The sequence below is a fragment of the Alexandromys fortis genome, unplaced genomic scaffold, assembly GCF_014885135.2.
Source record: "Alexandromys fortis isolate MF-2015 unplaced genomic scaffold, M_Fortis_MF-2015_v1.1 scaffold_36, whole genome shotgun sequence".
Classification (NCBI taxonomy): Eukaryota; Metazoa; Chordata; class Mammalia; order Rodentia; family Cricetidae; genus Alexandromys; species Alexandromys fortis.
Window position 1 is genome coordinate 711728 of NW_026067915.1, and position 143206 is coordinate 854933.

At 44.9% G+C, this 143206-nt stretch overlaps 3 protein-coding genes across 8 annotated transcripts; 2 read left to right on the forward strand and 1 right to left on the reverse strand.

The window, feature by feature from the left end:
• Positions 1-10123: 10123 nt before the first annotated feature.
• A4gnt (alpha-1,4-N-acetylglucosaminyltransferase) lies at positions 10124-19405 on the forward strand. Its single transcript, XM_050139478.1, has 3 exons — positions 10124-10245; positions 10890-11363; positions 16006-19405. Exons 2-3 carry the CDS (start codon positions 10953-10955, stop codon positions 16612-16614), a joined length of 1020 nt encoding a protein of 339 aa, XP_049995435.1. The 5' UTR covers positions 10124-10245; positions 10890-10952; the 3' UTR covers positions 16615-19405.
• A 4225-nt stretch (positions 19406-23630) lies between these two features.
• Dzip1l (DAZ interacting zinc finger protein 1 like) lies at positions 23631-63932 on the forward strand. Of its 5 annotated transcripts, none has more exons than XM_050139557.1 (17): positions 23631-24040; positions 26811-26922; positions 34896-35471; positions 37131-37215; positions 39691-39809; positions 40459-40620; positions 45128-45256; positions 47950-48012; positions 49186-49326; positions 53108-53138; positions 53844-53897; positions 54837-54970; positions 56182-56374; positions 58861-59077; positions 59461-59648; positions 60730-60869; positions 62434-63932. In XM_050139557.1, exons 3-17 carry the CDS (start codon positions 34971-34973, stop codon positions 62593-62595), a joined length of 2319 nt encoding a protein of 772 aa, XP_049995514.1. In that variant the 5' UTR covers positions 23631-24040; positions 26811-26922; positions 34896-34970; the 3' UTR covers positions 62596-63932. The 5 variants fall into 5 exon arrangements, with proteins under 5 accessions (XP_049995514.1, XP_049995515.1, XP_049995511.1 ...); XM_050139554.1 differs by having other exon boundaries at positions 23635-24040; positions 59458-59648; XM_050139555.1 differs by lacking the exon at positions 23631-24040 and adding an exon at positions 24201-24337 and having other exon boundaries at positions 59458-59648.
• Positions 63933-78902: 14970 nt separating this feature from the next.
• Positions 78903-102481, reverse strand: Cldn18 (claudin 18). 2 transcript variants are annotated; one of them, XM_050139657.1, is made up of 5 exons: positions 102254-102481; positions 86009-86173; positions 85302-85419; positions 83223-83333; positions 78903-81111 (listed from the first exon to the last, which is right to left on the reverse strand). In XM_050139657.1, the coding sequence occupies exons 1-5, from the start codon at positions 102471-102473 to the stop codon at positions 80937-80939; spliced, it is 789 nt and encodes a 262-aa protein (XP_049995614.1). In that variant the 5' UTR covers positions 102474-102481; the 3' UTR covers positions 78903-80936. The 2 variants fall into 2 exon arrangements, with proteins under 2 accessions (XP_049995614.1, XP_049995613.1); XM_050139656.1 differs by lacking the exon at positions 102254-102481 and adding an exon at positions 94114-94470.
• Between the last annotated feature and the right edge of the window lie 40725 nt (positions 102482-143206).

Below are 143206 nucleotides of genomic sequence, written 5' to 3' on the forward strand. Positions count from 1 at the left end.
TTTTTCAGATAAAGATTCTAAGACCTTATCCTCTATATTTCCTGTAAACTTCGCTTGGGATCCAGGGCTTCCTTAGATGAAGGTAGATTCCCTTTGCACAGAACAATAGTTACCAGGTAGTAGCACATGTCTTTATCCAGCACTTAGGAGGCAGATAAGGTAGATCTTGGTGAGTTTGAGGTCAGCCTGGTTTACAAAGTGAGTTCCAGGACAGTTAAGACTGTTACATAGAAAAACCAAGTCTCAAAGGAAGAACAAAAAACAAAAAGCAAAAGACCAATAGTGGTACCATGTTTCTCCACCAGGAGGCACAAAGCATCTGGTTTCTGTTTTGTGTGTGTGTGTGTGTGTGTGTGTGTGTGTGTGTGTGTGTGTGTGTGATAGCAGCTGTTGATACCCCAGTGTTTAGATTCATTGGTTTGTTGGGAGATGCAAAGTAGTAATAGTCTAATTCAACCATTTGTTTTTCATTTGTTATTTGGAATTTGCTGGATATTTATATTAATATTAGTTCTCTATTCAGAAATCAATGATATAATTTTATGTTGGAGATTAATATTTGCTTTTTACTATTTTTAATATATAAATTTATATATAATTTTGTGATGTAATTTCATACTGGAGATTTATATTTGCTTTTTACTAATTTTTAAGGTAGTTATTTTTTCCCTGTATAACGCAAAATAACCAATTAATTAAAAAAAATCATTAGGCTGGGTGTGGTAGTGCATACCTTTAATACCAGCACTCAGGAGGTAGAGGCAGGAAGATCTCTGTGGGTTTGAGGTCAGCGTCAGGTCTTCATAATGAGTTCCAAGTCAGCCAAGACTACGTAGTGAGACCGTTCTCAAAACAAAACAAAACAGAACAACAACAACAACAACAAAAAAACCCAAAAAAATCCTTGCCTATGATTTTAAGATATTTTCAGAGTTTCAATAAGAAACTCAACCAAGTGTGCTTATCATATCTTTAAAGTATAGTGCCTTGTTTAGCTTAGGTGATTCCTGGGTCATTAGATAGGCTGTTACTAGCTCTTTTGCTGTTATATGTGAAATTGTATTTTAGATTCGTCACCTGCCTTATACTTTTTCTATAATGGACAGGAATGAACTGTTTCCCTTCAACAGCCTTCGTTTCTCTTAGACATGATGGCTCAAGATCAATCTAAGTACAAAGATGGCCAGTTGCTGCTGACTGACATTATTTCTTTCTTTCTTTCTTTTTTTAAAAAGATTTATTTATTTATTAAGCATACAATGTACTGCTGGCAAGGAAGGCACCAGGTCTCATTACAGATGGCTGTGAGTCACCATGTGGTTGCTGGGAATTGAACTCAGGACCTCTGAAAGAGAAGGCAGTGCTCTTAATTGCTGAGCCATCTCTCTAGTCCCCAAATGTGTACTTTTAAAAATGTATTATACCTAGGTTTGAAAGTGCTGCAAGGTGATGAGACAAGCAATTGTGTGTGTGTGTGTGTGTGTGTGTGTATACTCTTCTTAGAGTGAAGGTTAAGAACTAATGTATATGATAGGTGTGGGGGTGCGCACCTTTAATCCCTGCACTCAGGATGCAGAGGCAGGTGGATTTCTATGGGTTCTAGGCCAGCCTGGTCCACACAGCGAGTTCCAGGACAGCAAGGTCTTTATTAAAAAAATCTGTGTCTCAAAACAACAACAAACATATGTATAGAATCAGTTTTCTTTTTAAGGGGTGGGGATTTCATCTATAAAATAAAGATGTAAACTTTATTTAAAAATAAACTCCCAGGACCTAGAAGGCAGAGGCAAGCAGATCTTTGAATTTGAGGCCAGTCTGGTCTACAGAGGGAGTTCCAGTAGAGCCAGGCTTACACAGAGGAACCCTGTCTTAAAAAAACATAAATAAATAAATATAAAAATAAACCTATTTTAAGCTAAAATAAAACAAAACAAAAACAAAAATATGTGTGTATTTACTCAAGCAGTTAATGATTCTGTTGTTTGCATTCCTGTGTCTACATCCATATTTCCTGGGACAATTATTCCTTGGGTCAAAGGAATGACCATGAAGTTGGCAGAGGAAGGAATAAACATAATGTGAACTAAGAAATAATTAAAAAGAAAGAAAGACAGACAGAAAGAAAGAAAGACAAGGGAAAATGTCCTTTTGACTTAGGAATGATATTCGTTTTCAGAAAGATGCCCAAAGCACAAATCCTCAAAAAAAAAAAGACATATTTATTACATCAAAATAAGAATTATGATAAAGGTGCGACCAAAGTTGTATTTATCCAGATGGCATATTGATACAACATCGTTGAAATGCTTAAAAATTACATGAGGCATGCAGAGTCTATAAGAAAGTATAGTCTCTGGGCACCTGGGAGCACCAAATCTCTTGCCAACCCTAAGATGGCTCCCTTAATTAAGATGTGTGCTTCCCTGCTCCCCTATCCAACCTTCCTTTATCCCAAACATCCCGTTTCCCAAGTTTCCCCCAACCTCCCCTTCTCACTTTTCTCTCCCCATCTCCCCTTACCTACCTCCCACCCCACCCCCAAGATCCCATTTTTTGCCCGGCAATCTTGTCTACTTCCCATNAGAGAGAGAGAGAGAGAGAGAGAGAGAGAGAGAGAGAGAGAGAGAGAGAGAGAGAGAGACTGCCACTGCAGTGTGGCCCAGAGCAGGCCACACATTCCTGAGGGCAGGCATAGTCCCAAACACTAACAAAGCAATTACTATGTGTTGCATATAGCTTCCTTTTTCTTTTACTGAAGCAGGGCTTCGCCCTGTAGCCTAGGCTGGCTTTGAAGTCCTATCAGCCCTTCTGTCTCAGTTTTCAAGGCCAGTTGAACCTATTAAGAAGTTGTAGTTTGGTTGAGAAACAGCTTGGTATCGGCAACCCTAATAAGGAAGGAAGGCCTTGTGGGTCCTCAGGTGTGAGCTGTAAACAGGGTCAGATTCACTGTGCCATTCCTGTCTCCTTTGTGAGTTCCCCTTCAGGTAAAAGGGTCTCATTTTACCACACTTTCCTTCCAGCCTTTACGGATGTATAAACTCTTCAAATATTGGGTGGGGGGGAATCATCAGGAAGAGACAAAAGATTCCAGCATCTAGGAAGACCAGGGTCCCTTCCATATCTCAGTTCTGTGGTCCCTTGAGCAAGGCTCCTTTTTCAAGTACAAGAGAATTCTTGGAAGAGACGCCACCTCTCTACTCAGCAAAGAACTGATGTCTCAGTGTGACAGCAGAGAAAGAACTGTAATCAAACTGAACCGAACAAGAGACTCAGGCATTGACACCTGTCTTCAAAGCGCCACGTTCATATGATGCCAAAGGCTGTTCCATTACATTTTCATTGCCTTTACCCCCTTAGTCTGATAGTTGGATTAGTTTGACAATGGCATAGCCAGATACTATGTATGGTGGACTGTAATGGTTAAAATGGGGTCATTAGGACTTTCAAGAGTCTGAGAGAGAGAGAGAGAGAGAGAGAGAGAGAGAGAGAGAGAGAGAGAGAAACACCTAGTAGTTGAAGGATGGTGATAGGAGAAAAAGCACAAGGGGCTCATGGGAGAGTAAACCCTGTACCACGCTCACACAGTCAGGGAAACGGAGGGAACTAGAACCGGGCACGGTCATGCTAATATAAACCTATAATCCTGGTACCTGTGTGAAGATGTTGTCCTCAATGCTGTCCACTTGATTTTCAAGAGAGAGTCTCTCATTAAACTTGACATCCTCTAGTTCTAGAATGCCTGGCCAGCAAGCTTCAGGGGTCTTCCTATCTCCTACTTCCTGGTATTGGGTTTACAGCCACCTACCACTGCATCCAGCAGGCACCACACCAAACACCTTAGGTATTAACCCAGTGAATTGAAAGAGGACTCTTTGGTTAATATCCTATATTGATGTGCTAGTCAAGGAAACAGTAATGTTTACCTTCCCCCCCCCCAAAAAAAATCATAGAACTTCTGAGCTCAGGGGCAGCCTTCTGAACTCAGTGAACAACACTGTATCTGGCATTTCCTCTACCAGTTGTGTGGAGCACAGAAATCCCAACCCAAACAGACTGCTGAGAGCAATGGGCTCGGCCTGACACTATGCACCCAAGCAATGCTCCAAGCCATGGTCAACAGCCAACTCTTGCTGCAGACAGCACACTCTTTTTTTTTTTTTCTTCAGGACACAGTATGCCTACCCAGTTTCAAATACCTCAAGGATAAAAACACAGCTCTGCTTTCTCAAAGCATTCCAGTCCCCCGCCCACCTCCCCTTCTTCTCTTTCTATCCTTGTCCCCAAGGACAGCCAAGGGCTGTTGGCAAGACACCATCTCAGTTCCACAATCCCAGACCAGAGGTAAAGGGAACATGGGCAACCTGGCCAAGCCCTGGGAGCAGTTTTTATGTGATTCTTTTGAAGATCTATGAGATCATTTACGAAAAAAAAAAAAAAGACCGTTTTCATTCCTAAGCACCCCCTGGAACACAGTACGAATTCCAAAAGGTTGCAAGGAAATTTTTCCAGTCACAAAACCAGTAGGGAGGAAGAAAGCACAGCACTCTTTGGAAAAGGACTCAAAAGAGGGCGCTGAAGGAACTGAGGTTTCTTCAACAGGGGGAAGACTCCTCAGGCGGAGAAGGGCCCACCCAGGGCAAAGCCCAGCCAAGTTCTCAACAACCCGTGCCAGACAGAGCAAACCCACAAACTTGCCTGGGCAACACAGCAGACTCCCCACCCCAGAAACGCGGTAATGACTGAGTTCTTCACTTTATCAGACGAGAAAGGTCTGGACTAGGTAGGAGACGATCCAGGGAAGTGGTCATCGGGAAATTAAAAAAAAATTATGTTTGAAAAACAGAGCCATGGTGGATTACACGTATAAAACCAGAACTTGGGAAGCTGAGGCAGGAGGCTGGCTGCAAGCTCAAGGCCAGTTTGAACTACACAGTAAGTTGCATGCCAATGTAGGCTATAGGAGGATAAGTTGTTGGGGTGGGGAGGCAAAGGGAGAAAATGACAGGGGGATGCTGGGAAGATGGCTCAGTAGAGAGGAGAGCTTGGTGCACAAACCTGAGAACCCAAGTTCAAATTACCAGTACCCATGTAAGTAACTAGGCATGGCAGCAGGTGCACGCCTGTAACCCAAGTGCCATGGGATGGAGACAGGAAGATCACTGATGCTGGCTGGCTGCCTGCCAGCCTGTCTCAGAGCAAGGGACTAGGGCAGAGAGTGATAGAGCAAGACACTGGATGTCCTCCATGCACACACATGTCACATATGACACATGCACCCTGAAGGAAGAAAGAATGATGCTGGTGGGAGAAAGGAAACAGAACAATATGTCTGGGATTCTCGTTCAAGGCTGCAAGCACCGTGTTATGTGACACTTGCTGAAGTGTCAGTCCTGGATCTCCGCAGAGCTTGTGAGACAGGCAGCCTTAGCAGCTAAGTCACACTCCAGTAAGCTGCCAGCTTTGCCTTGGCTCTCAGGCAAACTCACCAAAAGCTCAGACAGAAAAGCAATGTCTTAGGAGGGGAGGGAGGGAGGGAGGGAGGGAGAGAGAGAGGGAGGGAGGGAGGGAGGGAGGGAGGGAGGGAGGAGGGAGGGAGGGAGGGAGAGAGGGGAGAGAAGGAGAGGGAGAAGGACAGAAAGAGAGGAAGAGTGATAGAGATTGGTCTCCTTACAAAGGTCTTAATCTGGCCCATACCCTGGAACTCATGCCTGCTGTCAGCATTCACAATACAGCTCTCCTTTAATCTGCGTAATTATTCCACTCCAAAGAAAGTTATTTCGTTCCTTTTGCTAAAAAGAGGGAGATTTAATCTGAATCTTTGATTTACTCTGAAAGTTTGACCTCCAAATACATCACATGAGATTAGGTAAATTTGGGGTGAAGGTGTGACAGAAGAGTCGCCTGTAAGCTTCTGTCAGTTGTATTGAGATATGCTCAGTCCCTCAGACAGTTCTGTGCCACGTGGGTGGTGTGGGTAGGTCTACGATGTCGCCATTTCTCTTGTGGAAGATGGAATTCAACTCTGGATCGGAGGGCTCGGCCACACAGCCTTAGAAAGTGGATGTGAGTGGCTCACCGAGAACATTTATTTTACCTCACTTCCCAGAAGTTGCTTTTATCTGCAGATAAATGTTAAAGGCAGGGGGGAATCACGTCTATTATCACAGTAAAACAAACCAAGAAACATGCTTAATAGCTGTGCAAGGCTTTGTACATAGGGGCATGTTTGATTTAGGTATGACCAAACAAAAAAGAAAGAAAGATTAGGACCACTTTACTGGGAGTCTAAGATAGCTTGCAATTACATAGTGTGATGTCATTAAATCACTGGCTTCTAGTTTAAAATGATATTTTCAGGGTTTAATGATATCATAACTTTTAAGTGTGCGCTACTTCTTTTATTATTTGTTCATGGGTTCCCAAGAACTATCCTGGTTGCTTGACCCTCTGCAGTGAGATGAGGCCCGTGGCTAGCTATCTCTCCATCTAGTCACATCTAGCCAATCAGAGCCCTTTTGGGGCGTTATTTGCTTGAGGAAAGGAATTGGCCACGTGGACAAGCTATCACCTTGGATAATTTGTCTTGGGCTGCTTGTAGCTGAATGTTTTAACAAGTTTATCAGTCCTACTTGTTTGACAAATATATTAAAAACCGGAACTGTGGCAGTAAAGGCCAAAGCAAATAGGCCGAGTGCTACTGGTTTAAGTATTTCCTTTTCACAATAAACCCAAGTTCAAAGAAGCTACAGAAAGGCTAAGTGTACTTTTTAGGTTCAATTCAAGTCAATAAACATTTACTGTTAAAGATCCTTCTAACTTTCCTGGCCTGATACAGAGGGTCCTTTATGCAAGAGAGTGCTTTGCTCCAAATCCTGAACTATTTCTAACTGACATTATCAAAGGGTATGCCTAAGTACAAAGGATTGAAAAAGCTCCCTTCTGATTTGCCCCCCCAAAAGCCCCAACATCCAAGAAACAGCCTCATAAATAGAAATAGAAATAGCACTATATTCAGAATTTATTTCCCATCTTGTTTATTTAATTGGTATGTTGGTGAATTTATCTCTCTCAACACTTCATCAACCAAGACTGTTACCTGGGCTTCATAGTCTGTTGGATTTGGCTTGTACTCTAGTGGAGAAAGGATTCTTTTGCATAAAATAGATGTTCCTAAGAAAATAGATGTTCCTAAGAAAGCAGATGCTACCCAGATCCATATGTGACTCTCAGCAGGATATTCCAACAGACCTGCTGTGCAGAGGTCAGCAGCTCTCTGTTCATCTCCATCAGATGAATATACAGGAGCCCAGTCATTACGCCATTGCTGAGTGAACAACTGTCCCTGGAAAGACACACACACACACACACACACACACACACACACTCCATAGGATTTACTGGCTACCAGATAAAATGAAGTCCAATTAGATGTTTCTAGGGATTGCTTGTGAAGTTTGGGGCTAGTGTCAAGAGCAACAATTTTTTTATTTGTGGTGGGAATGATAAGTAGGGAGACATCCAGGTTCAATGTAAATTATAGTTTCCTGAAATTCATCTTTGTGGATGCTGGGGGTCCATGAAGTCTCCTGACTAGACAGAAACCAGTGAGGTGTAGCAGAAGGAAGAAGTCATATTGGTCCCTCCAGAAAGGATGTCTACATATCCTTGGAAGTTCCATGTGGAGTGATTCAGATGATTGAGGAAGACCAGGGAAGGACATCAAGCTGTGACCCTAAACATTCCTGGAGACCTGTGATTTGCTTTTTGGACACCTACCAACTCACATAGGGTGAGGATTATCTCCTTAAAGGTTCACTGGGCTATAAATTTTATTCATAAATTTAAAAATAATTACCCAGGTAAGTGAGCAGCTTTATGTTTTTATCAAGGAATCCAAATACCATCTACATTAACTTTTGCTTCATTTTGATGGCAGGATTGCATATATCTCAGACTGGCCTCAAACTTGCTATGTGCCTGTGGATGACTCTGAACTCCCGATCCCGATACTCCTGCCTCAGCCCCTCCAGTGCTGGAATCGTGGGTGGGCACCACTCTGCCCAACTCCATCTTCATGGACCTTGTCTTTCCTCTTCTCCCTGATGGGAAGCCACGGTGAGCCTGAAGCAGGCTATTTTCTGCACTTCTTGGGGTCCTAGTTCTTGGCCTGGTGCTCTTGGACTGTGACAGATGCAGGCAGCACTCCACCTGGTGCTCAATCAGCAAGACCTACTTGTGACACTTGAAAGTTCATTGCCTCACTCAAACTCACACTCATGCCCCACTGAAAAGACCACGAACTACGTCGGCGTTTTCTGCCTTGACCACTAGCTCATTTGTTTACGCCAATGTACAAGCAGTTAGTCCCAAGGAAGTTAGTCCCAAGCAGTTAGGAACAAGGAATCTAACACTTCCACAAAGCCATCTCTCTAGTTAGGCTCAAGCAGGCAGCAGGACCACTAATCTTTCCTCCCGTTGGTATGAAAGAACAGCCACATCTATTCAACTTCTAGAACTCTCAAAAGATGCCAGATTGCCTTGAGCCCAGAGTTAACCAGGTCCACAGAAGAAATCCAGTTCCTAAAGGAGGACCACATGGAGAACAAAGAGCTAGTTCTGGGGATGCTCAGAAAAAGAAACCCAGATGTTGTTGGTGGGAGGCTATTCGTTCATTCCCATCTGCCCAGCCCCAAAATAATCACACAGAAACTATAGTAATTGAATCACTGCTTGACTTATTAGTTCTAGCTTCTTATTGGCTAACTCTTACATCTTAAATTAACACGTTTTTATTATTTTATATTGTACCTCGAGGCTCTTACTGTAGCTTTGGAGCCTGTCCTGGAACTAGCTCTTGTAGACCAGGCTGGTCTCAAACTCACAGAGATCTGTCTGCCTCTGCCTCTCAAGTGCTGGGATTAAAGGCGTGTGCCACCACTGCCAGGTTTCTGACTCTACCTTTTTTCTCCCAGCATTCAGTTTAGTTTTCTTGCCTAGCTTTATTCTGCTAAGCCACTGGCCGAAACAGATTTATTCATTAACCAATAAAAGCAACACATAGATAGAAGGACTTCCCACACCACCCAGCGATATCAAGAAATGGGACAGCTCCAACTCTCTTAATGTAGGACTGGATCCACAGTTTGTCCAGTAGCATGATTATACTACAGCATCTAGGGGAACCTATTTTTGCTTAAGAGGAAGCTCTGGACTGAGGACAGGTGATTCTCTGAGCAGAGAACATTTTCTTTTCTCTCTCTCTCTCTCTCTCTCTCTCTCTCTCTCTCTCTCTCTCTCTTTCTCTCTCTCTCTCCTTCCCCCCCCCCCGCCTTCTTTCTTTCCTACCTTTCTTTTGGTTTTTCTGAGACAGGGTTTCTCTGTGTATCACTGGCTGTCCTGGAACATGATCTGTTTGTAGACCAGGCGGGACTCAAACTCAGAGATCCACTTGCCTCTACCTCCTGAGTGCTGGGATTAAGGGCTACCACTGCCTGTCCAAAGAACAGTTTGAAGAGGCTTGGTGAATACCCACATTAGGGGCCTTGCAGCTCAACCATGGAGGGTGAAGACCCTTTGGGGAAACCCACCTTAATTGAGGGTGATCAAGCTGACATTGTGAGAGTGAGAGGAGGCTCCTAGCCCACAATGGTACCTCAAGGCAAAAAAGACCCCTCCTGCAGCCGTTGTAGCAGACACCAGGGGATCCGTTCTCATTGGACATCCCCGGGCCTTTGGGATGCTGGAGTTTGTCCTCTGCTTTGATGGTGCAAACAGACTTTCTCTTCTTTTCATCAAACTATTACCATTTAATCATGATCTCAAAGGAGAAATCTGGGTAGTTTACACACGGTCTGGTAAAGAACCTCTCCCAAGACTCTGCCCATGAGTTTGGTTCAAGCTAACCTGAGCAGGTGCATGATGGCACCAGCATCAGCTGTCATCTAGCTTCCTCCACCTGAGAGGATCCTCTTGAAGCAGGCTTGCCCAGTGTGGGGGTCATCTGAAAAGTCTCGTGAGCTCCTGTTATCCCCACACACCTACTTTCAGGGGAGGGGGAGGAGCCTAGTGAAGGGAGGAGCTTCCTAGGGGAGTTCTTGGGTTTAGTCTTAATCTTCTGCCAATGATTCACTTCCCTCTGTGTGGTTGAATTGGAAGATTGGGCAGTGAGTTATCAGAATGTATACAGGAAAAACGTGTCCTCACTTCTAAGACCTCAAGGACTGGTGAACTGTGAGTCTCTGACTGGTAAGTGAGCTCTGGGCTCCTGGATTTGAGTTTTCTGACAGAGTTACATGGAAGGCAAAAAAATGGGCCTTTTAGGAATCAAGATCCCTGCTGTCTTGGAGTCAGCTTGAGTTCAAGCAGCCTTCTGCAGGGTGGGAGGCACTGTGGTGACAGCCGGAGCCTGGCCTTTGGTGGTAAGTGATTCAGGTTTGAGTCACAGCTCCAGTGCTGGCGAACTATGCTCACAATGTAACCCTCTAACGTTCAGTTTAGAGCTTTGGTTATTTTTCTTCTGAATTCTGTTAATTTTTGAACATGTTATATTCAATTTTTCTCTATCTGTGGTCATAGTTTGGAAAACTGGTGATACTTTGGACTCTTTTACTATTTATATTAGTGATTTTTTTCTTTTGTTTCATTGACTTGGTTAGACTTGTCAGAATAATATTGATTGGTAAAAATGATGATTGCTTTCCTTTCTCCTGTTAAGACACTTTGTGCACTGATAGTATATATATTAAATTGTCTTCCTATATAAATCTAAATCTAAGATGAATTTTTTATAATATTGCTAGGCTTGACTTGATTATATTTCACTTGAGACGTCTTTCATCTTATCAATAAGTGATAGTCTTCTTCATTTTCTTGCATGCTACCTCTATTAGAACCACCAGGGTGAATTCTGATGAACTGTGTTGCTTAAAGAGAGGCTGGGAGAGCTGGAGGACATGCTGAAGGAACTCCATGTCTCCCTGTCGCTGGTCCTGATGTTTGCCTGTGGCCTGCTCTACCAACTCACCCTGAGGTCTCAATGCTTCTTTGCCTGCCTGCCTCTCTTCACATCTCCACAGGGGCCGGATGGCCTCTTGCGCAGTGGACGAAGCATCGTGTTCATAGAGACGTCGGAAAGAGTGGAGCCACCTCCACTGGTCACCTGTGCTGTGGAGTCTGCTGCCAAAATCTACCCCGAGCAGCCCATCATCTTCTTTATGAAAAAGCTCAGCAATGCCACACAGCTGACCCCTAACGCCAGCTACCCAGCCTTCTCCCTGCTCTCAGCCATAGACAATGTTTTCTTTGTCCCTTTGGACATGAAAAAACTGTTTGAAGACACACCCTTGTTTTCATGGTACACCAAAGTAAGTGTGCATTGAGAGAGTCTGTGTTGGAAGGGAGAAACAGAGGCAGTAAGAATATGGGTCCAATACACTCACTGTAGACAGGCAACCCGAAGACAGGGGCTCAGGAAATAATCAAATGTAGACCTCAGACTAATAGGTTGGACTTCCGATTCAGGTAAATGGGAGACACATCGGTTAAGTGATTGGGCTGGTTTCCTTTGCATTGAGTCTTATTTCTTTGAGTCTCGTCGGTATTTTGGAGGCTCTTTTTTAACTAAATGAAAATTCTTTTTATCTTTTCTAGGTACATACACGGAACACTTATTTTTCCCTATACTTTAAAGCCCATCTATGTTAAACCTTTTCAACACCAGAGGTGGAAACTAAGCAATATTATTCAGCAAGGCTCAGTGGCATGCTGCTCCATGAGATTGGATTGTAGCTAGAAATGACCGAGAAGCCCCCAGAACTCCTAGGAATCCAATAATCCTCTTCTTAGCAGTATGTCGAAATAAGGAAATAATATTTCAGTGTACTGTTGGTCCCACAGGAGATGCGCAGTTGGGTAGTGTTTAAGAGAATTAGCGTGCAGTTACTCAAGGGTTCCGTTAGATAGGGCTTCACTAAGCTTTTCCTCTTTGGTTTTAACTGACTTCTTATGGGAGGTATAAGACAGCATAGAATGAAAGCGTCCTTTCCATTATAATGCAATTATAATGATTTCAGCTAGGCAACGATTGCTAGCATTAAAGAGAACGGAGGAAGCCTTCATGGGGCATACCCCAATAACCCTACTGTGTGGGAGGTAGAGGTAGGGAAAGCAGGAATGTAAAGTCATCTTTGGCTTCATAGCAACTTGTAGGCCAGTCTGGGCTAAAATTTGAGACTTTGAAAAAACACAAAATTCTGAAAACCAAAGACAAATCAAGTCCTTCTAACAAATAAGCAAACACAAACTAAAGAAACCCAACAGTTGTTACAATAGATGCTTGAATATGATAGAAATAGAAGTGACTTTTAGAAAGATTGATTTTATAACAAAAATTTTCTAACTTTTGTTTTTATGAGACAGGGTTTCTCTGTGTAAGAGCTCTGGCTGTCCCAGAACTCACTTTGTAGACCAGGCTGGCCTCGAACTCACAGAAATCTGCCTGCCTCTGCTTCCTGAGTGTTGGGATTTCAGGCGTGCGCCGCCACCACCCAGCAGAAAGTTATTTTTCAGTACAAATAATTTAAAAGTTGGTGTCATAACATTTGCTTGTCACATGAAGTTATATCTAAATTCTCATCCACCCTATATCAAATGTCAGCAGATATTTAAGCTTTGTGAGCCAAGTAGCAAAAGTGAGGGTTTTGTATCTATTGCTGTGTTAGTTTGCCAGGGCTCAGACTTGGTGACCCTCAGCAACAGACGTTTAGGCTCTCAGCTCTGGGAGCCACAGACACAGATTCCTTAACAGCTTCTGGTGGCCAAGCCGCTCCTTGGCTTGTATCCCATCCATCTACGCTGCCTCCTCCTTTAAACCCCTTTTTACCTCTGTGTGGGTACAGTCTCCGTCCACCCCATTCTTTGACTGACATCTGTGATATTTTTCAAGGACTCAACAGCATGATCCAGGATCATCACCCCGTTTCAATATCCTTGACTTTATCATATCTGTAAACATCCTCTCCCCATATTTATAGGTTCCCAGGAATCAGGGCCTGCTATCTTGGGGGCAGTAATTATTTAGCCTGTTAATAAAAGGAATAATAGCCTATTCATAAAAAGAGAAGAAGCCCTTTCCCTCCCCTGCCCTGTCTTGCCTCATTAGCGGGGTTCTGGTGTGTTGGTGTGTGGTTGGCAGGCTTGAATCTAGTTGCTATCACTTGTCAGACTAAGCTGTAACCCCCAGGGGAACGCTTCTTATAGATTAGGTTGGCAGTGGCTGAGATTGAGGGAAGTTTCTGGGATCATTATCACTTTGATCTCCAGTGACTTTTAGATGCCAATGTCCCATCTGTTCTAAGAGCCCGTAAATATCAAATTGGAACTGGCCAGGAGGAAGTGGATCAATTCAAATGTATTAAGTGTCCATATGTTAGTCTTGGCAGTTGTCAGCAGCAGGGTTCCTGGAAGGTAGGTGTCACTGTCCCAGGAGCAGCAGGGGATAGAACAGGCCAGGAAGGCAGGTGGGTGCCAGGGATAGACGGGACAGACAGCTTAGTCCGTGCCCTAGGATTGCAGAATCTTTCCCATACCTGGGCTAGACTGTTCTCTAAACCTTGGAAAAAGAAATCTCAAAGCATGTTATTTTGGGGGATGCTGCAAACTCTGTCTTTTTCTCACAGATGAATCACTCGGGAGGAATACTAAAGCCTCATTATGGTTCTGAACTAAGGAAACTTCAGCCCTATGTAGAACTCTCCTTCAGTGTAATGGATAAACGACTTCTTGGAACCAAAATCCTTTGAAGCAAAGCTCGGGTTGTGCTAAGATGGACCTAGATTTTTTTTAGGAGTAAAGTGGGCCCTGCGATGCATAGCCCTTAGGTGTCTGCTCCAGTGTGGTCTGTAGGGTTCTGTGCCAGGGTGTGTAGCTACAGCATTCATGCCATGATACCCTTGAGGGAACTGGGTCATGACATGGTCTGTCCCAGCTGGGCCTCCACAGGAGATAAACGGGGCGTGTGCGTGTGTGGCACCTGTTAGCGTCCATTGTGCCATCATTTCCTAAGGGCTGCTGAGTTTGCTTTACGAACCCCATAGGTAGTTGTAGCCCTCGAAGATGTCCAGCATCAGCCTGGACATCGTTCTCAGTCCTCTTTCTGCCACTCACCCCGTCTTCGGCGGATGGCAGACTAATGCTCACATCCAGGCAGGAGGTTCTTCTGCTTTTCTAAGTCCTTTGATGCTCTCTGTCTCTTAGTTCCGTCACAACCCCTAAGTTCCCAAGTTAGGCTGATTTTTATCAAAATGTAGTTTCTTTTGCATGAATGACTATCTGATGACAGGTGGCTCAGGTTCAAATTCAGCTGGTACCTGAGGACAAGCGATGGAGCATCTCGATCCTTCAGTTCCTCGTTTGAAAGGTAGAATGACCATGCCCTTCGTCTTGGGGATCTGTGCAGATTATAAAGTGCTCAGAATGATCGCCAGCTATGAACTGTTTCTGAGGTTTCCGCAACTGTAAATGATGATGGATTGTTTCCAGAAAATGCGAGTTTTTTTTTAACAAAGCTTTTGCTAGCTTGCTTTTATTCTTCATAGTAGAGTTTCAACTCATTTTTAAAAGTCAGAACCAAAGACCTTCATTTAATCTTTTACTTGATATACTTAAATTCTGAAAAACTTATTTGGTTTTTTATTCAAAATCTTTCCATGCCAAAGGGGAACACTATGATTTATACTGATTTATTCTTATTCCTCTGGGTTCCTCTTCTGTTTGGCTTGTATTTTAGCATTTACAGTGATTCTTTCCTATGGACTTACCCACCATTCTACCCAACAGCGAAGGCTGACCTGTTTTTATCTGGAATATGATCCCTGATCACTTCTCTCCTTCCCACCAGATTATCACCCTTGTCCAAGGCTGGATTACCTCAAGGAGTGCCTCGCCTGCTTCTTTGCTTCTGTCCCCATTCATTCCCCTCATTGGCCCAGACTCTTGTCTGCATCTCAGTTAAAGTGACCCTTGGAAAACCCCTTTCTGTTCAACCTGCCAAATAATTTCAAAGCTTGGTCCCATGAAGATATCACCTACATGATCTTTCCCTTTTCCGTACTCAACTCTCTTTTCATTGCCTGTCCCTCTCCCTCCCCCTCCACTCCGCTTCTGCCTCATGGTCAACATGCTTCTTCTGCCTTGGGGCCCTTGCAGTTGCTGACGGCTCCAGCTTAGACCTTTCTCCCAGATGTTTTCACAGTGCAGGCGCACCCATCTACAACATTCAAGTTTCGGCTGGAACCTAATGTAACATTCTGTGCTCTCTCATCCCTTTATAGTCCCCCCACTGGTCTTTTTATTCCTTTCATAATCCTTATCAACACCCAATACAGTATATATTTGTTTATTATCGATCTCCTCCCAGGGGGATTGTTCCTGTTTGTTCAAGGACACTATGCACCAAGCACTGTGTAGTAAATAGGTCCTCAGCAAACTTCACTGAAGGAACTTTCAAGCAAACAAAGGCATGTGTTCAGGCAGGGGCAAATTCTTTTTCTTTCCCCCAATTCCTCAACTAGTGTATTGATTTTCTTTCCGAGTTTCCTAGCTTGTTTTTATTTTTTATTTATTTTTAAAAATATCAGTCTTCAACATTTTGAGGACTTAAAAAAAATCCACCCTTCTCAGCTTCACCTTTATGGTTATTGTCACCCACATGGAAGACAGACTCACACTGTTCACTGTGAAATTCCTGCTGAATTTTGCCTCTATCTTTCCATTGCTTTGATGAAAGAAAACCCATTTTTTTTAATGTTCAATAGCTGCTAAAATTTTTTTACATTGATACCAATTGCTGCAAACTCTTTACTTCAGGGGAAATTGGAGGGTGAAGGTAGGTTGAGAAATTTGTAAAGTTTGGCTTGCAGTCAAATAAATTTTGGGGACTCTACCTTGTTATGGTCCTTCCTAGCCTCCCTTAACTGCTTGCGGGCTCATTTGTACCTGTTCCCATAGGTCAACAGCAGTAAGGAGAAACACTGGCTCCATGTCAGCTCGGATGCATCCCGCCTGGCTATCATCTGGAAATACGGGGGCATCTACATGGACACCGATGTCATCTCTATCAGGCCCATCCCCGAGGAGAACTTCTTGGCAGCCCAGGGTTCCCAGCACTCCAGTAATGGGGTGTTTGGGTTCCTCCCCCACCACCCCTTTCTGTGGGCCTGCATGGAGAACTTTGTTGAGCACTATAACTCACACATTTGGGGCAACCAAGGTCCCAAATTGATGACAAGGATGTTAAAGATGTGGTGCAAACTCCAAGACTTCCAAGAGCTGGGTGACCTGAAGTGTCTGAATATCTCCTTCCTCCATCCCCAGAGATTTTACCCTATCCCTTATCCCGAGTGGAGGCTCTACTACCAAGTGTGGGATACAGAGCCGAGCTTCAACAACTCCTATGCCCTGCATTTGTGGAACTACATGAATCAAGAGGGCAGGACTGTGGTTCGAGGAAGCAACACCCTGGCAGAAAATCTCTATCGAAAGCACTGTCCTAAAACTTACAGGGCTCTGATTCAAGGCGCAAAAGGGGCAGTGTCCAGGGAGCCAGGTACGGGTTAACAGACAGAGGGCTCCTACTGCTATGGGGAACTGGACACTTCTGGGCTGCCCCACTCTCACTAGGTCTCCATCGTCTCTAGGGCTAGGAGCGAATCCATATCTTCAGGATTAACTTTCTCCGGTGGCAGCAGCATACTTCCAACGAAAAGTGGCTGTAGACACAGAAGTTTGTTTATCCTTGGTGGGACAGCAAGTGTGAAGGCAGGTAATCTAGGACAGGTAGGTATTTTAACAGTGGCCATGGGAAGCCTAGGCTTGAATCTTCCTGTTTGGTGTCCTAGCGTGTGTAGTCCAAGCTCCATGTGGCTGCTGAACCTCCAGCCCATCATCTGGTTATTCCAGACACTAGAATGGCAGGAGAAAAGAAAAAAAAAATGCATTTCATAAAGCCTTTATGTAAGTACTTTAAAAGTGCAAATACCATGTACCCTTGCATCTCCCTGGCTAGACTGTAGCTGCAAGACAGGCTGGTGGGGTAGCTAGCTAATAGGTCTGTTTATGTTCTATTTTATTTAATATTGTGAGATTAATTTTAACACCCATCAGAATGAAAGGAACATGGTTGTTGTTGTTGATTTGATTTTTGAGACAAGGTCTCTTGATGCCGTTCTGGCTGTCCTGGAACTCACGATGTAGACCAGAATAGCATCCAACTCAGAGATCTACCTGCTTCTGTTTCCTGAGGGCTGGGATTAAAGGTGTGTAGCATCATACCCAGCCCTTGACTTTGACATCTGTATTAATCCACTTTCTGCTGCTATAACAAAATACTGGAAGTGGTAAATTTATTAAGAAAAGAGATTTATTTATCTCTTTGATTTGGAGGTTGGAATCTTGACTCAGATGACTCAGTCTGTTTGGCCTCTAGTGAAGCCCTCATTGGAAGAGGGCATAACAGTGGCAGGACACATGGAGAAGAGGTCCCATGGTGAATTGGGAAGCCAGAAAAGTGGAAGAACCAGGCCCTTTGCACACACCCCCATGGGAGTGATCAGGGGGGAGGCCTTGCTGTCTATCCCGGTTGGGCCTCAAGCTCTCGGTCCTTTTTCCTAAGCCTCAGAGGGCTGGGATCACAGCTGTGTGCCACCATGGCCAGCGCAGGCTTCCTCTTTTTGTAAGAACTAACTGCAATCCCATCAAAGGTACATTTATTCCTTCAGATGATGGAAACTTCCCATAAGTTCATTGCATCCCCCTTCTTCTCAAATGTTCTACCACCCCTCCACATTGTCACACGGGAGAATGAGCTTAAAACACAGGAGCCCACGTGTAAATTACAGCAGCGTTCACTAATCCATTAAGTCAGTAAATACTGATCGGTTTTCCTGGGTACCAAGAGCTAATTTAGGGGCCAAAGATGAGGGTGAACCAGTCAGTCTTGGTCTCAACACATGTGTCCTAACTACTGGCCCCTTGTCCTTAGGAACGTCTCCTCCCATCCCCAGCCTGCCTTCCACACACCATCACTTTCCGATGCACACATCTGGCCTATCACAGCTGTTGCTTCAGAGCATATGATGAGCTCGAGCAATTGAAATCTGTTTCTTCCCAAATTCAGATGAAAACTGACTTCCTCCAAGCATCACGCTGTATACCATGAACACATGTGATTTTTATTTTTCCATTAAAATACAAATAAATTCACTTCTGCCTCTCAAGAGGCATGAAAATTAATATTGTTGATTTTTTTTTCTGTAAGCAGTTATCAACCAAGGCTTTCTAGAATTTCCATCTTGGTTGTTTGCTTTATGGAAAAATTTATACTTTTTTCCAAACACAAAATTATGATGTCTTATGCGACTCTACATCCATCTGTTGCCTTTTATTCTTAAATTTTCCTTTTCAAGAATCATGGCTCTGATAGTCTTATTTAGAAACTGGGGGAGATGGCTCACTGGGCAAAGGTACTTGCTGCCTGATGGCCCGAATATGAGCCTTGGAACTCATGTGGTAGAAAGGAGAACCAGCTCCTGCAAGTTGACCTCTGACCTCCACGTGTGTGTGCTGTTGTGTACATGTACACACACACACACACACACACACATGTAAAGAGACCAAACAACCCAAAACATTCACAAGTCCTGTGTCCTGCCTTGGATTTATGTATTCCATTACTTGCTGTAGTCTCTGACATCTGACTCCCCAGTCAGGTTGTGCGTCCCTCTCCCCCACCATGATGCTCTCTCTTTGTGTCCTGAGACAGTGAACCCTGGTGTTCAGTGTTTCGCAAATGAGAATTCCATGTTAGCCCTGTTGGGAAGGAGCAGGTCGGCTCTTATTGCTGTCTCTGAAGAATGCTTTCCAGCTAAGCACCCTGAACACAGACGTTTGAGGGAGTTGAGTGAAAACCCTCTGAACTTCTCAAACATATATACAATTTCCAGTGAGACCAAATAGTCAACAGCAATGTCATGTGAGATTCCTTAGGCTGGGTTCTACTTGTATGGATTTTTTTGATGCAATAATGATACTTTGATGTTTATAGAGTCCCTTGTTTTGCAGTAAAATGAGTTTTTGATTAGTAAGTGTGCAAAATAAATTAACAACTTGTAAGGAATACCATCTGTATGGTAGAAAATGGTGAATTTAAAACACTTCTAGTGGTTTGAGGAAAACAGAACAGTGCAATTTTTTTGTTCATTTTGAAAAGGTTGATTGTTACCTATGTTTAACGGGATTTATATTTTCTTATTCTATGTAGTATATAATAGCATTTTTTAAATGTTGGGATATTTTTCTATTTTTATTGATCTGTAACCACTCTGTATGTTTAGAACACTAATATTTTATTATTATGCTGCTATTTTTCAGTTTTTTGATTGTACTATTTAAATTAAAAAAATATTCTTTTGTAATTTCACATATGAGTATAGTGCATTTAAATTATATCGAATTAGTGCTGCCTGTCTGTACATGACTGTAGGACACTACCCACTGAAACACGGGCAACCTGCCACAGGCCATACTGTTGAAGAATGCTGACTCTCCCTGTCTCAGCATCCACCGACTGACAATAGCTCTTCAGGTAAAGGTAGGGCCTCATGAGTCCCTTCCTTCTCTTGCGGTTGACTGGGTTGATCTTGTGCCGTCTTGGATCACTGACTACAGCTCCTGTGGACCCATGAGTTCTTTGGCCCTGTTCTGTCCAGAAGATGTTAGTTCCCAGCAATCTTCCCTGACCTCTGGCTCTTAAAATCTTTCCATCTTCTCTTCTGTGATGTTCCCTGAGTCTTGAGGATAAAGGAGTTATGATATATATGTCACATTTAGGAATGAACACCCAACAGTCACTTATTTTCGGTATTTTGATCTGCTTTGAGTCTTTGTATTGATTGCTATCTGCATAAGGAATTTATCTGGAGCTGGGCCCTGGTGACACAGGCCTTTAATCCCAGCACCTGGGAGGCGACTCTTTGTGAGTTCAAGGCCAGCCTGTCTACAGAGTGAGTTCCAGGACAGATTCCAAACCTACACAGAGAAACCCTGTCTCAAAACAAAAATAAAAATAAAAAACAAAAAACAAAAAACCACCATGAGAACAAAACAAACCAAAAAAGAAAATATGGCCTTGTTTGAGGAGGTGGGTCACTGAGGGTGGGCTTTTGACATCCAGTGACTCACTCTTCTCTTCCTGCTGCCTGTGGATCAGGATATAGAGCTGTCAGCTGCTTCTCCAGCACCATTCCTGCCGTGTCTACTACCACATCGAGTTTGCCTTAGCAAAGGAAGGCAACCAATTTATTCACAGGGAAACTGAGGCTGGTGGAAACCACACACAGGTACTTTTGGCTAACTTCCATAAACTTTGAGGATTACAATGAGAAGACAGCTGGGAAGCCAATAGCCAAGCATGCTCAGTGTGCGCCCAGAAGGACATACCATGGACCACCCAGGCCTGAGCTGAGCCTAGAGATCCTGGGGCTCATTTACAACCCTGAGGGTTAAGAGTTTACTTTTTCTTCTTTACAGCTAAAAAAAAAAAAAAAAAAAAAAAAAGTGAAAGTCAGAGAGGTTATAGTGACTTTCTCAGAGTTACACAGTTTGGGGATGAGGGATATGGATTTGTCCTTGATTTTAAAGCCTGGATACTTTGCTCTCAGGTAGAAGGGAGGAAGAGCAATATTTGTTACTGAAGGACATAATATAGATATTCTTATTTGTTCCTGGTTTCTGATCACCATTTCCTCCCACACTTAAAATCTGTGATAAAATCTATCTATCTATCTATCTATCTATCTATCTATCTATCTATCTATCTATCTATCTATCTATCTATCATCTATCTAATATAGTTTGCTGTTTTAGCCATTTTTAGTGTAAAATTCAGGATGTTAAGCACTCATATTGCCATGCAATCACTGCTGGCATACCTGGAAGTTTTTCACCATTCCCAGCTGAAGCTCTGCACTCATCAAGGGCAACTCTGTGGTACAGATAATAAAAACCAGGGACAGATATTGGGGGGTCTAACCAGAAAAGCAGAAACACAAGGCAGCCAAGCCACAAGAGAAGTCTTACCTCTACCAAGGGTGGGTGACTGCAGACTAAACAAACTAAGCCTCTCTCTCCTCTCATTTTTCTATTCCCTCTAGTGCTGCGATTAAGGGCCTATGACTCCCTAGTACTGGGATTAAAGGTGTGAGCCACCACCACCTGGATTTGTTTTCTGCATTGATCTTGTATAGCCCAGGGGGGCCTTGAACTCACAGAGATCCATCTGCTTCTGCCTCCCAAATCCTGGGGTTAAAGTTGTGTGCCACCACTGCCTAACCTCCAGTGGTTTAGCTTTTCCCTTCTGACCTTTAGGTAAGCTTTATTTATTAAAGCACAAATAAAATATCACTATACAACTTCTTACTTCCCATCTCTATTGACCCTGGCAACCACTCTCCTACGTTCTGTCCCGTGCAGTGGTTTGAATGGAAATGATCCCCACAGGCCCCCATAAAATGGCACAATTAGGAGGTATGTGTGGCCTTGTTGAAGAAGGCGTGGCTTCGTTGGAGGAAGTATGCCACTGGGAGTGGGCTTTGAGGTCTCAAAAGCTCAAGCCAGGTCCAGTGTGTCACTTCCTGTTCCTGCTGCCTGCCAAGGTGGATGTGGAACCCCAGCTACCTCTCCAGCACCATGTCTGCCTACATGCTGGCATGCTTCCTGCCATGATGCTAATGGTCTAAACCTTTGAAGTGTAAGCCGGCCCCGATTAAGTGTTTTCTTTTATAAGAGTTGCTGTGGTCACGGTGTGTTAAGATAATCTTCACGGCAATAAAACCCTAAGCCATCTTGTAAGTGGACGGCAAGCCTCTTTCATTTTATGATGAGCTTGTTTACTTTGCTTATCTGTTAGCTCGTCAATATAAAAATCAGTATATAATGGCTGGGCAGTGGTGGTGCATTCAAGAGGCAGAGACAGGCGGATCTTTGTAAGTTTGAGGCCAGTCTGGTCTACAGACAAACCCTGTCTTGAAAAACTAACACCCCCCCCCCCCAAAAAAAATCAGCATATAAAAGGAAGAAGGTTTATTTTTGCTCACGGGTCTAGAGATTTCTACAGAGGGCAGAGTTGTTTGCCCCATTGCTTTGGCTTGTGGTAATCTGTTTTAGTAGAGTGAAATCTCTCACCCCAGGCACGAAAGCAGGATCTGGGGACTCACTGTCACATTCAAGGTCTCTACCTAATACATTGACGTCTACCAGCTAGGCGCCATCTCTTCAATGTCCCACCAGCTTTCTGCAGTACCATGCTAGGGCCCATGGCTTTACCACATGGACTTGGGGACACTTAACCAAACAACAGCAGTGATGTTATTATGAACGGGGACTCCAGAAAGGGATCAGGTCATGAGTCCCAATCATGACCTCATAGCTGGATTCAGTGCCCTTCTAGAGGAATCTGCAAGGACGACTAGACCCTTTTGTGGGTCCGTCAGGAAACAGGTGTCTAAACAGACAAAGATAAAGTTGATTCATGTTATAGCATGTTATAACACTTCGCAGTACTTCCTCCCTCTTTAAGGGTGAATGATAGTCCATTATATGTATAAACTACGTGTTGCTTATCCAATTAGCTGTCAATGGGCACTTGTTTCTGCATTTTGGCTGTCTTGAATAACACTAGTATTTTATTTTACAGTGTGTGTGTGTGTGTGTGTGTGTATGCTCAAATATCAGAAAGCAGCTTTCCGGAGATTTTGCTTTCCTTCCACTGTGTGGGTTATAGGAGTTCAACTCAGGATATCAGACTAGGTGACAAAGCCTGTTACCTGCTGAGCCATCTTACCAGCCCGATAGTGCTATTTTAAATACCAGTGTCCCACAACCAAGGCAACTATTGCGAAAGATTGCATTTAATTGGGAGCTTAACAGTTTCAGAGGCTTAGTCCATTATCACAGAGGGGATGACAGAAGGCAGGCATCGTGATGGAGAAGTAGCTGAGAGACCCATCCTGATCTGAAAGCAGAGAGAACGAGAGACTGGGTTTGGCATGGTCTTTTTGAAACTTCAGAGCTCACCTGGAGGGACACACTTCCTCCAACAAGACACCTCCCAATCCTTCCAATCCTTTTAAACAGCGCCACTCCCTGGGGACATTCAAAGCCTATGGGAATCTTTCCAATTCAAGACACAACACGTTAATTGTTGGATCACATGGCAACCCAAAGTAACTTCTCCACGGAGTCCCCATTTTGTTTTCAACAGTAGCAATACCATTTTGTATCCCATCAACAATGCCCAAATATTTGAGTTTCTCTCCACCATTGCCAACACTTATTTCCAGTGCTTTCATTCTTGCCGTCCCAAGATGCAGAGCTTGGCCTGTAGAGCAAGGCCTTAAGACACAACCCCCACCTCCAACTTAAAATTAATGAGCCATAAGGAGAAGGAAGCAGGGTCCGTATCAGGAGAGAGAAAATAATTCCCCCCAACTCCTGTCCCAGCTTTCTGGGATCCGGATAAGGGATCCGGAAAGCTGTTGCCATCTGACCAAACCCGAGCACTCTGAAGTCTCTCCTAATGTGGGCCTTGGCCAAATCCCTTTAGTTTGGCGCGCTGCAGAGATGCTTGCCGAGGGTGAGGGACAGCAGCAGCTGCCCTAGTTTGCCTTTGCCGTGGGTGAGTTGTGGAAGTGAAGAGATGGCGACAAAGGAGTCTGTCCTGCTGCTGCCCACCAAGGCCTGCGAACTTGGACGCTGGATTTTGTTAACGGAGTCAAAGAGGCAGTCCCTCCTTTCCCCTTTTCCCTACAGCTCTAAAAATAGCTGTTCCCGGGCGCTGGGGAGAGGCTCCGCCTCTGCTGTGGGTGGGGGTGAGAGGCACCGGAGACCCTGGGCTCTGAGCTACTACAGAGGCGTGCAGGATCCCTGCACTCGACTAGCTGCGTCCGCGTGACTGGCAGCATCCTCGGACTGCACTGCTGGAGATGAGGTGAGTCTGGACCTGTGGGTGTGGGTGGGGTGAGTGAAGACGTGGCATCCCTCCCAGACCTCAAATCACCAGTCCCTGCTCTGGGCGACCCCCAAGGTGACCCAGGCCTCCCCGGAAAACTATGCCTGGAATCCAGCCGGGAGCCGCGGGAGGCAGCGTGGTTCCAAGCGGCGCTACTCGGCCGCTGCGCGCGCAGGTTAAACATTAGTGGCCGCGGTCACCCAGCCAGGAACCGAGCTCACGACGTCCAGCTCCCCGTGCCTCCATCCCAGCGGCCTCGGATTGTTTTGGACTGAGGTACCTTGCCGGCCGTGGAACTCTCATGCTCGGAAGCGTGGAATGGGATGACGGATATCCAACTCCCCTGCCCCACCCCCACCCCACCCCGTCTTCTTCGGGAGGGTGGTTTTGGGAATGGAGTTTTTGAAAACAGTAAAAGGATCTAAGGGGGTGACGATCTGAGTTCCGTAGAGAAGGGATCGGGAGTCGGGGGGGGGGGTTGGTTTCTAACAAGATGAATTTTGAACAAACATTGGCATCTCTAGTTCCTCAGCTTCCGGTCCCTGGCTCAAGTTTAGCAGGAGCACAGCGTTAGCAATAGGAGGTGAATGTGATTTTAAGTCCACGGGAGACTGGGTAGGCATAGGGCAAGAGTGTACAAGGCAGGAACAGAGGACGGGGCTTGGGTAGGACTGATTGCCTTTACAAAGGATCCTCAAGGGCCCAGGGCTTCTGCTGTCCTGGCCATGTCCCCAGGAATTGATTTCTAGCAGAATTAGGTGAGGCCTAGTGAGTGTGAGATGTTTGAATCCTGCCTGCTCCATCTGCCTGTGACTGTGCCTGTGTTGTGTCTCCTGAGCAAGATGGTTACTACTACTACTACCTCCTTCCTTCCCCCTGGGTGTGGTCTGGCAGGTGAAAACAGCCTTGCTCTGAGATTGTCTGCTAGCACCAAGCACCCGGAGACCTCTGCCTCCTGCGATCTTAGATGCGGGTCTCAGGTTCGGAGCAGAACCTCTTGTGCAGCTGGGCTGCGGGTTCAACCTTGGGAGCTAAACTTTTGTCAGAAGGGTAATTGGCCACCCAGAACACCAAGTGGAAAATGGGGACGCTCGGTAGGCAGTTCTGAATGGCCTGTGGCCTCTTTGCAGAAAAGCAGTGTGGCCAACAAGGCGGACCGACCACTTACTTGCCTCTTACCAGAGCTGGCGATTCTAGTGAGGGGTCTGGCCCAGACTAAAGATGGAAAATTCTGCTAGGAAATAACAACACCTTAATAGACAAGAAACACTGGTACAGCCTGTCAGTTTTCTTTCCAATGTGAAGCAGGTTTTGTTTGTCTTTGACACTTCTGTGCCTGGCATAATAGGTCATGCTGCCCTAGTCCTCTGCTCTGAGACACACTCTCAAGAGGCGTCTGTTAGGGCTCCACCTACATCTTTATTTTAAAGAAAATCTTTTTGTGACAAACAATCACAATATGCTTTTATAAATGTTTTTCTGAATTCTTTGAGAATCTCCCATAGGTATTCTGATCATACTCCCCAGCCCTCTCCACCCAACTTTGAGATCCCCAGTTCTTCTCCCCCCCTCAATTGTGTTGCCCCTCTGTTCCTGTGAGTAGGGCCTGCCCTGGAGATATGGTTGACCTGCAGGGGTCATGTAAGTGCTCTCCTGGTACTGTATTTAAAAGCTTCTTTTGGAGCTGGAGATGTAGCTCGGTGGTAGAGCTCATACTTAGCGTGGGCAAGGCCCTGCACTGGGTGCTCACCGGCACACCCACACCAACAAGCAGTAAAGAGGAAACCATTTAAAGTTGCTGGGCAGAGGGGGCCGGCTACAAGGAGTAGCTTCTGGGAGTGGATCTCTCTTTTGCTGCTCGGCAGTCCTGAGAGTGGATACAGTCCCTAGACGCCTTTTTAACTTTTAAGAAAACATTTCTTCAGTAAAACCAGAAGCTCTAAGATGTAGACCAGAGTGTGTGGCAAGTGTTCTGCAGTCCTCGCTCCCTAGCTCCGTAGCTCATTCCCATCAGAGCCTCCAGCACTCCCTGGCCTCTGGTGTGCAGAGAGCCTGTTTGCAAACTGTGGGAAGGTTTCCTTGGCAGCCATGACAATTAGCACTAATGACAAGGCGGGAGTTCCCCAGGGCAGGCGCTGTGAAGTTAGCTTGGAAGCCAGGGCAAGTTTGTAAATGATTGCCTGCAGCCTGGAGAAGCCTGGCCCTTCCAGAACCTTCCTCTTGCTTTCATTTTGAGGAAGAAAGAGACAGTGAGATATCTAGAGGCCACTTAAATGAAAAAAAGAATCCGATGTTTGGGCAGTTTTGTGAATATTACTTTGGCAGAAGAGCCATACAGCTTCCGGGATTTGTTTCCTCAAGGAATTGCTGGCTTGGAAGGTAGTAAACATTGCCGCGGATTTTTTTTTTAAACCTTGGGTGTGGAATTGCTCTGGGGGAAATGAACATTCTCTCCTAGTGGAGAGAAATACTAGCATAAAGCTCCATTTGGATCACTAACTCATGAGAGTAAAGTCGGATTGCAGAGTTTCCCTGAACCCTATCAGAACGTGTAGATACAGGTAACACAGCCTCAGGTTTCCTAATGCTGGTGAATCATTTCTCCTTTGTGTTTCTGTTCCCAGATGTGGGAAAACAGTCTGCTGATAGCTCAGTCTGGGGAAGGCCGAGTCCCTGCCCCTGGGGTGTGCGGTTTCTTGGTTACCAGCCACACGCTCATGTGGCTTTGTCTTCTGCCTATCCTTACCAGGAAGCAGGCTTTGGAGCTGAAGAACATTGAGGATTTAAGGACTCCAGCACTGACCCTGTCATGATTGGCTGTGAGCGCTGGCAGCCCTTCCGTTCTGCTCGAGAAAGCCCAGGTAGTGTATTCCCACAGTGGAAAATAATTTTTATCATTTGTATGCCGTCACTGCCATCATCTTTGGGAGGTTGGTTGTAACTGAGATTTGTGGAGTCAGACAGAAACAGCACCTTCAGTCTGGTACAGTGCCTGGCAGGTAGGTGCTTGATAACAGCTGCAGCCATCAGATCACCATCTATATGATTTCCCACATTCCTAGCCTACCTTTTGAAGCCAGGACCCCCAGACCTTTAGAGTCTCAGAAGGAGATAGGAGTGATACTTTTGGGGGTGCAGTAAAACCTCATGAATTGAGAACTTACCCTCAGAATTCTATGTAAGCAGAGTAGGCCGTCCCCTCACAGTGTTTATGAAGTTTGCTTTTGCTGTGAACCGAAAGCTTTGAGAGACACTAGGAGAGCAAGCTGTGGAGCCATAGCTTGACAGCCGTGCTGGGCAGCGGGAAGACTGGCTGATGTGCCTGAGCCCGCCCACAAGAGCCGGTAGTAGCCAGCGGGACTAATTGGTGACTGCTGGTGGTCAAGGCATCTAACACTTCAGTGTGACCGCTTTTCCCTGTAGTGAGTCCAAGTGAAAGACCTAACTCATTTGTCCTGTTGATCCTCACTTGTGGTGGGCCTCGCCTCATTTCCCCAGAGTCCCAAGAACACAGAGTTGTGAGGCAAATAGTATACGAGTTTGGAAGCTTTGTCCAGTTTAATAGCTACCAGGAAATGGGTCAGAGATGGCGATGCAATAGACAGGAATAAGGAAGGAACAGACAGGAATAAGACAACGTGTAGCCCCTGAAGATCTCAGGCCTGGGGGTGCACACAGGGAAGAAGGCCACAGCAGTGTCTTGGTGGGGACCCCTTCTTGGATCCTACCCTGACATCACTCTCTAGGGTAAGTTCTGTATATTTTCTGTCTTTTCAGAGACTAAACTCTGGAGCCAGGCTCTGTAATTAGGTGACGTGGGAAAATCATGCCCCTCCGTATCCGCTCTCCCAGTTTCTTCATCTGTGTAATGGGTTGCTGTGAGAATTAAGCGGGACAACCTGTGTAAAACCTTAGAACTGGAGTTCAGAAGTGTTTCATTTCTCCCTCCTCCATCCCCACATCCCCTTCCTTCACACTGGCAGGGGCCATTGTCTGGGATCCCCTCCGTTCTGACTTGTGGTGCCTGGAGCTCTTTGCAAGGGCGTGGGAGTCGTTTGCTGACATGGACCAGAGTTCTCAGTGCTCTGGGGTCCCAGAGAAGAGCCAGGAAATTTGAACTTTGGGCCTAGAAGGGATTTCTGGGGACAGTCAGGATGAGCCGAGCCTTGAAGCATGTGTCCATCTTGGGCAGGAACAGAAGGAAGTGGCAGGGAGCAGTCTATCCTGAGGGGCCGCAGAAGCAGCGGAGGAGAGTCAGACTGGAGTTGGGCTGCTTGGGTTTGAATCTGGACCTTGGGCGAGCATCTTCATTCCCCGTTACTCAGGATGTGATGTCAGCTCATTAGGAAGTTTTTAAAAATATATTTTTATGCGTACAAGCGTTTGCCTGCATGTATGTTTATGTACCACACGCTTGCCTGATGCCTGCAGAGGCCAGAAGAAGGCTTCGGATTCCCTGGAACTGGAGTTGTGAGCTGTCATGTGGGTGCTGTGAATTGAACCTGGGGTTCTCTGTAAGCGGCCAGTCCTCTTAACGGCTGAGCTATCTCTCTGACCACTAGGAATTGTTTTGAGAAACTCTCCCCATCACCGTGATCCTCAGGTCTCCATTGCAGAGGGTGTCTTCCTCTGCTGCCCTCTACCGTGTGTGTGTGTGTGTGTGTGTGTGTGTGTGTGTGTGTGTGAGAGAGAGAGAGAGAGAGAGAGAGAGAGAGAGAGAGAGAGAGAGAGAGGTAGAGGAGGGGGTGTGGCATGCACATGGAGGTCAGAGGAAAACTTTGTGGAGTCATTTCTCTCCTCCCATATTTATGGGGGTTACAGGGACCTAACTCAGGTCATCAGAATTATGAGGTATGTCCTTTACCTGATGAACCAACCATCTTATGGGCCCTCCACCTTGGTTATTTGAGGCAGGGTCTCTTGCCGAATCCAGAGCTCCCAGTTTGGCTAGATTGCTGGCCACTGAATTCCAGGGATATGCCCATGTTTGTCCCCTCCCTCGTGCTGGGGTTACATGCATGTGCCATCATGCTTGGCTTTTATGTGGGTTCTGGGGAATGCAGATGCCAGTTGTTATGCATCTGGGGGTAGACACCTTACCAAATAGGCTAGCTCCTAGTCCTTGTTCTGGGTTCTTAGATGATGAACTGGGAGCTGGTCCAGGGAGTGGAGAACTCTGAGAACCACAGCTTTATTACGTTCCAGACACCGGGACAGAGAGTCAGTTTGTTATCAAGCATGTGCTGAGGTTTCTCTTACCTGCATCTCATGTATTTAATGCTACTTTTCCTGACACTGTCGGAACTTGGGTTTGAAATCTAAGCAGTTTGGAAGGGTTGGATCCAATAGTCAAAAGAGGCAGAAAGGACCTAAGCAAAGAAACTTTAGGGTAGCCTGAGGCTCAGTAAGAGCAAAGTAGCTGCAGTGGTGGATATATGAACTCCTTCATCTTCAGGAGAATACAGTGAGACATGGGCCGAAGGTGAACAGCGAATGGATGTCAGGGACACCCGTACCCCTGCCTTAAAGGAAAGGCAAAAGAATAGTCATTGCTGAACAGGAGCGTTCAGAGAGAGAGAGAGAGGGAGAGTGCAGAGAGCTGGTGCTGGAGAGCTGTGTTTGGCCTTATCACTAGAGAGAGGACTGTTGGACAAACATGGGAGGCCAAAGCTTAAATAGTTAAAGAGCGAGGTTCTCAGACCTGGGAGGACAGGAAGCCGGTGTCCTGTTACCCTTGTGCACGCCTGGTAACCTGCTGTTGCTCAGAGGCAGGGCTTGTTGTGAGCAGTCGTCTCCAGGGCTCTGGTGGTGTAGCTGCAGCTTGGAGCTAAACATGGTGAGTACCATGTTAGACAGCTCCTGTTTGGCTTGCAACCTGACACATGGAATAGGGCAGAAATGTGCTGGTCTTCTGGTGGCCCTGGAGGGATGCTTGTGCTGGATGATGTTTTTGGAAGAATATCTGAGAAAGGAAATGGAAAAGCTAGGCTCAAGGTATCCTGTGGCCAGTCCGAGGATCAACCAAAGAGGTTTGCAGCCAGGACAGTGGCAGCAAGGAGCCACACTGACCCCAAGGTGGGGAGCAGGGGTGTGGGTAATACAACCCACACTACCACAGTGTTAGCAGCTGGGCCAAGCCTTAACAGGTATACAATAACCAAGGGGAGACTTTGTGAACGAATGAATTAAAGGAAAAGGGGTGGGCCTTTAGTCGAAGTAAAACTTAAAGAGGAGAACCTTATTACAGTTGAATAGTTCAGGCCTACAAACTTTGGATGGACTTGAACGTGTAGCTGCAGTTCAGCTCGGGTTTCCCTTGTTGGGAAGACCAAACATCCTTTGCAGACTCCAGTTTGGTTTGTACAATGGTACTGTATGTGAAGGGAGCAGGCAAAAGCACCTTAGCTTGAGGACTGCTATTTTGACTTCAAACTTCATTTTACCTATAGGGTGAAATAAAGTTCAGGTTCCCAAGCCCTAGGGGAGCTGAGACCAGCCCCCCTCCCTAAATCATAGAACTAGTGATTATGCATCTCTAGAAACATGGCTAGTCCGAACAACAGAAAGAACAAATGAATCCGATCAGTTGGACTTGCACGTATGTCAGTTGACAACGATGGAACACACAAGGAAACTCCTAATCTTTGATGACTGATTGGTGAAAACTGTAACGGTAACTTGGCAACAAATGTTTGTGAATTTTATGCTTATAAACCCCACTTCTGCTCCCACTCAGGGTGGCCAGGAGAAAGAAGGCTCCTGAGTCCTTGTCCTGCAGCCCTGATCCATCAGTGACCCTCTCCTGTGGCAAATTATTAAAATCCTTGGAACCCATAATGTTGTCTCTCTCCTCCCCCATGGTGTATAATGGACTAGGTATAACCTATCTATTTGTAGATTCATACGTAAAGATTGCATGAAACATGCTGGTGTTACCTCTGCGGCCACCTCCCCCAGCCACCTGCTTCTCATAGTCCCGAGAAGCAGGTGGATTTGGGCTGGCCATTGCCACTATCTGTTCCAGAGGAAGGCAGTTCAGAAGGGACAGGCTTTCCTAGAGCCCCTTCTCTGCCCACCTAGCCCCACTGTTTCTTCTAGGCTTCTTTTCTTTCGCGACCTTTTGTGTAGTTACTTTTCTCATTGTTTTAACAAATACCTGACAGAACCAATTTAAGGACACATGGGTCTCTTTTGGCTTACTACTTAAAGGAATAGCTCATTATAGTGGGGCACAGGCTTGCAAGTAGGGCTGTGAGGTGGCTAACCACTGCTTCCACAGACAGGAAGCAGAGAAGGCTGCCTTACTCAGTCTGGGACTCCAGGCCAGCAGACGGACCCATATCTGAGGCAGGGCTTCCCTCGTGGTTAATCCTCTCTGGAAACACCTGCCTGATGGACAAGCTGAGAGGTGTGTCTCCTAGGTGACTCCAAGCCGAGTCAAGTTGTCAAGGAAGATAAACGAAAACACTTTTTCTCCATCTTTGGATTGCATTTCAAAGACTGGATCACATAGTCCAGAAAGAACTTGGTAAATGGAGAAGCATGTACCTTTTCTCATCTTAGACTCTCAGTCTGCAAGGGCAAAAACTGTATTATTATTATTATTTTAGTTCAAAAAATAATAAAAGTAATAGGTAATGGTGGGAAGAAGTTTGAATAACAGAGAGGTGGAAACTAAAAAAAAAAAAAAAACAAACTCTAACAGCCACTCTTATTTCCTACAAGTAGTCAGTGCCAGTAGCTCTTGGCTATTTGAGAAAGCCTGTGCTTATAAAATCAGGCATGTAAATGAATCACAAGATTAGCAAGTGTGCACATTTTACATAATCAGGACGGCTGTAAATCACTCTGGTGAGTGCTGGGTAAGGCTTATTTTTCTGTCTAATTACCTGCTATCTGTTTGCGCACCATTGATCCTTTTATTTATCCCCTGGGCTCAGACATTCATCCCAATGAGATCGATCTCTATGTAATCTTTCTGAATTATTATTAAATGTGATTGTATTAATATTAAACCAGAAACGGCATACATGTATGTCTGTATATGTGTATATATGAAGTCATTATTCCCTATTGGTATAAAAGCTGTCTTGCCCTTATGAGTTGCAACAGAGTATTTTGTTGTATAGAAATATTATTTGTATCCCATATTGTACTTTGCTCTCTTTTCTTTTGAGACAGGGTTTCTCTGTGTAGCTGTGGCTATCCTGGAATTTGCTTGGTAGACCAGTCTGGCCTTGAACTCAGAGGCCTGCTTTTGCCTCCTGAGTGCTGGGATTAAAGGCATATACCACTACTGCCTGCTGTACTTCACTTTGTTATATATTTTCTTGTACATTACTTGTATAAATAATATTGCAGTGGCATTTGTTTCATAGGCACGTTTGTGCAGGTGAGTTTGTCTATGGGGTAAATTTTAATTCACCTTTTTATTAAGTGTGTGTGTGTGTGCACGTTGGTCATCAAACTCAAGGCTTTGTGTGTGTAAGGCAAGTGCTCTACCACTGAGCTACAACCCTGGGCTTCTGTCCCTCTTGATTATTTTTTGGACACTTACTCAGTGTCCTTGAATTTATACTATAGGCAGGTCTTGAGCTCTTTTTTTTTTTTTAAAGATTTATTTATTTATTATGTACCCAGTGTTCAGCCTCCATGCCTGCAGGCCAGAAGAGGGCACCGGATCTCATTACAGATGGTTGTGAGCCACCATGTGGTTGCTGGGAATTGAACTCAGGACCTCCGGAAGAGCAGCCAGTGCTCTTAACCTCTGAGCCATCTCTCCAGGCCCAGGTCTTGAACTCTTGATCCTCTTGACTCAACCTCCGGAGTATCTGGGATTTTAGGTCCTCATGCACCTGGCCTGTCTTTAAGAAGTGATTTTTTTTTCTAAAAATTCAATTTTTCTCTTTAGTGTTGTTGATAAAATCTAGGGTTTTATGAATGCTAGACCACTAGCATTCATTCTACCACTGAACTGCATTCCAGCCATAGTTATAATAATAATTATTCTCCTCTTCTTCTTCCTTCTTGGTTTTTTTTTTTTTTTTTTTGGCAGGTTTAAGTAGCCCTGGCTGTCCTGGAACTCCCTCTATAGACCAGGCTGGCCTCAGATTCAGAGATCCACCAGTCTCTGTCTACAAGTGCTGAGATTAAAGGCATATGCCACCACCACCCAGCTTATAATTCTTAGTAGTAGTATATTAATTTTGAATTCTCATTGGTATTGTCAAATTTAAGACAGAAAAAATTATGCCTACTGTTTTGGTTTGGGTTTCTATTGTGTGATAAAACACCACAATCAAAAACAATTTGTGGAGGACAGGGTTTATTTCAGTTTACAGCTCTCAGGTCACACACCATCATCAAAAGGAAGTCACTAAATGAAGTCAGTTCCTCAAGGCAGGAACTGGAGCAGAAGCCATAGAGGAATGGTCTTTACTGGCTTACTCCTATGGCTTGCTCAGTTTGTATTTTTATACACTCTAGGGCTACACGCCACAGTGGGTTGTGTTATGGTTTAGATAAAATGCTGCGGTTCCCCAGGGGCATAGCGTCAGGCCAGGAGCGCCAGCGGGTCCCAGGCAGGGAGCAGTGCAGAGGATCAGAGACAGAAACAGATAGGCACATCATGCAAAGAAAGTGGGTATTTATTTAGTGGGCTATGAAAGGGAAGGGGGGAGAGAGAGAGAGGAGGGGTGGTAGGGAAAAGGAGAGAGAAGGGAGAGAGATGGAAAAGGATAGAACTTGCCAGCTGGAAGAGGAAGAGCTGCTTGCCTCAGAGGAAGGGGGAGGGAGTGGGCGGGGCTTGTCACAGGACAGACCATTACAGGTTGGACTCTTACACATCAATCATCAGTTAAGAAAATACCTCACATGATTGCCTACATCCTGATCTCATGGAGATATTTTCTCAATTGTAGTTCCTAACTCCAGATAATTCTAGTTTGACAAAAAGCTGGCAAGCGTACCTACCAAGAGTACAGGAAATAGAATCCCAGTCTTTTGTGAGAAAGATAAGGAAAGCAAAGCTCTTTTCTCTATCCTGTTAATGGGCTTGGAGTGAAGCTCCACGTTAGAGCATTTGCCTAGCATGCCTAAGGCCCTGTGTGTAATCCTCAATGCAGGAAAAAAAAAAAAAGCAACAAACAAACAGGCCCGTCATAGACTGAGTACAATTTGTGCAGAGACATAGCGGCTTTCCCAAGCCTCTCTGGCTGGGCTGAACAAAGGACTTAGTCACATGATCACACTTTACTGCAGGCGAAGCTGGGAAATGTAGTCCAGACATGCTCTACCAGAATGTGATGTAACCGACGGCACAGTTCTGTCATTAAATGGCTCTGCCATTCCCGGGGGAGTTGTTGGACTTTATCCCAAGTAACTGGACCATTTGTACACTTGACAAAATTCCTTGCCAGGCACTACTGCAGTGGTTCTGTAGGGGTTCCTGAGGACCCCACCATGTGCCAGGCCCTGGGCTGAGTGTGTCGTCTGCCTCCCTCCTCACCACGGTCCTTCCATGTGGGTTCCTGCTCTCCCACAGACACAGGAGGTTTAAGAGGAAGAGATTTCCCAAGGCAGAGGATTCAGATACATATCTGTGCAGTGGAAGGCCCATGTTTCCTTCCCATACTGTATCCACATCACACAATCAGTGCATCGTACTGAGTAGCTTTTATATTTTTGGTTATGAGCCTAGCCTGAGCCGGCTTTCTAGCCCCTGAGTAGCTCTTATATAGACAACTCACTGTGCCCTGCTTTAGGTTTTGGTGAACAGGTATATGGAAGATACAGCCATTCGAACCTATCTGACGGGGACTCTTCCATTTTTCAGGTCCTCTTTCAGCTCCTTGGGCAGTGGCCTTGGTGGCCCTCTACCCCCGTGGTCAGCCCAGAGCCTCTCCCGCCCATGCAGTACCCAGCAGCGGCTGTTGAGGGCCTTAGTGGCCCGCTATCTGGGGTCTACACACTCCCCGCCTTCAAGTTCCAGCCTCGCCGTGAGAGCATAGACTGGAGGCGCATCAGCGCTGTGGACGTGGACCGCGTGGCCCGGGAGCTGGACGTGGCCACTCTGCAGGAGAACATTGCTGGTGTCACCTTCTGTAACTTGGACCGAGAGGTGTGCAACCACTGTAGGCAGCCTGTGGACCCGGTGCTGCTCAAGGTGCTGCGCCTGGCACAGCTTATCATCGAGTACCTGCTGCACTGCCAGGACTGCCTGAGTGCCAGTGTGGCGCAGCTCGAAGCGCGGCTGCAGGCCAGCCTGGGCCAGCAGCAGCGCGGCCAGCAGGAGCTGGGGCGCCAGGCTGATGAGCTCAAGGGTGTCCGGGAGGAGAGTCGGCGCCGGCGAAAGATGATCAGCACCCTGCAGCAGCTGCTTCTGCAGACGGGCGCCCACAGCTACCACACGGTGAGGATTCTTCGCAGAGGGGCACCTAGACTGTGCACCTTAGGCACCAGTCCAGACAGAACGGCACTGCCTTGGGCCACAAGACCATTGGAGGCCATTCTCTCCAATTAGGAGCAGATTGTAGAGATGACTTTCTGAAAGTCTGAGGATTCTTGTTGGGGTCTGTGCTGTGGAAGTGTAGAGCGGGTGTGTGAGAGACGAGTGTGCAGGGTTATACATACAGAGTACTCCTGTGCGTGGAGAGGGTGCATGCGTAGTGTGTGAAGGTGTGGCTGCATGAGGTTTGTATCTGTGCGTGTGGGTGTGTTAACTGTGGATAGGCAAATGATTGAAGTACCTCTGTGACATCTGTATCTGTAGAATACGTGTTGTGTAATGTGTGCTTGTACTGACTTACCACGATGGATACAGCTAAGAAGACTAATATAAGCATGCATTTCTGATGTGTGTCTTGTATGTCCTGAGCCAGTGAAGGATGTGAATGTTTGTCTGTACATATAGAGGCTTACGTAATGGTGTATGTGGGAATGAATGAGGATTATGTGGTATATGTGCCTGAGGATGTATGTGTGGAAGGCGTATGTGTTTGTGTGTGTACAAGGATAGAGTCTGAATTTGTGCTGAGTGTGCCATGTAGAGGCATGTGTACATGGACGCATGTGGCTATTGACACATGTGTAGCAAGGCGTAGTGGAGGCAGGCTCATTTTAGAAAAATTATTTCATAATTCAGACAAGTAATAATTCATAGCCAGTACAGCACTTGAATGTTTGAATCCACTGTACCAGAGACGTAGGTTGAGACATTAATCCTTGTCACAGGATTGTCTTGAATGTAGTTATAGTTCATGCTAGTTTAGGCTTTCAGGAGATTCATAGTTTGGAGGCAAGGCTGTTAGTGTGGGGTGGGGCATCTTCTTGTCCCACCTTACTTATATTCCTCCTATAACTAGAGGTTTATTTCTGTGACGTCTCAGTGGCCAGAATCTGTCCGTGCAGACTCTGTCCGTTGTGATTGTCCTGCAGTAACAGAGATCTGCCTGGCTCTGCTTCCTGAGTACTCCAATTAAAGGTGTGTGCCACCAGGACTTAAAAAAAGTGTCACCTCCTAGAAAATGTATATACCATTTTTTTAAAAAATATTTATTTATTTATTATGTATACAATATTCTGTCTGTGTATATGCCTGAAGGCCAGAAGAGGGCACTAGACCTCATTACAGATGGTTTTGAGCCACCATGTGGTTGCTGGGAATTGAACTCAGGACCTTTGGAAGAGCAGGCAATGCTCTTAACCACTGAGCCATCTCTCCAGCCCTATATACCATTTTTGATTGTATATAATGACTGGAATTTAGCGACATGGTCACATTCCGTTGTAAGGACGGCTAGGACATATATGTGGTGGTTATTTTTACTGGCCTTGTGTTCTATTCAAAATCAGGGATCCTATTTTCCTTCCTTTCCCACTTCTACCATCCTTCTTTATTTATGTGATGATGGGAATTGAACCCAGGGTTTCACACCCTCCAAACCCTTCAAATTATTCCTGTTTCTGAAGCAGCCCTTGGGCCCCATGGAGGCAGATTTTCAATACAGGGAAGTCCCATGCTGTCTGGGGGATCTAATCCAGTTCTTCCAATTGTTCCCCCTCTGTGTAGTGCCATTTGTGTGACAAGACATTCATGAATGCCACCTTTCTCCGGGGCCACATCCAGCGCAGGCATGCAGGTGCAGCAGAAGTCGGTGAGTCCGGGAAACATCTGGGAGCTGCTAGGCTAGGATTTGGTGAGTGGGGCCCATACATATGAACTTGCCCTTAGAGCCTCCTAGAGATTCCATGTGAGCAGTGCAGTCTTGTCTGAGTTTTCATAGCATCCACTGTGTCTGAAGCAGGCAGTGAGTCTGAAGGACCTTTAGTCTCCCTGCCTCGTCTGAAGCTCTCTGAGCCTGGCTGTGAGCTTAAATGGGGCAAATGAGCAGTCAGACCAGTTCTTTGGCTGTTCTGTATGCTGGCGCTTATCGTGACTTAATCACTTTATTTAATTTTGCCATTTCAAATTCCAAAAGGAGCAGCAAGGCTTTGCACTGTACCCATACATTTACATATGCTTTTTGAGTTCAACAGAAGTATCTGCACAATAAACACATAATATAACACAGCAATTTCATTGGGAAAGCGTCGTTATTTTCCATCATTATAATTCCTTCTTCTTTTTTTTTAAAAATGAATTTTAGAATTGAAAATGTAACTCAGTAATTTAGGCTTTGCTTGAATGAGTGAAGTTCTAGGTTCAGTTCTTAGACACACACACACATACACGCACATACAGAAAGAGAGAGAGAGAGAGTGAGAGAGTTGGGGGGGGGGAGAAAGAGAGAGCGAGCTAGCTTAAAGCAGTATTATTTAACTATGTACTTATATATCTCTTCATAGTTCTATATTGAGGATTATTAAGGAAAATAGTCTATGTCTTATATACTAGTTTCTTGTTTTCTTATAAAAATATATAAAACTTGTAAAATTATGGAAACTTATGATGATACATAGAAAATAAAAATAAAAACAATGTGTGTTATCTCTGGCAGTTATTTTGATGTACTTTTCTTTTGCAAGCATATGAAATCACTTTTGACTATTGCTTTTTGAGACAGTTTTGTGTGTGTGTGTGTGTGTGTGTACATACTCTTGGCTGGAGTTGTGAAAACATGATTTTTTAATGACTGAATAAAATTTCCTGTTGTGACCATCAGTTTCTTTTACATTGTCCTGTAGAACAACTGGATAACTCAAGAATCTCCTTACTGTATACGACGGGAATTAACATTCTCTATGTAAATCTTTGTAGTTTTTAGAAGGAGAAGGAACTGTTCTTCCTCTGTTTTAAGATTAATTTTTATTTATGTGTGTGTATACCGTGTGTGTTTGCTTATAAAGGTCATAAGAGGGCATTACTACAGCTGGAGTTACAGGCAGTTGTGAGGTACTCGACATAGCTGTTGGGAACAGAACTCATGTTCTCGGGAAGAGCAGCAAGTGCTCTTAATCACCGAGCCGTCTCTCCAGCACTGGGAAATATGTTCTTCAGACAATTGTTATTGCCAGCTCTTCTGGTCTATAGTTACCCTTAATTACTTTATCAAACTGAGATAACCCTGCATTCCAAAATTGCTTGTTCCCCTGTCTGGTAGCATAGGTTTTAGTCCCAGTCACTTAGGAGGCTAACACAAGAGAACTGGAAGGTCCACCTGAGCAACTTAGTGAGAGCCTATCTTAGAATAAAATTTTAAAATGGGGGTAGGAGGTAGGGGTGGGGTTGCTTGCCTAGAGCTCAGTGCCTATTTCAAAGAACAAGCTGATTTTACCTTATTTATTTGGAAACATTTTTTTAAAAGATTAATTTTATGCATATGAGTATTTTGTCTGCATGTATATGTGTGTATCACATGTGTGCCTGGTTCCTGCAGAGACAGAAGAGGGCATCAGGTCCCCTGGATCTGGAGCTGCAGGACAGTTGTGAGCCACCATGTGGGTGCTGGGAGTCGAATCTGGGTCCTCTGGAAGAGAAGCCAATGCTCTTAACCTCTGAGCCATCTCTCCAACCCCAAGCGTGATTTTTAATAAGAGTACCTGGTAATTTCCATTTAGAAGTCACAAAATGTACTTGATACTTATTCTTTATCTGTTATTCTAATACAGTGGTTCTCAACCCATGAATAGCAACCCCTTTGGGGGTTGAACGACGCTTTCACAGGGGTTGCCAAAGACCATTGGAAAACACAGTTTCATAGCTGTAGGAAAATTACAGGCATGAAGTAGCAACGCCATAATTTTGTGGTTGGGGGTCACCACATCATGAGGAACTGTATTAAAGGGTCGCAGAGGACCACTGCTCCCTTGTTTTGTGGCCATCTACCATTACTGTCAAAGTACTTTAAGGTACAGTTACTATGGGTTTGCATTTATGGAACGGTCATGGCCGACACTGCTAAGCCCTTTGTGTTGTCACATTTCACCTCACTCCACGCCACACTCCCTGCTTGAGTGCTATTCCAGGTTTGTTTTGCAGTTTGGGGAACCAGAGGGACAGGAAGGTGGGGGATACGCTCTTTGTCCCAGGCCATTGAGCTATGTGGCAAAGCTGCTGTCAGACTGAGGTGTGATTGCAGAGGGAGGAAGGCCCCATTTTGCCTTTTCACCTCTCCTTGTGTGGCCCCCAGGAAAGCAGAAACAGGAGCAGCCACTGGTGGAGGTGCTGGAAGACCTTCGGGCCAAGCTCCAGTGGACCCAAGGGGAGCTGGAAGCCCAGAGAGAAGCTGAGCGGCAGCGGCAGGTCCAGGTAGGTGTGCAGGGGAAAGGCTGGGGAGACTCAGGGCGTTGTGCCCAGCCATGCATAAGACTCCCGCAGGGCCCGAATTCCCACTGTTTCTTCTGAACTGAAAGTCAGAGATAGAGTGCCATCTTCTCTGGTGTGGGGCATGATTAGGTTCGTCTGGAAAGGACCTGTGTGGCCTAAAGGAGAGCAGAGGGTCGTGGTATTTTGTGTAGCGATGCTGAAGGCATCTGAACTGGAACATAATGGTTTGTGTTCGTTGGCTCACAGTTTTTGGTAACTGGGTTTGAAAGCTCCAGATACTAGGCTGGGGACAGGTGAGCTATAAATATTTATGGAGTTAAAAACACTAACCTCCGTTCCTCCATGCATTAGCTCGTTTGTTTGTTAGCAGGCATTTATTGAGTACCAACCAGGGCTTGTGAGGAGTGTAAAGGAAGAGAAAACGAGTCTTATCCTCAAGGGAATTTCCAGTTTACCTAAGACTTGTCTAGCAGTGGACCCCTCTGGGTCTACACCACAGGAGCTGAGGGTGGACAGTTCTCTGGATCCCCATTGTGTTATACATGTAGAACAGGCCTTCGTGGGTCTTCAGCAAATGTTTGGTACAATGTGGAAGTAATCATCATATTGCTCTCTCTCTCTCTTTCTCTAGGAAATAGAGATGGCTCGTCAGAGGGAAATAGAAGCTAGAAAAAAGTTTGATGAGTGGAAAGAAAAGGAGCGGAGCAAGCTTTATGGGGAAATAGACAAGTTGAAACAATTATTCTGGGATGAATTTAAAACGGTTGCCAACCAGAACTCTACACTAGAAGAGGTACCCAACACAAACAGCTTTTCAAAATTATTTTGTTGTAAGCCTGTTTATTTGTTCTTAAAATTAATTTTGCATGCGTGTATGTGTGTGTGCGTATTGGTTTGCCCATGCACACATATGTAGAGACCAGAGATGGACATAAGATGTCTCCTACCATCTTTCTGTATCTTCTTTTTTAGACTTATTTTTATAGTGTGTGTACATGTGTGTGCGTATGTGTGTGAGTGTGTGTGTGTGTGTGTTCACATATATGTGCGGGTGCCTGTGGAAGTCAGAAGAGGACATCAGACTCCTTGGAACAGAAGTTATAGGTTGTTGTGAGCTGCCTTATGTGGGTGCTAGGAACTGAACTTGGGTCCTCTGTAATAGCAGCAAGTGCTCTTACCAGCTGAGCTATCTTTTCAGACTTTCCACTTTCAGTTTTTTATTTATTCATTTACTTTGTAGTTGTTCGAGACAGGTCTTTCAACAGACCCCTGACTGTCCTGGGACTCAGTATGTACACAAGGCTGGCTTCAAACTGATAGAGATCTGCCTGCCTCTGCCTCCAGAGTATAGAGGTTAAAGGAGTTCACTACCACACTTAAATCCCCACACCTTGGTTTTTTGAGACATGGTCTCTTACTAAACAGGAAGACCCCATTTTGGCTTGAGTGACTGGCCAGTGAGCCGCAGGATCAGCTTCTCTCCAGCTCCAGTCCCTGGTTTTACACAGTTGCACTGTTGCATCTGGCTTTTACATAGGTGCTAGGGAGTTGAACTCAGGTTCTTTTTTTTTTTTTTTTTTAAGACATGGTCTCACTACGCGTAGCTCTGGCTATCCTGTAACTCACTATGTAGATAGCTGAGGCTCCTCTCTGCCTCCCAAGTGCTGGGTTTTAAAGCATGCTCCACTGTGTCAGGGTGAACTTAGTTTTTACGTCTGTACAATAAGCACTTTGCCCATGGAGGTTTCATCCCACCCTTGAAGTCGTTACTAGTCTTCCTGACATCTGTTGGGGTCTTACTGTGTTGTTGGAGCTGACATGGTATAAGCAGACGCCAGTGCTCAGGGAAACCCATACTGCTTTGCCTCACGCTTGCTGTGTGATCTTGGGAGTGTTATTTTACATCCCTGTGCCTTAGTTTCTTTTGTATGCGACAGATTTGTAGCAGCTTTAAATTAGCATATTTGAAGTACATACCACTATCTGGCATTTAATTAGAACTCTCTAGAACATGGACCTTATTTTGCAAACAGTTCTCATCATTGGGCAAAAAATGGGACAGAACATAAGTGAATACATTTTTTTCCTGACTTATATCTGGTGAATTCTGGCTCTATGGGGGAGGGTCCTATTGTAGTTGCATATAATAGGTAGCATTTACAGGATGGTCTTACTGTTCCCTGCCTCTGCAGAACACTATTTCTGGTGTTGTTATTGTTGTTTTCATTTAGAAAGGGGTGGGTGGGTGGGCAGAGAATGTGTGTGAGGCATGCATTCACTTTGTTTTAAGAATGTATATTACACTCCTTTTTACAGGTGAAACCAAGACGATATAATTTGTTCAAGTTCACACAGCTAGAAAGAGATGGAGCTGAGGTCTGAACATAGCGTTTAAGATTCCAAGGTCTTGTTTCTGCTGGCTGATCTTTATACAGGAAGACCTTGTTAAAGTTATTGCTGAATCGCATCTTCTCACACATGCATGGAGTCCTGGTCTCTAATTGGTCCTTCTCACATCAGGAGAACCTTGTTTTGAAAGTGAATTTCAACTGCTTTTCTAGCTATCACTCCATTGTCTTGCCTAAAGATACATACCAGCCCGTTTTCCTAGGGGGATGGCCATGGGATGTAAAAGCAGAGAGGGGGCGTAGTAGGACAGACAGGAGCTCTCTCTGTCTGTCTCTGTCTCTCTGTCTCTCTCTGTCTCTCTCTCTCTGTCTCTCTCTGTCTCTCTCTCTCTCTTTCTCTGTCTCTCTCTGTGTGAGAGAGAGACAGAGAGAGAGAGAGAGAGAGAGAGAGAGAGAGAGAGAGAGAGAGAGAGAGAGAGAGATCTGTTATTATTCAAGCCTTCCCAACACAGTGCTCCCTGCTGGATTAGGGCTGGATTAGGGCTGGATTAGGGCTGTTCTGCGGATGGGAAGCTGTTACTCCTTGTGGCTCTCTGCTCTCCTCACTAGCTCTCTACCCATGGTTCCCGATTTTAAGTGTCCCCGACTTGATACTTCCCAACATGCTGCCTGCTCAGGAGTCATTTATAAATAACTGTTGATTTGAATCAGAGGCTGCTGTTCAGAAATCACCTCATCAAAAGGGCCAAAAAATTTCTTTTAGTTAGGAAATCTGAGTCTCAGAAAATGACATGATCCTTTGCCAGCTGTGGCTCCCTTTCTGATTCAGAACACATCCTTTTAATACTGGAACACCCCATGATTGTATTTATTTTTTGCTTGTTTGTAAGATATTCACATTGTGCTTTTATGTCTCCTACCTCCTTTCAACATTTTATTTTAGTAAAGTATAGGGATATAATTGGATACAAGATTATCAGTATTGTTTGATAATTATTTTGTCAATTCATCCTTTTTTTTTATTGGTTTGTTTGATTTTTATTTTTTCAAGACAGGGTTTCTCTGTAGCTTTGGAGCCAGTCCTGGAATTAGCTCTTGTAGACCAGGCTGGCCTAGAACTCACAGAGATCCGCCTGTCTCTGCCTCCTGAGTGCTGGGATAAGGCCTGTGCCACCACCACCCGGCCCAATTCATCCTTTTTTAAATTCTGGGGGAAACAAGGTGAGAGTCTGTTCAGAATGATTGGAAAAGTACCGCGAGGTAGTCCTCAAAGCCACAGACAGCATCCTGACGGGAGGAGGGCTGAGGAGGGCTAAGCGCGCTTTGACAGCATTGCTCCTTAGAGCTTACCTGGCAGAGAGGCGTGAGCACTTTGGCCGAGTTGCCTGACTGCAGAGAGAACATAAGGATACATGGGGTAAGCGAAGCTGCTGGAGGATATGCTAACAGGAGCCCCTGGCCACGGAGGTCCACGGTGCAAAGGGCTGGCTGTGTGGCGTGCTACACAGCGACAGAGAAAGCGGAAGTGGCATGTCAGAACCCTCCCCCTTGCCCCCCCAAGTTGTTCTGGCCCCTGCTAAAGCATTTGCCAACAAAAATACTCAAGCTGGAAAATGATTAACATTTTGTCCTGGTATTGCCTAAGCAGTGGCTGGGAAACGTTATCAAGAACACCAAGTAAACGCAGGCTCAAAGCTTCCTAAAGCTGGAATAAGGTTTATCGTAGGGTTATGTGTGGGGATAGACATGGGCTTTGTTAGTGTAACATGGGTAGGCGGAAAGGGCTTCTGTCTTTTATCCTGTTGTGCCTGATTTCTCCTCTGGTACAGTGTTAGCTCAAGAATCATTAAGTCAATAGAGCTGGCCCTGACGGTGTGGGAGTGGGTGGGTGAGCTGGCGCTGAGGGCCCGACAGCAGGAAAGCTGGCCCTGCTCCTTGTTGCCTGCTGCAGTGGGCGAGCTGTCTGGGACAGTGCTGGAGCACTGGCCCTGGTGGTGTTGATGAGGGAAAGCTGGTGGGCTGATCAGGACTGACACATCTCTCTTATCTGTGAACTGCTGGAGCATGTAAAGGGGACGGACCTGCAGATCCAAAGCTGCAGGGTCTCCACGACACAGGGCAGCAATAGGCTATCTAAGAGGAATCCCTGTGAAGGCCCAATATCAAGGGAATAACAGAAGCCTCAAGCCAGACCAATGAGTCATTGTAATGAACACTTACAAGTAAAAATGTGTGGACTAAAAGGTGTACTGTGTGACTCACTGGGCCACACTACAGCTTCCACACCGAGACTTTTTTTTTTGTATGTTAGTTTTTTTCTTTTAAATTTTATTTTATTTGGGGGGATGTGCAAAAGCAAAGGGTGGATATGAAGGGATGGGAGGATGAACGGGATTAAGATGCACGATGTAAACCCCATAAAGAATCAACTAAAAAAGTAAAAAAAATCACTAGATTTAAATGGCATGGCTTTGGATACTGTGCAAAACCAAAAACAGCTGTTTCTGATGTAGCCAGTGTGTGTGTGTGTGTGTGTGTGTGTGTGTGTGTGTGTGTAAGAACAGGGATCTTCAGGGCATGGCTTGGGGAGCTAGAGATTCTCACATGGGCCCTAAGTGTGGCATTTTTCAGTTTAGTCCAGAGTTAGGAACAAACTGGCCAGGAGCTGGGCAAGCTTAGAACTTGGGGACATCAGAATTTCACTGGAACTGAAATAATACGAGTCCCCCACCCCACACAATGGGTGCTTCTGTTGTTCAGGGATTGAGCCTGGGAGACCCCTAGTGAGGGGACTGCTGATTTGTGTGGCTGTTTTTAGACACACAGTAGTAGTGAGGGCAAACTGGACAGGCTCTTGATTGGGGTCACTCTTCTGGTCCTGTATTGGGGAAGGTATATAGCCAGTGTCGTGTCTAGGGCTTCCTTTAATGAGATGATTCTTGGCTTTTCCAGAAGCTGAAGGTGCTGCAGACCTACAGTATGACCGAGTCCCACCTCGGGTCTCTACGGGACGAAGAGTCCGAGGAGCGACTCAAGCAGGCCCAGGAGCTCCAGGCCCTTCGAGAGAAGATGGAAGTCCAGGTGAGCTTGAGCTGATGTTTGCTCCACACCCTTCTCTCCAGAGCAACGAGGAAGGAATCTGTCCGTCCTCACCGAGGCCTCTGTTTGCCTTGTGGATTTGGTGAAGTTGAGAGACATTAAAGTTCTATATTTTCAGGCCTTGTTCGGTATGAAAGCACTGAATATATGGTTCCCAGGCAAGGTTGGCGATGCATTTAATCATCATATTTACCTGATATGTACTAATATATACAAATGCAGGTGTGTCTTTTCGACATTTTTATCCCAACTTTCATTCTGATGAGGTTGAAAACAATTCAGAAAGTGTCCAAGTGTCCTTGGCTGTGAAGATATTTATGACAAGTCTGTGGTGTGGTAGTGAATGCTTAGGTATCAGCTCAGAACTAAAAATCCACTTGCCAGTTTCTGTGGTGTGCAGACTCCTATCTGGCTATCACTATGAGGTCATTGAATCGAGCTGGGAAGATTCATACCCAGTCCACTCTGGCCACCACTAGGAGAACCTTACTCAAGTCCAGGCAGAGGAGGTCGGTATCCTCTCTAAGACCACAGCAGTCAGCCACAGCCCAGCATGAGCTCCTGTGTCCGCTCTCCAAGGCGGTTGGGAAAGAGCCGGAAGTCTGTCTGCAGAAAGGCGCGGAAACTGATGACATGGTGTCTTAGTTAGGGTTTCTATCGCTGTGAAGAGACACCATGATTCCAGTAACCTATAAATGAAAACATCTAATTGGGGTTGGCTTACAGCTTCAACGGTTTAGTCCATTATCATCATGGTGGGTAGCACGCAAGCAGTGGGCAGGAAGATATGATGCTGCAGGAGGAACTGAGAGTTCTCCATCTGGATCCACAGGCAGCAGGAAGAGACAATGAGACACTGGGCTTGGCTTGAGCTTCTGAGACCTCAAAGTCTCCCCCCTCCCCCAGTGGTGCACTTCCTCCAACAAGGCCACACCTCCTAAGAGTACCACTTCCTATGAACCTATGGGGGTCATTTTTATTCAAACCACTGCAGACTAGTTTGCTTTCTATTGCTGTGTTAAACACCATGATCAAATGCATCTTAGGAAGGAAAGAGACTTTTTGGCTTCCACTTTCACGTTGCCGAGCATCATCAAGGGTAGGCAAGGCAGGGACCTCGAGGATGAACACTACTCATTGGCTTGCTCTCCCGAGTCTTGCTCAGAATCACCCCAGGGATAACACTGCCCACAGTGGTCTGGGCCCTTCCACATCAACCATCAGTTAAGAAAATGCCCCACAGGCTTGCCTGCAGACCAGTCAGGTGGGGGCATTTTCTCCATTGAGGCTCCCTCTTCCCAAATGACTCCAGTTTGTGTTAAGTAGACAAAAACACAAAACAACCAAACAAAAGTCTCTAACCAACAAAGATGGTTCATAGATTTTTTTTTTTTTACATCACAAAAAGTCCTTATTCCTGAGGAGATGGCTTGGCCAGTCAAATGCTCACAATACGAGCATGAGGACCTTAGTGTAGATCCCTGATGCCCACATAAATGCCAGGAACAGCATGTATCTAGAACCTCAGAGCTAGGGGACAGAGACAGGCAAGATTCTGGGGCTCACGGCTCACTGCTCTCAATCCGTCTAGCTAATTGACTTAGCAAGAGACCCTATCTCCAGAGAGTGACACCTGGCCTCCACATACATGCAAGCATACTTGTACACACACATATACACACATATAACACACACACGTGCATGCACACGCACAACTTTTCTTTTCCTATGAACTTGAACTCTGTTCATATTCTTCCCTTTTTTTTTTCTTTGCCTTCTCTCCTTTCTTTCACTCTTTGCTACAGGGTCTTATGTAGCCTGGGCTCCACCTACTGTGTGTCTGAGAAGGACCCTAACCTTGAACTCCTGACCTTCCTACTTCCAGCTTTCAATTGCTGGAGTTACAGCCTTGAGCTACTGTGCTGGCCTTTTGCTTCTCCTCGTGGAGACTAGTCCAGCCTTTTGTTGTTTTAGTTGTGGATAGTTTCCCCGAGTCTTCTATTGGTCTTTTAACTTTACTTTATTGTTGTTTGGTTTCTCTGGTAAAAGTTATCTTTTTTAAAAAAGTCCTTTTCATTTTTGCTAATGTGTGTGTGTGTCTCTTTGTATTCGCATACATGTGTCAAGGTGCAGGAGCTAGAAGAGGGTATTGGAGCCCCTGGAGCTGGAGTTGCAGGCAGTTGCAAGCTGCCTGATATAGGTGCTGGGAACTGAACTCGGGTCCTCTGCAAGAGCGGTGACCCTCCTTGACTGCTGGACGTCTCCTCAGCCTCTCCATCTGTCCTTTATTACTGTGCCTGCTCTGAGACTTAAAAAGAAAATATTCCTGTGTTTTCTTTGAGTGATTCTGTGGCCTTAATCACTACCATTATCATTTTGCTGTCTTGATTTTTATGTGTAATTATCTGATCTGTCTAGTTTATATTGACTTAAAACAGTCATGCAAGCTTTTTTTTTCTTGTCAGTTAGCCATTTGTTCAAACACAAAGTCAGTAATCTCTCTCCTACTAAGTTTCCATCCCCCCCCACCCCCCGAATTGGTTCGGTTTCTCTATTCTGTCTCACTCATCTTTTTGTCTAACCAGGAGCTAGTACCTTTTACTCCTCATAATTTTATAGTTTATATTTATTACTGCATAGCAGGCTCCATTTAACAAGCTTTTGCTCCCTTTCAGAAAGCAGAATGGAAGAGAAAAATGAAGGCACTGCACGAAGCGCAGGCGGCTGAGAGGAGAGAGGTAGCTGCTGTTGGGTAGCGGGAAAATTTGCTTTCCCGTGACCTCGGCCTATGCAGCATTCCCCTCTCTGTCCCATTGTCTGTCTAGAATTGGTTGTCAGGTGTATTGTGGATGATGTTCATGGCTGTCAGTCTCCTTTAATATACAAATGGGGTCATCTGCCTATCCAGCAGATTCTTCAGCAAGGAGCTGGTGTGCCCAAGTTTCTGGTCCCCAAATGAATTCACGGAGCCGGATTTCCGATGCAAATTACATGAGGGTTTTTAATAATATTCACGTTTAAGTTTAGACCAACACCTTTTCAGCACCCCAGCGTGGTGGGTGTGGAAAGTGTGGCAGGGAGCCTTGAGGGAGGGCAGAACTTTTAAAGGGGAAATGCGGTAATCGGGAGTTCATGTCCTGTTCTCTTGGGATTGGGTAAGGAGGGCATAGGATAAAGTAGTTTCTGAACCCATTGGTCAGTTATGGGGGCACGAAAACCTAACAAAGAGCCATTAATAACTGACAAGGTATCTTCAAAGATAGGATGCCTCCCAAGAACATCTGGACCTCGTTAAATTTTTATGGCTTCTTTGTAGATGCCCAAGAAGAGAAGGGAAGTTGAGGAGGAAGTTGGTTAGCCTTCTCAGGCTCTGCTGGCCCCCGGCCTAGAAGATGCCAGGAGCTTGGCCCATGGGGACGGCACTTGTTCCCACCCCACTTTAGGGTTACCCTGTCCCCGTGTTATGGTTTCATTTCCTTTGTGTTCTCTAGAGATTCTTTATGCAAATATTAATAACTAGCTTCACTTTACCTCTGCTCTTACATCAGAGGTGGCATGGGAACACATTTTCCTCCCTTCTTGTTCTTATCTGAAAAGAAATTTGATGATTTTTGAGTGGTCTTTTTTTCTTACCTGCCTCTCCTCAGTGGGTGACCACATCTGACAGAGAACCTTCTTCCATGGTCCTACAGGCCTGCCTTCCATTTTCTCTTCTCCTTTCTTCTCTGGCACAGCTCAAAAATATACCCAAACCAGAAGGCAGCTAGAATTGTTTGAAAGCAGAGTCTAGAAATTCAGTCTGGCCTCGGGCGAGACCGCCACCAGCATTTGGCTGTAGGGACTGCCCTTCTCACCTGGGGTACTTGGGTCCCTACAGATATCTGACTGACCAACCTTCCTGTGCCCACCAGATGCGGGAGGAGAATGAGAGGCTCCATGCCACCCTGTCTCAGGATCAGAAGAAGGCAGCTGCCCAGTCGCAACACCATATCAACGCCCTCCGTGCTCAGCTTCAAGAACAGGCCAAGCTTATTGCGTCCCAGGAGGAGATGGTAAGTCACTCCTTTCCCTAGTCAGCAGCCGCCAGGCCTCTTTTCTGTAAGGATGGCTTGGGATCCTTCTGAGTTCATGCTGTTGGTGTCCTTAGGCTCCTGAAGGGACGTGAAGAGCGGTACAAGGTTGTAAGGCTACAGCTACCTCCCTCTAGGCTTATGTCTCACTCTTATCCTCAGAGACCACATAAGATACCTGGTTCCAGGCTGGCACTTTGCTTTCATCCTCACTGAAACCTCAAACTGCCCTTCAAGAGAGACCATTTGAGACCATTTTCTTTCTCCCCACCTTTATTCAGTGGATGATGGAACAGGCTGGGTTTTCTATATGTGGCAGGTGACATAGTCTCTAGCTAGGCTGGCGGGACACAGAGATGTGCTCCTTATAGTATTTTCACAGATATAACTTGTTAGCCAGCCCCCTTCCCATAAAGGAACAGCTTCTGATGCGGTTTTCTAATAAGCCAGTGAGACAAAAGTTGCTGAGTCTCCGAGCATCTCCTACTGCTGGGTCCTATGGCTCTTCACTTGTTCTTGATTCTTCCCCACCCCCAGTCTGTACTCAGCTCCCCTTTGGAAGGTCCATCTCCTCCAAGCCCCACCTGGGACCTCAGGTTCCTGTGTTCTGTACAGCCCTGGAGTTACTGCCACTGTCCAGTCCCTTCCTCCTGTCCTTGGACCCCTTGCTAGTTACACTTTTTTGTTTGATTTTTTTTTCTTTTCTTAAAGATTTATTTATTATGTATACAGTATTCTGCCTGCATCTATGCCTGCAGGCCAGAAAAGGGCACCAGATCGCATTACAGATGGTTTGTAAGCCACCATGTGGTTGCTGAGAATTGAATTCAGGACCTCTGGAAGAATAACCAATGTTCTTAACTGCTGAGCCATCTCTCCAATCCCCACTTTTCTGCTTTCTAGCCATTTTATGTCAGTCACTGTACCCACCGGTCATGTGACAAAACTTTTTCTGGGAGACACACACGCATGTCTACTCACCCCAGATAGGAAACCCATGACAGACCAAAATACAGATATCACCAAAGTCCAACTTGGCAAGCCAGTGAGTCTTATTGGGGTTATTTATAGGAGCAGAAATGACTCAAAGACAACTGTGTTACCAAAGCCCACCCCACAAGGGTGACAGCTCACAGAAACTGGGAGCTTGGAGCACACTGCACAGCCTCAGAAAGCTCAGTAGCTTGGAGGGTCCTTTTCGAGAGACGCTGTTGGCCTAAATCTCTTCCAGGCAGTTCACCTGGTTTCTGCTTCTTCAGACCATTGGTCTGCTCTCAGCCTTCTTTGCGGCATTTCCCCTCTCAGAGTCTGCATCTCAGCTTGTCTGAGAATCTTTTCTGTAGCTCAGCTTTCTGAGAGGGACTCTCAGCTTTTATTCCTTTCCTCTGTCGGGGAGGGGCCTAGTGAATCTGGTCAGTTTCAGGGATTTCCCCAAGCTCTCGTGAGTTGTCTACCTGCCTGCTTCTGGAACTTACTACACAAGATGGAATGTTTCAGTCTCAGAAGAGCTGTTATAGGACCCCACTTTGTCCCTTGCTCCCTGCAAACACTGGCCTCTTCAATGCCTGTCTTAGTTAGGGTTTCTATTGCTGTGAAGAGACACCTTGACCGTGGCAGCTCTTATAAAGGAAAACATTCAGTTGGGCTGGCTTACAGTTTTCAGAGGTTCAGTGCATTATCGTCATGGCAGGAAGCAGGGCAGCGTGCAGGCAGAAGTAGATGGAGAAGGGACCGAGATTTCTGTGACTTCTTCCACAAGCAGCAGAAGGAGGCTGTCACACTAGGCTGTCACAGTAGGCCTGCCTCGAGCCTATCAATCCTCAAAGCCCACCTCCACAGTGACACACTTTCTTCAGCAAGCCCACACTTCCTAATAGTGCCACTTAAGGGCCAAGGACTCACACATATAGAACGGTCTATGGGAGCCATTCCTGTTCAGACCTTCACACTGCTGTAAGCCACCTCTGGTCCACTCTAGAGGCGTGCCTTCAGAACTATTGTGTGCAAGGGTTTCGCTGAGTGACCTAGTGGCTCAAGACAACAGAGTAAGTTGTAGTGGCTTGTGTTGACCATACACCCAAAGAGGCAGCAGTTGCTGGCTGTGGTTAGCACCAAATTCACGCCCCTGAGAACCCAGACTCTGATTTCATTTTTACATTCAGTCATGCTAGTTATAAGACAGCATCACAGTCCCAACCATCACAGTCATATCTGATGGAAGAAGTTGATAAAAAGGCCCCTCCCTTCCTAAGACATCTCAAAAGAATTTATTTATTTATTCTATGTGTGTGTGAGTGTGCACATATGCTCTAGTATGTATGTGGAGCTCAGAGGGCAATTTTATGAAGCTCATTCTTCCTTATACCTTCATGTAGATTCACGAATCTAATGCAGGTCACCAGGCTTGGGCAGCAAGTGGTTTTATCTGTTGAGCCATCTCACCAACCCAAGGCTTTGGAGACATATTATTGGTCGGTCAAAGCTGTGTCAGTGAGCAAATATAACTTTAAAGAACCTGGGAAGGGGCATCATTTTTAAGAAGAGATCTTCATTTTTTTTTTTTAAAAAGATTTTATTTTGTGTGAATGGTGTTTTACCTGCATATATGTATTGGGCCATGTGTGCCTGGTGTCCTTGGAGGTCAGAAGAGGCTATGGGGGGAGGGGGTCTCCTGGAACTAGAATTATTGAAGGTTGTGAGCCAGAGGCTGCTGGGAAACTGAATCTGGGTCCTCTGCAAGAACAGTAAGTGCCCTTCGCTGCTCCTTCATCTCTCCAGCCCCACATGACTGGGTTTCCGGTTGCTGGAGTAGAGATAGGTAAGGAGAAGCAGTTGAGGATCCGTATTGGATGAGAGCTGCAGCAGTTGATGGTGCAGCTGGTGAGAGAAACCCAAGCAGAAACAGAAGAGAGGGTGTGCCCCATAGGCAATGGTGCTTCCCAGCCCGAGGAGAGGAGCAGCCGCCTCTGTGTGTGAAGCGGCCCTAGGACTTGAGGGTGGGCCATGGTTTTCCTCTTCAGCGTTTCCCTCTTCTAAAAGTGTTTCTTTTATTCAGAAGCCAACTTGCTTCTTCCCGACTCCATATGGCAAAACAGACAAACTAAGAAAACCAAAAACAGTTGGCTACTCACCTTCCTGACCCTTTGCTAGTTCAGAACTCTCCATCCAGACATGGATAAGTAGCTGTAACTGTGGTCTGAGGACATGTTGACCAAATCCCACTGCCTAGTCTGCAGCCTGTGAAAGAGGAAGGAAAAGGCCCTTGTTAGGGAAGGGGCGCTGAGCAGATTTGCCAGTGTCTGGGTCAGGCCTCCTGGCAGGGATGCTGACCAGGCCTCTGTGTGCCCATGAGCCCCCAGGTCATCTTTCTGTGTCACTGGTTAGAATTTCTCTCATCTCCTGGCTGTCTTACATCAATTTTACCTCCATGCCAGCTGTACCCCTGTCCCATTCTGCTTCTGTGGGCTCGCGCCCTGAAGGAGTGGTCCTCTGAAGACTTTCGTTCTGGTCTCCTTTCCCTGAAAAAGCTGAGCAGCTGGTTATCCAGGAATGCTAGCCATTACTCTACCTTGGTCTCTCTCCACACACGCTCGGTGGGAGATGAGATTGCTTGGGGCGGGGTAGTAAGTCATTCTAGTTCTTGGTGGGTGGCAGGTTAGCAGCCGCTGCCCTCTCTTCCTGTTCCGGGCAGGCCTGCTGCTCAGAGCAGAGTCTCTACAGTGTTCCCTGCTGGCTGTAACCTGCTCTGTCCCATCTTTTGCAGATCCAGACTTTGTCCCTCAGGAAGGCAGAGGGTAAGTAAGTCAGCAGTGGGTGGTCAGGATCAGTCAGTCTTTGGGTTGTCCTGGGCTCTTTGCCTTCTACACCCCACCCCAGGTGATTCATAGGTCAGACACTGGTGACAGCAGTCCGTGGGACATTCGCTGTGGCATCAGGCTGTCCAACTGGATGAGAAAGAGGGCTCACGGGAGGGAGGTCATTTGTGCTGAAGGCTTTCTTTCCATCAGCTAGCAGCGATTCTTGCCTGTTTTATTGTTCTCTAGTGGGAGGGAAGAGAAGGGTCTTGGGCATGGTGTTGATAGGACTGGGCCCTTGAGTGGGTTGTCTTTCTAACTCGCCTTATCTATCTGTGGCATGCCATTCAGAACGACTGTGTTTCATGCCGAGCACTTTCCGTTCCTCCTCACATTACATTGTGATTTGTTGTGTGATGGGTATTATAGCTCTATTTGTCCACATAAGGACACCGAGGCCTAGTGAGGTTCAGAGACCTACCAGCTTATGCACAGCCACTGGAGGCAGAGCTGGGATCTGAGTCTGATGTTCCTGCCTCTGGTGTCTGTGTTGGTGACCGTCTTTCCGTCCCACCCCTCTGGGAAAGATGAATCTATGGAGGGCTTGCCCTTACAGGCCAGTTCTTCCCCGGGGTACTGCATTTTTCTTTGAGTCAGGGGTGAGGTGCAGGGTTCTGGTGACACTAATTGTTCCTGTCTTCTCAGAAGTCCAAAAAGTGCCAAAGGCTGTGGACTCAGAGGAGGAGTCTTCTGAGGAAGGTGGGTCTCTCTCTCTCTCTCTCTCTCTCTCTGAGGAAGGTGGGTCTCTCTGTCTCTCTCTGTCTCTCTCTGTCTCTCTCTCTCTCTCTCTCTCTCTCTCTCTCTCTCTCTCAGATTGGCTGCTCTCCTCACTTTTTATTTTCTCTTTAACTGTAATCTGGACACGTGAAGCTATGGCAGAAGGAACTGAGGACACAGGATAAATATTCCTTAAGCACCTTGCATGTATCAGATGTCTGTGTAAAGGCACTAACATGCGGTCTGCAGGGCCTCTGAGTCACAGGGCTACAGGAGGCAGAGCAGTGCCTGCTGGGCTTCTGACTCAGGTCCTGACCCTTGTGCCTGCCCCGCTGCCTCCCACCCAGTGCTGTTCAGAGCACTGGAGGAGAGCTCACTGCACTGGCTTTCAAATGGTCTCTGTTTCCCATGTGAGTGAGCTGTGGGTAGATCATGGAGGACCTAAAGTAACAAGACTGTCAAGTGCTCCAGAGAGGAAACTTGAATGGACGATCTTGACTGCCCTTTAATCTGGATCAGAACAGAACCAGATTCAACGGGTGGAGGCCTGGCTAAGGCTGGAGCCCGTCGGGAATCTGAGACCAGAGTGGAGCCCACGGAACAAGTTGTTTCCAGGGTTTGATTCCAATTCCCAAAGCTATGAGTTGACCTCAGGACTAACAGCCCAGATCTGGGATGTCCTGGGTGGCAGTGGATGGGGGGGTAGAAGCTGGGTGGTGAATCCAAGACAGTGATAGCCAGGAGGGAAAATATGCCATCTTCTGGCCCAGGGGTTGACATGTGGGAGGGGCCTGCTTTGGACTCATTCTAGGAACTGGGGTTACTGGCAGGTACAAGGGCTCTCAGGGTCACTGACAGGCAGGTCCAGGGATGGTGGGCTCAGCAGGGAGCACTGACCTTGCTTATTGTCTCCTGCTACAGAGCTGCAGAGCTCCCACGATGAGCAACGGAAGGTGTTAGCAGCTCTCAGGCAAAACCCCACTTGGCTGAAGCAGTTCCGGCCCATCCTGGAAGACACCCTGGAAGAGAAGCTGGAAGGCATGGGGATAAAGAGGGTCAGTTCCTGGGCTACTGTTGACTTAGTCATTCGATTATGTGTGTAAAGACAGGGTCTTGCTGTGCAGCTCAGGCTGACTGTGAACTCCCATCAATCCTCCTGCCTCAGCCTCCAGGGTGCTAGAATTAACATAGTGTGCCGTTGCACCAGGCTAAGGGATACAGTTTTAAGGGCTGAGACCTATAATGAAGACAAAGAGTGTTCTTACCCAGAAAGGCGATTGGTCGGTGTTTATCTTGCAGGCTCATCCGTTTCTTTCTGTGTTCATTGCTGTCTCGGGATAGCTTCTGTCGTGACAAGAGAGGTCTCTCCTTTGCTCCAGGACCTTATCCTGACACTCTCAATGTTCTCCATTCACTGGTTAATTTTTCCCCTTTCTCTTTAACTAAATCACTAATAGAGGACATTTAGCTGGCTGAGTCTGGTCTATGGGCCAGTCCCTTGTGTGTAAATGTCTCTCTCTAAGTCCACTATCTATGTATGGGGCCTGTGACTGTTCCTAGATGTCCACAGACAGAGCCCGGGAGCATCTATTAGTAAATAAAGGTACAGTATGGTATCAGAGTAGCCAGGCGTCATAGCATTGGACCCACCATTTGCATTTCAATGAGTAAGATTAGGAAAACCAGTGAAGCAAATGTAGACGGCTGGGTTGAGTTTTGTAAAGATGCTGTCGTCAGCTGCTGCTTAATCCTATGTTGGTCCTGTGTTCAGTTTTGATTTAAAAATGTCTTAATTTTGGTAAATCTTCTTGGATTCAGGTGCCTCCCAAGCCCTCTCCTGGGCTCTGCTGGGTGGTAGGCAGAAGCCCAGCAACTTCTAGCAGTACACACTGGACTTTGAAGTTAATTTCCAAATGCTGTTACACAGGGAGAACACGGTAGAGCCAGGAGGTGCAAAGAGAAGCAGGCTATGCTCTCCCCCTGAGATTTGGTTGGATGTTGGGAAAACACACCCCATCCTAGTCCCTTATGGGGTGAAGTGGATTGAACTGTGATGTAGCAATTCGCCTAATCCTATGTTGTGCATTGTGGTAGAGCCTCCTAGACCCTGAGTGCACACACTTTCTGCTGTGTGTGAGGTCCACCCTCTCTGTTCCCCACTTCACCCCTCCCACACAGGCTGCAGACACAGTACCTCCGTGTCAGCAGCTATCGGGAAAGGGTGAGGGAGCCTGTGTATGTGAAGGTGCACGTCTGTCTCCTCCAGGACACAAAGGGAATTTCAGCCCAGACTCTCCGACAGCTGGAGTCCCTGCTGAGAACCCAACGGGAGCAGACAGCTCGAAGCTTTCGTGAATTTCGGAGTCTGAGGGAAAAACTCAATAAGGAAGTGACCAGCAGGGTGAAGCAGAGGTGGGAGAGTACCTCTGGGGGGTCCCAGCCAGAAGGCCAGCCTCCAGGTAAGGGGGGCAGGTGGGCTTTGAGACCCCAGGAGAGGATTCCATTCTGGCTGCGGCTTGTTTGCATGGGAGGAGGGAGCTTCCAATGCCCCCCTTCGGGGATGTTTTTCAGACCAGTAGAGCTTGTGGAATTCTCAAGGGCAAATGAGTCCTGAGGTCCTCATTTGGAGAAACAGAGTCTTTGGAGAAACAAAGTCATGGGAGGAGCTGGGTTGAGACAGTTAAAGGATGGTGAGGTTTCTTTCCTCAGTTGTGGGTGAGCATGACCAGGATGCCCATCCCGTCTCATGCCCAACAGGTCATGGTTGAGCTCCTGGTACATAGAAAGTTTGCCAAGTGCAGCCTGCACACACACACACACACACACACACACACACACACACATATATGTATTCTATCTATCTATCTATCTATCTATCTATCTATCTATCTATTATCTATCTATCTATCTATCTATTATCTATCTATCTATCTCTCTCTCTCTCTCTCTCTCTCTCTCTCGGGGACATCAGAGATGATTTGAGTTGGCACATGGACCAATTATTTCACAACTTGTTCTTTCTTTCCCTTCACATGAATTGGGGGAACAATCCTAGCATACAATCATGTGAGGTAGTAGAATTATTTCTTGTATAAGTATAAAGCAGGGATTTTATGTTTAAAGTGCAGTTGTTTAATGTAAAATGTTAAAGAGCCCACAGAACAGCTCGTATAAGAATATGGTAAAAAATCATGTGAGTCTCTGAGAAGCTCCATCCAAAGTCAACTTCCTGACCTTAAGGTTTCTGAAGCTAGGACAGTTCTTGGCACTGCAGACATCTCTGACAGACAGTTGGCTTTCCTGCCTGCATCTGAGCTTGTGTTCCTTTGCTCATTTGCCCAAATGTCTCTAACTTAGTATAGTGTCTGCTTTGCTTGACTTTGTACCAGGACCTGCCTTGCAGCATGAGAAAGCAGCGAGGACTGGGAGGTGTGAGCCACACAGACACACGGGTGCTGGACACTTAGGAGGGGGAGGAGGAGAGGAAGAATGGAAATGTCCTCAGACTTCTGGCTTTCAGGAAAAAGAAAGGGTACCACCTTTTTTCCCCCATTGCTGTCATCAGAGAGTCAGGAGAGCCCCTCCCTTGTCTCCATTGCCCCTTCCCTAGCTTTGGGATTCAAGTCATTAACTGTGATGAAAGACACATCTTCACGACACTCTGTGGACCTTTCCTTCCTGCTCGCATTCCCCACAAGCCCTTTGCTGATTCTCGCCCCTGTCTGCTTCGAGTCCAAGCAGTTCTCAACCTGTGGGTCGCGACTCCTTTGGGGGTCGAACTCCCTTTTCACAGGGTCGCATAACAGACAGCCTGCAAATCAGATATTTGGTTACGATTCATAGCAGTAGCAAAATTACAGTTATGAAGTAGCAATGAGATAATCTTGTGGTGTGTGTGTGTGTGTGGAGGGGGTTGCCGCAATACGAGGAATGATATTCAAGGGTTGCAGCCTTAAGACGGTTGAGAACCACTGGCTTAGACCTCGCCCCTTTCTCGGGAGCTTGCTGCGAGATGCGGTGGAGGCAGTGGCAGATGGACGGCCAGGTTTGCGACAATCACTTTGCTCCATGCAGTTGAAAGCAAGGTCCTCCATAGCTCCGAGCCTCCGTAAAGCAGAATGACGATGCCTGAAGATGGGCTGGGGGCTGGGGAGGGGTGGGCAGCAGAGATATGCAAAGAGCTTCGCTTAGTGTCTGGTACACAGTAGCAGTAAGTTGTTGTTGTTTCCTCCCAGTAGGCTTGTTTTGGCCTTTCTCCTCTCTTCATCTTACCCCTCCCCACTTATGAATAAACACATCCTCTGAGAGCAACGTATCACAGGCGTGTTTGACCTTGAGCTATTGCAGTAAGAAGTACTTCTCGATGAACTCGGTGCCTGTGTGCTGGTTTCATGCAAAGCACTTACTCTAGCTTCCTGTGATACAGTTTCTTTCTAGTTCGCTTCCCATGACCAAACATCACTGGACCCCTTGTTTCCTAGTGGCAAACAGGGGTGGTATCATTGGACCCCTTGTTTTCTAATGGGAAACGGGTGGTATCTAATTGCCTTCTAATTGTCTGCCTTGGGCACGGCAGCCTTTCCTTTGACTTAAAGGTCCTGGCACCTCTTGGTAGTTGTGTAGTCCTGCAGCGACCTCTGGTGGCAACAGAGTTTTCCTGCAGGGCCTCTTGCTTTCAAGGTTGTGAACAAAGTCAGCATCGGTCTGCAGACTGGTTGACTCCTCTGGTCGTCTGTAATGATGGCATGACCTGGGGACATCAAATATTCTCCAAGTCTCTGACGAAACTTTAGCTTTGTCCTGGTAGAGGGACTTAAGATATAGGGCGACTATCAAATGTACAGTGGCTTCATCATTTCTGCTGTTAGACTTTCTTCTGTGTTATTTCAGGACTACAGGCCCAACATTGGCATGTTCTACAAGTCATTCCTTTCTGTGTTTCTAGTCAAAAGCCAGCGGACCACACTGGCCACAAGGGAGGCCCAGCCAAAGACCAGGACCCCGAGTGTGGTACTGCCATCCAAGCCAGCAGAGCCTTCTACACCAGCTCGTCCGAGCCATAGCAGCCATGGCCCTGGCCTCCCCCAGGTGTCCACCCCCATTCCACGCCCCAGAGTGCATGGACCTTCCAGTACCCCTGTTTCCCCTGGGCCCGGGCTGAGGTGAGCTCTAGACTTTGCCCTCTTGTGGGGTCTGAGGTGATGGCCTCTGGCCTCTGGAAGCCTGCCCTAGACCGTTAGAGAGCTCTGTATTACAAGGGTGGGATGGGGACAAACGTGAACATTGAAGATACCTCAGGCAGTGTTCAACCTGAAGCTCTGAGAAGAGACCGGGCCTCCTTCACTCCCGCCCAGGCAGAGTTACCCTTCCCTTCCCATCTCTTCCTCCAATCCACGACTACAGTGGGAGGGTGGGGCCTCAGGTCCTCTGGGCTTTATACTTCACCTGAGGGAGCAGGGCTAGCTTGGGGCAAACCGGAAAGCCAAAGTCTGGCTTTTAAATTTTTCTTTCTGGTCTGTGTCCCTTTCATTTCGTCTCGCAGCAGCACCCCCCCTTTTAGTTCTGAAGAGGAGCCGGAAGAAGACGTTGTACAGCGTGTGTCTCTTCAGCCCCCCAAAGTTCTTTCCAGGTCTGCACCCAAGCCGGAGGACAACTGGGGCTGGTCTGACTCTGAGACCTCAGAGGAGAGTGCCCAGCCCTCTGGCAAGGGCTCTGGTGGGCTGGCTTCCTCAGGTGAGTTTTTCTCCGGCCTCAGTTCCTCTGTGCCCTGGAATACCCTTCACCTTCTTCCGGGGAGTTCTGATCTGGCATTTCTTCTTTGGCTCAGAAATGCCAGGAGGAAGTTAGACCTGGGCAGGAGTTATTTTGCCCCCTGTTTTTGTCTCTGAGTTGTCTAAATGTTGGAGGTTTTATCCAGTAGAGAAGGCCCTCTAAGGAATAGGTCCCTTTTGGGGCTATATGGGAGAGATAGAAGGTAGCTGGAACCCCGAGGGTGTCTCCACCAACAGCAACTGTAGCATTTTATCCAGGTAAGAAAGTTCTTTGGAAAAAAAAAAGAAAGAAAGTTCTTTGGCATTTTCTTCAGTGACAGGCAGGGATGGCACTTACCGATGAAAGGTGCTTTATAGAGACTCAAGCTAAGGGTTCTGGTAATTGGGGTTAATTATTAATTCTTTAAACTTACCATGCTTCATCTAGTAGCTCATTATAATGACGAGTCGAACATTTCTCTTAAAGTAGTGGCGTCTGCTCCCAGCCATTCAAGGTTCCCTTATAAAACTACCGACAGAAGTGAGGCCTCTGCCTTAGGTTGTGTTTCTTAGCTCTGGCTGAGTCAGGGACTATGAGGCTTACAGTTTTCACTTTGCAAAGCTGGAAGGACAAGGGTTTGTAGTCGGTCAGACAAGATTAGCCATCATATGTCACCTGCCTGTACAATCTTTGTAGTTCACGAATTAAACAGACGCCCCCCCCCCCCCTCAGACTCATCAGAGGGACAGCGTCCACCAGCAGCCGTGTCATAAGTCAGCAGTTACATTATCAAGGCATTCTTATTTTTATATATTTTTATTTATTTAATTTTTTAATGACCAAAGCATTCTAAGCCCATATAACCAGACTAGTTTTAGCCTGGGCCTTTCCCTGTCTCCTTTTCCCTCTTTATTTTGGGTGGGGGGAGAGACTAATTCTGTCTTCTTCCTCTTGACTCTTGCTCCATTCCATCTGTCCAGGTTGGAGCCTAATATGGTCCAAAGGGGTGAAGCGTTTGTTTCCCAGGCTCGTCCCACTAATGTGACTCCTTGCCCCTTTCCAGGAACTCTGGTGCAGTCAATGGTCAAAAACCTTGAGAAGCAGCTTGAAACGCCAGTGAAGAAGCCCTCCGGAGGGGTCAGCATGTTCTTAAGGCCTAACGCTGCCCTTCAGAGGTCTTCCACGCCAGCAAGGAAGTCTCAGGTAGGGCACTTAAAGATGGCCCTACATTCCATGGAGAGCCAGCTCCAAATATGTGGGCTCTGGAGTGAAGGCTGAGGAAAGACTGAGCAAGTGTCAGCTCTGACATGTCCCGAGAAGGACATTGCATGCGACCTTGTCTCCTTTGTCCCTCTGTATGTGGAAAGATGACCACTTTGGATGTTAAAAAAAACCCCTTTGGTTCATTAGGTAAGTTCTTTCTGGGGAGATTTATTTTCTAGTCTCCTGCCTCCGAGAGTCGCCTGCCTCCGAGAGCCTCCTATTGTGGTCGCTGTCTTCCTGTGCTGTCTCTTCCATACTGGGCCCCTCCCCAGCCCTTACTTCACAGAAGACCCCCAAAAGGGGATGGGTATAAAGCACTGCCCACTATCAGAGTGGTGCCTCACAGCACGTCAGATGGGGACATGTAGACACCTTGTTCCAACTATTTAAGGTGGTGGGTGCCTCACCGCTGTACACCTTGGTAGCTGCTCTCCCTCAGGTGGCAGCTGCTGTGAAGTTTGCAGACTTAGCACTCACACGAGCGCCAGACTCTTTTTTGCCACCTTGTCCCTCCCTCAGGGAACAGCTGCCACTTTCTGTTAGCTTCTAGGGTGGGAAAACATAGAACTCTTTCCTGCCTCTCCATTTGCAGAGGATGAAAATGCTGCCCTAAGCAACAGAAGGAGGAGCAAGCAGCTGTCTTTTTAGTGCTGCTGATGGAACCCAGGGCCTCCCATCCGCTACACAGACACTGTCACTGAGCAGTCCCCGTAGTCTCCCACTTCGTGTTTATAACAGCATCCCGACATACCTTTTCTTATCACACAGTTTGTATGCTTGGCTCATCTTGGAATTTATGTAGAGCCCCAAGTTCTCCTGCCCTCTATTTAGAAAGAGCACCGCTAATTTAAATTAGACGGAGGTGTTGCTCAGGCCCTGGATGGGCTCTTCTTGTATGCCAGGATGAAATAGCTGGAGTGTTGTTCCCATCTCCTCGCAAGTTCAGTGTTTTTCAGGCAGCTCTGAGCACCAGTCTGTGAGGAGGGGTCCTTTTGACTAAGGTGCATTCATCCCAAGCGCGTCAAATGTTAGAGGCTTCCAGTTCTGCCAATGTGAGGAGCTAAAATCCGCACATACTATCACGCTGTCTATCTTTTCATCACACACTGTGTCGGTCTCCTCACGGAGCGTGTGTAAGCATCTCCGAGCTCCCTGTCTTCTCTGCTGTGGGTGGGCACTAATAGTCTACTGCAGATAGATGGTGATGGGAACACGCCCAGGTTTACATGCAAGCATGAGCCACCAGGTCTACCCGGAAACCTCTCCAGGGTGCTTGCCTTGGCCTCATTAGTAGGAATCCAGCCCTGTTTCAATTGCTGTGGCCCTGAGTCTCTGATGCAGGTTTTCAGAGGTGGGGAGCTTAGATGACAGGACCAGGAGTCCCCTCTTCTCATCGCTTTAGTCTGAGGCATCACTTTCCCCATTTCTGTCTTGGATGCTGCTGAATGCTCTATCATCCTCCTGCACTTATCAAAATCCATCTTCTCCTCTTTTACCTCTGCAGCTTTCTGAGGATGAGAGTGACTTGGAGATCTCGTCCTTGGAAGATCTCTCCCAGGACCTGGACCAGAGAGGAAAGCCAAAGCCGTTGTCCCAGTCAAAGCTCCCAGAGAAGTTGGATGCCAGCCCTTGGAGCTCTGGCCGACCTTGGGTTCCTGGCTGGTGATTCTGTCTATGGTTGCCAGAGGGCTTAGCCTCGTTACCTGGCTCGGCTCACCCTAACAGAAGAGACGGTTAGGCCTCTTGCTCCCACCAGCAGCCAAGAAGTCTTTCCTGTGAGGAGAAGCCGAACAGGAGACAGACGGGACCTCTATGTCTTCTCTGTGTATGGACTGCTACCTCAGAGGGCCCTGGTCCTGCCGCTATCCAAAGGGGCCGGGTCCTGGAGTGGTGTCGTGTGCAAACGGAAGAAGGATTGTAACAGGACCTCCAAGTGTTTCTTCCGGGGTGCCCATGTCCAGCGCAGTCTGCAGGTCACCGTGGGGATGGGTCCTGTGTCAGTCACCAGTTCCCTTCACTGTACTGCACTACTGTGTTGGGGTACAGACAGAGGAAGGAGGTGCGAAGTGTCTGCTGCCAGGGCCAAGCACAGTAATCTAGGGCTCGACATTAGAGTCTTAGGGGGGCATGGGAGAGGCCTGTCCTAATTCCATCCTGTTGCTGGGATAAAACACTGACCAAAAGCAACTTACAGGAGGAAAGACTTGGTTGGGTTTATAGTTCCAGGCCACAGCCTATCACAGAGAGGCAAAGGCTGGAACCTGAAGGTAGAGCTGCTTGCTGATCCCCACAGCATTACCTCTGACCTAGGAAGTCACTTCACAGCCAAAGAAGCATAGCAGGAACCGTGGCGGGTGCTGCGTGCTAACTGGCTCACAGCTGTATATACTCAGCTCGTTTATACATTTCAGGACCGCTTGCTTAGGGAAGGTACCGCTCACAGTAGGCTGGGATCTACATCCGTGAACCACCAGGACAGGCCCTCACAGACGCTGCCCTCAAGCAGTCCCTCCACTGAGGCTCTCCTCTTGGACAGTTCTCAGTTGTGACGAATTGATGTTGAGACCTAATCAGGACACCTTCCAGCCCAGACCAGGATGACCTTGGAGACGTTCCCTGAGTTGTGACACTGGGTGGAGCTTGTTCACCGGCAAGAAGAGAGAGCAGTTTGGATGGAGCCTCTTGTCCCCCATAGAACCACAAATTTAATTGTTGAGATCATTTCTGATATGAGTTTTTATATATAGCTTTTTTATATGACTGAATTTTTTTTTGGAGGGGGGAGTTGAGTTTTTTTTTTTTTTGACAGGGTTTCCCTACGTAGCTCTGGCTGTCCTGGAACTCTCTATAGAGCAGGCTGGCCTTGAACTCAGCTTGCTTCTGCCTCCCAAGTGCTGAGATGAAAGGTGTATATGGTGTCGCATGACTTAGAGTGTATTTTTTTTTTAGTATGAAGACATTTATTTATTATAGTGAACATTTAAATATAGAATGATATACGTACCTCTGTCGTTCTTTATTATTATTTTTTTCCAGCTTTGTGGCTTGCGGGTGGTGACGAGGGGATGAAGCAGCTTCTTCCTCAGTAGTGCTGGGTTAGGACCTTTGAGACGCAGGGATTAAGCTGCAACAAGACAGCGGCTTTACTGAGGCACTTTACCTGGGCAAGGTAAAGATGACAGAAATGGGATCTGGCAGAGGAAGGTTGTGGAGTGCAATGCAAAGTGGAAGAAAGGAAGAGGCGTGTCCTTAGTCAGTAGTCTGTGCTGTGCAGACACCTTGACCACAGCCACTCTTATAAAGAAAAGCCTCGAATTGGGGCTGCCTTACAGTTTCAGAGGCTTAGTCCATTCTCATCACGGTGGGAAGCATGGGCACGCAGGCAGATATGGTACAGGTAGCAGGAAGAGAGAGAAACTGCCTGACTTGGGCTTCTGAAACGTCAAAGTGTTGTGCCCAGAGTCTGGACCCCCCCCCCCCAAAACCATCAAGAGACCAGATCCAATGCAAAAGCAAAGAGTTTTTAATTATGAGTTCGAACCCAGTGATGGAAGAAAAACGCTGCACAGAGCAAAGCTGGTGGCTGGGTAAAGGGAGGGTTAGGGCCATATCGGTGTAAAGGAAACAGTTCGGTGAGGTCACGGCAAAGGACTCTGCATGGACCCTGGACACAGGTGGGCAGGTAGGTGATGATCAGGGACCCCTCAAGCCTCAGGGCTTCCTGGGAGATGGTCCGTGTGGGGCGAAGAATAAAACTCGGTCAGCACCAATTTTATAGGCGCTGGGTCAAAACGTCCAGAGTCTGGCCTCTCGGTTTGCTTTTCTTACACATTTAAGCACAGTAAAACTTTGGAAAAAGGGTTCCACATGACAGTTACCACAACAAAGCTCTAGGCGTAGCAAAATCGCAAAGAACCCTGACCATTGCAGTAAGAATGAGTTCTAGTGGCTGGGGGCTATGGCCTCGAGAGGAGAGGTTTGTAATAAGCATTAAGGACGGGATCTCTTGATGAGTGCAAAGTGCGTGGGACTATCTTAGGGTTTCTCTTGCTGTGAAGAGACACCATGACCACGGCAACTCTTATAAAGGAGAACACTTAATTGAGGTGACTCACAGTTTCAGAGGTTCAGCCCATTATCACGGCAGAGAGCATGGTGGTATGCAGGCAGATATGGGGCTGGATGTGGAACAGCTGAGAATTCTACATCTCGCAGTCAACAGGAAGTCAGCTGAGACACTGGTGGTATCTTGAACATAGGAAATCTCAAAGCCCGCACCCACAGTGACACACTTCTCCCAACAAGGCCATACCCACTCCAACAAAGTCACACCTCCTAATAGTGCCTCTCTGAGCGTATGGGGGCCAATTTCATTTAAACTACCACAGGGGCCTCTTTTATAAGGACGAGTTCTAGTCACTGAGAGACAAAGGTCAGGATTTTGGGGAAGTTCGGATGGAGGCTCGCCCCACAGAATAGCAAAGCATCACCAGGTCATTCATTTGACCTTTTTCACTCCAGCATTCCAGGGGACGAGGCGCCGTTCATTTCCTTCCGTTGAAGAAGATAGGACCATGTGTTTGACAAACCTGGTGCCTCCAGTGTTTTAAGTGGAGCCTCCTACAGGTAATTATTTCCCTTTGAGTATCTCATACCATTGACAGTTGACACGTATGATGGCTATCCCAGGAGCTAGGTGATGAGGAAGAAGGATCAGCATGTCTGGAACGGTGGGCGCTCTCTTAGATCCTGTCAACATCTTACTCGGGTTGAGTGAAGTGATGCTTGTGGTATCGCGTCCCTGCTTCTCCGTCACACTCTGACCTCACAGAACTCTGAGCAGCACACCTCTAGTGCCATGTGTGCTCTGAGATCTGCTCTTTGTCTCTGGGCTGTGTCTGCTTCTGTGGACTGTCGCCAAGTCGGCTTGCAGGGGAGAACCAGGGTGGGTGGGCGGGGCAAAACCTGCTCAGTGTAGAAAGGGATAGAGAGGGGATTGATTAGGGGAACTGACTCCCACATGGTGGAGGCTGAGGAATCTGGCGGTAGGACACCCGGAAGCTGCAGACTCCTGGAAAACAGTGGTGTGGTTCAGTGCAAGAGCTCAGGCATGAGAATCAGGAGAATCCAGGTGCAGGTGCCAGTCAAAGGCCGGGGCCTGAGGACCTGGGAGGTACATTTCTCAGGAAGAATGATGAGCTAATCAATCTGGAGGAGGTTTGATTTCCTTTCCTTTCCTTTCCTTTCCTTTCCTTTCCTTTCCTTTCCTTTCCTTTCCTTTCCTTTCCTTTCCTTTCCTTTCCTTTCCTTTCCTTTCCTTTCCTTTCCTTTCCTTTCCTTTCCTTTCCTTTCCCCTTTCCTTTCCTTCCTTGTTCTTTTGGGACAGGGTTTCTCTGTGTAACCCTGGCTGTCCCAGTGCTCACTCTGTAGACCAGGCAGGTCTCAAACTCACAGAGATCCACCTGCTTTTGCCCCCCAAGTGCTGAGATTAAAGGTGTATGTGCCATCACTGCCCAGCTGAGTTTTGATTTTCAAGGAAAGGAAAAGAAGACAAAGCCACAGAGAGGGGAGATTGCTGGGATAACATAACATTGGATGCCTGCTCTTGGCCCAAATTCCTTATGAATATTGACTGACCTAGCCTCACAGCAATCTGTCAGGCTGGTGTATGCATTTTAGGGCCGAGGCCATCACTGGAGTTTTGCCACCAGTAGGTGGTGCACCTGGACTGTGACCTGGGCAGCCTGCTCCTGCAAGTCTCCTGACCGCCATCCCTTCCTTACAGACGGTCGAGTGTTCCCTAGGAATATGAAGCGATTTAGATTCAGTGCTCTGGAGTGTCCCCTTTGCTTCCTCTTGCTACCATGGCTGTCACTCATCTTGCAGTGTTTCAGCATTGTGATCCATGGAAAATGCAATCATTTTTCTAAAGTTAGATTCTTTTTATTTTTTTCTATTGTCCATTTTGAAAACTTTCATCGGTTGCCTAATGATATTCAGAAGCATCTTGAAAAAAAGCTGGCATGGTTAACTTTTTGTTGCTATTTTCATCTTTATTATGGAAAATGTCAAGCATACATAAAAAATAATCAAGCAATGCGGTCATGAGCTCGATGCCCCCGTTACTCAGCTTTAACTTTCACCAGCACATGAAGAGTCTGTTTTCCTGCGTCCCTCTCATCGCCTTCCCAAGTGGTCATCCGAGCACATCTGCAACTACGTCTCTGCTCTGAAAGGCACCCCCTTCCAAAAATAGCCAATATACCACCACCACAACCAGCAAAAGTTAATACTATTTTTCTAAATATCATAGAACATTTAGTATCCCCAAGTTCTCAATTTCTATGCAAGTCTTTTAACCTGCAGATGCCTTTTTAAAAATTTCTCTTTCCTGGGACTAGCATGACACTTGTTTTTCCCCCTCCTCTAGTTTTTATTGTCACGAAAACATAAGCATAACCATGACCACTTGAACATTTTTTAAACAAACAGGAGATCCAGTACTTTCTTCTGGCCTACACAAGTACCTGGCACACAAACACACATGCAAACACTTGCACTCATAAAAGAAATAAGGAGCCGGGCGATGGTGGCGCACGCCTTTAATCCCAGCACTCGGGAGGCAGAGGCAGGCGGATCTCTGTGAGTTCGAGACCAGCCTGGTCTACAGAGCTAGTGCCAGGACAGGCTCCAAAGCCACAGAGAAACCCTGTTTCAAAAAATCAAAAAAAAAAAAAAAAAAAAGAAATAAGGAGATAAAAGAAAAGGTTCCGTTTTGTTCATATGCCCACTTTATTCATTTATTGGTGATACAACACAAAGAAATGACGAATGTTTGGGTGGAAGCGTCACCCCAGCCCCTGGCATTCATATACCCCAAAGAGTCTAAAATATTTGGGTTAAGGCCACACCACAGCCATTGGCATCCATATATCCAAAGAGTCTGGAGTGTTTGGGTGGAAAGTCCATCTTAAGCCCCCTCCCCTGAGAGTTGCCTCAGTCCAGACTCCACCTCCCAGAAAGCCCACCAAACAATGACCTCCTCCCCAGAGATGCTCAAGACCACTCCCACAGGGTATTTAAATTGTATTCCAGAGAACAAACACGTGGTTTTCTGGTCTTCCTTTCCTGTCTCCTCTCTGAGGGACTGGAAGGCCACCCAGGAGCATTGGTATCCATTAAACTTGGAGTTTTTCTAATTTGGTTTGATTTGGTCTGATTTGGATTATTGTGTTGGTGGACATGATGGAAATGCTAATCACATATTTTATCATTACTTATTGTATACATGTATTGGAGTATGCTATAGTTCATAAGTATGTGTAGTGACATTTCATTTGTATTTTAATAAATAAAGCTTGTCTGAGAATCAGAAAAGTAAAACAGCCACCCTGGCCAGTCTTACAGACTAGACAACAATGACACACACCTTTAATCCCAGTGGCCACACTCTCTTGCCTTAGAAACTAGGTGGTAGTGGTGCACGCCCTTAATCCCATAGCTAGAGAGGAACAAGACAGGAGGAGACAGCTCAGTCTCATTCTGAGATTCCTGGAGGCAGGATCACCATTTTCGGACTGAGGTTGAAGTAAGAAGTGACTGGCTGCTTTGCTTTTCTGGGCTTCAGGTTGAACCCCAGTATCTGTCTCTGAGTTTTTATTAATTGTACTTCAAGTATTCAAAATATTATAGTTAATGAAAAATAGAAAAAGACATAACAAAATTAAAAATTAAGCTACCATTCTATTTGTTAATTCTCTAGTGCTATGTGAGAAAAGCAGACAGATGCTTGTGGGCTCATGCTCTCAGCGGCACCCACAGTGAAGGCCAAGAGCAACTCAAATAACCTCTGCTTTAAAAACGTTGGGTTTTAAGCCAGGCAATGGTACCACACACCTTTAATCCCAGCACTTGGGGGGCAGAGGTAGGCAGATCTCTGTGTGTTCGAAGCTAATCTGGTCTACAAAGAGAGTTTTAGGGCAGTCAGGCTGTTACACAGAGAAATTTTGTCTTGAAAAACCAATGGCCCAAACAAACACACACACACACACACACAAAATCAAAAACAAAACATCCCCAAACAAACCACTTGTTTTTAATTGTGACAAAGCCCCCAAAACCTTCAGTACTAACCATTTCCAACTGGGGGTTCTCTTTGGTAGTATTAAGCATATTTACATGGTTGGGCAGCTGATGGTCAGGATTTTTTTCATCTTCCTCAAATAAAACTTTATTCCAGGCTTTAAAGTCATTCCCCCTTGTCTGTATCACTCTATGTCAGCTTGAAAAGGCAAGGATGGGGGGCAGGCAAGTGCAACAGATGGCTTAGCAACCAGGGACCTCACTTGACTTGAGCTGTGCACACATACCTCTTTCCCAACAGTACACTTAACAGCGTGTGACTCCCACCTGTAGTATTTAAGGCCTAGGGCTTCCTTTGAGTTCTGCCTCCAGTAGGTGGTAGCAGAACAAAGGCTTATGATTACTCACACCCAGAGGTCCCTGGCAACCGCTAGTTACCCCTTTGTGACCAAACATGTCCTAGGACATAGAAATTACTAACAGTAGGACAATCCAGCCTGGAATAGTTTGGGGTGCATGCACACTCAACAAGGCAAACCGTATGCACAGAATAAACTTTTAGGGAAAACCCCATCTTAGGACTATGTCTGGTTGAGCAGGCATGTCACTAAAACCCAAAGCATCCTTGGAAAGAACATGTGATAGGAATAAGGGCTTTGTATGTAATTCAAGTCTTTCAACCAAAACAGGAAAGCACCCATGCTTTGCCCCTTAGTAATGCCTCCCCCTCCTCCTCTGGGACCCATAAAAGAGTCTCAAGCAGTAATGGGGTGCTCTTGAGCACTCTCTCTCAGGTAGCCCACTTTTCTCTCGAGGCTTACTTAGGCTGTACATTGCTTTGCTTTGGAGTAAAATTCTTTGCGGCTTTGCCATGTGTGTTCACTTCTTTAGTTCTTCGACCAAGATTCCTGGAAATGCCTGGCCCAGACAGACAGGAGGCATGCAGGAGTAAGCAGTCACACTGACAGACAAAAGTCAGAGAAAGCCTCGGCTCTGATGACCTTCTTGAGGGCAGGTCGTCAATCGCCCTAAGAACCTCTGGCTAGATCCCACCTCTTTAGGGTCTACCACCTATACACTGCCATACCGAGGACCCAGCTTCTAACACATGGATCTTTGGAGAACAGTTTCCAATCATAGACGCCACCATCAGCATCACCACAAACCATGCTACTGCAGAGTTACCTGAGTTCTCTGGGGAACACTGTTGACTCACAACAGCAGCTACTGCTATAGGATGAGTGGAGAGGGCTAAGGAAAGAGACTGGATCCAGACTGGAATCCTGGGAGCTTAGACTTCCGGCCTTTGGGAAGCTATGCAACATTTGATTTTCATGTCTCTGGGGTGAAGAGGCTGGCCCTCAGTCTCCTAGACTGACAGTATTTTGCTATTTCAGGAATGCCTCTGGTTTCAGAAGTTCTTTTGTGCCTTTAAAAAGGCTAGTCAATTTACTAATTGTAACCTGAAAGTCCTTTTGATACTAAAAAATTCTCTTGCTTTTTTCTTTGTTCTTTGAAAAATTAGGGCTGCGGCGGCTCACAAAGCCTCAAGCCTATATTTATAATCAGCGTTTATTTCACGGTTCTGAGCCATTTGTCACGATTTTCTTTTGCTTCTTTAGAATTAGTTCTCTAGTGGTTAATGGCATACAACGGAAACAAAACCACTTTTGACAAAGGTCCTTTAGGAATTATGGGATTAGGGCCCACCTGGCTCTCGGACAGAACTGGGTCTCAGGAGGGGAAGGCAGCCCTATTGTGGAGTATTAGCTTAAGGTGTGTCACATTTGTTTGTGCTGAGGAACATCTGCTTAATGGTGCAAAGACGTGTTGCACTCTTTTATGTGGCATTTGTTTAACCCTGGAAGGTTGTGTTACTTTGCTGAAGTTCAGAGGGAAATGACTGGATCACATCCCTACAGCTTTCTAGGAAGCCTCTAGGCCCCCAGTCTCCCAAGCTCCTTTCCATGCCCTTTCTTGCGAATCATAAAGGTGTGCAGAATAAAGTCACAGTGCATGGAAATATCATGAACCTTGAATTAGATAGATGGATTCAGATTGCACTCCCATTAGTCACTCGATGGGAAACCAGGCAAGTCAGCTTCCCGAGCCTCAGTTTCCTCTGCTGTAACTGTTATAATGATGCTATTGTGGGAGCGGAATGGGCTGAATACTTCAAAGTTCCAGCACGGTACTGGTACATTGTGTCTCGCATCAGAATATCAACAAATGATACTTCCCTCTTTCTTCCATATTCATTTTTGTACCTGTTGTAGCACCTGGCATCAAGTAGATACTCAAGAAATATTTGTGGAAATATTCAAACGAGTCTCTGTGGCCTTGTTTCATAAGGACGTCATGAAGTTGGACCCTCTCCAGAAGCTCCCTGGGAGAACAAAAGAAGCCTTGAAACCTGTCAAAGCGCCTCGCCATTACAATCTTGTGGGATGAAGCAGAGACAAGAATGATGCTATAAATAACAACAGCATTAATTGTGAAGTCAGAACTGCTAGGTGGAGAGTTGTTCTCTGAGAAGCGGCAGCAGCTGAGAAATATTAAATATCCTGAAGCACAAGGGACAATAGTGTGACAAGAATAAGCTCCTGGGCTTGGCGGTTATTTGACGATGACTAGGACGGTCAGAGAGAGTGTACTTTTGTAAGTGTGTCCTTGCTTGAGAATAGAGAAGAAAAGACAAGAGTCTTAAAGGTGCCCTGGGCGGTAGGGGGAAGAGGGCACCCTCGCTGTGATGGAGGGGTGTCTGGCTGAGGTTCAGCTGTGGATGGACTCAGGAGTGAGTTTGAGTGACACAGTCTGCTATTGGTGCCCAGTCAAGTCCTTGACAGACGTTGCTAATTGGTCAGGACAGATTTTCATGCACCATCAGTTGGAGTCCATCTGATCAAACTGCTTATTGCCCCCTGGCTCCAACAAGGGACTCTTTTGTGCTTGTTTAATGCCCAGCATTTCAAAGTCCCCTTTCTTCCCTATGATGCTTCAGTTGGGTTTCTGACAAGGCTAGGTCTTAGCTGAACAATTTGAGAATGCTATGGGAATTTCAGTGAAGCAACCATTAACGTTTTCAGTTCTTTTCCCAGTGCACTTGTCCTTGAACTCATGTATAAGCCTGTGCTCCCTAGAGGACAATTATAATGGCAACGATACCACTATCTAGATTGGCACTCCACATCCTTGATGCAAATTTTTTTCTCCATTTTTCTTCTTTGAGATGAGACTTTCAAAGGTGTTCATTCCTTATGTCCTGGAGTCTACCAAAGCCACTTGTTACATCATGATGCTGGTCATCCTAGGTTGGCCAGATCCCACAATCTGAAAAATATCCATCAAGCTATGCCCCTTTACAGTTTATTTCTCTGGGACAGAGACTTGAGTACCTACTGTACTGTGACTTCATAGCCTCTAATTTATAGTCCTACCCAGTACCTGGCTCCTCCTTGCTCCTTGTCACACCAGGAAGCTGTCTCTTAAAGGAGCCACACATCTGCTCACTGCCAGCAAACAGAGCCTATCTGAAAAAATGCAGCTACCAAGAAGCTACACTTGACTCCCATTTTTTATGAGTCTAGAAGCCTTCTTTCTTCTTCTTTTTTAAAAATCTTTTTTAGGCTTTATGTGTTTGCACATGAACCATGTTTGGTGCCATTTGTAACAGGAGGTTTCTCTCCTGCCTGCCACTTCCCAAATAAGCACTCTTATTAATAACATATATATTAATATATTAATAACAAACTGTTTGACTTATTAACTCAGGCTTATTATTAACTAGCTCTTACAACTTAAATCGACCAATTTCTAGTATTCTATATTTTACCACGAGGTTTGTGGCTTGTTACCTCACATCTTGCATCTCCGGTGGCTACTTGCATCTTCCAGACTTCACCTTCTTTTCCCTGTATCTTTGCTTGGATTTCCCACCTGGTTCTATTCTGCTTGGCTATTGACCAAATCAGCTTCTTTATTAATCAATGGGAATAAAACATATTCATAGCATACAGAGGGACATTCCACATCAGTGTGGAGCTTCCTGCCATGCTCCAAAAGGGTGTACAAGACAGCCTTTTTCTTTGTCCAGGGTATTTTTCTGAAGGTTTTTCTCTGTTGTCCCCCACCACTGCCCATGATGGTTTCTCTCTTCACTTTAAGTTCCTCCCTGGATTTTGAAGAGAAGCTTCTCTTTTACTTGACGTCTTCATTCGTGTTGTCTTGAGATGATTTTCTGTCCCTTTTTAATGCTTTCCCCCGCCAAGGCCCAGTCATTGCCCTGCGCCATCACAGCAGCCCTGGGAAGCTCAGTGCTCTCAGATGGCCTCGCATGCAGAAATGCAGATGGTTTGTCCCACATGTGGAAGTAGAAAGCTGGTTCTCTGTGACCATAGGCTCAACGTCTGCTTATCAAAAATGCCAAGAAAAAAAGTGCATATATACTGAACATGAACAAATGTTTAGATAGTTGTCTTTGAAGCATGTGTAGAGTTTCAAGTTTGCAGGAGTTTGAGTCTTATAGGAACTTAGTAAGCTGTAGTAGGAGCTAGGCAATGCCAACCTAGTTTTACTATTAATTTCCATATTGGCTGGAATGGTTTACATTCCCATCGGCAAGTGTGTGAGGGTTCTCTTTTGTCTACAGCCTCACCCCAATTTGTTGTTATGCAATGGTACTAGAACTCTGAGAGGTGTTTTTCTTAGATTAGAAACAACATGCTTATTTATGTTTATTAAACAATAACCATGCTTATTGTTCATGTGTGAGTATGCACATGTGCGTACAGACGCCTGAGGAGGCCAGGGGACTCAGATCTTTTGGAGCTGGAGGTGTAGACATGAGCACTCAGAGTCGAACTCAGTCCTCCGCAATAGCAGCATGTGTTCTGTTCACATTTTTTCAAAGGTTTTCTCATCCTACTCTTCCTTCCTTTTTAAAATGTATATGCATTCTTTTAGTTTGTTTGTTTTTGAGACAGAATTTCTCTGTATAGACCAGGCTGGCCTTGAACTCAGAGATTCACTTGTCTCTGCCTCCTAAGTGCCAGAATCAGTGGTACGTGCCGCCACACCCAGTTAACGTAGACACATTTTACTACACCGGAGTTCAATTCCTTCCCTGCTGCTAATCTCCCCCGCCCTGCCCCTAGTTTCACACAATGGGAAACAACCCTGCCCTGAACTTCACTGCCATGGCCCTTTCTGGAGTGTGGGTGACTCTGAACAGATTCCTAGAGAAGCCTAAAGGGATGGGATCAAAGAGAACGAGCAGGTGCAGCCTTGCTGTGTGTGAGGTTATTTGTCGTCAGGGGACTCCAGGTGACACTTTGCGAGCTTCTGGCTACCTCCTGGCCATGCCGCTCTATGGATGAATGGTGTTGGTGTGTTTGAGCAGGCATGCTGGTGGGGAAGGGTAGGTGTGCTACGATCCTCATAAAAAACATGGTCGCATCCGCTCACTCCTTCTGACCACGCCCTTGCCTTTTGGCAGGTTGGTCTGCTAGTTGGACATTTTGTTTTTCTCACACTCTGTTAATGACGACTTAGCTCCTCAGACCCGGGCAAACACTCCTAGCATAGAGATTTGCAGGCTGGCTCAGCAGCCTGGGCTCCATTATGGTATTTTATTCGCCCTTCAGCCAAGCTCTAGCCTCTTCAGCAGGGACATTGCCATGGCAACCTCCCTTCTCAGGGCAGTAACTATGGGTGGTAAGTCCTACATGCTTAATATGTTTGATATTTTACCTTCAAAATATTCCGTAGGGGAAGTTCAAATTGGCTGCTGAACAAAATAAATAACATTTTTTTTTGTTGTTGTCAACAAAGGCGGCAGCTTTGATAACAGGAAAGGCCAGGACTGGTCAAAAGCCCGAAACCAGAGTGAGCCAGTCACTTCTAGCTGCACTTGAGACAAGAAAGGAATGGAGAAGCACTTAGTGCACAGGGACACTGACTCAGACCCAGATACTGTTAGAGCAACCTCAAAGTCAAGGGCTTCCAGGGATGAAGTAAGCCTGTTCCAGAGACAGCCTCAGGGCTGTCTGAGCTTTGCACTGCTTCCCCTGGAGGACACGGTGCATTTTCAGAGTGGGAGGGGGGAGTCCTGGGCTTTCCCTGCCCTTCAGAAGGGATCACACTATAGTTCTCTGTAGATGGAAGCCCTTAGAGGCGCGTGCACACACACACTGCAGAGCTTTATAGAGGCTGATTACGTTGGCTTGGGAGAGACAAGCTGGCCCAGCGTCCTCTTCCACTGCATTGTGTAATGTGCCATTACAATAGACTTGTTCTTATTCGGTGGTTTTTGAAAGCAGAGTATTAAAACTGAAAATCTGCAGCAGATTGCTTTAAGACGTAAAGTTTAAGTATTGTGCTCTGTGGTTTCACATTTCTTCTTCCCTTGTTTATTTCCCCCCTCTGCTCTTTTCTCCCTTCCTTCCTTTTTATGTGTATTTGTATTTTTCCCATTTGATGGCATCTCTATGGTGGAGCTGGGAGACAGTGTGGTATGGCAGAAGGCATGCCTTCCTCGTCATCGGCTGGGCAGTCTTGGTAATGCTGCCTTAGTTTTCCCATTGATTTTCCAGAGCACAGGACTTCCATGTTGAGACTAGCACAGCCCTGGGCATGATGGGACAGTTACTTTGGTGAAATAATGGACCTTTTCCCAACTTTGGTTTCTTTAACTGTAAAACAAAGATGACAACACCTCATGGGGGTAAGGAAAGGGTTAGGGTTAGGGCTAGGGCTCTTAGGTCTAGCATTAGTGTTAAGTCTAGGGCCTGGCTTAGAGCTATGGCTTGGGCTAGGGTTAGGGGTATGGTTAAGGCTAGGGTTAAAGCTAGGATTAGGATTAGGGTTAAGGTTAAAGTCAGTTTAGAAGTAGGTGTAGCAGTATGGTAAGGTTAGGGATTATTAGGGTTAGGTTTAGGGCCAGACCTAGGTTTTACTCTAGGTTTGAACTGCAACTAAGTGGACCAGACTGGTCTTGAACCCTCAGAGGTCTGCCTTCTTTTGCCTCCAGAGTGCTGGGATTGAAGGCATTCACCACTACACCTGTTTAAAAACTTCATTCTTATTGAATAAAGAAGAAAACTGTATCTCTAACTAGAAGCAAACAACATATTTCCAGGGCATTTTCCAATCTACTCTTTAAAGATCCACTTTGGAAAAAAAAACCATTAAATATATTTAAAATTTTATATTTTGCTTACATGTATGTGTGACATGGGTGTGTGTGTTTGTGTTTGCCTCTCTCTCTCTCTCTCTCTCTCTCTCTCTCTCTCTCTCTCTCTCTCTCTCTCTCTCTCTCTCTCTCTCTCTGTGTACAGGTATATGGAGGTTTACAATTACCTCAGATGTCTTCCCCAATTGCTTTCCATTGCATTTACTGGGGCAGTACTTCTCGCAGAACCTGGAGTTTGCTAATTTCAGCTTGTTTAAATAGCCAGCTTGTCTGGGGGCGGGGTACCCCATTTCTGCCTTTGGGGTACTGGAATTACAGGGAAGCCATAATATTGCTTGGCTCTTGTTGTGGTTCTGGGGATCCAAACTCAGGTCTGCACAGTGTCTGTGCTGGTACAGTCAGTGCTTTATCTGCTGAGCCATCTCCCTAGCTCTCCTAAGACATCTTACTAGTTCTTATAGCTGTATCATAACTTATTTACATATAAAAACTATTTTAAGGCTTCAACTTTTTGGTTGACCCAATTACACCATTTTAAACAATAAGTTCACTATATTTTTTCCTTAGGAGATTTTTTTTTTTGAATTGGGTCTTGCTGTCCTGTGATGATATCCAGGTTGGTATAAAATTCACAGCTTTCCCATTCTTGCCTCCCGAGTGTTAGGATCACAGACGTGTACCACACAGCTGGCTGAAACATTATCTTCAGTTTCTGATTCCCTACATGCTCATTTCACGTTTTCTTGGGACATTAGGAATAGAACACCCTGTTCCTTTTACACTCTGGATTGTGAGGTGTTGAAAATCTGCCTGACTGAAGCTGGCAGGAACAGGGTGCTTCAAAACCATTCCCGAGGCGTGCATGCATGCAAATGCTTAAGAATAGAAAAATCAAAGGAATGATGGTCCTTGAGGAAGACCCTGAAATCTTGCTGTGTGCACGCGTGAGTGCGTGTGCTTGTATGGGCGATTCCGGATGACTGTCTAGAGGCTTTGGGCCTCTCAGACTGGTCACAGCCTGGTGACTGATTCTCTAGGAGGTCAGCAAAGAAAGAAAATGTAAAAATATGTTATAAATAATTTTAATTGATCCTGCAAGCACTAAATGATATACCTGAGAACTATTTCACCCCCTTCATCCTTCCCCTTTCTTTTATTCCTCTCTTTCCCCCTTTCCCTTTCTTTCTGCTTTGTTTTTGGCGCTGGGGACTGACTCAGGGCCTCACGCATGCTCACTGTGCTCACCCAGGGCCTCACGCATGCTCAGTGTGCTCTCTACCACTGGGTTACACTCTTAGCCCTGAGGATCATCTTTAACTACTCTTATAATTTCATGTACTTAAAACTGAATGTAAAGTTTTAAAATTGTAATTGTTTTATCTTGATCTTTGTCACTTTTCTTTGAGAACTCGGAGACTCTCTCAGGCCCACTTTTCTCTACCATACGCTGTTTGGTTATTAGGGAGCTCAGGAAGTTAGAATTCTGAAATTTTCCATGTAGTTCAGGTCCAGTCTAAGGAGAAAGAAATGAAGCAACCACACTCATGCCCAGACCATCGACCCTGGTGAGAATTAGTGAGTCAAAAAGCAAAAAGAATATAAAAAGATGTGAACGTTGGATGGGCACTTGCCGGGAAGGGGGTCAGGGAAAGTGGGAGGAGAGAGAGAGAGGGGGTAGGGGAGGAGTGTGACCAGAATGTATTACATATGTATATGCAACTGTTGATTATAAAAAGGTTAATCATAAAAATAAATTTAAAGAAATGATGCAAGCAACATCCTCAGGACACAGCCTTCATGGCCATAGCAAGTCTGCATCTTGACTGGGCATCCTGGGCTTGGCTAAACTCGGTGCCCATGTTCCAGCTACGGAAGTGGTTTGGGGATGGGGAATAATTCAGAGTCCAGTGGATTTTGTCAGGATTCATTCTCCTGTGCAGGAAAGGCTTTCTGCCTGTAGTTTGATCAGTGCTCCCTACCATCCCGTTAGACCATCTTCTCAGGAAACAGAGCAACAAAGAAGGGAAGAAAACTGAGATGCAGGAACAGAGTAAGAGTCTTGCTCTTGTCCCACAATGTAGCTATGCCTGAGCCAATCTTGGCTTCAGGTAGCCCAGTTATAAGTCTTCAAGTTGTGTAAGTGTGCACCAGTCCCTCACAAGGCCCTGTACTTCATTATTACTGCGTCTTTAGTATCCACAGTTTATGGATAAGGGACCTGAGACTTGGGGAGGTGAGACACTTTGCTTAGTCTCCTAGCTGGGAAGTGGTACGACCCAAGGTGGAGAGGGAGCTGTTCTGATTTTGCAACTCATTCCGTTTCTCTCACCTAGATACAGCGACTACAGCTTGGCATGCTTCTGTCTTAACCCTAGGTCAAGAGGGCAGCCCTGGCTCTCTTGTTTCACAGAGCCAATGATGTTAGGCACTTTAGTTTGGTGTACCCGTGGTCAAACAGGATAAACGGGTTACCTGGACCCCGTCCTTCACTCCTGGTCATTCTGAGAACCTCATTTAATTTAAGGCTTCTGAACTCTCAGACGCCATTAGCCAGAATGGACCCAGACCTAACTGGCCTCCAGGCATCTGGGCTTCTGCAAGCTGAAGCAATTCTGGAAAGATGCATTCAGCTTTGAAAGCATTGAAAGTTCTTATGTCCACATCTCAAAGCTTAGGGGAAAAAAAGAACAGACTTATTCAAATGGAAGTTAACAGTGTTTTTAATATTTAAGTAACAAAACATGGAGGTTAATACTCAATGCATACAATAAGGCAGAGCAATAACAAAAAGATGACAGAGTAAAGTCTATAGGGAAGCTTTTAAACAGTCCTGTGTCAAGCCGGGTGGTGGTGGTGGCAGCAGTGGTGGCCCACGCCTTTAACCCCAGCACTCGGGAGGTAAAGGAAGGTGGATGTCTGAATTTGAGGCCAGCCTGGTCTACAGAGCAAGTTCCAAAACAGACAAAGATACAGAGAAACGCTGTCTTGAAAAAACAAAACAAAACAAAAAACCCCCCAAAAAAAACCAAAACAACCAATGACATGTTAGAGAACTACTAACTGAAAACAGCTGAGTCTCACTGCCTCCAACCTGGCTGGGGATTTTCTGGTGAGTGGGTAGTTGGGGCTGAGGGGAAGAAACTCACTGTGTTCGTGGTCTCAAAGGGATGACCTTCTGTTTGGACCCCAAGAACCTCAATGACCTCCATGCCTTCAACAGCTCATTTCCACCTCCTCCTCTCCCTCCTCTCTTGAATTGTTTGATCTGTCCATTTCTTAGCCACCTCTAACAATGAGTTTTAGGAGGGCCCTCTTCAATGTAGCCTAAAACCACCGGTGTCCCAGTGGGAAGAACTCTGTGCGTTACCCTGGAGACAGCCTGAGTATTCTCTGACCCCCTGGAGGTCACTTTTATCTGCACTATTAATGTAAGAACTGCCCTTTCCTCTATAACAACGCCTCGGCCAGGCTCCTACAGCACCATTGCTGTTCTGGGCTTGGGTGGGTTTTAGTGAGCATCCTTATCTCCATTTCCTGGGAGCCTATTCCAGCTGCATGCTGGGCTGGAGTTCGTGTTTTCTCCTACAAGCACAGAGAAGGGTGCGGCTCACATATTAATGCCCGGTGCAACTGTCAGAACCACAGAAACTGACCACAGGGTCCAGGAAGTGCCACTGTTCACTGGCAGGGACTGGAAATGTGCCAGTGAAGAGGCACAGGCTAAGTAGTCTTTTTGCAAAAAGAACCAGTTTTAAGCTACTCTCTAGGATTTGGAATTTGACTTTTTAAAAACAAGGGCCGTACTTAGGTTATGGAGATCTCAAAAGAAAACAATTAGGATCAGAAAGCTTTTCATGATGTTTGGATTTATGTAGAACCTTATTGAGTACAATATAGACAATAGCAAGGAATGATCCCCACCCCCAGATATTTCTATATGTAAGGGTGAGGCCAATTCACAGAGATATTATATGACATTTTGCTAATGTATTATTTATTATAACTGTATATAGAACTCAGGTTACCAAAAAAAAAATCCACTTCTTTGTCGCCTAAGGAAAATTTCTGAATTCTGACAGAAGAAGGACCCCAGGTGGAAAGTTCTGGCACTGTCTAGTTGAAATCAACAGAGGCCAAGAGAAGTAGCTGGCTTGCCTCACCTGAAAACCCCTGTGGCTGATAACGTGTGAGATCACATCGCCACATGAGCAGAGGTTGGGGAGACTGCAACTGTCTCTCCTCTATTGTTATCTTTTTAATCAGTGTTCACTATGATTATTAGTCAAGTTGGGGTGGGCAAGGCAAAACTAGTATGAAATAATGCCCTTTAATCCATTTTTTTCCCTTTAAAAATTTTACTTAGGGGGTCAAGTTGGGAAATAGATTCTCAACAGGTTTAGTAAATATGAGAGGGAAAGGCTGTCTAAGTAATCAAGTAATTTGTCAGTGTGTCAAGTTACATTCTAAGTCTACAGCGAAAGGCCGAGGACTGGGATAAGTGAGTGGTTATGACCTCTAACTCATAAACGATAGCTCAGCTGTTTTGTGATAGACTGTTTAGAGACAGAGATGCGTGGCCAAGACTGTCTAACCTCACCATGGATGAAATTAAGGCTTTACAAGTTTCCCACTGTCAGTCAAAAGCAATGGAACAAGGTAGAATGTCCTTGGTTTGGGGAGAGCTCTTCTTGGGGAGGGGTTTCTTCGACACCCGGTGGCAGGGGTATCTTAGAGCCTTACACGTAGTCATACTTGGTAGGATGAGATTGATCATCTTCCTCTGTGCGGGCAGCACCCCCATCATAGATCTTCTTGTTTCTGATGTTGGACCCAAAGCCAGTGCTGGCCTTGTAGCCTCCAGGCCTGTAGGCAACATTTTGGCCAGAGGCATGGTAAGACACGGCTTTGAAGCTGAAAGCAAAAGAAACAATCATTGAACACCATGAGTGTCTTTAGTGTTCATAGAGATATGTTAGTCTTAGTCTGGCTAGGATATGTAGTCACTGTGTTCTTGGAGACATAAGCTGTCTGCGGTGGACCATGATTTCCTGCTTTTAAAGGAGACTTAGAGGTTGATGAAGAAATTTAAAGGAAGAGAGGGGTGACCCAAGGAGGGTGATGGGATAATGTGACATGAAAGCGGAAGTGGGGGGCTATGGGAGGGAAGGGAGGGGCAATGGGGAACATGTGGGATGATGAGATAAATAAAGACAAAATTGGACACATGGATAAAAATCTCATAATGAAACCTGTTATGTTTCATGCATACTTAATTATTTGCTTGTTCTTGTTCCTTCCCCCAGCCCCCCCAACCACGCTTTTTTTTGTTTTGGAAGCAGTATCTCACGTGGTTCAGGTTGGGCCTCTAACTTGCTGTGTAGCTGAGGTTGACCTTGAACTGATTCCCACTGTCTCCACCTCCTCGGGGCTGGCATTACAAGTATCTACCTCCTTGACTTTTTTTTTGTGTGTTTAATTCTAACCTAAAAGATCAATAAAAATTCTGTCTTTCTGTCTGTCTGTGTAATACATGTGCATATTAGAGCTGTAATGAGATGGTTGCTATTGACCACTGAATTTTTTTAATTAAGATGAAGGTGACAATTGTCCAGTGGGATTTTGTTTTGATGAAGAATCACAGAGTCTGTCAGCTGGAATCTACAGATGTGCAACTTCTAATTTGTTTGTTCCATGGGCAAGATATCAGAGGCTACTGTGGTTGAGTATGCGTTCTACAAAATTCACAGGAAAATTTAATTCCCAGTGTGATGGTGTTAAGAGATGAGCCTTTGGGGCAGTGGTGACACATGACCTTTAATCTCAGCTCTTGGGAGGCAGAGGCAGGCAGATCTCTGAGTTAGAGGCCAGATTGGTCTACAGAGGTACTTCCAGGACAGCCAGGGCTACACAGAGAAACCCTGTCTTGAAAAGCAAAAACAAACAAACAAAAACCAAACATGGATAGGGCTTTGGAGACATGATTAAGCAGTCATGAGAATGGCCGAAAAGATTGCTTCCTTGCCTTCCTCTTCTTTTTTCCATGTGGGCAACCTTCCTCTCCTGCATAGAATGGAGCATCCCTCACTATGAAGGATTTGCTCCAAAGTACCCACAGCCCTGATATCCAGAAAGCCTGCTCTTAATGTTTACAAAGGATCTTGGATCGGTAGAGCCAGATTGTATGGTGGTTCTACCACTCATGGGCCCTGTGCATACAGCAAGTCTTTCTGTTCTCCCGGCCTCTGACAGCACATTAGGACTGTGCTGTCATAGAATGCAGGAGGATGCCATCTTGGCATCTCAGCAGCAGAGACTGGGCTCTCACTAGGTACCAATCCCAATGTCTTCATCTTGGACTTCCCAGCTCTAGAGCTGTGGTAAATATATTTTTATTGTTCCTAAATTAACTGTCATAGGGTGTTGTGCTATAACAGTCCTAATGTGCTGTCAGAGGCCGGGAGAACAGAAAGACTTGCTGTATGCACAGGGCCCATGAGTGGTAGAACCACCATACAATCTGGCTCTACTGATCCAAGATCCTTTGTAAACATTAAGAGCAGGCTTTCTGGATATCAGGGCTGTGGGTACTTTGGAGCAAATCCTTCGTAGTGAGGGATGCTCCCATGCATTGCTGGATGTCCACCCTGGGCATATATCTACCCACTAGAAACCAGATTCATTTTCCCCTACCATCAACAAAGCAATCAAGTATTTTCAGGTGCTGCCAAATATCTCTGCAGGTGGTAGATATGCAAAACTCTCTTCCAGGGAAGGATTACAGTTAGGAATCATTGGAGCCAGAAGGAACTTAGAGGGATCGCGCCTACCCCACCCCTAATTTCAAAGAGGATCCATCTTAAACACTCCAAGTGGAATCCTGTTCTATTCTTCCAATTCCCCGTAAAGGAGGAAGTTCAAGGAACTGGTAGCCGATATCATTCTCCCATGTATATGGATCAGCTATCCTGTCCATAAAGTATGCATCAGGCAAAATTCTAGCTGCAGTGGGAGGCAGGACTCACTTGCTGTCATCCGGTGTCAGACCACGGCAGGCAATGCACATCATCACGCCCCCAATTAGTGTGAGGCCTCCAGCGATCCAGCCCACGAATAGAGCCGCACCAAAGGTGTACCTGAAGAGGGAGATGTCGTGAATACAGCTGACTAAACCCTCCCCATTGCTTCCAGCCATTCCGTCCCCCTTGTTCTCCTTTGGTCCCTCCTTCTCTCTCTCCTGATCAAGGAGTGAGCCTGCAAGGCTTGAAAAGAGAAATTTAAGAGTGATGGAGACAGCCTCAAGTTGTTTCTGAGGGAGTTTTGGTATCCTGAGTTTTTATAGTGGACCTTGTCTCAGGTAGCATTATATTGTGACTCTAAAGGCCCAGGTATTAAAGGCCTGATATCCAAGGTAGTCCTACTGGGAGATGGTGGACTTTGAGGAGTTGTGACCCATGAGGAGCTTTAGATAACTGAGCATGTGCTTTCAAAGGATATGATACTCCTGGTATTAAAATTGAGAAAGTCCCAGGCAATCAGTAAAGACACTATCGGAGAGACCTGAAACAGAATGTTGACAGCTTATATGATCATGTTCCTCCTCATTCTTGTAACCAAGCAGAAACACAAATGAGCCCTGGGTTTCCAGAGTCAGATCATAACAATTGTACCATCTTGATATCCTGTCTGTATCACTTGTTGGGTAACTGGAGAAATACCAGGCTCTGCTATGTAGAGAGTACTTATACCACCCTCTGGAAACAAGACTGGTGCAGGAAGTTCTTCTGTATATGTGTTGCTTTTTATTGGTTAATGAATAAAGAAACGGCTTTGAGCCAATAGCAGGGCAGAATAGAGCTAGGTGGGGGAAAACTAAACTGAATGCTGGGAGAAAGGAGACGGAGTCAAGGATATGCCATGTAGCCACGAGAGGGGAATGATGCAAGCCTCTAGTTGGAACCTTGCCAGTAGGCCATAAACCTCATGGTAAAATATAAAATAATAGAAATGGGTTAACAAAAGATATAAAAGCTAGCCAGCAAAACACTTAAGAGATTGGCTAAACAGTGATTTAATTAATTACAGTTTCTGTGTTGTTATTTCAGGTCTGAGCTGCCAGAACGAACAAGCGGCCTCCTTACAACACAAAACCTTCCTTCTTAGGGGTTTTGTTGGTGCTTATTGCTGAGGGACATCAATGTGATACTTGGGCTAAACAAATATAGGTATTGATAATGCTTTTCCACTAAACTTCCCTCCCCCCTTGGGGATGGAGAGATGGCTCAGTGGTTAAGAGCACTGACTGCTTTTCCAGAGGACCTGGGTTCAATTCCCAGCACCCACATGGCAGCTCAGAACAGTCTGCAATTCCAGACCCAGAGGCTATGACACCCTCTTCAGGCCTCCTCAGGCATGGCACGTATGTGGTATATAGACATACAAGCAGGCAAATAGTCACACACACAGAATAGAAAGAAATAAAATCTAAAAAATAATAAAAAAAAGCCCTGTTTCTTTCAGGCATCAAATTATAGAGAGGTTTCACCTCCACCTCCTAGACCTCCATGAGACAGGGAGCTTGGCTGTATCTCTTGCACCCTGGTCTCTGCCTGGGCCACAGCAGGTGTTCCATACATTCACTGGATGAGCTAATGAGCGAGAGGAAAAGGCAACAGCACTGGGAGGAGCCAGCCCTTCTCCTACCCGTATCTGACTCGACTCCTTTCTATTGGAGTTTTTCCCCTGCTCCTGTCCCGCTTCCATTATGGACTGTGGGTCTAAGTTGATGCTCATTTACATCTTGGGTTAACCATGCCTGTCGTATTGCCACCACAATGGGGCCCGTGTAAGAACGCTAGATAAATATCGTGAGCTGTCACTGTATTTCAGTGCAAATGCCGGATCAGCCTCAAGTCATATCAGCAACGGTATTTCATGGAAATGAAGTTCATGAATGTGCCGATCATTGTTGAGTTATGATACAGTGTGGTTGTCTCTGATAAATGTTTGCTATTTCAGGCCATGACAGGCACATTAGGCACAGAGTTTAATCGTCCTCTTACACTATTCTCTGTGGATCACCAGGAAGCCAAGTAGGGGGTTACCTCGTCTGAACGGTCTGCACCATCCCGCCCATGCCGCTGTACATGTTGGCTGTGGACATCCAGAAGTTGGTAACCAGCATGTTGGCAAACACGGACACACCAATAATTGCACAGATTCCTGTGGGAAAAGAACAAGGACCAGGTTAAGGGGTCACAATATATCTGAGGCATTTTACGTTGAAATGAGTTCAGATAAAAAGGCTGTAAGATACTCTCTATTCTTGTAATAGAATAATCAACCAACCACTGACTGTTGAATTAAAAAGTTTTGCTTACTAGACAATAGGCAAAGTGCATCTCACACTTAATTCTAGAAGGATTCCTGTATGTGCAGTGCACATAGAAAGAGATGTTTTCACACACCTCAGGACCAAGGGTAAATAAACCAAGCATCTGGGGACGACTCTTTAGTTACTGGCAAGAGTTTCCCCATTAAAACCACTTCCTAGTGGTTTTTAAGGGCCCACTCACATGCTTGCCTTAGGGTTGACTTTCCTCTATTGCAGTGTTGGTAGCAGCTAAGTGGGACCTTAGAAATGGTTACAGTTCTGTGGAGGGTAATTTTGCTTCCACGCACTCAGACTGTAAATCCAGTGTGAAATACTCTGAGCTGTGTTTAATAGTGGGAAGGGGTCACTTTTCTTGAATCAGAACAATTTGTTCTAGCATTTGCGGGTTCATGCTTGAGAGCGGGAGTCTGTGTTTACCTGAGATGATGAACAGGATCCCCGAGGTCAGGGTCATCTTGGCCTTGGCAGAATCATCCATGCTGCCAATCCGAATGCACTTCAGGGCAAAGATGGACACTAGGATCCCGAAGACGCCCAGGACAATGCCCACAATCATGAGAGCTCGTACCGCTTGCAACATGGCTGTAGAAGAAGAGGCCCAACACAGGCAGACAAATAACAGCATCAGTTAGGTTTTATGTTGGTAAAACACAACAATTCCAATTAACCAATGCTGAACCTTTGAGGACTGGCAAGACCACAAACTGAGCTTTGACACTGTGCAAAAACATGGAATTGTGGGGAATGCAAAAAGGCATCTCTTGTATCCCTCCGAGTGATGAAGGGTGTGCACACAGATGTCCAGAGAAAGGGAGTTATGGACAGGTGAGGTTGAGAGAACTCTGGGTACTTATTACTTCAAAACTTGATAAACTGGGCCTAGAAAGGGAATGCAATTCTCTAAAGTGATCATCAAATTATCTATTGAGCTGACAGGAAAGTCAAGTAAACTGCACATCATTCTGCTTGTCTTTGCATAGGAATTGAAACCTCCATGCAACAGATACAAACTGTAGGGAAAGGCTGGCGGTGGTGGCGAACACCTTTAATCCCAGCACGTGAGAGACAGGCAGATGGATCTCTGTTAGTTCAAGGCCAGCCTGGTTTACAGAGTGAGTTCCAGGACAGGTTCCAAAGCTACAAAGAAACCCTGTCTCCAAACAAAACAAAACAACAAACCAGGGGCTGGAGAGATGGCTCAGTGGTTAAGAGCATTGCCTGCTCTTCCAAAGGTCCTGAGTTCAATTCCCGGCAACCACATGGTGGCTCACAACCATCTGTAATGGGGTCTGGTGCTCTCTTCTGGCATGCAGACATACACACAGACAGAATATTGTATACATAATAAATAAATAAATATTAAAAAAAAAACAACAAACCAACCAACCAACCCCCAAAAACCAAAATCCAAAAGAAAACAAAAAACCAAAAACCAAACAAAAACCAAAACCAACCAACCAACCAACCAACCAACCAACCAACCAACCAAAACACCCTCAACTCCCCAAACAAAAACAAACAAACAACCCTCCCAAAACAACCTAAACTATAGGAAAACTCAGCACTAAGTCTGGCATGAAGAAATGAAGGTACTGAGACTATACCAGAAGTACTCTGTATTTTTCCTTTTTCAAAGGTAATCAATCACTAAGGTCATGGGTGGACTGTACGTTTCTAATTATAATGATCAGCATGTTAATATTAAGCCTTTCAATAGTTTATCAATAAGAAGATGGTGGGAAGAGGGAGGCTGGACCTAGTGGCATCAGGGAGGGCTAAAAGCACAGATAAAGGCAGATACACAGGATCGTGCCAGCAATGAACAGAGGCGCCAAACGCACTTACTCCCGATACAATAGTATAAAGAGTATGGGGGGCGGAGTCTGAGAGGAGGGCTCAGTCCTTAGTGATGGCAGTAGGTCTTATCAAGGCGTCACGGAAGTCTGGCTGTGCCTTTTGGCCCTTTCTTCCCTTTCACGATGAGAGAACACAGCAAAAGCTAACATCTCCATCACCATGACTTGGATTTTCCAGCTTCCAGAGCTGTGAGAAATAAGCTGGGGGGTTGTTGTTCATCAGCTTCCCCCTCTAAGGGACTTTTGTTATAGTATTTCGTCAGCCTTTCAGGTGAGACCCAGCTATATCTCTAGCGATGTGCCTCCCCGCCAAGAAGCGATGTTGTACCCTGACAAGACCAGCCCCTGGGATGCCACATTGTGGTAGTTGGTCCTTCCATTGAGACCAGGAGCACTCCAGCTGCAAGATGAACAAGGATTCTGGTTCTTTTGGGAGAAATAATAATAATTTAGGGTTCCATTGTGTATCCCTGGCTGGAACTCACTTTGTAGACCAGGCTGGCCTTGAACTCAGAGATTTATCTGCTTCTGCCTCCCAAGTGCTGGGATTAAAGGCATGTGCCACCACTGCCCAGCATATTCTGGTTCTTAAGTCTCAGCTTGGCTCCTTGAGAAACCAGGTGGCCTCATTTTAATCCAGGTTCTAGGTCCCCATGAGTTCTATAGTCAGGGGCTCACCTCCCTGTGGCATCTTCTTCACATATGTGATGTTGTATAAACACTGGAATGTTTGTTCTTAAAGTCAAAGGCATGCTGTGCTCCCCCACCCCTTTCGGAGGGAGGGAAACAGCTTGTTTAAAAACCCTGAGGCGCTGCCAGACTCAAGATCAACTTTATGATTAATGGGATCATTCATCTTTTAGGACCAGGTTTCCCCTCAGCATCTGGAAAGAGGCCAGCTGGTTCACATGACTGTGAGCGTTAGATCCATGAGAAATCATTCAGTTAAGGGCAAAAAGAAATGCGCAGGACAACTTCAGAAAAGATACTTCAGGATAGTCATATGTTTTCCCTTGTAGATTTTTGGGTTCAATGCAGGTTGGTTGGAACCCCTCTCTCCGTGTCTATACATGTGGTTGATGGGAAGTCTCCAGTTCTCCAGTGGTGGCGGATTTTACACAGTGATGCAGAAAGGGGAACCGAAACTTCTCATATGGAAATCCCCGAGATTCTTAGTGCCTGCTGTGGAGCTGAGAAACACGGGAGGACCCGGGACACGGATGTGATAGGGATGGGGAAGGGAAGAACAGCACCTTCAGTTATCTTTACTTCAGATATTTTGGGTGGCGTAGGCACGATGATTAAACAGTGCCCACAACCAGCTCTTGTGACTAGGCTGCCTGGCTCTTCACATCCATGCCATCCAGTGTGGTGTTTTAGAGGTGGGGAGAATGAAGCGAGGAGATGTGAGGGACCAAGATCTCCCGCACACACCTGCCCCTGACCCTAGGACTCACCATTGTCCCAGACGTGGTTCAAATGTTTGCAAACACATTAAGCAAGACTGTCTGACTGTGATGTCTTCACGGTGGCAGTGGCAGCAGCACGAGGCTGGCAGAAGCTTGCTTTCCCTCTGCTTTGCTTGCCGGCTGAGCTTTGCTTTGCTGCTCCTCTGTCTCCAGGAAGCAGGGGAAGCATCACTCAGACCACCCTCTGCGTAAATGGGATACTCTATGTGCTCAGTTAAGTTTGCTAGGAAAGGGACGTGGATGATGTGTCCTTTATGTTTGCTGTACTCACATCCAGACCCCTCTCTCATGAAGTCTCAAAAACCCGTTCCTAGCTGGAAGGAGAAACAGGCCAGGCAGGAGGAAAGGAAGTTTAGAAAAGCCATTCAGACTTGTGGCCATCTTCTATGTGATTTTGGCCATATCCCATTTCCTTCCTCTCGGACTTTCTTGTAAGAATAAATCTGTTTATATTTCCCTGTAGGAGAGCCTAGGGACAGCCCAACCTATGGCCACCCCCTTTACTTCAGGGCACTGCATGCTGCTTGGACTGGACACAGAGAGAGGCAATCAGTTGTTAGGTGCACAGAGCTGGTGACATGTAGTGATGTCACCATCGCCTCTTCTCTCCCTGTCCTGCCTGTAGGAGACTCCACACAGCTGGAGTTGAATTAAATTGTTCTATGACTGTAAGTACCAAATGGACATGAAAAAGTTTCCTTTGAGATTAAGTGAAGATTTTGCAAGAAAAGAGCTTGCACTAAGGAAGAATTTAGTAGCTTTTGGTGATTGTAGGGTGATTGTATGGTGCCTGTCCTGATTCCCTCTGAACACTTCCAGGCTTATTTCTCTTGTGTTCTAGGTCAAAATGAAGCCACCACCCACACTGTTTCTCTACTGCCCCCACATTGTCTCTATTTCATGCACCACCAAAGAGTCTTCTCTCCTCTTCCCTGGGTTCTTGTTCACACAGCTGTTTCAGATGACAAGTGCTGCTGTGTGTTCTCGTTGGTAAATGTTGATTTATCGACATAAGTGTCTGCAGACCCCTTCCACTTCCTGTTTGGAAACCCTGTCTCCTTCTGTTGTTGCCTTTAGAGGATCTTCCCGCCCATCCCTTTAGTCAGCCAGATCTCAGTCCTGGGAGTCTGGCAGCTGTAATGTGCAGTCATCCTGCTGAAGAGACGGGGGCTCCTCAGCTCCACACTGCATTCCATGGCCACTGCCAAGCTGTGGTTCTCTTGGTTTTCAGGGGAATCCTGTTCCTATAACCCAGATGGGTGGGGGAATCTGTGTAACAACTGGGAATTCCCCTGCCCCAACATTCATTCCCATGGTGGTTCAGCCTAGCCCGAGAGTCAGTATAGAATAGCAACCCCACGCCATTCCTCTACACTGTTGCCTGTGTGGGCAACGCAGTGCAGTGTGGGAGATGCAGACAGGCAGCTCAGGGTCCTCTGGCCATGAACTTAGCAACAGAGAGAAGACCAACTGCACCCAGCAGCACTAAGCACATTGATATGGGACCTTCGCAGTTCTTGGGATGCGGTTTCCGCCTGCGCCCTGCGTCCTAAAACTCTTCTAGTGTAGCCCGGGACCTCTTCTCCCTCTGAGCGTTTGAAACACTTCAGCGCTGCTTTATGGCGGTAACCGAGTTTCCTATCTGAAAGCTGCCTGTCTGGCCTGACATGGAATAAGGGGGCTGGCACGCTTCCCTTTCTTCCATCTAAGTTTCTGGTGAAGAAATTTGTGCCGTTCCTCCATGACCGTGTTTACATTCATCTGATATTAAGTCCTGAGGAATTTTTTTTTCTTCACAGAAACTCCTTAAACCCTCCCCTCTTCCAGATTCCTGGCCACTCCTATCAAATGTCTGCCCTCTGGAAACTATACTCTTGTATCAGACAACACATTACACGCAGAGGAATTTAGCAACATTTGGTGGGAAAACTGAGCATAAATCAATAGCATGACCTCTCTTGCACTCCTATTAGTTTTGACCATTGTGCAGCTGAGGAATTACCTGCTTTGCAGAACTGAAATCAGCATGGTAGGGAGGTTAGGGACGCAGCTCAGTGGAGAGCAGTTGCCTAGCAAGCACAAAGCCCTGGACCTACGTTCTGTGTCCAATAAAGCAAGAACCACAAGCAACTAACAAACGAAATGATGGCAAATAAACAAAGGGGGTGAGTGGGAAGTCAACATGGGGGGCAGATTGCAGCCTGGACAGTTCTTACTCAAAGGGCCTATGCAGCTGAGCTGATGGGTGCTGAGCTGATGGGTGCTGAGCTGATGGGTGCTGAGCTGATCAGTGCTTACCAAATAGCTGTAAGCCCCCACATCTCTCCCCTTCCGGAGCCATGTGTCTAGTGCTGGCCGGTGCTTTCTGAGTGGAGGTGACAAGTGTCATTTCCAGGCTGACGTGTTTAAGAGCCCCTTTGCTCCCTTTAGGGCTTTCTTTTGATTCAGCTTCTAGGAATAGCCTGTGTATAATCTTTCTTTCCCGTGGACTTCATGTGGGCAGGTAAGAAACGTACGTTGTGTGATGCCACTGAACTGAGTAGTGTGGCTGTTGCTGCAGCCGGCGTTAACTACCCTGACTAACTGCTCCTGATGCCCTCATCAGACTGTACAGTAAGCAGGCAGAATTTTATCGATGACAAGCCTGGGTGACCATTTGACAAGGAGGGGACCCAGGTCATTTTCTACACATGGAAACACAACAGCAAAAACCAAGCACAGAGGCAAAACCAAACCTCTGTTTTTTGGAAGAGGAAACTTCTTATCTGTATAATTTTGTGTGTACAAATGGCTTGCATAAACACTGAAATAAGGTTTCACTCTTCGGTTCAACCTACTCTATCAACCATGTGCCGTATAGCCTCCCTTCCAGGCCCCATGTTCAGAACTGGGAGACTCTCGGTCTGTGTTAGCACAGAGCAGAATTAGACAAATGTATAAATAATGACGTTAATAATCTAAAGTTCAGACTCAGATTCCCTTCCCGCGGAATAATTATTTCTTCCTGGTGTTGCTAACACCCATGTAAAAAGCCCACCAAATCCACTGCCTTTTCGTTGACATTTTGATATCAGACAATTTGATATCAGACAAGATGCTAATGTCTCCTGAAATGGAGATTTACAGGCACCCACAAGGCCAGTTTTGCACTGTGTACCCTGAGATCTGCAGGAAATACTTCTCAGATTCATGAACAGTGTCAAAGGGGACTGGGGAGCTCAATGCTATGAGCATGCGCTTGGGCTATCTGGTTTGTGGGATCCTAGCAAATTTCAAGATGTGGGAAAGTTTCAGATAAGATTTGTGGGAAGGGCAGGTGCAGGGGGTGAGAGGGAATATCCTGGGTAGCCTGGGCCAGAGAACACTGAGAGGAGAGGGAAAAAATGGGGTGGGGCAGCAGCCTTAGGAAGAGAGCAGGAGAGGAAGGGTGTGTGTGTGTGTGTGTGTGTGTGTGTGTGTGTGTGTGTGTAAAGGCTCCCAGGTTGGACTGTCATGTCTACTCACTAATCAAGCAGGGAATAGAGGATCATGGGAACTGCCTGGGCTTTGATACCTGTAGGAGATGGAGGAGTGGGAACTGGTGTTGGAAGGATCACCCCAACCTGGTGCTGTGCTCAAAGGAGCAAGGGATCAAGGGCAAAGGATAGAAACCAGACTGAGGAAGCCGATGCGCTTGTCTGGAAGTGGTGGGAAAATGTAGTCTTTTGATTTGCTTGTCAGTGAGCAGGAGGGAGGCAGAACTTGACAATGGTTAGAAATGAGAAACCATTTTCCAGGGAAGGAGGACGGGAGCTCAGGTTAGCAGGAGAGGGGAAAGATGTGAGGTGCGGGGTAGATCCTGGGCAGGACGGCAAAGGGCTTCCAGAGCCTGGGTGGAAGGTATGTTTGTGGAACTATAGGAGACAGAGGAGAGATTTTCAGGGGGTCAAAGGGAAGGATTCCACACGGGACGGCAGTGAAGGGTCTGAGTGGGGCTGAGCCGTATGAGAGCGGATGGAGCTGTTCGGAAGGTTCAAAGCAGAACCTGCCATAGAGAGAGAGTATCAGAGTGCTTGGTGGATGCTAGAAAGAGGGGACTGAGTACAGGACAGATGCTTTGGGGAGATGTGACTAAGATCACTGTCTTTTTTTTTTTTTTATCTCCATCTAATAATTAACATGGGTGTGGCTAACCAGGTAGCAACCCAGGTTTTGCATGGCTTCCCCATGACCTGTCCTTTGCACATAGCACAATCTCTCAGCCTGTTTTCCTCCCCTCTAGCTATTTCTCCCTAAGCTGGTGGACTGTGCTAACTCTGCAGTGGGTGGTTTCCCAAAACAGAGCACACCCTAACCCTTGGCCTCTATACTCCTTTCTCAAAAGGAAGATGAACTCGTTGAATTGCTTCTTTACAATTCTACCCCAAGGGCTCCACAACCTCTTTACAACGTGTAAATTTGTCTCATCTCTCTCTCTACAAGGCGCTTGCTTTGGAGAATCAAAGCCACCTCGATACCTTTTGCGCGCTGCTTTTGTTAAGTACAAACTGAGTTCGTATACTGTCAAGAATGCAAAGTCCCTATGATGCTTGGAATAATTATCTGTATTAGAAGCAAATTTCAACTTCGTCTTCAAAGGTGAAACGGTGTCATACATTTGCATTCTACATTGTTATGATATTATATTCTGACAACTCTAACTTTTAGGGCAAGTATACCAGATATTTTCATCACAAATGCAGAAAAAGAAAATCGTAATTTAATAATAATGGTAATGTTTTTACACCTCACAAGGTCCCCAATTTTTTTTTAAAAACTTCAATCGAATTGAAAATACAGTTGAAGTCACTCTCGATAAATATCTCTGTCTATAACAAAATAACCACTCCCTTTCCTATTCTCATGCATATGCAGGCAGAAGCAAGTCTCCTGCTTGTGGAATGGAAGCCAGCCATTTATGTTGTCCTTATGTAACAAGGTTCGAATTAGCCATCACCAGCATGTACTTACATTAGAGCCATTTTCTTGGCTGGCATATGAATTCTCCCACCTTCTGTGCGGCTATTGCCTGCTTTGATGCAGGGCCAACTGCTCTTATTCACACCTTTTATTGGGAGCCAGGGCTGCCAGGGTCATGCCTGAGGCAGGACTCAGTCCTGGGAGTCCTTGAGGGTGCACAGGCCCTCTGCCTCTCCTGTCCCTCTCTCACCTCACCTACCTGGAAGGCCCAGGATGGTGAAGTATGGCCGGCACTCGGTGAACCCTGAGCTCTGCTGCACGCAGCTCCTCCAGAGCCCTTCATACTGGAACACAGAGGTGACTGGGTTGTCGTACAGGTCCTGGGTGCTCCACATATCCATCCCGGTGGCGGCGATGCAGCCGGCCAGGCCCAGGAGGGACAAGAGGAGCCCCACCACCTGGCACGTGGTGGTGGCCATGGCTTTAGCTGCTGGTCCTAGGCCTCCAGGAGCAAGCCTCCACCCTCCTGCTGGGAAGGTGTGCGGCCTGGCTGGCCGCAGGGAGGTCTCCTAATCAGAAGGTCCCCTCAGCGCTGTGTTTGCTCATACTGTTTTCCTTAGATAGTTCAGTTTCACTCCTGCTTCAAGGGCATATTTTTTTTTTTTTCATTTGTAAGGGAAGCGGCCCCAAGAGGCACTTGTCTGGTTAAGCTTCACAGCCAGGGTGGTTGGAACGTCAAGCAGGCTGAGTGGACCGAAGGACTCTCCTCTCGACCAGGCCCTACCGGCTCTGCCTCTGCCCAGAATGCACCATGTAGGGGAAAAGGAAGTTTGTTCCATCCAGTGAGAGCGTGAGGAGAGACCACTAAGGCTGACCTGAATTATAATAAAACTCCCTGGGATGCGCCCATTCGGCTCTATCGTAAGTCAGATGGTCGTACATTTCTCCTTGCACTCCCGCGTCACCTTTCTCTTATGGTCTCAGATGGAAAGGGCAGCTGATATTATTTTATTTGTGAAGTGGAGAGTTCCAATCTAGCTCTCTCCCTCTCTCTCAACAGGAAGTCAGATTCTAGAGGCGCACCCTTGATCCATGGGTATCGGGACGGCCCAAAGAGCCGGATTCCAGTTGACTCTTGCTGTCTCTCATAGAATAGGAACTATACAAATACCACACAGACAGAGAGGTTACTGTGAAGGCTGAAAGAAGGAACAGGGCTGGCCTGAATTTCTGACCTGGTCACTGAGAGGCTGAGGAACTGCTTCCCACACTATCCCTGTGTGGGAAGCTCTGTGTGTTTAGTGATTTGGCCTTGGTAGGTCAGTTCCTTCATTTGTAGCCTGATAGGGAACTGTAAGGAGCATTCTAGAGCTTTTCTGATCTCACTAGTTTCCATGTGTTGTAGAAAAGTTTATACTACAGTTGGTGAATTTCTCAAAAGTTGTATGCTCAACTAGAGAAAAGTCTGGCTGAAGGGGTCAGAGCTGGGTTTTTGTTCTATGGCTACATTTTGTTAGAGAATTTATCAGCCTGTGGCCTCTGAATGCCTGGCCTCTGAATTCAGAGACGTTTCAATTAGAACTTCTCAGGGTCCTGAAATACATACACACAAACATACAAACACACACACACACACAGCACGCACACACGCTCACATTCTCACATTCCTGCCCCCAATCTCTAGCCATGGCAAGTTCTCAAGGAAGCCAGTCCATATTTCAATGGTATCTTGACTGTTCTCAACTCCCCCTGCGCCTAAGGCTTTATTCTTATTAAAACAAAAATGATTAATGTGGGCGGTCTTCCCCTAATGTGAACGGAGGCAACCCTGCTCTTGATTGCACACCACTTTCTGTGGTCCATATTTGTAGAGAATGAAACATCAGAAAAATTCAAATGAGGGCGTAAGCCAGACTTACATGACAAATGAGACGTACACTGATGGCTGAGTGTCTCTGGGCTGAGCCCCTAGACCAAGTCAACTGTAAATGATACCGGTTTCTGCTGGCGGACTGAGACTGAACCATTGGATTGAAGGGTACTGGTGGAATGGTTCCAAAATTACTCTGGCCTTGCTTCTGGGGGGCATTGCCAACCGTGGTTCCACCAGAGGGCGTGTTTGTCATTCCCACAAAGCTCCATGAGTTTGCTTTTTCAGCTAACTGGTTTATCACTTATGCATTCTAAACATTCGTTGTAATGCCATCCAAACAATAAGTTGAAAACAGAAAAAAAATAGATTATTTGTGGCAGTTTCTCTATGATGTTTTACAGTAAGTTTCAAAGCCAGGGGCAAAAAACTTATTTAGGTGTTATGCTTGCTTTCTAGGTGGAAATGCGGCAATGAAAATTTTTTTTTGAAAAAGAAAAGATTAAAGTTAAGTGGTAAACTAAAGCTAACTCTACCTACACGGAATTCTGAATGAAAAAAGAGAAATTACGTATCGACACACTTTAGAGGATAGGCTTAAAACACACAGCAGGTGGATTTCTCACTTCGAGGGCGGTTTCTGTGCTCCAAACAGTGACCGCTGCTCTAGCCGTCGCTGGCCTGAGGAGGAACACCGGATTTCTTGTTTGTGGCAACAGGTGTTGGTAAAGAGGATTCATATCCCTGTGTTAACTCCTGGCCTGATTCTGTTTGCAGCAATAGCTTTGGTACAACTTCGTTTAATAACCTCTAGAATTGAGCAAGATGTTTCGCTGGCGTCCTCAGGGAAATCACCCCATGTTCAGCGTAAACACGCTCCGTGCCACTTCAGCCTCCGTGTTTCCAGGAACTGGTGCCATTTTACCCACACTAGAGAAATTATCCTTTCAGTTTTCTGAACTTTTTCAGCTACAACAGGGACTGAGTAATTTGGCAAGAATGGTGATCCAAGGAGCAATGAAAATATTATAGGTAGGTATTAGTTGAACTTGCTAGAAGAATACTGGACACATTTATTAATTTCTGAAAGCTACCATAGTGAATATTCCTCCTCATCTTTTCTAAAAGTGTTTGGTGTTTGTAATAGAAGATTTGGAGGCATTTTAACAAATCCCTCATATCTAAACTCTAGACAAACTATTTCCACCCATATAGATAAACTATAAACATACGTTCTTCTTCTCAGTCCTCTGCATGGGCAACTTTACATGATCAACTATATATTTGATAATTTGGTCTTCCCACTTGTGTTTGTGCCATCAAAACTCTTGCAAGAATAACAGGTTGCTAGTAGTTTATATATCTATAGTAAGTTCATATAAAATTTCTGTTCTCATACACTTAGATTTATCTTTCTCTAATTTTCTTTTATGTAAAAGCACTGTTTTTATATAAATATCTATCATTTAATGTGTGACTTTTTGCCAGCATTTCTGGTTACATTTTAAGATAGATTCACAGGAGAACTTAATTGCCCAAGAGTGTGAAGTATTTGCGTAGTATCTCCTTTATGAGAAATGACATTTTCCCCTTAAAGTTTATTCCCAGCGTCAGTGTCTAAAAGGATTGTTCTAGGGGTTAGAAAGATGATTCTCTGGTTAAGAGCACTGACTACTCTTTCAGAGGGCCAGGGTTCAATTCCCAACACCCACATGGTGGTTCACAACTGTGTATAACTCCAGTTTCGGGGGATCTGATGCCCTGTTTTGGCCTCAGAGGTCACTACAAGCACAAAGTGTAGGCATATATGCAGAAAAACATCCACATACATAAAGTAAAACCAAAGTGGAAAATGTAGTTCTATATCCTCACCCAGATTGTGCAATTAATAAGTAATACATAACCATTTGCTTTAACGTATATTTCTTTGCCCACTGAGTTTTACTGCTTCCAAGTTTGTTTTACTTTTTCTTTTTATTATTGTGGGTTTGGTGTGTGTGTGTGTGTGTGTGTGTGTGTGTGTGTGTGTGTGCACAGTGCCCTCTGGTGGTCAGAGGACAACTTTCAGGAGTCAGTGTCAGTTCTCTCCTTCCAGTTTGAGACCCTGGGATTGAACTCAGGTCAACAGTACCTGCTTTTTAACCTCCTGCCCCCCAGTTATGCTGCTGGCCCTGAGGCCTTGAAAAACCTTAAAACTCATGGGCTGGGTGCTAAGGAGCACACCTTTAAGTGTGTGTGTGTGTGTGTGGGGGGGGGTAGAGGCAGGTGTGCTGTGAGTTCAAGACCAGCATGGTTTACAAAGAAAGCAAGTTCTAAGCCAGTCAGAGTCACACAGTGAAACCTGTTTCAAAAAAAAAAATTCACAACAAAATACTCATGAAATATTTTTTTTCCTTCTTGACCTGGCAGCCTGCACTGTTCATTAATCTATTCGCTAGCACATCTTTTACCATTATTTGTGTGAACTATTTGTTAATTGTGTAGTAATACATTGCAGCAAGTACAACAGACATGCTTTTGATTGGTTATTGGGTTTTTAACTTCATTTATAGTTTTGAAAAAATGCAACGTATTCCATTTTATGGGTTTTCCAGAATCTGGCACATAAAATGTGCTCAATGAGTTTTTGTTGAATAATGTAATCAAATGAATTTATTTTTCCTTTATGTTTTCCAACATTGTTTTCATCCTTAGAGAAATATTTTCCATGTAGGAGGTAAAAACATTATAAATTATTTTGTAATTAAAAATATTTACAAAGTAGTTAATGTATTTTTTTTCTTCCCATAAAGTCCCTCAATAATTTCTGCAGCATTTTTTGAATGGCCTTCCTTTTCCCCAGTGTTCTGTAAAACCTCCTGCACCTTACAGTAAACTCACATATGTGGCTTTCTGATTTTAGGTGTTCTTCCATTAATTTGTTTTTCCTTGTGGCAAAATACAACTTTAGTTATCAAAGTGTTAAAACTGGGCTGAACATCTGTTAGAGTTAGGCCTTCTCTTCATTATTCTTAAACAAAGCAGTCAAACATTTCTCATTTGCTTCTTATTGATACGCGCTGTCAAGTATTCCTAGCCTTTGATTAGAATTCCTGTATTGCAGAGGGGCCCAGCCCTGGGCAAAGCCAGTTTGGTGGACTCGTAACCTGCCATTTATACTACAGGGCCCCTTGACAGATTCTTTAATCACCTTGTGCCTCAGTTTCCTCAATCTGTGAAATGGAGGAAACGATAGTTCTTATCTCAGAGGATTATTGAAAATATTGAAGTATTAAGCCATTTAATGAATACGTAATAATGTAAAACATATACTAATACATATTGATTTCTTAAAATAATGCCCAGCAAGGACCTAAGCGTCCACTATTGTTACGTACTGTTAGTTGGAGGCAAAAAAAAATAAAATAGTTTTATAACATTCTCATCAGGAATCTGAAGATCTTAAGAAATGTTTCTTGGCAAAACCTCTTTTACTTTTCCATTGGACTCTTGTCAGCTGTTCACGGGTGTTACTTGCTAAGTCTTCTTGACTTTCACTGCCCTGGGCGGCCCCTCCTTCCCTAACGTTATCACACAGAGCCTGGTCCTATCCACTCTCTCACACCACACTGCCTTTTCTCAGATAGGACTTTCTCTGTCGCCTTTTGCTCCTTTCTTTCAGAAATGAATTATCTTTAATATGTCCTCATAAAACTAGCTCACTAAAATTTAATACACATGACCCAAACTTTTAAAAATGATGGCACACAAAGGATAAAATGACTATTAAAATAGTTGTATGTTAAGCATCTTGAACTGTCATTTTTTCATTAATTATATTTATTCCTTGACATTTTCACATATATGTAAGGCAAGCAAATCTCTACAGTTTTAAGGCTAGTCTGGCCTACATTGGAGTTCCAGCCCAGCCAAGGATACATAGTAAAATCCTGTTTCAGAAAACCAAACCAAACCAAACCAAACCAAAACAAAACAAAACAAAACAAAAAAAACCAGCAACAACACAAAATGAATTGCATTGTTTGCCCTCACTGTCTCCATCCCTGTCACCACTTCCTACAAAGCCCTTTGCCCATAGATGTCTCTGTTCTGTTTTGTGCCCTGCTATATGCTGAGATGGAGGGGAAGGAAAGGCCAACAGTGAGTAGCTTTCCTCCGTGGTCTCTGACGCTTCGTAGGTGTCACTTCCTATACACTGTGGTTCCTTGTGGAGATGACCCCTCGCCCCCAGGGATGTTTGGAAATGTCAGGAGACACATTTGGTAGAGACGAATAGACTCAGGAGGCCATGCTATTTCCACCTAATGCGTAAAATAGCCTAAAACTGGCAGGATGGCCCTCATGAGAAATACATACCGGTAGGCGTTGAGAACCCCACCTGATAATGGTCTGTTCACCGTCTCCAGATTTTCAAGCACCTTGATATTCTGTTGCCCATACCCAGAAAGCTCAGCAAATGTTCACTGGATGAATAACTATTTCTTCTAATGCTATAATTTCTATGTCATTGCTTAGTCCCTTATGATTTACATTTGAGAGAGGGAACCAAGGGATGTAGCTTTTCTTTCCCCCAGGAAGGAACCTTGTCTATACTCAGTCATTTTGGAACAGGTTGTCCTTGGGCTGTGAGCCTAGTGAGATGCCTCTTTTGTCCAGGAAGGCAACTGGCAGTCTTATGCCTAGAGTTCTTCTGGAGAAAAAGTTTTCAATCTGTGGGTCATAACCCCTTGGTTGAATGACCCTTCCACAGGGAACGCCTAAGACCATCAGGAGACATATATTTATATTATGATTCATAACTAACAGTAGAAAAATTAGAGTTATGAAGTACCAATAAAAATAATTTTATGGTTGGGGGTCACCACAACATGAGGAATCATATGAAAGGGTGTAGCATTAGGAAGGTTGAGAACCACTGCTCTGGAGGGTTATGTTGTACGTTACTGTTTCTTGTTGAGCTTGGGAGTCTGTGCTTGCATTCCCAGTGGAAATTTTGAAACGTCATTTCTTTCATTTCAAGGACAATGAAAAAGAAACTCAAACAGTCATGTCCTGGGTTCTCTGGCTAACTACACATAGTTTCTGTTTCTGCTGCTCCCAGTATTTCTACCAGAGTCAGCCAACTGATATCCTCGATTTCTAATGAGCAAAATGGTTCGAGGAACTTTTCCTCAGTAGTACCCAGGTCTCCAAACTTGAAGGCTTGTGCCTGGCAGTCTATGCCCGCATGCATTTCACATCCTGCTTTTGTACACTGCCCAACTACAGCAATTACCAACAGAAATGCAGAGTAAAGAACTTTACCCATCTAATTCCAGAAATAACTCTGATGATGTAGCCATTGGAGCTAGATTTCAGGAACATTATGGTAGCCTTTTCTCGCGTGAACAAGCCCACTACAAGGAAGCACCAGGTCTCAGACATCTTATGGCCGAGGACATTTTGTGAATCAAACTCATTCAAATAGAAACCCTGCACCAACAGTTGGGATCATCCCATAAACAGATAGGAAATCTATAAATGGACAAATCTCCAAGTAACTGCTCTCCTCTCTTGCTTCCTTTCTGGGTATCTAAGTCTTGACCCTGTGGTCAAATGGCAAGGTCCACCTGGGGAAATTCCCATGGTGTTTTTGATTCTTCCTACAATACCCAACTTAGACCAATTCCTTTAGTTAGACTGCTGTGTATATCCAAGGAAGGAACAAATAAGCAAAACTAAAATGATATATTTGCTCATTTTCTTACTTGATTGTGCGAGTGAAAGACACTTTCAACATTCTCTTGTGACTTGAAGTGCTCTTCAAGTTGAAATGGCCAATCCACTAAGCAAAAAATCCCCACGCAAACTTGTGTGGTTAACAAGCAAATGTGGGGAGGGGGCTTGGCCACCCTTGACACCTTTCCCTCATGGAAGAACTCATTTGTCAGGTAGACATTCCTGTGCTGGGAGGTTCTGGATTCCTGTTCCTTGAGACCAGTATGTTCTGAAGGTCAGGCACCTGGAGGTCAGAGCCTCCCCCAACCCCAAGCACAGGCCCATCCAGTGCACTGTTGATAACCCTGTATCTTTCTTTCATGCCTTTTCCATGGCTCCAATTCTATTCTTGTTGTTAGCTTCAGAATTCTTGGAGCCCGGGCCAGGCATGGGAGGCCCGAATAGAAAGTCTGTTCAGGACTTAGTTGGTCTCTGACTCAGCAAGGGGACTCTTGGATCGGAGAAAGGGGCCAGTGTCTGGGTGTCTTGAGTCCTGTTCTTGAGGGTAATCGAGACTCTGTCATTGCTCACATAAGAGCAACTAGAAAAATGTGTCCTTGGGAGAACTGGACACCAATGGACCGAAGTGTCAACATCTCCATAAAGTTTATCTCCCTATACTTCTATTCCAATCACGGTGCCTAGGGTCTATTGCTCTTGTCAGAATTAAATCTTTTCTCTGGCTTTTTGGTCCCTCTTCTAGGGTCTCAGGTATAGGCTACTTTCTCTTCTCTACCCCCATCCACCCTAAGAGCAGGTACCTGGTCCTTACCTGGCAACCCCAGCAAGGTGAAGTAACCTCGGCACTCCGTGAAGCCAGAGCTCTCTCGGACACAAGAACGCCATAGGCCTTGGTAGTTGAATACAGCCGTCACTGGGTTGTTGTATAAGTCCTGGGTGCTCCACTGGTCCATACATGTGGCTGCAATGACGCCTGCAAACCCGATCAGTGAAACCACAAAGCCCAGGCCCTGGCAGGCGGTAACAGACATGATGGAGACGCGCGTCACACAAACTCGGAGGACAAAAGACAGGCAGGTTCTGAGGACACCCAGTGTAGGGTTGGCGTTTTCTCAGAGAGCCTGGTGCACACGTCACAAATGGACCGTGTGATGGAGGGGGGACTCACCAGTGCCACCTGGGCTTGCCTTGCTCCTTTATCTACCTAAGCGAGATAATTTCCACAACATGGTACCAAGAGCCATTTGTTTTCCGCCATATGTACACTACTCACTGTTTGCCTTTGAAGGGAGTTTCTTTTCTGATTAGCCAGGCTCTCCTTTGGAGAGGGTGAGCAACTGCAGGGATGGCTGCTTAGGAGGTGTGGCATGCTGGTCAGGAGGGGCTTCCAGGGGCCGAGCCACAACTTCTCGAGGTTCCAGTGTCCCACGGATCTTTCGATGGACGATATCGAGCTTCTTTGGGGACTTCCTAGGGCACTTTCACCTTAGTTTAAAAAAATCTTTGGCAAGATATATTGAAATAGAATTGATTTTCATTCATCATGGTCCTTATGTTTAAAGAAAAATCACAATATTGAATTAGTAAATTCTGAAACATTGCTTGTAGGGGAAAATACACTGCTTGGGTCTTGTGAACCTGTGGTCACAGTTTTATCACCAACAGATAACTTTATTTTATGTGTACTTCTATTTAGTGATGCATAATTTAATATATTTTTGATTTATTATCATTGAAATTATAGTCAGCAGTATAATCATGCCTACCATCTCACATATATTTTTTCTTCAAGGGGGATATAGTAACTACCCATGCTTAGAAACAGCAGAGAGAACTTTAGCACTGTCTGTGGTGGCTGTTATAAACAGCAGGATCAACAGGAAGTGAGGAAAATATGAAGAAGTAGCCACTAAATACACTTCAGAAAGGACCCTTGTTTACAGTATGAGCACAAACATGGAAGGCAAGAGTTGTTCTGCTCTTTCTCAGTTGGCAACACGCAATCTTCTCTCACAAAATATCTCTAGTTACAAGAAGACTTAAGTTCTTAGCCCATATATTATTTCTGCTTCTTTTTTGTTGATCTTCACGTTGGTGAGTATCTGTGGTGTATGTGAACACTGTGCATTTGAGGTCACTAGCATTAAACGTGGGTTCTGATAAGCACATTAAAATTTCCAGGAGTGAGAAATTCCACCTGCTCTCTCCAGGTGAAGCAGCCGTTCCAGGTTCTAAGGAGAAACTGAACAAGTTCTTGTCATGGGCTCGTACTGTCAACTCAGATATGACTCAGAGAAATGACCATCAAACCTGAGTTTCAGTCTAGTGTGGGTGTTCCAAGAGCACGATTCTGCCAAGGAGTGACTCATTTCCACTTGGTTTGGCTGGTGGGAGCGATGAGATAGTGCATCTGTGACTGTGCCCGGGGGGTATAAATGCCCATTTACTCTATTCCATTCGATTCAAGATTCAAAATCCAGAAAGCATGGATAGCCGGAACACTGTCTAGCATCCATTAGGTTTCTGGTATGAGTTATTGTCTTGTGCACAGATAGAGTGACTAACAGCATCTGAATTTTCAACAAAACTTAAGATCGAAATCAGCTCATAATGGCCTGGTAAGATGGCTCGGTAGGAAACGGTGCCTGCTACCAAACCTCGCCACCTGAGTTGGATCCCTGGGATCCACAGAGCAGAAGGAGAGAACTGACTCCTGCACGTTGTCCTCTGATGTCGACGTACATGTCATGCCATTAATGTACCCACATATAAAGTCATGCACATAAAATAAAATGTAATAAAAAAGTTTAAAAATCAGCTCATAAACTCAGGCAAATTTTGGGAAAGGATTTGAACAAAACAAAATAACGTATATGCTCTGGGGCTCGACAAGAAGTAGGTCTGTATATTTTCAACCATATCTCTAGTTGAAACCCAAACAGATGAAACACATGAAAGTGGACACCATCGAGGATGCTGCTGCTTCTGCTGCCAGCATATGCTTGTGTGCGGAGATACAGGGGCTTAGAGGGCAAATTCTTTGATAGAACCAGCCTGGGGCGAGGATTGGGTATCACTACAGAGAGCCCTAACTTCTCTGGCTCTCCTGTCTGTTTTTCTCTAACACCTTTTAGCTGGTGTTTCTTGCTCTGGGCGCCTAACCCACCTTCTAAGCATGACCAATGGCTGGAGAGTCTCTTTGGCAGCCCCTTCTACAACTTCTCTTGCCACTGTAAAAACAAACCAAATAAAGGATTTTGTGTTTGCAGATGATTTGGTCGTCTTGAGTCTTTAAGGTTTTATGAATGATTGCATTTTTATGAAAATGATTCAGGAACCTAAAGAAGACTGCAAAGGCACTTTTTCAAGCAAGGATACTGTTAGTTACCGCAATCATAAGAGAATGTTTTAATACAGAAGATAGAAAACTATGATCTCAGAATGAAAGAATGTCACCAACAGTTAGATACATATTAATATTTCACATTATTGTTTCTCAGAGAGTGTAACATGATCATGGGCCAGGGTAGTTCATCGGCCAGCATGGATACAGGAGTCTGGAGCTGCTGGGCTGCTGGCTATAGCCAGTGAGGTGTTTACTGCTAAGGTCTGCTGAGTAGCCATGCCAGAGTATGAGGGACAAAAATTCAATTCTTGAGCTCAAGGCGATGGTGGGAGTTTTGGAGAGTTTCATTGGAGGTGTTAAACTGGGGGAGGCAAACTTAAGGGCAAAGGCCGGCAAAGCCCAAGGACCTTGAAGGACAGGGGCTGAGCTTCAGAGAAGTGATATCCGGGGAAACTAATTGATGCCAGGGATAGGTGAGAAAGGAAAGAAGCAAACATCCCTGGGATGGTTTCCGTGAACTTAGGGGGACTCAGAGTGCTCTGTGGACAGGGATGAGGAATGTCACGGAGTGACTGATGGATTTTAGGAGATAGATTTGATCCATTCACGGGAGCATTAGTCTAGGAGTAGTTGCTGAGCTCCGCAGTACACATCACCACTGGTGATGTAGAACAAATACATCACCCAGATATACATAGTTGTGTGTGTGTGTGTGTGTATGTGTGTGTGTACGTGTGTGTGTGTCTGTCTGTGTATAAATTATAAACATGTGTGTGCTGGCTAGTTTCATGTCAACTTGACACAAGCTAATGTCATTTTGGAAGAGAGAACCTCAAGAAAATACTTCCACGAGATTGGCCTTTGGGCTAGCTTGTAGGGATTTTTTTGATTGATAACTGATAGGGAAGGTTCAGCTCACAGAGAGCAGTATCACCCCTGGGCTTGTGGTCATGGATCCTGTAAGAAAGCAGACTGAACAGGGCTTGGGGGAGTAAGCTGGTAAGCAGCATTCCTCCATGGCCTCTGTTTCAGTTTTGGCCTCCAGTTTCCTGCCCTGCTTGAGTTTCTGCTGTGACTTCCTTTGATGATGAACTGTGATGTGGACTGTATGCTGAAATAAACCCTTTCCTCCCTGAGCTGCTTTTTGTCATAATCTTCATCACAGCAATAGAATCTTTAACTAAGATGAAGTGATGATATATTTATGAGTTATGTACTTTAGAACACTTGTATAGCATGTGTAAGGTCCTAGGTTCAATCCATCCCTAGCACCATATACATACATACATGCATACATACATTATATTCTCATATGAAAACTGAAAGAGGATAGTTCAATACTAATATTACACAGAACTTCTTGATTTGTCTCCCTGCACCCAGGGGATTATTTTGTCTATTTATGGCCTGTGCACAGTGTGGACTAGAAGATCATGGCCAAATCATTACTGAGAGAAACAGATAGGTAGGCATGCAAACGACTTTGGGGAGGCCGAGGAATAGAAAGAACTCAAAGCCAAAAGGTCTGGCTTTCTTTGGGATAAAAGAAAAGGAAGTGAAATAAAGAGAAATGAAGGGGAAAGAAGAGAGGAAAAAGTGCAGTTTGGAGTAGGAGGAAGAAGGAGACTTCAAGAAATCAGCGAGGGTGTGACGAGTCAGGGAGGCAGAGCTTAACTCACAGAAAGGCAGCTTGAAACTCTGTTTGGAATTCAAGTTCATTTAGACCCCACTCAGTCTGAGGCTGGGCCTGTGGTTCTCCTTCTTTCTCTATGAGATACACACCATGATGCTGGTGGGTGGCTTCCATAAAGGCAGAGGGTGGAGTGGGAAGGGCTCCCAGGACAGCAACAAATCCTAAGCCTCAGTGACTCTGGTTTCCAGGTCAGAGGGCTCTATGGCTTAGTGTTAGCTTTTTGAGTCATCTGATAACAGTAGAGAACCAGCCAGCTTGATTTGCTTAGAAAGGACTCTCCTTCTATCACAGAAAAACACTGATTCTGAAAATCCCCCAGTTTCAGACAAACTGGACAGTTGACTAACTTCAGTCACGGCACTTTGATTGCTACTGGGAGGACCAGTGTCTTACTCCTGGTCAGTTCACTAGCTCCTGGGGAGTGGCTTCTTCAGCCGACATGGGATTGGCAGAGGCCTTGCTGCTTGGTGTCTTTCACTTCCCAGTCACAGTCATTGGATTGTGGATGGGCACATGACAATGACATCAGGGAGACTCAGTTTTAGACCCATTTTAAAAACTAGAATTTCACATAGCCCAGACTGGGTTCAAACTTTACACATAGTCAAGGGGTGACTTGAGCTACTGACCCTCCATCCTCCCTCTCCTGAGTGCTAGGGTTACAGGCACGTACCTCCTGCCCAGTTCCTGCAGTGCTACGGCTCAGACCTAGGGCCTTGAGCATTCTAGGCAAACATTGTATTAGCTAAGGCACATCCCTAGAAATTCTGAAGTTTTGTTGGGCTCTATTGGGAAAGGAAAGGGGGGGGGATGCTTTCAGTGGGATCATAGGTAGTGAGCTTAGCAAACATTTAAAGATAGACTTTCCAGTGTAAACTAAAATGGCGGAGAGCAGCAGATAGATGGAGAGAACCTGCAGGTCCTGCTATCTGGGCTTCTCCACCAGACCATGCCTGAGAGAGCTTCATGTGAGTGGTTTTCGTTATGTGAATCCACATGTTTCCCTCTACCCTTACCACCCAACCCCAGCTTTGCTCATGCCAATTCGATTGGCATTGCATTCTCTTTCAGTTAAGAGAATCCTGACAAACACAGCTGCTAGTCATCAAATAGAGACAAGAAAATGAATATGTAGTGCCCTACCCAGCGGCCTCCCTCATTCTTCATCTTGATGCTTGGAGAAGGAGATGAGGTAGATGTTGATCTTCCTTCAGGTAAGAAGAGGCTCTCAGCAGTTTCATGGGGTTAAATAGCCAGGAGTAAAGAGAGACAACTGTTGTCTAATGCAGAAGGAATCAGGATAATTCAGTACCAAAGCTAAGGGATATTTAGAAAATTACAGATTTTCTTGCTATATTGTATTTATGATTTTAATTTCTCCCCTGCCTAAGGCAATTAATACTACAGTTTTGACAAACTATGCTAAACTTGACTTGAGGGTGACTTTTGGAGAGCAGTAAAGTTGGATAAAGATGAACTCAGGGACAATCAGACTAATATCATGCAGTTCTTTGTCCAACACAAAGTTTTAAAATATTTCTTCAACATTTATCTAGATAAAAAAAGAAAAACTCACTTTGATGATGAATTCACTTCTATGGGTGGACAGCCGATGTCAAAAATTCCGTGATATGTATCTCAGTTTATTTTATTTATTTATTTTTGTGTGTGTGTGTGTTTTTTCTCACTTTCTGAAGTTCTCGTCTGTATGGTAGTCGTAAGATCTTCTGCAGCAGGAGTCTAAGGAGTCTAGGGCTTTAACAGCAGGGGTGAGCAAACAGCATCCTGCCATCTCTGACATAGTTTCATAATCACAGATTCCTGTGTTAGAAAGCTTGGGCAATTTTTGATGACTAGCTTTAGGTTGGCAGCATCGAAGAGCAAGACGTAGATCCTGGAGATTCTTGGTTAGTAAATTTTCACTGAAAACTTAGTCTACTTTGGGGTATGTTGTTTTGTGCAGAAGCCTGATTGATGGGCGTCTGTGGTAGTTTGGATGTATGATAGTAATTGGCCCCATAATTTCATATGGAGTGGCGCTGTTAGGAGGTGTGGCTTTGATGGAGTGGATATGGGCTTGTTGGAGGAAGTGTGTCACTGTGGGGGTGGGCTTTGAGGTTTTCTATGCTCAGGATGGTCTCCAGTGTCTCAGTTGACATCCTATTGCCTAAAAGATGTATGACTCTCAGCTTCTACTCCAGCACATATGCCTGCACGCTACCATGCTCCCCACCATCATGATAATGGACTAAACCTCTAAATTTGTAAGTGGTACACCCCAATTAAATGTTTTATTTCTAAGAGTTGCTGTGGTCATGGTGTTTCTTTGCAGCAATAAAAACCTGAAGACAACATCATAGTTCCAATTTATTCAGTGATGGCTTGAAGCCCCTCAGGCCGTTAGTACTTTAGCTGGCTGGTTAGTCTAGTTCTAATCCAGCTTCGGAAGGAAGAGGTGACAGAAGACTTGAGGTAGAGAAGCTGGATTCTTGACTCTGCAGTCAAAGTAAAAGGGGGCAGGGAGAGCTGGTCATTTCTCAGAATGGCAACTGGAACGCCATGTGGAAGGCTTCTGTGTCTAGGAATAGTAGGGCAGGATATATGATCAATTTCTGGACACAGTTTAAAAAGCTGAAGGAATATTCAGGGAAAAGCTTAGGCTGTAATAAACTATACAAGTTAACATGAAGTTGTTAGTCTAAAAGAGAAGGAAAAGCAGGACCCTGAGCTAGCAATGAACACTGAAGCTAACTACTTTAGTTGAGGACATTATTGACTCTTCCAAATTAAGGCTTTTCATTTGGCATCTTGTGGGGCATGGACAGGGCACAAAGTTTCAAAGTTTCATGGGAGTAACTCAGGCTTAGGAGACTGGAGTCTCTTCTATAATAAATACAAAGATTCAATCTGTAGGAAAAGAGTACAGAAGTTTAGAATTGTAGCTCAGAATTTCTCAAAGTTATAATTCTCAACTTCTCTATTTTCCATTTTTGTGTGTTCCTCAAATTATTCATTCAAACAATTTTTATGTGTAGTCAAGGATAACTGGATATGTATAAATAAAATTTAAGGAGGAAGAGCCAACAAACAAAACAACATCACATAAGACAGCTATAAAGCAAATTAATGGGTTCGTGGGTCCATTAAAGAAGTTATTTAGAGAACACTGGGTGGGCTTTAAGAGGAGAGAGAAAAAAGAGTGCCTGGAGAGGTGGTCTAGCAGTTAAGAACACTTCACTGCTCCAAGAGGACTTGGGTTTGGTTCCCAGAACCTACACAGCAGCTCACAACTGTCTGTAACTCCAGTTCCAGGGGATCTGTTGCCCTCTTTTGGCCTCTTTTGTACCATATACACATGTTATGCGCATAATACATAGATGCAGTCAAGTATGACACCCAAAGTGTAACTAACAAACAAAAACAAAGAAATTAGATTTCAACGAAATCAAACTTTGTGTGTGTGTCAAAGGACACGAGCAAGAAAGTTAAGGCAATCGGCTGACTAGGACGTTGTGAGGATCCTGGAGGATTAAGAAAGCATTTCACGCCGAAGCGTGGAGATAAGCTAAGCAAGTGCACAGCTGGTCCTCTTGGGAGGATGGATTTCTGTACGCTAAACACTCCCGGGGAAGGTCTGTGCAGTGATTGGATTTCTCAAACTGAGATGTTGTGGGCATGAACTGAGAAACGGGGTTTGCCTCTGACTTTCAATTAATTGAAATATAGTCAACTTTTAAGTATAAAGTTAAATTATCATTAGATAACGTATGCAACAAATCAACCCTATCACGCCAGTAAGGTAACAGGAGAATGCCTCTGGGAGAAGTTGGAATGATGACCACCTATGTTCTGGTTTACCTACTAGCACTTAGCACCTCGCATGCCTTATCATAGCAACCATGAGTATCAGGAAGCACAGGACTGTTTCCTGCTCTCAGGAATCAGGAGCAGAGTCAGGCGAGAGCAAACAAGGTGGGAAGGCTGGTTTCTGTTTGACTAGCAGTAGACCTGCTTGGCTTCCTGCCATCTCCCAGTATTCGATACACGAACTGCATGCTCACTTTGGGGTGCTTTTATTCAGGGGAGTTACAAATTTACACAAAGCGTTTCTGAGTCGTGGGGGAGACTAAGAATACAATCTGATTTTATATCATAAAGGTTTTCTTTAAATAGCATATTTATTTTTTTCTTATCAGACAAGTCATACAGAACATTGAAAAATAGAGAAAAATGAAAAAGTTTTTTCCAATATCCAAGCAAGGATGGCCAGGTGGGGCCCAGAGGACTTTGGGGGTACGGAAGTGATTCTAGGATGTGCTGTAGTGGTAGACACCGGCTGCTAAATATTTGTCTAAACTCCAGAAGGCACAACTCTGAATCCTGTGGACTCTGCATGATGGTGCGTCAATGCAGGCTTGTGAGAGAAAACACCACCTGGTGGGGACATGGACGACAGGGAAGTCTCTGCAATGGGTGGGTATGGGGATAAGTTACGTATGGGAAGTCTCGTTCATTCTACTCAATTTCAACATGAACCTAAAACTATTATAAAACTAAAATGAAAAATAAATAAAATCTCCCCCCTCCTCAAATTCCTAAATCACAAAAGCACAGAAATAAAATACAACCCTCCCTTTAGGAGTTACCACTCCTGACAATTTGTTCTTATTTACCGCCAATCTTCTTTTTCTCATATTGTATACATTTTAATACAGCTGGAATCGGACTGCATGGACAGTTTTCAATCATGCGTTTTCCAATTTAACTTGGTGTTCAGGAAATGTATTTCCTCCACAGAGAACTCATTGCCAGGGCATGTTTCCAACAGTTTGTTCTGTGGCACCATCAAGTTTGTTTGCTGCCTCTTCTACTTGGATATTTAGGTTGTCTTCAGAGTTTGATTTTTATGTACAGCATTGGTTCTGGAAAAAACTAGGACTCGTGAATTTTGAAATATTGAAGGGTAGAAGTCGAAAGCTAGTGCTTGAGATGCGAGCCAATCCCGCTTCCTCATTCATATGACATCATCTCTGACTGAGGGACTCAGCCAAGGAAGTCGGACAGAAACCACGGGGAAGGCTCCTTGCTGCCTCACTCCTTCAGGCTTGTGTCTAGCTGGCTTTCTGATACAGTCAAGGACCACCTGCCTAGGGAATGGTGCTGCCCACACTGGGATCGGTTCTTCTTTATCAGTTAACAATCAAGACAACCTTTTATAGACATGCCCAGGGGCCAACCTGATCAAAACAATTGCTCAAGTAGACTCCCTTTTCAGGTGATTGGGCGTGTCAGTTGATGGTTAATGCCAACTAGGACCGAAGGGCAAGAGAGAAGATGTTAGCACAGATCCCTGGCATCTAGCAGTGGTGTCTGAGGAGATTGTGGCAAGTGTGTGTGTGTGTAGGAGTTCCCTGGTTAGTTGAAGGCATCTGTAGGCATAGGCTTCTGAGTCCTCAGCATATGAACGACACCTGAAGAGAGGGCCAAGAGGATCATTAGAATAATAAAATGACCCAGGAAGAGACGTAAAATTGGTTCTACAGAGGGCTCAGATCCTGTCTTTGGAATGCTCTCAACCCATAGAGGGCAGGTAGGGCAAGGAGCATCAGCAAAATGATTGGGAAGGGTTGAGTAGAGAGGTGGAAAGAAGTTGTGGCTGTAGGGTCACAGAAGGCAAAAAAAGGGGGGGGTGCTTTGGGAAGGAGGAGGAGGGGGAAGAGGAGGGGTGGAACCCTGTCTTGTGCTGCTAGAGGCTAAGCAGATGGAGGACTGAGGAGTGTCTTATAGGTTGATTGACAAGGGAGCTCACTAGTGCCTTTCCCAAGGATGTTTTTAGTACAAATGTTAGGGAAGGATGCTGGAACAGAGAGAGAAGGAGTGTGTAGGTCATGAGAAGGGGGAACTTACAGTAGAGACTTGTCATAAATTTGTTCAAGAAAGGGCAGATGAGAAATAGAACCATGGCAGCGAAGAGCATGGAGTTGGGAAATTGGGAGAGGGAGCAGAGGGACATGGTTAGCATGTGTAATTGCAGATGAGCAACCAGAAAAGTAGCGACGCAGGAGAGAGGGTCCCCGAGGGGCTCAAGTCTCTGTGTTGATAGGATGAAGCTCAGACAAACAGGACGTTCCTACCTTCCATTCATGCTAAGTGACTTGTTTACGGTCTTTTCTTTCTGAGCCTTCTGCCTCTTCTACTGGTGCTTGTGGAGTTCAGAATTTGCTCCACTCAAAAGAGCATCGTTCTCAGGCTGGTGAGCTGGTGCAGTGGGTTAAAGCACTTGCTGACGGCAGAAGTCTATCCCAGAAGGAGAGAACCCATCCTCCAAAGACATCCTCTGACCGTCACGTGTGCCCTGACGTGTGTGCACTTGCACACACATACACCGCCATAACAACGACTAAAATCAGATTTAAAAAGCTATTTTTAACTCTCCACCACCCTCAATTTGTTCTTGAATTTACTTATCTATCCACTCACTCATAAGTTCATACATAATTCAATACATAATCAACCTTGATATTTGGGAATTATTAGATACAGGAGTGGGTTCAGAGCCTGGCATTTAGTGTTGTCTGCGTGAGGACCCCATCTTTCATCTGCTTCCTGCCTCTACTTAGCTGGTGACTGTCCAGCTCAATGCCTCTTGGCATGGAGGTTTGTTAGCCTCTAGAACCTGGTTCAGCAGCTCCACAAGGCTGGAGAGCCTGCATGCATTTCAGACAAACTCCCAGGTGAAACCTATGTTCTGAGTAGCAACGGTCAAACTGGTACTGAGACATAGGAAGGAAAGTGGCCAAATTCCAGATAATGAGTTTTATTATAAGCATAATCCAAACTTTAGAATGGAACATATTTATACTTAAACACTTATTAGATATACTAAGAAATTTTGTGTCTACTGGAAATTCATATTTAATGGGGCGCCCAGTGTTCTTATTTGTTAAGCATGGCAGCCTTACATATGATTTAAGCAGCAGATATGAACTACATATGTAACCCAACTGTATTTTAAGAGGTAAAAAAGGAAGAAGCAAATTAAGTAATGCCATTTATTGAATCTATCATTAAAAAAACTTTCAACATATAATCCACATAGAAATTCTTTTCTAGTCCAATGGGTTTGAAATCCAGTGGGTATTCCATTCTGCATTTCCATTGCAATTAGAATGTTCATTTTTCCTACTTTATTGTTTAAAAAAATCCTTGAAAATAAACAAAAACATCACTATCAAATTCACCAGACTCAAAGACCACACAATTTAACAAACCTATATACAGTTAGGATTGACAAGGAAAATGGGAGCCGTGAAGCTTCTTGTTAAATTTATGCACTTAATCACCACCAAAACAGGCAAATACAATCCATGGCAGAATTAGAACCAGAAAAACATTTAGCTTTATAGACATAAGCTCATGTCTGTTAAGCAAGTTCAGTTCTGCCCAATTCCCTTATATTTAGCTTTCCTTGGTCTCTTTTCCTCATGTTATCCTGTACCTACATGTACATTTTTTACACATATTATACACACGTGCAAACACACAACAAACACACACTCGGCTCGGTTTTGCGTATGTCAGAGAACACCGATTTTTTTTTCTGAGATGTCTGATGTTGGGTTTAATATGTTCTAAACCCATCCATTTTCTCAGATTTTTTTTTTAAATTTCATTTTTTTTTTTTTTTTTTTTTAGTCGTTGATAGCTGTTTTTGGCTGCTGGTGGCAGTATTGGACAACAGAGATCCAGTTCTCTCCAAGTTATTTGGAGTGCAGTGAGTGGTCTGTAGCTCAGAGCTTATTTTCAAAGCCCTTAGGTCCTTAGGGGATTCCAATTCAGTCTCCAACCTCCCAAGGCGCCAGGAGGCGCGCATTCTGGCGGTGGCAGCCACCACCAGAGGGAGCCAGCAGCTCGGAGTAAAGCCTCCTTCAGGTCTCAAGGCCCTGGCTAGCCCCAGGCTCAGGAAACTTGCTGAGCTCTGGTTGTCACCTTCACCCTCTCCTTCCCAGCCGGGGTTTTCTAGTCTGGGTCACTCTGGAGTTCTTTGTTGGTTCTTCCTGTGGGCAGTATCTTAATTGTCCCCTCCCGCTTCCTATGGCCATTCCCTTACCCCCAATGGGAGGGTAGTGAGAGGAGCCAGGAGTCTGCCAGTGCAGCCTGCTTGCTCACCAGGAGGCTGCTTGGAGCTTTCTCAGCAGTGTAGAGACAACGCCCCTGCCTCGCAGCTGCGCCCAGGAAGGGCAGCGGGTGACACGGTACCGAGGGCGAGGTCCAGGAACCGAGCTACCAAATCACAGTTCAGGTCTCCCGCCCTACAAAGTTGGTGGGGGTAACCGACAGCCTCACGTGTGAGTTCCCAAACCTCTAGGCCTGGACTCAATTTAAGGTGGGGGTGCGCCCAAAGATTATGGATTAGAGTTTGAAAATTTAGCGGATAATCCTGAGTGTTGAGTGGAATCAAAGACAGAAGAAGTAACAGGGGAGTTGGATTCCGGGTCCTGGGTTCCGTGTCTTACTTTGCTGTTTAACCTTTCTGAGCCTCATTTACGCTATTTGTTAAAGGAGACACACATGCGAACAATTGTGCTTAAAGCAGCTGGTCCACCAAGGGCCAGCAGCGCAAAACAAAGGCAAAAGACAAACACCAAACTGACCCAGAGATTGACCCAATCAGATCTGGAATTTTAATTATCTCATAAAACATTCTGGTTTAAAGTATTTTTTCCCACTGTACCATGCTGCACTTGTGGAAGTCTCAGGAATAATTTGCAGGACTCCAGGCTTTCCTTCCACCGCTTGGGTCCCAAGGATTGTGACAGTGCCTTTACTAGCAGAGCTGTCTCAGAAGACCCGTTCTGTTTGTTTTTGCCTGAGGTGGTAATTGTAGCGCAAAGTGACTGCAGGGTTGTTTGGCAAGCCCAGAGAGTGAGGAAATCCTGAAGCTGCTGTGTTCACTTTCAGCTGGTGAAGAAATGGAACCCTCTGTTCAAATTCTAAAACGCCAACAAGAAGCAAAGATTAAAATTGCATTTGTGCCATTTGTGCATGCATGTGCATGCTCCTGTATGTGTGTATGTATGTGTGCACATGGAAGCCAGAGGTCTACACTTCTTCAATCAACTCTCCGTCTGACTTTTGGAGATATTGTCTCTCACTGAACCTGGAGCTCATAGATTTGGCTGGTCCAGCAAACCTCAGGGATTTTTCTGTCTCTGACCACCCAGTGCTGGGATTGCAGGCGCACACTGCTGGGTTCAGGCGTATACACGGATGCTGAGGATCCAGCCCTTTATAGACTGAGCCATCTTCCCAGGCCCTGACTGCATTTTTATTATGTCAACAACAGCATCTATTCAATATGTTGAATATCTTATACCTTTTTATTTTTTTTACTGAATAAGTCATGACATAACTTAAAATTTTTATTATACATTCACTTCAAACTTTCAAAAAGCTTAATATTATCTTTGTTTGGTTGCATTTTAAATTTAATTTAATTAGCATGGTATAATGTATGTCTTTAATATTTTCTGTTGTGAATGATAATGATACAGATATCTTAGAACATCAATTATTTCTCAATAGTTCCATTATTTTCTTATGATAAATCTTTGAGGTGGAATATTTGATATGAACATAAAATAAATTTGGATTTAAAAGGATACTTTTCTCATTCACTTAAAAACTAAAGGTTTTCCGTTTTTAGTTTTTTTTTTTTTAATCACTTCAGGAACAAGCAGTTGAAGTGATGTCCCTCCTCCCCAACTTGAAGCTCTTGATTTGTCTGCTGAACATGGCTTCCTGCCTTGGTAAACATTTTTATTTCTTCTCTTTTGACTTTCTTACTCATGTTATCAAGTAAGGTTCTAATCAGAATAATAAATCCATTTCAAGATTGTATTTAATGCTTTTTAAAGGTAAAATTAATGTCAAATGGGTAGGCAGAAGTAGTTACCCCCCAAAGTATGCATAAAACGAATACTTACAATGATCATTTTAAAACACTTTTTGGATTTTTAAAATATTACATTCTTTTTATTAGTTCTCTAATAATATCATCTAATGAGTTTTGACCATTTTGATCCTCTCCCCAACTCTTCCCACATCCATGCCCCCCCCCTCTAACGCTGTATACTCTTTTATTCTGTCACCTATGACCGACAACTTGTGCTGCCCTTACACGCATGAATTTGTGGCCTTTCACTAGAGTGTTGTTGGCCCACTGGTAGCAGTGGTTTTTAAAGAAAACTGACTTTCTCCTCCCAGCCGCTTTCGATTGCCGATAGGTCTCTGTTGGGGGGGTGGGACTTTCCGTCCATCTTTTCTCTCCTTGCTGTGATTTGATCTGGCTTGGTCTTGCATGGATCCTGTGCCTGTGGTCATACCTGCTAACACAGTTTGAAACTGACTGCTACTCACCTACTGTTATACCTTGATTAGTGCGTCTCCTAGTCCTCGTCACAGAGGCGTCTGCTTGCAGTTGATAGTGGTTAACACAGAGACGCATAGCTGACCAAGACAATAAGAGCCTGTGGGATTCTCAGCCCTAAATGGGTCATCGAGACTGTACCCCCACCTCCCAAGACTTAGGGATCATCACCAAAAAGGAGACAGATGAATGTAAGAACCAGAGATGATGAACAAATACAGGAACCTAAAAATAGTTAAAATCTGCATTGCCCTGATGGTTAAGGATGTTAAGCCTTTTAAAAACGTGTTTCCTGACCTTTTGTGCCCCCCCCCCCCGGAGAATTCTATTTAGTTACATAAGCCATTTTATAATTGGATTATTTATTTTCTTAGAGTTTAGTTTCCTGAGCTCCTTGTATATTCTAGTTATAAATACTCTATCACATATATATTTGGCAAATATTTTCTTTCATTCTGTGAACCACCTCTTCACTCAATTACCAGTTTCCTTTGCTGTGCAGAAGCATTTTAGTTCTACTGTGAGCCTTTGTTGATTGTTGGTCTGCTTTCCTGTGTCCTAGTCAGAAAAAAATTTCAATTCCCACTTTCTCTTATGGCAGTCTCTGGGCATCAGGTTTTGTGTTGAGATCTTTGATGCATTTGAAGTTGCTTTTTAAAATTATTTTGCTCAAGGTGATATATCAGGATCTAGTTTTATTCTTCTGCATATTGAGATCCAGGTTTCCCAGCACCGTTTATTGAAGATCACGGAGTCTTTTCTCTAGAGAATATCTTTGGATTTTTGTTAAATCAGGTATTTGTAATTGCATGGATTTTTATCTGATCCTCTATTCTATTCCGCTGATATGTGTCTGCTTTTGCTCCACCACCGGGCTGCTTTTACTACTATGACTCTGTAGTACAGCTTGGAATCAGGAGTGGCAATACCTCGTACAATGCTCATTTTGTCTAGGATTAATTTGACTCTCCTTGGTCTTTTGTGTTTTCAGGAAAATTTTGAGATTTTTTTTCTGTCTCTGAAAATTGCCCTTGGGATCTTGACTGGGATTGTACTGAGCCTATAGATTGGCTTTGGTACAGTGGTTATTTTTGCAATATTGATTCTTCCAATCCACGAGAAAGGGTGATCTTTTTCATCTTCTGGTGTTGGCCTGAATTCCTTTCCTCGATGATTCTAAGTTTTCACTACAAAGGTCTTTCATTTCCTTGGTTATGTTTATTCCAAGATTTATTTTTTGGGGGATTGTTACAGACAGTTGTGAGCTTCCTAACACAAGTGCTGAGGATTAAACTTGAGTCCACCCTAAACCATTGAGACATCTCTCAAACCTCAGTGGCATTGATCTTTGATAGTGAAATATATTTCTTGTAGTCAGCAAAATGATGGATCATGTTTTCTAATCCAACGTGCCTGTCTGTGTCTTTTTATTGGTGAAATTGAGACCATTAATATTCAGAGTTATTATTGAAAGGTGCACATTAATTTCTGTCATTTTGAGAGTGTTGTGGGTTTTCTTAGGCATTATTTGACTAACTGTCCTGGTATTATTTTTTCCTGTGTATTCTTTGGTGTCTTTATCCTTCTCTTCAGTCTGGAGTATTCTTTCCAGAATGTGCTGTAGAGTTGATTAATGTTCATAAATTCCTTTGGTTTGTTTTTATCAAGGAAAATATTAATATCTCCTTCATTTATAAAGGATTGATTTTTCTAGGTGTAATATTTTTGGGTTGGCACTTGTGATCTTTCAGAGTTTGGAATACATTTTTCTAAGGCTGTTTTCAAATCAGTCTGTCTTTAAGACTTGACTTTTCTTTCTTGCAGCCTTCAGTATTCTTAATCCTGTGTTTTAACTGTAATATGTCACAGTGAGTTTATTTTCTGGTCCTGACTGTTTGGTGTTCTGTGAACCTCTTTGTCTGCCTTTGACTGGGTATTCTTCTCCTTCTTCTGTACCCTAAAACTATAGATTTGCTCTTTACATGATGCCCCAAATATCCTGCATGTTCCATTGATGCATTATAAAAATAATCTCCTTGGTGTGAGTGATTCTATTCATCTACCTTGTCTTCAGGCCCTGATGGTCTGTCTTCCACATGGTCCATATCGCCATCGAGGGCTTCATTTGATCAGTTATATTTGTTCACTTCCGGCTCCACTTCAGTTTGAATTTCTCTTTATTGAATTCTATTTTCATATCTTGATTTACCTTCCTTACTGTTTGTGTTTTCATGAGCTTCAATCAGTTTATCCCTATCCCATCTCAATTCATTCAGGTTTTTTTTTTCATGACCCTTTCATATCTTTGAACTCTTTGAACATGTTTATAGCTGTTTTGTTTTTTATTTTGAGTTCTTCATTTCAAATTTTATTTAAGTCATTCTCCTTGAGGACCATTATTATGGGATTGGCTACTGAGGGGCATATTGTCTTGCTTTTGTTTTTCTGATGAAATCTGGACTTATGGGGTTGGGTTATTGGTCATATCTTTTGCTAGGTTTCTTAACCCAATGGGCCAGACCCTGGAAGTGGGCTGTGGGATGGGTACTTTGAGGAAGATTAGAAGGGACAGAGGTGGGTCACAGTAGGGGGTCTGCCTTATTGGGTTCATGGTAGCCTGGGCTGCTCGTGGAAGGTCAGTTGGAGAGGGCTTTTGGGGTGGGGGAGGGGCTGGAGTAATTGAGGCAGAGGAACTCTGTCCAGGCCAAGTTGGGCTGAGCTACATGTGGTCGTTCTGCTGGAGAGGCTCCTGAGACTTCGGAGGGGGCATAGATGGCTATAGTTGGGGTCTGTGCTGCCGTGTGCCTCTAGCGGTAGTTCTGTAGATGGCTTTGGGGGAAGGTGAGAGGTTGCAGGTGATCAGGCTATGGTCCTCACTGGGTTATGTCAGTTCAGCAACTGCCTACTGTTAGTTTTTGAGATAGGGTCTTGTTATGTGGCCTATGCAAACTTGTGATCTGCCTGCCTCCACCCTTTGAGTGCTGGAGTTGCAAGCATGTGCCATTATCACTGGCTACAATAGATCTATACTTATCTACATATTTAATTTTATTGTATGTATATGAGTGTTTTGCTTGCATGTATTGTGTTCCTTGTACCCGTGGGAGACAGCAGATGGCACTGGATCTCCTGGAATTGGGTCACAGGTTGTGAGCTGCCACATAGGTGCTGGGAATAGAATCCAGGTTCTCTGCAGAGCAGCCAGGGCTCTTACCTCTGAGTCATCGCTCTGGCCCCAATATCTTTAAATGTGAACGATTACAGTGAAGTTTGCATTCCTTTAATTTTAAAGACAAGAAAATCTTCATGTGCTTCCATAAAGTGACAGGATTGTAGTATTCTCATTTAACAATGACAACACCATTGCTGATCTTCCCACCTCCTGCTGACAGGTGGGAACAAGCATATTTAACTGTACCCAAAGCAAACACATGTGAACCCTAACCCCTCAGCATGTACCCCTGAAACAAATGTGTCCAGTTATACTTGTGTGCCTTGGGTCAACTGGGAATACTCTTAATTAACTTCTCAATAGAAAATGTTTATTCAAAGATAAACAGTAAAAAAACAGTGCCAATTTGAAACTTACATATGTATTACTGATACTTGAGCACAATTGCAAAAATTATTTAGATGTTGAAACCACAAAAGATGCTTTAAGGAGGGATATTTATCATTGCCAGCAATGGAAAGACCACACAATAATAGCTATACATGAATATGATTATTGCCTTTAAACTCTCCATGGACAATGCATGTCTGATGCTTGTCTATTTTCTTTACTCTTCAAGAGAACCAGGGATGCTCCAGGTTCTGTCATGGAGTGAACAGAGTCAACTTCCTCTCTATTTACTAAATACAGAACTATTCTCTCTTGCCTGAGAGTTCATGACTGGAGAAGTGTGCCCAGTCGTTGCTTCTTGTGGAAACTGCTTTGTGGGGTGGCTTCCCACTTACTCTCCTCAGAGTGGTGGAGCTTCTCTATGGTGTAATTTTTCTTGTCGGGACAGAAGAGGTTCCTCAACTCTTGTTTTGAAGGGAGAAGTCAATTTGTGAATGGGAACCAAGCTGAGTACAGCCCTCCCGCGTCCTGGGCAAAGACCCAAATGTATGACCCCATATACAGTCAGCAAAACATTCGAGGGACATCCGCGTTTCCATGTCCGGTGTTAGCTGGGCTCAGAGGCCCTTCGCATCCTCACCCCCCTCGCTGGGTTTGGAGCACGACACACTGTATCCTCTTTGGCTTTTCCTGCATCAAGACTGTTCCTGGGGGCAACACAGCTCGCAAGAAGTTGACTCCTAGCATCTAAGCACCTGAGTGCCTGTGGCAGTGTAAGAGGTTTGCAGTTGTAGAGGAGGGGCTTTCTTGTGGTGCCACGTACCTTCCCTGAGTGGTGACAGCCAGCGAACGAGGGCCCGTGACTATAGTCGTCAATCAGGACTCGTCTTTGGTGATGTTTCAGCACACACTTATCTCTCAAGTCCTTGAGGGGAATACAGTCCATATGGTTTCCCATTGGGCCTGATAAGTCTCCAAAGCCTCCCTGGGTATGATACCCACGCCAAGAAGGCACTGCAGCAATTGAAGGAGGGGGTTTCACCCTGAGCTCTGGGGTCTATTTATCTTCCAACCAATGTTACTTTCTTCTGCCAAGCTTCATAATAGCTGGGCCCCCTCTTCCTTCATAGCCTCATAATAAAGTGAAGGGAGGGTTCAAAAAAAAAATCTTCCCCTGGCGAGCAGGAAAGACCGCTAGTTGAATATCCATTAGATCTAATAAGTCGGATTCATTTCAAAGGCGTCGTGTTGCCCGACCACAGGCCTTTCTGAAGCTGTGACCTAGAAGAGGCCCTAGGCCTATTGTCCCCAATGGCTGGTGGGAGGGAGGCTAGGCAGCCAAGATGATGCCCTGCTGGACAATGGGGAGCATTGACGAAGTGCTCCCATTTATTGGCTGAGCGACTGCATCAGTCATTCATTCACAGACACAAGGTCTAAATTGCAGAACCAATTAACAGCACTAATAGCCCTTGCCTGAATTAATCTTTGAGACAAAAGGGAGGAGAAGTGGAAGCGCTATTAGCAAATCAAGCTGTACCGTCCCTGCTTTATTGCGGGGATCTCACTGTCTGTATGTGGCCATTGTGCACTGACTGCAATTACAGCCCTCATTTAAAAATGATTAAGTGGTTATAATTATTTTTCAATTAAAACTTATATCTTCCATTTATGCAACATTTCAGACTTCAATTAAACTTCTCTTTAAAATTGCCACTGAGCCCAAAGATTCGTCTTCTGCCAGGAAGCCTTAAACTTAAATCCACAGAGGGTTCTGATTTCCAGACTTCGGGAGTCCATTAAATTTAAACATTGAGATGAAAGTTAACAAGCAATGGAAGTTGCAAGGCCTGCGTGAATCGACCACTCTGTCTCCAGAGGACTGAGGTATTTGTGATTCCTGAGAACAGGGTTCTTGCCACTGGACAGCAATGTCACCGGGTGAGCTGCTAGCTCTGTCTGTCAAGCAACACCCCGGTTTTCCCTCTTATGACAGAGATGGGAGAACGTAAGAAGAATGTAAAAAATTTTTAAAACTTATTTTTATCTTTATGTGTCCATGTCATGGCATGTGGGTGGAAGTCAGAGAGAAGCTTGCCGGAACTGGTTTTCTGCTTTCAACCAAGTGGGTCTCAGTGATCAAACTCAGGTCACCAGGCTTAGTGGCAAGGGCCTTGACCACATCTTGCTAACCCAACTTGTGAAGTTTCGAGCAACTCAGTGCATTTCAGATCTAGAGAAGTTTCAGGGGACTGCCCTGTGAAGGCTAACCTCGGTTTCAACTAGACTGCATTGAGAGCCACCTGGGCAATTGGGAAGACACTTCCGGGAGTGTCTGTGAGGGTGTTTCCAGAGATGGCTGGCATGTGGAGCCCAGAACTGATAGGTGAAGAACCATCCCAAATGTGGGGAACACCAGTAAAATAATCTGGGTTCTGGATGGAGCAGAAAGTGGGAAAAGGGGAAAGCTTGCTACAGGCAAGATTCATTCTTGAATGGGTCCTTTTTTTTTTTTTTTTGCCACGGTCAGTGGACATCAGATTCCAGATTCTTCAGCTTTTTTGCTTGTTTGTTTTTAAGCTTTATGATTGTTTTAGTATTTTATTATACAAGTATTTTTTTTTCCGCATGTGTGGTTACATGCCACATGTATGCCTTGTGCCCACAAGGCCAGCAGAGGGAGTCAGATCCCTTGGAATTGGAATTATAGGTGCTTGTGAGCCACCGTGTGGGTACTGGGAATGGAATCCAGGTCCTCTGGAAGACTAGCCAGTGCTCTGAACCTCTGAACCATCTCTCTAGCCCTGATTCTTCAGTCTTTGAATGTGGACTTGTGGTAGCCTCTCTCCAGGGGGCTTGCAGGCCTTCAGGCTTGGACCCAGGCTACATTCTTGGTTCCTAGTGTTCAGAGGCTTTCAGTTTCTTGGACTGAGAAGTCGTTGGTTCTCTTCACTCTTACCCCTATAAACCAGCACAATGGGGTCATTCAGTCTTTCATTGTGTGAGCCATGCTGTGTGTGTGTGTGTGTGTGTGTGTGTGTGTATGTACATGCAGTGTACGTACACGTCTGTGTGTGCATGGTTGTGGGCGGCTGCGCATGTGTGTGGAGACCAGAGGTCAAATTCAAGCATTTCTTGATTGTTTTCCATTTTTTTTTTCTGACATAAGTTCTTTCACAGAACCTGGACCTCATTGACTAAAAAAAAAGCTGAGTGGGATCCACCTGTTTCCTCCCTCCCTCTCCCACACTGGAGTTACAGACATCGGCCAACACTCCTGGGATTTTTACGTGGGAGCTGAGCATCCACTCAAGTCTCCATGCTTGTGTGGCAGGTACTCTCCTAACTGAGCTACCGCCCAGACCCCGCAGTCTAATGAATTCTTGCATAATCATGTCTACATTTTATTGATTCTGCCCCTCCAGAGAAGGCTACTATGCCGCCTTTAAACCGCCTTTATCTGGCCTTTCCTCGAGGGGCTGTATGCTTTGTGGTCCATTTCATCTTATTGCGTACAATCAGTGCACGTTCTTGGGCTGTGACCCCCGTGGGAATATCGTGCATCTTGTATGTGGTGCTGGCCGTCCTTTGAGACTCAGACGCTCCAGTCAGGACTGTTTAAGAAGCCACATCACTAACTTCAGTGGGGACAAAGAGCTGTGAAAAGAAATTCTTGGACTTGGAGAAGCAGTAAAGAGGTTGGTTTTGATCCTCCTCCTGTCTGACCTCGGCCTCCTCTTTGAGCTGAGCTTTTTGGAGTTAGAAATCTCGGTCTGCTTCGGTGCTGTTGAAAGTATCTGTGTCGCATGTAATGAGTTTGAGAAGTCAGACAATTAAAAGAAATTATTTCTAATTTTCTTCCTTTAGTATCAAAGTCATCATTTGTCTAGTATAATTGTGGCACTCACAAAGAAAATTATGCCTCAAGATAGAGGAGGCAACGGCAATATTAAAATCTGGAGCTGGCTCCATGGACTAGACCCTGACCTAGAAACTCAGTGAAAATTTGCAGATTTTTCCTGCAAGGGAGAGATGTACTCCTATAATATATTTTCCTTTTCAAAAATGAAATCATCTGGGTGTCGTGGTTCATGCATATTAACCCGGCCATCGGGACCGAGACAGAAGGAGTGCCGTGAGTTTGAGGCCTGTCTGGGCTACAGAGTGAGACTTGGTCTCAAAGTAGCAATTTAAATATTTATTTTAATAAAATATAAAATTTAATATGGCTCATATCTGCAATGTGCTTTTACTTTTGTGTTTTTGTGTGGCTATTGAATATCTGGCCTTGGTATGGTGGCGCAGTAGGAAAGCTGAGGCAGGAGGACTGGGAATTCAAGGCTAGCCTGGGCTATAGGAAAGACTTTGTATCAGGAAAATTAACTGTAGAAGAACAGGACACTTGGGAAATGAGCCAAGGTGGGGGAATCAAGCTGAACCATCTATAAGGATCCTTGAAGAATGTTGATATCTTCTAGTGTTGAAGGGTTGTTTCTGATTCAAGTTGACCATCCTCACTCTCTGACTGTCTCACAGCCACGTGTCAGGGCAGTTGTGCATTCTCCTTCCTGTGTGGGCTGTAGCCAGGTTCACAGGAAACAATTGACGGTTTTGCTTAGCTCTGTGTGTTGGAAATTAGGCAGCGAGTGGCCAGGCAAAGAACACAATTCCAGCCTCTAGATTCAAGGGCAGATGAGGAGTTCCAAGGGGAGCCAGCATCAGAAACAGAAGGAAGAAAAGAGTAGCTACTTGGATTTAATTAATACTTTTAATGCAGCATATTATACCTTGATTACTGTTTTTAGTAACTAAGACCAAATACATTTCTACTCTTTAAAAAAATGTTTTTACTGTCTCCATTTGAATCAATTGCTTTGCATCAGGTTTTCTCGTAGTTTCTATAACACACCTACAGTGTACGTGTTTTCAAGCTGAATTTCCAGATGGCATTGGGAAAGCTGTTTGAAGACCTTGCCCCTGGATATGTTGCTAACCGGCAGCAGGGATGGAACATCTCATCCGCAAAGGAACCAGGACCCACTGTTGTTAGTTACGATGGCCCATGACTTTGTAGAAAGTCTGAAATTGTGGTACGAGGCCTCTCCTCTGCTCTGGCCCCAATGGCCCGTCCTCTACCTGTCCTGTCCCCCTTCTCCAAATGTTGTTGGTCTTGATGTTTTTCTGTGCATTTAAGGAAGTGATTGCCACCATCTGCAAAGTAAGACCTCTTGCCTTCAACTACATAAGACCTGTGTTGGGATATCAATCAGGCATTGATTAGAATTATAGTAAATGTATGGATTACTTTAGGGAAGTGGGCGTCTTTATGGGATTGATGCTTCCCACCTGATTGTAGACAGTTTCTATTCCTTCAGACCTGCTTTCATGAACTTCAATAATATTTCAGTGTTTTTCTCCAACAAAATATATCTACTTGGTCCAAGGCTCTTCATATAGACTTTTATGTTTTGACAGTGTGGGTGAGCTATTGTTCTAATATGCATTCTAGTAAATTATACTGAAGAGGGTCTCTACTGATTTTTCTATATATACTTTGTCTTCAGTGAGCTTGCTGAATTCCCTTTTCATTTGCAGTGCTGAGATTCAAACCCAGGACCTGATGTGTGCTAGATGCTTGAGCACCAGGCTACACCTTGAGCAGCGCTGAATTCTCTTGTTGGGGATACTTCTTCATTTCTTCTCTTCTATGCACATAGGATTAAGTTGCTTGTATTCAAGACCATGGTGGATAGAAGTAATGACATAGGCATTTTGTCTTGTCTTTGTCTTAAAGACACTTCTTCCAAGCCGGGCGGTGGTGGCTCACACCTTTAATCCTAGCATGTGGGAGGCAGAGGCAGGCGGATCTCTGTGAGTTCGAGGCCAGCCTGGTCTACAAGAGCTAGTTCCAGGACAGACTCCAAAGCTACAGAAAAACCCTGTCTTGACAAAACAAAACTGAACTAAAAAAATTACCCCTCTTCCAATACCCCACCCTTTAGTACACTGTTTATTGTAGGCATTGACAAATGCTCTATCTCAGTGAAATAAATGATCTCTGCTCATGAAAAGGTTCAATTTCATCAGCCCTTTTTCTGTATACTGAGATGCTCACGTCCTGTTTTCCCTGAGTGTTACACCGGATATTTATATTAAAAGCTCTCCCGACCTTCCTGGGACATACTCTACATTATTACCATACATCCTGGAATTAAATTTGATGCTATTTTATCTAAGTTTTTCATCTCCCTTTATGAAATGATGGATCTATAGTCTCCCTCCCTTCTTTCTCTCTCCTTTTCTCTTGTCATTTTCCTCTCTGCTTTTCTTCATTCTCTCATTTTAATATAGACAAAATACTCACCTGCCTTCATGAATTCATTTCCATCTTTGAAACTGTTTATGTTTATTTATATCGCTTATTTAGAAGATGTTTATTGGTTGCTCAGTGTGTGCCAGGCCCCTTCCAGTCCCTGGGGACATGCGGCCCACCATGTCTGTCTGTGCTCTATGCACCACCATACAGTTCGTGAACCGGGCAAGGGGCTGGAGATTGAAACATACAAAGACACACAGAGACAGAGACACGGGTCATCCTTGATGCCAGAATGCCCCAGAAATGCCTCCTTTATTGTGTTCAGGGGCAGCTTACATAGGGATAGCCACGCCCCAGCCAAACGCACCAGAAACCATAGCCCTGCCATCAGGAACTCCCAAGGGCCTCGTGCTCAGAGCAGCTGTGGGCACTCAGATGCTGGGAACTAAACTCTGGTTTTCTGGAAGTTCAGGAAGCACAATGCATTGAACCTAAGATATGACTTTTAATGTCTACTGTAGTTATAGCTTTGTCTTCCACATTTCCCCTCATAACACCACTTATTTCTGCCTTTCATCCCCACTCAGTCTGGTTAAAAGCTTATTATCACTAAACTAATCCCAGTAGTCTTTGCAAGGAAGTGTGTCGTAGGTCTTCACTTCTTCCCTTCTCTTTCTCCCCCCACCCACCGTGCTTCTTTGACGAAACAGTTTCTGTTTCTAGCATCTTGAAATTACCGTCTAACTAACCAACTTCTTTCCAAGCTGTTTGTGAGAAAATGCATTTCTCCAGCCGTCCCACCCCTGAAGAGAACTAGTGCTTGCTAAAGACTGGCAGGGTCCAGATCTGGGGCAGAAAATATACAAAATGATCCCAGAACATCTGTCACAATAGATAACAAAGACTCTACCAAAGACAAACAGGGCCACAACAATGGGATCCTAATGCCTAATTAGAGACTCCCATTTTCTCTGGCCAACAGTGAGGCAATATAACCACCAAAAAAGAATGAAATCTGCAAAATTAAATATGTCATATGTATTAAAATCCATGAGCTCATAATGGTAAAAATATTTTTTATAGTTATATTTAATATGAGGCTGTTAGTTCAGTATCCTTAAAAAAACCCTTTAAATTGTGAGACTGTAGCATTTATTTTGCTTTTCTTATATAAACTGTACCTCAGGGAAAATAGTAGTTGATGGTAAGCTGTGTTTGGAAGAATTTTAGTTAACTAACGAAGACTGTATACACAGGATATCCTACCTTTGCAGCCCTTAGTGGACATTCAGAGGTAGGCCACGATTCTCAATGATGCCAAAGCCTGCTGCTTTGACACAGTGGGGAGTATATGCCACTGCCTGTGAAGTGTTCTCATAAAAATATGAACCACAATTAAACTTCAAACAATTGTTTATGGGAAAAATAGGAAACTCTGAATGCTTTCAGCGGTACTAAAATCAATGAAATTTAGGATGTAAGAATTTTTTTGTAGAGAAATATTTTTGTATGCTTCTTTTAATTAAAAATGATATGTGTGCATGTATGTATATACGTACGTGCGTATGTGTGTATGTATGTATGTGTGTATGTATCTATCCATCCATCCATCTACCTATCTATCATCTGATGTGGAGGCGTGTGTTTTGTCTGTTTGCATATGTGCCACAGTACATATGGAAGTCAGATGACAACTTTTGGGAATCAGTTCTCTCCTTTGCCAACATGGTCCTAGGAAATCAAACTTAGGCTGTCAGGTTTGGTAGCAAGTGTCTTTACCCATGGAGTCATCTCACCAGCTCCTGTAGGCTGCTTTAACTAGTAATTATTAAGGAGAAAAAGAAGAAAGGGTAGCATTTATAGACTAAAAGATATGTACAAACGTATAAACCAATGTAAGAATTGAATATTGTTTGGAATCCTAATTCAAACAAAGTATACAATTACTAGAGAATTCTTACTCACTTACTTGTGATGATGACATTGCCACTTGGTTAAGGCATATCTTTTGAGATATATACTGAAGGACTTGGGGATAAAATATATATTTTTGCTGCCAAATAATTGAGGTGGTCAAATCTTGATAATGGTTAAAGTTGGTCCTCCTTGGTTTTGTGTATGTCTGAATTTTCCTGTAGCTACGGAGAGCATCCAGTGAGGCTAGGGCTATAGCTCAGAGGTAGAGCTCTTGCCTTGCCGGCAGGAGGCTTTGATTCCCCAGCACCTCCCTCGGAAAAGACTAATGAATGCGTACTTTAGCTTCCAAGTTCTGATTCTGCTCTACCCTAAGTTTTTCATGCAGCGTTTTCATTGGCCATTTTCAGTTTCCTTTCTAACTTTCTCGTTGAACTCTGGATTATTTCATATGAATTTGTGGATACAGTTTACACACTGTATAGTTGAATGTCACCTGCTCTCAACGTGTTCCCTTTGAATTTGTGGCATATCAAGGAGCATTGCTCACACTATTTAACTCTTTGAACCGTTTGAGACTTCTTTTGCAGCTTATCATGAGCTCAATGTGAATCATTTTAAGAATAATTTCAGACCATTAGCTAAAATTCAGTTTGTAAGGCGTGTGTATTATATATCACACCGGATTCTGAACCTGCGGTTGCATCCATTAGACCAATAGTGCATCAACTGTTAGTTGTAAATTTAAAAAATTCATTCTGTTGTTTTTGAAAGTTGTCTTAGCATTTTTTGCTATGATTACAGAGTCTTTCGGTTTTATGTATTACTTCATAGCTTTTTAATTTGCACATTCTGGTCCTTTATAATTAGTTTTTTTTTTTTTTTTTCTTTTTGGAACCATCTCTGGCTATCAGTGCAGCATAGCTGCTTGGCATTCTCAGGCACCATTTTTTATTGCCAACCGCAAAGTAAAGAGAAGTTGGAGGCCATTTAGTTCATGTTCCAAATCTTGACTCATGTTAAGATAAACTAGGGAAGATTCTGAATTCTTACAAAGGATTTAACAAACCCACCGATCTGGCTTATCTTATGTCAGCTAAATGTGAAGTGTTGTCTAATTCAGCAGTTCTCTACCTGTGGATTGTGACCTAAGACCATTGGGAAACATAAATATCTACATTACATTCCATACAGTAGCAAAATTGCAGTTATGAAGTGGTAATGAAATGATTTTATGGTTGGGGGTCGCCACAGCATGAGGAGCTGTATTAAAGGGTTGCAGCTTTAGGAAGACTGAGAACCACTGCTCTAATTTATGATAGCGGCTGTGAGATTTTATTCTTCACTTTAAATTATCCAGACGTTCATTTCAATTGCTGAACAATATTGTGGCATCCTAACAATATGTGAAAGTAAAGCTTACCTGCTCCCCAGTTGAGAGAAAACTGTCCTTGTCCCAAGTCCCTAAGAACAGCAAGTTTCTTCCTAACCACCAGAGAGCAGTAGCAACTCACTGATGTGTGTGGCAAGCAGGCCAGAGCCTTCCGGAAAGACCTTATTAGAGACCTGCTAAAAGGCAGCAGTCATCTGACCGATGAGGAAACTGAGTCTCATGGAGGAGAAATCGTTTTCTGAAGTCCACACAGGGATGAGTGGTAGGTTTTGGCATTGAATTCAAGTTTAGGCTTAAGATCACTAATTGAAAACACATTGTAACAAGCTTTTTAGCTATTCAGACAGAAGGGATACACTTGAGGGTTTTTTTTTTTTTTAAAGGAAAAGTGATGAGACTCCGTGTACTACTTCTCCCTGTGGGTGCTCAAAGGCATTCTGGGACCACCATCACATGTGTAGGAAATTATAATGACTTACCAGAGCCCGCATCAGAAAGCCAGGGCATTAGGAGGGGGAGGAAGAGTTTGGAGGGAAGACCAAGTGTCAGGTGTCCTGGGTAGTAAAGGTCATTATAGCCTAGAATAATATGGAGTAATAACACATATACCTCCATTCTAGGCAGTCACCACTGGATAGTCAAGCGTGGACTGAATTAGGGCCTGACCATTGAAGGACTGTAATGAGAATCTGATGCTCTGTCATCTTGCAAAAGATCTGTACTACTTAGCTTTAATTGTTCTTGATACTGGGGAAGGTGACCTCAGATGAAGAAATGACCTGTGGGCGCGTCTATGGGGGCATTTTCTCAATTGCTGAAGTTGATGCAATAGGGCACAGCCCTAGATTGTGAGCTTTGCCTGTATAAGAAGGGCGGCTGCAATCAGGGTGGTGGTGGCACAAGCCTTTTATCCCAGCATTTGGGAGGCGGAGGTAGATAGGTCCTTATGAGTCTGAGGCCAGCCTGGTTTACAGAGCTAGTTCCAGGACAGCCAAGGCTATACAAAGAAATCCTGTCTCGAAAAAACAACAACAAAGAAAAACAAACAGCAACGATGAAAAAGGAAGTTGTATCTGAACCCAGAAGCAAGCCAGGAAGTCTCTGCTTCAGTTCCTGCCTCCAGGTTCCTGCCTTGGTTTCCCTTGTTGGTGAACTGTAACCTGTAAACGGAAATCATTCATTTTCTCCTCTATTCATCTTGGTCATGATATTTATCACAGCACCAAAAGTAAAAACAAACCCAAAACCCGTAAGATAAGATCTAGGATGGTGTTTTTATCTTCTCCAAGATGAACAGCAGTTGTCTGTGAACATCCTCTACCAGGAAAATTCTAGCCATCATTCGTCTGTATCAGTGGGGTTAACTTTGGCTGTTAAGAAAACAGACACACCCAGGGCTAGGTTATAGCTCAGTTGATAGAGTGTTTTCCTAGCATACAAGAAGTCCTGGGCACAATCCTCAGAGTTGCATAACCCAGGCATGGTAGTACACGTCTATAATACCAGTGAATACCAGTGCTTGGGTAGAGACAGGAAGATCAGAAGTCCAGAAGTTCAAGGTCATCCTTCACATTGCAAGTTGAAAGCCTGACTGGACTATATGAGACCCTATAAACAACAACAACAAAATGCAGAGACTCCAGTCACAACAATACAAACGAGACATAAACTGTTTCTCTTGATTGTTTAAAGACTGGTAGTTCAGCCATGGCATGGTAGTTCTGCTTCACCAAATGTCAAGAGACCCAGGCATTTCTGTCTGTTGTCTTGTATGTGCCTTGGTTCCTACAAAAGTATCTCATGTCCCAAAAAAGCCACACCAGATCCTGACATTGCAATTGCATCCTGGCCGGCAGAAGGGAAGGCTGAAAATAAGTCCCAGCTGTCTGTTAAGGGAGATAGCATTGCCAGAATCGCTCATGGAACTTCTGCAATATCACACCGATTAGAACTTGACCATACGGAAATGAGTCTTGCAAGGGAGGCTGGGGAATTCTTGCCTACACTGCTTCATTTCCCTAGGACAGGAAGTTGGTTCCACTTTTTCTTTGCATAGATGTGTCCATCCCAGTCTCCTCCTGTTTTCTTCTTCTTGCTCCTCCGTCTCTCTCTGTCAGGAGGATGTGCCCTGAAAAGTAAAGACATGGTCACTGCCCACAGTCTGCGGGGGATTCGTGTAACCAACATAAGGTCTCCAAGTGAGCCCTCGGTTGTTCCTAGAAGCATGGTGTGTAGGCTCCAGGGAATGTGTAACTTGATCTAAGGACTGAAAGATGGAAGAATGTACCATTGCCCTACCTATCCATAGGTTTCATATCAGCAGCCTCAACTTGTTTCCAATATGTATTAGGCATACAAATAACCTAGATTTGATCTAAATCATATCGAAGAATGTGCTTAACTCAGACGTAAATACTGTGTCATTTCATAAGGACTCAAGTCCCTCCAGATTTGAATCCTTGTTGGGGAACCTGAAGCCATTCTTTTGTAGTTACCAAGGACACTAGAATTCTGTGTGTATCTGGATTCTTGGTTTCCTATGAATTTATTTTGAGGCATTTAATTTTTTAGCTCAGCATTATACTATATTACTAGTGTGTCATTTCTTCCATATAAACAACTATTTCTGATTGTTTGAAGAGCGTTTGATAGCAACTATTTCAATATGAGATTCCCACCCCAAATCTTCTCTCTGTTCTGTTCATTTGCCCCACAAACCACCTTATGCCAGGTGTCAGGAAAGTCAACTCCATCCTTGGTTTGGACCACATTGTCCAGAGAGTCTTGGGAAGGGCTGTGCTAACACAGGAAGTCGAAGAGCATGCTGTGCGTTTTGTCTTGTCTCATCACATAGGCAACTCAGACTTTCTAAATGGTGACAATGTTTGCAATTAGAACACAATGTGCCAAAAGGTGCCATCGTCCAGGTCTGGCATTTAATGGTGTGGGCCTGTGCTGAGACCCCACGTGGCCAGTGCCCTGAGTCAGAACACACACATGTGTCCCACCTTCCAGGCTGCGGGTCCTGCATGCCGTCCTGACGTCCCTAGAACCTGCAGACTCATGGAAATAAAGGTCCTTGCTGTGCACCAGTTATTTGGTTTTATTTCCTCATATTTCCAGGCCAAATAAGAATCCCAGCTATAATGACTGTTAATCTACCCTAATTTCCTTACAAACGTCTGATACAGAAACAGTGAATGATTGATTTCTTTATGTTACATATGTTCATCACTTTAAAACCCTTATTATTACTTTCATGTCACTTTAATTAGTGATTTTATTGGCACAAATTCACTATTGTTTAGAGCTATGTAGAATTTGTAAGTAACACACATTATAATACAGCATAATGTCTTAGCCTTTTCTAACATTCATAATCAAAACTAATGAATAAAAAAAATCTAAGTGGTAGATAGCACCTTAAAGCCAGCCACACTGATTTAAAGAGGACATTGTTGATATAGATTTGTTCTAAATTTTACATCCTCTACTTAATGCTTTATGAAAAGAAATAAGATTAATCCTAGATTTTGAAAGTAACACATTGGTTGATACAGAATAAGAGTCTCAGAAACTGTAGAACACTACACTAAATATTTATCTTGGTTTGTTCCAAGTCCATTTCCCCTTCTTGTTGGTATCGCCCATGAGTGAGAATCTCTGCTGCCCAGGATCCTCACTGAGAAGTGGCGGAGGCTTGATCAGAACCTGGACAGTGCCACGGATGGCTTATTAGTCAACCAGAGTGATGCTATGACAAGCCCTTCTTAGGCAGCTAAGGCGAACTTTACTGCAAAGCCACCTAACTACAGCCCTTCCCGCCTATGTATATGCTGGAGTTAACAACACCCCAAAGTATTGGCTCAGACTGTGTCAAGAACTCCTTGACTGCCCCCTACGTAGTCAGGGCGAGTCTGGAGGACAGTGAGAAGTCCTTCAGATCAGCACATGCCCAGTGGCCTCTAATGATCTGAAGGGCCTCCAAGAAGTGGTCCCCCAGGTGTCTCTGTGGTGAAGTCTGCCTCTTTTTCAAGACTACATCAGACCCTGCAAATGAATCTTGAGGCGAACATGCCTATTTGTGGTTTTTTCTCGTCATAAGCACGTACCCAAATCTTTGAGCAATGGCGCTGCTTGTCCACAAAGCCCAAAACAAATCAAGCACTCATCACATCCTCTGTTAATGCATTTGACGTAAATTGCATTTCAGGGGAGCTAGGGTGTGCTCACATAGCTGTTTGATAGCCGCCATTAGCGCACACTGTTCACTTATGCTCCCTGTTTATTACCGATATTATTCTGTACAAAAAATGAGTCTTCTCGTGTTGAAAAATTAACTTGGTCTTAATGGAGAAAGTCTAGAGGTCACAAAAATGCTACAATTAATTCAGCACTTCTATCGCTGAGTGTCTACAGAGCAACAAATTATAAAGCATAATTATGGTTATAGAACATCAGAGCACTTGGCAAATTCAGGTAATTCTGTTGAGACAAATAATGTGGAATTGGCTTTGGCCTTCGGCTGAATTACTTATGGTTTTAACTGATACACTGCCATCTTGTATACACAAGAGAGAGCCTCATGGGCAAGATTTTTTGGGGGGCAGGATGCCAAATCTAAGAAGGGCATGAAAACAGTTATAAATACACTGCAAGTTCCCTTAAAAATAATGGCCTGGAAAAGAACTCTGCTGAAATTCAACACATTGCATTTCTGTCTCAGTTTATAACATTCATCAACAGATGATACTTTGGGGCAGAACTATGGAGAACTATAAGTTCAAAGCCAGCTTGAAATATGTAGATAAATGGTGATAAAGAAACAGATGAACTGGCTCTACCATACTGATGAAATGCTCTGCTCTCTCTGTCTCTCTCTACACACACACACACTCACACACCCACACACCCCTCTGTCTGCTTTTGTCTCTCTACCTCTCTCTGTGTCTGTCTGTCTGTCTACACACACACACACACACACACACACACACACACACACACCCCTCTGTCTGTCTGCTTTTGTCTCTCTACCTCTGTCTGTGTGTATGGAAATCACAGCTTCATGAGGCTTAGAGATGAGCAGTGGAACACTGGTGCACAATGGGCCGGTATTGTGTGCACAACCAGTACTTCCCAAGAGGATCTGCTCTACTTCCAGCAGCACCTGTGACTGAAAACCGCCCTGTCTTATTTCTGTACTATTTTCAGCAGGGGAAAGCTGGCTTTAGAAATTACAAAGCAGAACTTACCAGACCACATACGTGTCTTGGAGAAATACTCGAAACACGCCATATGGTTGATCTACCTCCTAGCAGAAGGCAGTGGGGAACGAAAGCACAGCGATGCATGCTGGGAAGTCAGGTGAAGAGACAGTTTGGCGCAAACATCCCGTTCCCTTTCTCTTTCTTCCACATTTTCCACCTGGCTACAGCCCTATATTTTTTTCTCCATCCTCTTTTCCTCCCATCTCCTGCCTCTCCTTCTATTTCCCCATCCTCCAGTATTCAGTCCATGGCAAGGTAACAAACTCTGGATTGGATGTTGGTCAGGCAGCAGGTCTGACTGAATCAAAAGGATTAAGTCAGGAGTCAGTTTAACAATGGCAATGGCTTTCTGCCATCAGAGACTAGCACACCATCTGGTCTAGCAGGAGGCAGGATGAAGGGCAATGAAAGTGTACCAAAAGACAGCAGACAGCCTGACAAATTCTCGTTCAGGAAATTTTTGTGATGAGAACAGTACTTAAAAGGACACTGCAGGGCTGGAGATATGGCCCAGAATGTGCAAGACCCTAGACTTCATCCCAGTACCACACACAGACACACACACACATGCACAAGCACATACACACTCATGTGCAAGCACATACACACTCATGCGCGCACACACACCCCACCACCACCGCCGCCACCAATACCAGCACCCCCAACAACAGCATTTCAGTACTGAGTGGCATAAGCCAGTTTTTTATTTTCAAGGTACAGGACCACCACCCTTCCATTCCTGTTGTAGATCTTAGAATTTGCATGAATTCTAATTAACCAAAGAGAATATTGTTGGCAGCTTCCAACGTCACAGAGAAAGATTTCAATACCATCTGATAATATCTGTGATAAGAGCCAAGGCAGAGGCCTGTAGGAGAGGGTAAACCTCACCCACTGTTGGAATCTGAAGGAAGGCTGTGGGTTAAAGACCAGTTGTGAAATAGGAGCTGGATAGGCAAAGACGTGAAGGCGGTGAGGTTATGCAAGCAGGAAAGGTTTCCATGGGGGAGAACTGCGTGAGGAAATCTATGCACATACATTTTAGTCTACGAACGGGAGGCTAGAGAAGGCCTGTGATGCTCGGCTCTGAACAGCTTTAAGAAAATGGCGCATCTATTCCACCTGGACCATGGGGATGGAGCATATGAAGCTAAAACGCAGGGTGAGCCTCTTAGTTTCTCAAAGTCACTTTCAACTTCAGAAATATGCTTATTATTTCCTCCTGACCTCTAAGTTTTCAAAACACTTTGAGGTCCCCAGAAAACTGAATGACAAACCCAATATATCTGCCACTACATCCTTGGAGTTTCGGGGGAACACTGAGATTCCTCTAAGGGGAAGAAAACACAGCCTGCTTTTGGACACATATGTCTTAAAGGTGTGGGAAGATTTTTAAAAAGTGGCTTGCGTCCTTCGTTTGTTCAGAGATTATATTCTTCGCCTGCCATGTGTCTCAGTTAAAGGGCACCCTTTCCTCTTGTGTTGGAGCCCATTAATTGGAAGCAGCTTTGTTCAGTGAGCTCAGGCTTCCTTCTCTTTCGGCCCCTCTTCTTCGTCTACACCTCTCAGCTTCTGAAGGCAAGGACAGGTCGCTCGCTCTTGTCCTTAGCATTTTGATGAAATGTTCTCATGAATACATGTGTGTGCGTGTGCACACAAAGGCATGAAAGCCTGTCTTTAATCGGGAGCGTTTTGTTTTCTTGATTTTTAAACTTTAAATGGAGCTCACACCCCCGCCTTGTAGGCTGGTCTTCCAGACCTCTTTACTTCTCTGCATCCATGTATTCATGGTGCAGTATAATAGCTTTTGTTTCACAAGTACAAGACAAGAGGACCTCAAATGACTGAGGTCTGGATTATATCCATGACGTGAGATTTGGATGGCAAAGCAGAGGTTAGGGGACAGTGACATCAAGTGTTTTCCATTGGTGAGCCTGTGTCCTTCCAGCAACGTGGGCACAATGGGCGCTGTTCTGAGCACACAACAGTCTCTGGCAAAAGAAGCATAGATGTGCTCACTCGCATCTTACACAATGGGTTGCCCACTGCAACCTTGCCCAGCAGGATGGCCCCCGCTCCCCAGGGGTTATTGTCACATAGACAATAGAACTTTGTCTCCTGTGTATCCACTGAGCCTTGTGCATAAACATCACTTCCTTCAGAAAATTAGAATTTTGCTTTCCTCATTCTTTTCTTTAATCCTCTTTCTCTCTCTGAAGTGAACAGACTAAAGGAAATTTCAGCCTTGGCTCCAGACTTGGGAAACCCCATGGAGAACTTGAAAAGAAGAGAGCAGACGGAGGTGACAACTTAAAGACCCACTGGGTCTCCTAATGACACTGGTAGTGAGGCTGGGAGGTGTAGGTGAGGTGGCCATCTCCGCCCTGGAGCCACAGAGGACTGGCTTTCCTGCCACAGCACAGGTGAGTTGTGAAGGGTTGAAGGCAGCGCACACAGAAAAGGTTAGTCCCTTCGTCCACAATTCCTCTCTCCTTCAGGAGCCATTCCTCTGCCGTAGAGACAAACAGGCTTCATAAACCTCAATATAGGTAGAAGGTCCAATGTCATTGTCAAGGTGTATTTCTGCTTATTATTTCAAGTCTTTATTATCAATTTAAAAATGTTTTCTTTTGACAAGCGATCCACACCTTTAATCCCAGCACTTAGGAGGCAGAGGCAGGTGGATCTCAGTGAGTGCAGAGACAGCATGGTCTACAGAACGAGTTCCAGGAAAGCCAGACTGTTACACAGAAAATCCCTGTCTTAAAATAACAAACCAACCAACCAAACAAACAAAAACCAACCAACCAAAAAAAAAAGTTTGCTTTCTTATAGTCTGCTTTCTTCATGTTTGCAAGCCTTCCGACAGCAGTACAAAGCTCTCTGTTATGTCCTGAACTCAGTTTTCCTGGCTGTTGACTTGTTCCTGGTTCACTGGGCACAATAGATCTGCACCATGGAAGTACGATCTGGGGCCACGCCCTGACACAAGGCTTTGGCATCTAGACTAACACTGTGGCTCAGGGTTTTGATGTCACAGTGGTCTACTGTTATGAGTCAACTTGTGGATCAACTTAATAGAAAACTAAGGCAAGGGTTGCTCTTCCAGGTTGTAAGCACCAACTGGTGCCTCACATTCTCTTCCCTCAGGAATCTCTAGCTTCTCCAGTCATGGTAGACTATTATCTTCTTAAAGATATTTCCACAGAATAGCTCTATTCCCAATTTTAAAAGCATAAAGAGGGAATCACAAAAAATTAAGGCTTTTTAGTCCTGGTTTTCAGTTCTCCATTCTTATTGGCCCTAGAGACAATTTCTAAAGCCTCAGACTTTTATTGACACAACTCTCCTAGTGCCAAGCTGATTGGAGAGTGCCTCAGCTACTTTTCTGTTGCTGTGAACAGACACCATGGTCAAGGCGCCATGTAGAGGAAAGAGTCTATTGGGGGATTAGTAGAGTTCATCACCATCATGGTGGGAGGCATGGAGCTAACTGGGGCTGGCGTGAGCTTTTGAAACTGCAAAATCCATCCCCAGTGACACACCTACTCCAACGAGGCCATACTTCCCTATCCTTCCCAAACAGGTCCACTAACTGGGGACCAAGTATTCAAGCATGCAAGCCTATGGGGCCATTCTTATTTAGACAATCGCAGTGAGATAACAGTTTTTCAGTGATTGTGTTGGTTGAATTCCTTCCAAGAGGCCTGGCCATTGGGTACAGTTCCCATTTAAGAAAACATGCTAGCACTCAAGAACCTCTTATTTCCCACGAAAAAGGGAAGCCATGTGATAAGCCCTTTTAACTCCCATACAGAAAGATTGGCTTTGTCTAGACACATGGTTACTTGCGAGATTTTAATGTTTTTCTTCTCATCTATTGTATGCTCCATCTTGAAGGAGCATTCACTAAAGCAGATGGTCACAGCAACTGTGCATGGTACACTGAGGCAGGCTTCTTTCTTGGGTTCATATGTGGTCCTCAAAGAAGCCAGACAGCAAGCTGGTAGCTCATGCCTTTAATCCCTGCGCTTGGGAGAAAGAGGCAGGCAAATATCTGTGAGTTCGAGGTCAGCCTGGTTTACAAGAGTTCCAGGATAGGCTCTAAAACTACAGTGAAACCTTGTCTCGAAAACAACAACAACAACAACAACAAAAAAGTCAGACAGCATTGTTCTGGAGAGGGTGTTCTGGATCTGATTTCCAGCTTTATCTCTCAGTAGCTGTGAGACTCTAGGCAACTTAGCCATTATCCCAAGGTCTTGATTTTCTTGAGTGCAAAACAGAGATAGTAGTAGTGCTTAGGTAAGGGTAATTGTATAATTAAATGGAAACTCCAAAAGTCTACGAAAGAAGGACTGGAGCGATGGGTGAGTGGTCAAGAGCACTGGCTCCCCTTGCAGAGGATCCAGGTTTGGTTCCCAGCCAACTCCCTCTCTGGCCTCAACTTGCGCCAGACACATACATGGTGAACATTCTTACCTGCAGGCAAAACCTACATCCATGGAAATAAAAGCGACAGCACAAACAAACGAATCAATCCACGAGGGAGTATTTTTATTATCCTAGTGCTGCTGCTGATTTCCAAATAGCTCTCTGGACCAAACGAGGCCTGGCCTATGTTTGTAGCTTTCCCAGTGGTCAGGAAGTCTGTCTGTTTCCATACTCTGTATCCACTGGATGATGCTAGTGGGACAGACAGATCTACTCTATGGGTACCCGAAACACTTATGCCCTGGACCAAACGGAGGGCCTCTCAGGTGTTCTCTACCAAGCTGCCTTTCTCGTTTCTGGCCAATTAAATATTTTCATTTAAAACCTTTCGCTACAGTCCTCAGCCACAGCTTTGGTTCAGAAGTAAATAGTCAAACATCTGACATTCTAACAATCTATAAATGATTTTTTTTCATGATGCTTCTTTTAACCTAATGCAGATAGTATTCAGGATCAGTCTGAATAAGGGACTCTAGTAGGAAAGACTTCTTGCTCAATCCTCCCAAAGGAATGTATAGTAATCTAAAAAACTAGATGTGAATGCATATTTATAAAATGTATAAAGAAACTACACATTCATTTTAATGATATGTGAACGTAAAACATAAATTGTGGCTGAGGTTTTGTATCCAGGTAAACAAAATACAAGTGCATTTAGCTGGTGGAAGGGAGATAGAGCAGGGGCCTACGTGAGTCGTGTGCACATCTGTGGAAGAGACTGGGCTGATGGACCTGTCAGTAACAGAAGAGATGGTGCTTGGAGGAGAAGAGAAGGCAAAGAACGTGTTAACAGAACATTCTAGATCAAAAGTTAAGAGACATTCTGGTTCAGACATTCTATTTGAGTCAGCATGACTTGACGTGGCTGTCATCAAAATTGATCATATGGAAACTCCTGGCTTGGGTCCCTTCGTTACTGTTACTATGGAAATGGAATTAAGGGTTGGCATGGGTCTCAGTTGGAGTTTAAGGCATTAGCAGGGCCATCACTAGGAGTTTCTGGTGGCTCTAAACGCAATAACTTACTCTAGAGAGGCAAACTGTATCAGTTGCCTAGTTGACAAATGATTTGTGCTTTTGAGCTTCAGTTATATTGGCTGTAGGTGGAGAACAACGGTAGCAGTTCCCTCCAGGATTGCTGGGAGGATGACGACAGAGTTCAAGTTCAGTGTTGGTCAAGCTGTACTCACTGATCACCATCATCATCATCACCATCATCAAGCAGAGTAGCAGCACCATCACTGACCACCTCCATGGCACGTGCTGGCACATCGCTTAATGTTGATCCGTTCCATCTAGAATCCTTGGATCTCCTGCTTGGCACACTGCCATTTCTAAAACCCTATCAAGTAATCCAGAGACAACACCCTGCTGTTGATGAATGCTTCTCCTTCCAAGATTTCCTCTTTCAAATCAACGAATTAGGCTCATGTTTGAAATTAACATATTATCAGATAATTATAGGCACTGAGTGTTGGTCAAGAATGTGCCCGGATGTCAGCTTCGGCCACACGAACCATCTTTTACTCGAGAGAGGTTGATTAGTTGCTGAAATATACATCATCTTGATTTCAAGCCCAGAGGCCATCAAGGGTATCCTGATGCTAAGGATATCACTATTTTAATGATCTCAGTTGAAGAGTGCTGTGCTTTCAGGCCTTAAGACTTATTGCTTGTATTTTCACAGCTTTCTTAAAGTAAAAAGGGGTGTTGTGGAAAATGATAAAATTTATCATTTATAGCGAAATATTAATGTAGCAGCAGGAGATTCGATGAGGCCATCTATCTATGAGCATTCAGACTTCAAAGGAAGCATAAACACGAAATTAATGGTTTGTCTAGTGTAAGAGACAAATAATGCAAATGTGGGCTCATTAATATCAAGTGGATGACTTCTTGGTTTATGGGGTTTGGATTGATTTTGTCAAAGGCCAACGGATTTATTTTAAAAAGTCTTTGAAATTTAGCATCCATACACCCATTATTGAGAGAAATAAAACTCCCAGCACTCCTGGACAGCCTCTCTTCCTCCTCCTCCTTCCCCCTTCCTCGAGGTTGCTTCACTGAGATAAAGTTCTCACATTAGGACTCACTTTCACACTGAAATATGTCCCTTGTAGGAACTGCTATAAACGTCAGCATTTTCCGCAGCATTAGTTTATGGGCAGAGTGAATTTTAATGGCATCATAATCTCATGGCAATCAATTGCGGTGCTTGGGAAAAAAAAGCTCTGGTGGTGCCCATTAAATGGGCTTTGCATCACTTTTAATGCTCTGAAATCTTGAAGTCTCTCTCTGTCTTCCCTATTTGTCTATAGACAAAATAGTTTCTCTTTTCTTCCCTATTTTAGGCTGGAGTAGCATTAAATACTTTTAGTTGCTCTTTAATTCTCTGAGACAATGAGGAAGAAGTCCTTCCTTCCTTCCTTCCTTCCTTCCTTCCTTCCTTCCTTCCTTCCTTCCTCCCTCCCTCCCTCCCTCTTTTCCTCCCTCCTTTCTTCCTTCCCTTGAACAGGGGTACAGACCTGCTGGTTCTGATGCTATATAGGAAACCAAGGCAGAGTTTCGGGGGCCTTTTGTTTCTAGATGGGCACGTACCTCCACTGTAGAGTCTAGCTGTGGTCCAGGTATAGTGAAGCAACCAAATACAGCAGTACCTACTCACTCTGTCCTGTGCTCTATGATGTCTGTCTTCTTCTCTACCTCCAGTTTGATCATGGATCACGTATTATTGTACACACAATGTGGAACATAGCACCACATGGGTTATCGTAAGTTTCTAAAGCGAGTCATCTATTTTCTGGCTTCTTATTTCACTCATTTGTTTTGTCTTCATGAGACAGCATGAATCACACATTTACTACCTTTTTCTGAAAATATTTTCAAGGTACTCATTTTGTGTGTGTGTGTGTGTGTGTGTGTGTGTGACACTCCTTGTTAAAAATTTCTGACCTCTTTAGATTTTTCCATACTCAGCAAACTAATTTGGACTTGGTTTTGTAGTTTGTCCTTCTTAAAAACCAAAAAAAAAAAAAAAAAAAACCAAATCAAAAAAACAACAAACCCCCCCAAACCTCACAAAGTCCTCAAAAATGAGGGAAATAATACCAGGCATTGAGAACTCAACTGTGACTCGAACACACGAAGAAGGGCAAAGATACACAAGCGGGCCACAAAGGGGGAGAAGGGCTAAAGAGGAGCAGAGTTAATTGACTGGACTCACCATCTCCACTAATTGATGATGGGGAAAAAAAACGTGCCAGTGACGTGTTTAGCGACCAAAGAGGAGAAAAAGGAATGCCCCAGAAACAAATGTGATCTTTTCAGGGCACACGGGAGAGGTCCAGGGA

Coding starts and splice junctions, on each gene's coding strand:
- A4gnt (XM_050139478.1), top strand. CDS start 10,953: ATGCTGAAGGAACTCCATGTCTCCCTGTCGCTGGTCCTGATGTTTGCC. Junction 11,364..16,005: donor TGTTTTCATGGTACACCAAA/GTAAGTGTGCAT, acceptor CTGTTCCCATAG/GTCAACAGCAGTAAGGAGAA.
- Dzip1l (XM_050139554.1), top strand. CDS start 34,971: ATGCAGTACCCAGCAGCGGCTGTTGAGGGCCTTAGTGGCCCGCTATCT. Junction 45,257..47,949: donor GAGAGAAGATGGAAGTCCAG/GTGAGCTTGAGC, acceptor GCTCCCTTTCAG/AAAGCAGAATGGAAGAGAAA. Junction 48,013..49,185: donor AGGCGGCTGAGAGGAGAGAG/GTAGCTGCTGTT, acceptor TGTGCCCACCAG/ATGCGGGAGGAGAATGAGAG.
- Cldn18 (XM_050139657.1), bottom strand. CDS start 102,473: ATGTCTGTTACCGCCTGCCAGGGCCTGGGCTTTGTGGTTTCACTGATC. Junction 86,174..102,253: donor CACCTTGCTGGGGTTGCCAG/GTAAGGACCAGG, acceptor CTTCTTCTACAG/CCATGTTGCAAGCGGTACGA. Junction 83,334..85,301: donor GTGCAGACCGTTCAGACGAG/GTAACCCCCTAC, acceptor CTCCCTCTTCAG/GTACACCTTTGGTGCGGCTC.